The 144,179-nt window shown below is 35.8% G+C and overlaps 2 protein-coding genes, 1 long non-coding RNA gene and 1 pseudogene across 3 annotated transcripts; 2 read left to right on the top strand and 2 right to left on the bottom strand.

Annotated features, from left to right (window-relative positions):
- Positions 1–27,529: 27,529 nt before the first annotated feature.
- On the bottom strand, positions 27,530–27,628 carry LOC132301930 (small nucleolar RNA R71; annotated as a pseudogene).
- Positions 27,629–80,492: 52,864 nt separating this feature from the next.
- LOC132300794 (uncharacterized) lies at positions 80,493–98,431 on the top strand. Its single transcript, XM_059798030.1, has 6 exons — positions 80,493–80,900; positions 85,792–85,991; positions 96,848–96,988; positions 97,090–97,170; positions 97,950–98,074; positions 98,159–98,431. Exons 1-6 carry the CDS (start codon positions 80,678–80,680, stop codon positions 98,205–98,207), a joined length of 819 nt encoding a protein of 272 aa, XP_059654013.1. The 5' UTR covers positions 80,493–80,677; the 3' UTR covers positions 98,208–98,431.
- A 4,055-nt stretch (positions 98,432–102,486) lies between these two features.
- Positions 102,487–104,651, top strand: LOC132300792 (snakin-2-like). The gene is made up of 3 exons (XM_059798029.1): positions 102,487–102,744; positions 103,042–103,084; positions 103,914–104,651. The coding sequence occupies exons 1-3, from the start codon at positions 102,655–102,657 to the stop codon at positions 104,093–104,095; spliced, it is 315 nt and encodes a 104-aa protein (XP_059654012.1). The 5' UTR covers positions 102,487–102,654; the 3' UTR covers positions 104,096–104,651.
- Positions 104,652–130,118: 25,467 nt separating this feature from the next.
- LOC132300791 (uncharacterized) lies at positions 130,119–133,023 on the bottom strand. Its single transcript, XR_009480569.1, has 2 exons — positions 132,444–133,023; positions 130,119–132,257 (listed from the first exon to the last, which is right to left on the bottom strand). It is a non-coding gene; the product is annotated as an uncharacterized LOC132300791 (long non-coding RNA).
- Positions 133,024–144,179: the final 11,156 nt, after the last annotated feature.

Raw genomic sequence — 144,179 nt, 5'->3', positions numbered from 1 at the left:
ATCTTTTCCTTTCTGAGTTCAGTTTCTCATCACTTAGTGTCATCTTGAGTGCTCGGGAATGGTTTTCGATACTCTTTTCCTTAGATTGACGACTCCTTTAAGGATCGAGTTATTTTCACATTTTCACTTTTGTGATACTATTCACTTTTCGTCTTGTTCCCGTTTGTCACTTTTCGGCACAACCTCACTTTTCATGTTCGGATTTGATTCTGGTTTTGCATGCATCCACGATATTTAAATTCCATGCTATGTGTATTTTTACTTTTGTAGAAAAGCATGCTAGTTGTGTATTTTCTTCCTTAGGGGTGTGGATGCACACTTCTTTGGAATTTTTCTTTCTTTGGGGTCATTTGCGTAATTACTATAAGTAATTATTTTTTGTTTTAGGGACCGTTTCGTAATTTAATTTGGAAGATATTTTCAAAAAGAACCTTTTTGTAATTTTAAAAAAATGTGACAAGTGTCACACTCTCATTGGTCCACTTGTTGACATTTGTGTGCGGACATTTTGATGCCTTGGATAATGACATGTGGAGGGTGGAGATTCAACCACTTTGTGACGACCCTAGTTCTTTAAGCCAGTGCGTCCCGTGATAAACCGGAGATTAAACCGATAGCGGATTCAGATGTGGAAGCAAGAAACAAGACAACGGTCTCCCAAGGCACAACATACCTCTAAGACACTTTAATGACCTTCCATGAGGTCTGGAACTCAATGAGAACTAACGCGGAAACAAAAGATCGAAAAAGTAACAATTTAGCCCCAGGGGCAAAGTAGTTATTTTTAAAAATATGGATTCGGGTGCCACCGAGCACACCGCTAGAAAGACAATGAAAAACTAATTTAAACGAGCCCTTAAGGCTAAAAGGGTAAACTAGTAATTATCTAGGAAGATCTAGATATAACCGAGCACACCGTTGGAAAGACAGCGAAAAATTAATCAAGTTCAAAAAAAAGTTCACTCGATTTGGAGTCCGGACAGAAGAGAACAAGCGAAAACAAAAGTTGACGTCACGACATCGAGACGAGCACCCCGACAAGCAATATGACATGCTAGGGGAAGAAAAGTTCCAGCCAGAACTAAGAGCTGAAACGAGGTCCGAAACAAATTTTTCTGGAAAAATACAAAGAAGAACTCCTCCCCCCTCCACCCCCCCCCCCCCCCCCCAAAATCAAGTTTTCTACCCAACAACATGGATGAAAACACAAAAAACTCACTGTGAAATACCCAAATTGCCCCTAGATCAGAAGAGATCAAGAGGGTCAAAAAACTACTACAGGATCTGTCTGCGACTAAGAGCAAAAACAGGCCATCAAACAAATTTTTCTAGAAAAATACCCTTAAAATCAAGTTTTCTACCCGACAATGTGGACGGAAATAAAAAAAATGCACTGTAAAATTCCCAAAATACCCCCAAGAAAATCAGGTCAAAAAGTTTAAAATCTTTCCGAGCTACTGCAAAAGGAAAGGAAATGGGGCTTCGGGAGGTTTTTAAATTGTCTAAATTGAAAAAGGCAATCTTAAAATACACCCACAAGACCCCCAAAAGTTTCGGATCGGTCGACACATTTTTCATAAAAAAGGTCGATGAATAGTACCAAGTACTAAAATCTCAAGTTTTAAAAAAACATATTTGTAAACCTTAGAATTAATGGCCCTTGGCCTCATGTCATACATACAAAATAAGCATCCAAAAAATGTACTTAGGTACACATTACATATTTGGAATCAAGGATACAAGTTTTAACATATAAGGCTACAAAATAGCATTTCATGCTAACATTTGCATGAAATGAAAACTTAAAAGTTACAAGTCATCCAAGGAATGATGAGCATCACGAACCAAGCCTTCGTACCTGAAATAAATCCCCAGTAACTTTGGGGTGAGTAACATAAACCTACTCGTAGGAAATGAGCATGCATCGACCTATCATTTTATAAAACTATCACCTTAAGGTGAAACATGTCAAGGGGCTCATGCCACCTAACGTCTATGGAAAAATAAGACTCAGGGAGTATCCTAAGTTACCTTAGATCATTTCTAGCATAAATTACATCATTCATGCAATTTAACCATATAGAAGCATACTATACAACGCGATAAGATATAAGTTCTCAACAGTATCAATTTGCAATCTAGTATACGAAAACAATCAAAGTGGCTCATGCCACCTAGCGTCTATGTTCCAAATGAGTCTAAGGAATCATCCTAAGCTACATTAGAATAATAAAACACAAGTCACGATATCGATGCCATTTAACCAACATTGGAACTTCCAATACCATGCATAAAGCAAGATTTCTGAAGTTAACATCTTGAAACTCAAAATGGAAAATCAAATAAGGAACAATTTCCGATATCATCTAGTTATCAACTTAAATGAAATGCGAAATCAAACCAGGTGGATACTTGGACATCATGCCGGATCTGTAACGACCCGGTCATTTGCCTTCCTTTTCCTTTTTCTTGAAATTTTACGAATGAATTTTTTTTCGTTTAATTTTCTTTTCTGAGCTCTGTTTCGTGCCGCTTAGTGTCATCTAGAGTGCTAAGAATTGGTTTCTGAGACTCTTTCATGTGAATTGACAACTTCCTTTAAGGACCGAGTCATTTTCGCATTTTTCATTTTTGGACACTATGCGCTATTTCGTCTTTTCCCTATTCTGTCATTTTCCCTATTTCGTCTTATCTCCGTTTGTCAGTTTTGGCACAACCTCACTTCTCATGCTCGGAGTTGGTTTTTAACTTCAAGTGCCTTCATCTTGAGTGGTTTCCACAAAATATGTATCTTTACTTTTGCAAGAAAATACACTGGTTGCTCCCGGTGTCCATAGGGGCATGGATGCAAAGTTCTTTGAAATTATTTTCTTTTCTTGGGGTGTTTTTCGTAAATATCTTTTGAAGATATTTTATTTCAGGAGTTTTTAAGAAAATATTTTTGGAAGATATTTTCATTCTGGGCCATAAGTGCAGTTTTCACTTTTTGGAGGGGCCATTGTGCAATTAATGAAAGTTATTACAAAATGTCTTGTTTTGAGCTTGGATTCTCGTACAGGATTCATTTTCATATTTCATCGAGTTATGTACTCTTGGAATTTCCTCCTGATCGATGTTTTCCAGTTTCAGGGTTTTTGGCCCCGGTTTTCGCCAAACTTGTTATGGGCATAACTTTCTGCTCGGGACTCAATTTTTGACGCCGTTTCTTCCATTATTCATATTTTATCATTTTGAATCTTTTTTGTTCACAAATTTTTACCATTTGAGCTCGTCTGCTCAAATTTTACTTTTTCAAACCCGGCGGGGCCCATTCGGGGCACTTTTTGAGATTTCTATAAAAAGGGGGTGAGATATTTCATTTTTGATCTTCTCCTCTCTTCATGCACGACCTGGAGCTCCCATGGCAGCCCAAGGGGTGCTACCATCTTCTCTCTCCTCTTTTGGTTCACTTTTCCTTGATGGAAAGTCTTCGGCCTTAACGTTTGTTGTTCCCCTCGCCGTGCTCTACCTTTCCCCCTTATTAGATTTCAATTTTGACCATTTCGTGAGTTTGGTTTTGAGGTCAAGTTATGATTTTGATGGGGTTTTCATGGGGGTTATGTTCACGGCGTTGTCCCCGACAAAACCTAGTAGTTTCGTCGGATTCGGAGCCGTTCCATTTTGATGGCATTTGAGATTTTCATCTCAAATTGAGGTAGGGGATGTTTTAGGTTTAAATTCTTGTTATATAGCATGCTTGTGATGCTTATACTACTTGTTTGCATGATTAAACATAAAATCTAGAGATTTTATTATTTATTTTTCTTGTATGGGATCTAATTTTCTTGGTTGCTCATGACTTGGTTTAAACATATAGCATGATTTTATATTGCCCCTTGATATGCTCATTGTCGTGTATTAAAATTGGAACATTTGAATAAGTATTAAAGATTTTATTTAATATTTATCTTAGGTGAAAGATTAATTCACATGGCCTTAACTAGCTTAAAATCAATATGTGTTAGCATATTAAATTAGGTCTTTACATGCTCTCCAACATAGTTGAATTTGAAAGTAATTGGAGATGTTTTGAAAATTAGAAATTATTAATTAATTTGATTAATTAATTTGCCCCGAGTGCACTATTCACTCTATTTAAATTTTGACTTGATATTCTTGACTTACATGCCATATAGCTTCACATATGTTTGATTTAGAATATTCGGTTAGGTTTTCAAACCTTTCATTTAATTAAATTCCATGTTTAAGATTTAATCCTCAAGGTGATATACAACTTGGAATTGAATTGTGGCATGCTAGAAAATTAAGCTTTGGTGTGGTTGTTCACATATATTAAATTGGGATTAATTGCATGAGAATTGCAACTTTTAATTTATATTTAACTTTAGTGAAAGGTTAAGTCACATGTTCTTAAATTGAATGAAATAAACTTGTAATGTGATATTATATTAGTCCTTGGCATATTCTCTAAGATATGTTAAATTGAGAGCATTTGGTTAAGTTTAAAAATCTAGAGATTTTAATTAAAAGAATTAATTAAAATCTATTTTGTGGTCCCATTAGCTTAATTAAGATTTTAACTTGATATTTGTATTGGCCATGACTTGTTTACTAGTATATATTAATTTGGGACTATTAGAAGTTATTTTAGAACCTTGGTAATTAAATTAGCATGATTTAATTAAAGTTCTACTTTGTTGTTCCAACAACCTAATTGAGTTTTAGAATGGCTATAGGTGATGACCATACCATGTCCTTTAACATGTATTAAATTGAGGTTATTTGGAATTGAATCAGAATCTAGAGAATTTAATTGTGTTTATCTATTTAAATTCTTTCAATTTGCTCCATGATCTAGTTGTGTTTTAGAAGTGGTTTCTATATTCAAATCATGGACTTAGACTTGTTGTTTATTTATTTGGTTATGTTTTGAACATTGGATAACATAGTTGCTATGTTTATATTCGTGATAATATGTTTTCCTTATTGAATATATTGTTGCCTTGTGTAATGATTTGCATACTTCGTGTTTAACATCTTTCATACATAGCGTGTAACGAATCGCACACTGAAGATTCGACATTCATCATATCATATTAGTTGTGGATTTAGAGCATGTATTGTATAGGTTTCCAAATTTGGTTGTGCTTAGTAGATAGTTGATTATCTTGCATATTCCTGTTGATATATGCGTTGTTGCACAACTTGTTGATTTTGGAAACTTGGGGATGTCGTTGTTTGACTATGGCTAGGACGTGGTTCTAGTACGGGGGATAGTCCCTCTATATAGTCTAGTGCGCACATAGGGAGGTTACCCATGGGCTAGTAACCCTAAAGTAATAATGTTGTCGGTCTGATCCAGCGTGACGTCCGAGTATCCACTTTGTTTGATTTCGCATTTCATTTTCAAGTTATAACTAGATGATGTTGTAACTTGTTGTTTCTTATTTGTCGTTCCATTTTAAGTTACAGGATGTTAACTTTGCGAAATTATGCTTTATGCGTTGTATTGGAAGTTCCAATGTTGGTTAAATTGCATCGATATTGAAAATCGTGTTTTAACATTCTAATAAAGCTTAGGATTGATCCTATTGATTCATTTATAACATAGATGTTAGGTGGCATAAACCAATACTGTTATTTTGTTCTTTAGATTCTAAGTTGATGGCTTTGAGAACTTAAACCTTGTTGCATTGTATAACATGCTCTTTTGTTGTTAAATTGCATGGATAATGTGATTCTTGTTAACTAGTATTCAAATATGCTTTTGTCATGTTGTATGGATTACTCTAGACCTAGTTCAATTGTATTGAAAATGCATTTCATGTTAATCTATGCTCAAGCATTCTTCTTGTCATGTTCTTTGGATTATCCCAACCATGATTCATTTCATACACGTATGTATATCATGATTCTTGTTGCTTAGACTCTAAGGTAGCTTAGGATGCTCCCCGAGTCTCACTTGGACATAGACGTTAGGTGGCATGAGCCCCTTTAATATGTTTCACATTAAGGTGATAAATTTGTAAAATGCTAGGTCGATGCATGCTCATTTCCTACGAGTAGCTTTATGTTACTCACCCCTACGATACTGGGGCATATTTCAGGTATGAAGACTTGGTTCGTGACGCCTAGCATTCCTTGGATGTCGTGTAGCTTTCAAGTTTCCATTTCATGCGAATGTTAGCATGAAATGTCATTTTGTAGACTTATATGTCAAAATATGTATATTTGATTCCATGTATGTAATGTGTACATAATTGCACTCCTTTCAATGTATTTGACATGTATGAGATGAGGCCGGTGGCCAATGACATGTGTATTGTATTCTATACAACTTTTTAACTTCATGAAATATTATGAAAACCTTAAAAAATCACAAGTCATTGCTTCACCATGGTTGCATCGGGTGTGGGAATTCCATTTTCATTCTTTCATAGGGTCTTATAAATCATGTTTGAAGTGTGGCCAAGGGCCAAATGGTCATTTGACCCCGTTTTGTATTTTTGGATTCCAAGTTTTCATTCCAAGTTCCATTTTTGCCTTTTTGCCCGTTAGGGGGTCGGATTTTGTATCGACTATATTTTTAAGCCATGGACCATTGTAGCGCGTCTAAATAGGTAAGTTACATTTGCATGCATGGTCGTTTCCGAGCAAAACCTTATCGTTTGTGTTTTGTGCCTCTTGTGAATTCATTTTGCATTTTTTTTGCATATTCTAATCTAGGGGCATTATGGACCTTTCACATCAGTTTTATTTTCTTCTTTTGACATGGTTCAATAGAAAACATGATTTTAGGGGGGGTTTCTTCTTCGTGTTTTTCCAGAAAATGTCGTCTTGGTACCGGAAATCCCTCATGAAGTTTCAGCTTCCAGTTTTCATTTAGCAGCTTTATGACCCTCTTGTTCAGTTCTGATCTAGGGGCATTTTGGGGATTTTACAGTGAGATTTTTTCGATTCCGTTTGCGTGGTCGGGTAGAAAACTCGATTTTAGGGGGGGTTTCTTCTTCGTGTTTTTCCAGAAAAACTCGTCTTGACCTCCGTTTCAAGCCTCAGTTCTGGGCAGATCAAAAAAAATGTAGCAGCAGCCAAAGGCTACCACCAGCCATGTCTTTGGGCGCCGGCATGCACGCCGGTGGGCTCGCGCAGCATGGACGCCGTGTGTGCCATGGCCCCTCGTTGGGCCGCTGCGACGTCAATTCTTCTTTTGGGCTTTTCTCCTTCGTCCGGACTCCGATTCAAGTGATTTTTTTTTTAAACTTGACTAATTTTTCGTTGTCTTTCCAATGGTGTGCTCAGTTGCACCCGGTTCTTCCTGAATAATTACCAGTTTACCCTTTTTGCTTTAAGTGCTCGTTTTTCTTCGTCATTCCGTTTCTCCTTCGTTCGGACTCCGGATCATGCGATTCTTGAGTCCATCTTGATTAGTTTTTCATTTTCCTTCCTGCGGTGTGCTCGGTAGCACCCGAATCTATAATTTTCAGAAATGACTATTTTGCCCCTGGGGGCTTATTTGTCATATTTTCGATCTTTTGCTTCCGCATCAGTTCTTGTTGAGTTCCACGACCTCATGGAAGGTCATTTTGACTTCTTAGAGTCTTGTTTTCTGTTTTCGCTTCCGCATTCGGATCCGTTATCGAATCATCCTTACGGTTCATCACAGGATACGCTGGCCTAAAAACCAGGGTCGTCATAGGATCAGACCGACACCATAGTTACTTTAGGGTTACTAGCCCATGGGCAACCTCCCTATGTGCGCACTAGACTTGTAGAGGGACAATCCCCTATACTAGAACCATGTCCTAACCTTAATCAAATAATGACATTCCTAAGTTTCCAAAATCAACAAGTTGTGCAACAACGTATATATCAACATATATATACAAGATAATCAACTATCTACCATGCACAACCAAAATTGGAAACACATACAATACATGTTCTAAGTCCATAAGTACTATGGCATAAAAGATGTCAAATACAAAATATGCAACTCATTACACAAGACAATTATATATTCAATAAGGAAAACATATTCTCATGAATATAAATATAACAACTATGTTATCCAATGCTCAAAATGTAACCAAGTGAATATATAATAAGTCCAAGTTCACGATTTAAAAATAGAAACAACTTCCAAAACATAATTAAATCCATGGAGCAATTAGATAGAATTTAATTAAATAAAAATAATTAAATTCTCTAGATTCCAAATTACTTCCAAATTACCTCAAATTTATATATGTTGAAGGACATATCATGGTCATCACATATATAACATCAAATAACTAATTAAGTGATTAAAACACTTAAAATAAAATTAATTAAGCTAATTAATTAATTTCCTCTAGATTTTTAAACAACTCCAAATGCTCTTATATTAATATATGTTCAAGAACTGACCAAGGCCTACTTTAATATCACACTACAAGTTTATTTCATGCTTGATACAACTATGTAAATTAAACTTTCACAAAAGATAAATATTAAATAAAAGGGCAATTCTTATTCAAATAATCCCAATTTAATATATATTAACCACCATACCAAGGCTTAAATTTCTAGTATGCCACAATTTAATTATAAGTTGAATATCATCATAAGAATTTTTTTTCATAATTGTGGTTGTATAAAAAGAAAAGAAAAAATATATATACAAGTGCACAAAGGGCATCCCCTCAAAAAGATTAAACTCTCAAGAGAGATTGGATACAATTATCCACTCCCATAAACTAAGAAAAGAAAATAAAAAACATTGGATTAGAGGATAAAAAAACCCACTAGCACAACATAAAGAAAACAAAATAAAACAATTATCAAGAACTGTTTGCAATATCAAAACCTCTAGCAGCAAAAATAAAGACCAAATCAACCATGACAGCACAGAAAATTAACTGATAATATCTTGAAGATTAGCATTCTGACCTGTAAGAACTTCAAACATTATTTGTCTAGCCACTGAAATGGTAAAAGTCCTAACTCCAGTATGAAATCTAGCATTTCTTTCCTTCTATATAGCCCATAAAGAAACAGCAAAGAAACTGCGAAGCGTATTTGAATTCTGAAAGTGATTGTCACACCAAATGAAAAGATCCCAAACTATAGAGATTTCTGCAAAAAGTGACATATTCCAATTCAAAACATCACCAATCCATTGCCAAAAATTCTTAGTAAAAGGACAGGTAATGAAAGTATGATCCATAGTGTCTAGATCATGTAAACAAAGAGCACATCTGGCAACCAATGTAATCCCTCGCTTCTGCAAATTCAACATTGTAGGTAGCTTATTTTGCATAACCAGCACTGTTAGTAGAGACCGCTGAGGCCTGGTCTTGCCCCAAACCATTTTATGCCACTGCACTTCAACTTCAAAACTTCTACAACATTTATATGCTCGCTTAAAGGAGAAAGCACCCCCATCGCATAAAAATTTATCTGGTTTATTAGAAACTAGAACTATGTGCAAAAAATTTCGAAAAGGAGTGAACATTTCATCCTATAACACAGCAATATTCCATCTTCCAGTATGAATAAGACATTGTAACAACGCATCTCTGTGAAATGGTAACCTTCTAGCAAGTCTATAACCAAATTTTTGTGCAACTGTTAAGCCCTCACACCAAGGGTCTCGAAACAACCTGATCACTTGACCACTCCCAATCTGAAAAGTGAGATTCTGCAACATTACCTCTCTTGTAGCCACAATAGCCTTCCAAATAGCAGAGTTAGAGATTTTAGGAATTACATTCCAAAATGTTGAATTAAAGCAGTACTTTTGCTTACACCAAGACACCCACAACCTGTCCTTACTCACCAAAAAATCCCAAGCCAAAACAACTTTGGAAACTCTTTGAAGATCAGATAATTTCCTAAGACCAAAGCCCCCTTTATGTTTTGTAGCAATGACTTTATCCCATTTCAAAAGATGAAGTTTATTTGCATGATTAGTGCTACCCCAAAAGAAATCCCTACACAACTTTTGAATCTGATTTGTCACAGCTACAGGGACAGAAAAAACTACACCAGTAAAGGAAAATAGGATTCACCACAGTCTTAAGCAGTTCCAACTTACCAGCAAGAGATAGAAACTGTGGATTCCAGTGAGTAATTTTTTTAATCACCTTATCTACCAACTCTTTACAATTGGACCTTTTCAAACCAGATGGACAAAGAGGAAGACCCAAGTACTTGATATGGAAAACTTCCTCAGAACACTGCAACAGCCTTAATATGCTCTGCTTTCTTCGAACAACTCTAGAAAACAAAACTTTACTCTTTTGAGGATTCATTTGAAGGCCAGAAGTTTCCTCAAATTTTTTGAAAATGGTAGCTAAAACTTTTGCATTATGAATGGAAGCCTTACAAGCAACCATAAGATCATCTGCAAAAAAAAATATGAGACAAAGGGGATTGCAACCTTGTAGTTGAATGTAAAGTTGTAAGTTCCTTCCTTTTCACAGCTTCAGTTATCTGTTTAGAAAGTTTATCTAAGACCAGAGTAAATAATAGAGGGGACAGTGGACAACCTTGCCTTAACCCCCTAACAGGCTGAAAAAAAACCAGTGGGAGTACCATTTAACATAATTGAATATCTGGTTGAGTGAAGAATGACAGAAATCCATGTAATCCACTATTCACTGAAACCATATCCCTTCAAAGCATGAAGTAAAAATTCCCAAGACACCGAATCATATGCTTTTTTAATATCAACCTTCAACGCCATTGATGCATGTCTAGGCATAGAAAAATCTCGCACCAGTTCATGAGACAGAATTAAAGCATCTTGTATCTTCATTCCCTTTACAAAACCACACTGCTCTATACCAATCAAATTAGGAAGAGCCACTGCTAATCTATTGGCTAACACCTTAGTGATAATCTTATACACCAAGTTACAAAGAGCAATAAGCCTAAATTCACTCAATTTCAAAATTAAATCTTACATAAAGAAAATAATATATGAAATTCTAGATTATAAACAAAAGCATGCATACAAACTGTATAAGCATCATTATCATGCAAGACTACAAAAATATGAAACTATAACACCCCTTACCTCCATTTAAGATGAAAATCTCAAATCCCCACTGAAAGAAAAGTGCTCCGAATCCAACGATACTCCTAGGTTATGTCGGGGACAACACGGTGACCATTAAACTCCAAAGAAGACATACTAAAATCTAAACTTGACCTCAAACCCAAACTCAAAAAAGGGCTAAAAATGGATTCTAATAAGGGGGAAAGATGCGTGTAGTCAAGACAAGCATAAAACACGAAGGCACTACGATTTTTTAACAAAGGGAAGGAGGTTTAATTGAGAGAAGAAGGGTGGCAGCCCCCTTGGGCTGCCATGGCAGCTTCTAGTCATGCATGAAGAGAAGGGAAGATCACTTTTTAATTTTATAACCCCTATTTATAGGAAAACCCTAAAAGTGCCCTGAAGGGGCCCCGCTAGGTCCGAAAAAATGAAATTTGAGCAGACGAGCTCAAACGGCAAAACTCCATGAACGAAAAAGAACCAAAATGAGAAAATATTAACAACGAAATAAACGGCATCAAAAATTGAGTCCCGAGCAGAGAGATATACCCCGAATAAGTTCAGCGGCAACTAGGGCCAAAAACCCTGAAGCTGGGGAAAAACGACCAGAAGACAATTCTAAGAGTACACGACTCGAAGAAAAGTGAAAATGAATCCCATACGAGGATCCAAGCTCAAAATGAGACATTTTTGCAATAATTTTCATTAATTGCACAATAGCCCCTCCAAAAAGTGAAACTGCACTAATGACCCAGAATGAAAATATCTTCCAAAAATATTTTCTTAAAAACCCCTGAAATAAAATATTTTTCAAAAGATATTTATGAAAAATACCCCAAGAAAAGAAAAAGATTCTGAAAAACTATGCATCCATGCCCTTATGGACACCGGAAGCAACTAGAGTACTTTACTGCAAAAGTAAAGATACGTATTTTATGGAAATCACATAGAATGAAGATACGTGAAGTCAAAAACCGACTCTGAGCACGAAAAGTGAGGTTGTGCCAAAAAGTGACAAATGGGGAAAAGACAAAATAGGGAAAAGGACGAAAAGTGAATAGTATCGAAAAACGAAAAATGTTGAAATGACTCGGTCCTTAAAAGAAGTTGTTAATCCAAAGGAAAGAGTCTCAGAAACCATTTCCAAGCACTCGAGACGACACTAAGTGATGAAAAACCAAACACATAATAGAAAAGATAACGGAAAAAATTTATCCGCAAAATTTGAGGAAAAAGGAAAGGAAGAAAATGACTGGGTCATTACAACCTTCCCACCTTAAAAGAATTTCGTCCCCGAAATCCAGCCCCAACAAACAAAAGGCGAAACCAGGACAACTACGGATCACATCTCCGAGTATCCCACACAACATGCTACGAAAGCAATCTCAAAACTGAAAGACAACGCAAAAACCAATGTCATTCGCACCCACATGCTTACAACAGGACAACCGCTCAAAAGAAAAGTGACCACACGGCCACATGACAAGTCAAAGGTCACATACAGAACCCAAGGTTAGACAAAGAAATGGAAAGCAACAACCATAAGCATTCCTCCTGATGAACTATCATATTGATCTTAAAATAACCACCAAAAGAACTCCAGGATAACCACGTATCAAATCAGGGTACAGAACAAAGACAATGTGCAGTACGAATAGCGACCAGAACCAGCCTACGACGTACTCAAATGTATGGTAGCAATGACAGTACCTAGCGCCCACCCACACTTACTCGTCAGGAAGGTAGCATCGACGTCAACTAGCACCCGCCCACAACACACAACTTGTATGGTAGCATGACAGTATAAGGCACTAGTTCATAACCTACCCCCACTAGGTCTACCCATGAAACCTCTCGATACAAATGACATCAATGTCGTGAATCATCATTATAACTCAGCATTTTGTAAGAGTTTAGACATGGTCCAAAGACGTCGACATCTCGGCCACTCTCAAAACCTTAACGACTATGCTACAGGTACCTTCTGGCTTAAGGTCTCAATCCTCAATACAACAAAACCAATAACTCCAACGTCTCAAAACAATCCTATTAACAACATCAATCAAGAATCCAAAGCCTGATAAACAAATCACCACCACCAGGAATCGAAACGAACCTTACTACAAGACATTTCATCGAAAGTCCCACATATCTCCCTGAAATAGATCAACTATAAAATCACACCGGAATCAACCATCGAATCAAAATCCCTATCACAGATAACTAATTCTCAAAAAACAAGTTCACCACATGGCACACACATCAAAATCCTGACAACCAAGGTTACAAAACAAGTTTTTCAAAACCGTGCCTGGCATCACCAAACTAAATCAAAATTCTTTAATTTCAGTCCATAAATAGTCACTGGAACTATGATTTCTCAAAACTATGCCTACCATAACTAGGATGATAAAACTCTACAAACAAGCCATATCCAATAGCAATCCTCCAAAACTTCTCATAAGAGTTAACAACATCCAGGTCTCCAAAAACTAAAGCAATTTTCCAAAAGACATCCTCAAAAGAGCATCGAGCTCACCTTACGAATCAAACAAATCCTCAATGATATGGACATAAGTCCTCGTAAAATGATCTCACACAAATTAACTCACTCTGAGCACCGCAACTCCGTTAACAACCACGACAAAAACTCCCCAAGGGTAGACATGAAAGAAAGGAACCACCAGTCCTAAGAAGGACAACACTACGACTCCACCTCTGAAACAAAAGACAACAAGGTCAAAGACTTCACCCCCTACATGGGAGTAAGTCGACCAAAATCCACCAAATCCTCACCAAGGACTCAAGACAACAATGGCGATCCTCACGGACCAATCAACCCCAAAACTGTGTACAAGGCGACGAAGAAAAGAGACTCACTCCTTGTGAAGTCCCAAACACGAACCAAGAAAAAGAGGAGAAACCCTATTCTCCCACAAGTGGCCACACATCGAATACGAAAATGGAGCATTCTTCCACCTTAGGGAAGTAGACAGCTTAAGACAAAACAAATGTGAAAACTCCTCTACAAAGAATCTCATAATGAAACCATTACAGAAACCAGCATACATACTATGTGCAACTGAGGGAAATAAATAGGAAAACCAAACATGGAAGTCATGCATATAACAAGGAAAGCAACTACCAAATAAGTAAATCTACTTACATAGATAAAGTCAAGAGTATATGCGGTACGTCTCCACGTAAACACAAAAGCATGTCATTAAAGCACAGCAATAACACGACATCTCTAAGCATATAAATAAGGTACGCTAATATCACACAATAAGAAAACAAATTTGGATAGACCTCCACCTACTCATGCATCGCAATAACATAAATCATACTACTAAACATGGTAGTAAACGAAACTACAAAAGATAAAATGATGCAACAATGAACCCTATAGACATCATGTCCTAGAGTGTCTAGGTAAAAGGAAAACAAGTCCTAGCTATAATCTGACTCCAAAAACCAATGTGACAACAACCTGTCTCAAAACAAACATGAGCCCTCACCATAATGGTAAGACTCCTACAATCCATTTTCAAATCTAAAGGTGACACTACAAGTGACACTAATAATACAATGCTTTCACCAACCCGAAACATCGGTCAATCGACTCGACCACAAAATCGTCATCACGCAAGGAGAACTCAAACGAAATGGCTACTCTATCCATACCAACAACAACCAAATCAATCACTATGACTGATCCCCAAAACAACCATCATCATCATCGATCAAAGGGATTATGCCTATCAGGACAAAGCCAATGTTGATTCCATCCGAACTGTGCTCGTAGCTAGCTAGTGCGGTAGCATGACAGTGCTATGCACCCGCCCATAAACGTACCCGCCCACGAAAATTATAATCTCAGAGGAACCTTCCAAAACAACCAAGGATCCTAAGAGGTCCATAACCTCATCATAGCCTAAAACCAATAAATCCAGCCCTACGGCTATGCTCAATGGCTCAACTCACGAGAGCCTAAACAAAAGGTGTCTCTCCACCTACCTCAAAACCAATGCTAGATCAACAATGACCTAAACTACAATGAAGCTGTGACTATAATCACCATCAATCTCAACTCGTGCCTTAATGACCAATCCCGTGTCATACCAAATATGCAAAATAGTTATGCATATACAAATCTAACCTAGCATACATCATATATCATACTCTTTACAATGGAATACAATCATACTAAACAAACAGCATACCACATGTAGCACAAAAGCACATAAACATGTTATCAAACCAAAACATGTTATCATGAAGCATATAAACACGTAAAATAAAGCAACAAAAACGTGATATGCACCCAAAACCCGTCGTCCAAGGTATTCAAACCTAAAAGCTCTGATACCACCTATGACGACCCTGGTTCTTCAAGCCAGTGTGTCCTGTGATGAACTAGAGATTGACCCGATAGCGAATCCAGATGCGGAAGCAAGAAATAAGACAACGGTCTCCCAAGGCACAATATGCCTCTAAGATACTTTGATGACCTTCCATGAGGTCTGGAACTCAATGAGAATTGACGCGGAAACAAAAGATCAGAAAAGTAACAATTTAGCCCCCAGGGGCAAAGTAGTCATTTCTAAAAATATGGATTCGGGTGCCACCGAGCACACTACTGGAAAGACAATGAAAAACTAATAGGATGGACTCAAGAATCACATGATTCGGAGTCTGGATGAAGGAGAAACAGCATGATGAAGAAAAATGAGCCGTTAAGGCTAAAAGGGTAAACTAGTAATTATCTAAGAATATCCGGGTATAACCGAGCACATCGTTGGAAAGACAGCAAAAAATTAATCAAGTTCAAAAAAAAATTTACTCGATTTGGAGTCCAGACGAAGGAGAACGAGCGAAAACAAAAGTCGATCCCTTTGCCAAATGCCTTCTCCTTGTATCCCCATTCTCTTAGTAATGGTCTTACCTTTAGGAATCACTCATAAGCCTCCATGAATACTTAGGAAAAACTAGACTTGTGGGATCCTCCATTAGATGAGAAAGCAAACCCTAAAATCTAGAGAGAGAAAAAATTATATTCCATTTTCTTTTCCAAAAGTCCCCATTAAAATATACATAAACCATGTATATATAGGCAACATAAAAATAAGAAAAGGAAACAATAAATCCTTCTCAATCTCTAATTCACATATCTCAAATCTAATAGCATTCCAATATCAAGTTGGGCTATAAGTGAGAATCCTTTGAGCTTATTATTTTCTTGGCTACAATGAATTAATAATTGGCCCAGTCCATGGACCCAATTAAATTAATTCATTAATTAATTTCTACTCCTCTAAAAGAAATTAATTGAACTCCAATTAAATAATAAATAACCTCGAAGTCAATGTTGCACTTTGACCTCTCTATGCATAATTAGTTATTGGATAAATAAAGCCATCAATCCGACTACTTAATTAATATAATTATTTTGGTACCTTTGATTATTTCCGGCTTGATCACAATAAAACATTTGTTTAACAAAAATAATAATTTAAATAAATAAATATATAAGAAATCATTTTGTCTAAAAACGCACAAAGGCCTTCGAATTTTCTTTGTGATCAACCATAATCAATATAAAATAAATACAAGTAGCAATGATGCAAATATTGAAAATATAACCCTCTAACTATTAATTGCATAATTACCCAAAGTGCCGGTCTATAGATTCCAAAGAATCCACCGAACAAATCAAAGTAATTACTAATTAATAAAAGAGTTTATACTTCTCTCATGCTTAAGAGTCAAATGCCATGACAGTGATAGGGAGCAATTGCATACGACAGCTCTCGCAATATATCTTAACCTAACGCAGATCTAGTTCAAGTCTTAATTAATTATGAGTCCATCCATAATTACCGACTATGAACAATTTATGATTACTATTTATATTCATGTATTGATCACCATCACATACATATATAAATATCTCTTATAATCAAATAGACACTATCAATTCCATAATAAATCGAAACATAATACATTGAATTCACCAATTATATAAATCATAAATATTTCAGATATGTCAAGAATATATGTCACTATAATCCAAATAGGAATTTGCATTGCCAGGGCATATAAATCCCATCAACTCTCACTTGCCCTCATAGCCAATTCTAATTGCATCTAACTCTAATGTTATCCAGCTGACGATTAAAACTATTGATCGATGACACCTTTGTTATTGGCTTAATAAAGTTGTGTTCCAATGTAATGTTCTAGCCACGAGTACATTTTCTTGCCGGACAATATCATGTAGGACATGATACTTCTTCTCAGTGTACTTTGTCCTTCTATGGAACCTTGGGTCATTGGTTTGGATTACTTCTACACTATTATCGCAATATAGCTCGATAGGCAGGCTAGTATGCTCCACAACCTCTAAATCAATGAGATCAAACCAAAAGGTTTCCTTTGCTGCCTTTAAGGCTGCAATGTACTCCACCTTCAGTTTTGGGTCAGCAGTTGAAATCTGCTTAATAATCTACTAACTGATTTCCCTTCCATTGAGTGAACATACACTAAGTCATAAACCTTATAATATCTATTTTTAATTTAAAATCAGAATCAGCAAACCTGACTGGAACGACATCATCAGATCTATAAATGAGTATGAGATCATTGGTTCTCTTAAGGTACTTAATGATATTTTTCACAACAGACCAGTTATCAAGTCCGAGTATGGACTGATATCTTCTGACTATCCCTATCATATGGCAGATGTCCTGTTTGGTATAGCCCATGGCATATATAAGACTCCCATATGCCAAAGCATATTGTTCCAGTTTCATTTGCTCAATCTCCTCTGCTAGTCTTGGAAAACTACTTACTAGAGAAAGCAATCTATGTCAATAAAGCAATAACTCATTCTTTGAGTTTTTGCATAGAAACCTGGTCAATACTTTATCAATGTAGGATTATTAAAATAGGCCTATTTTCCTTTTAACCTGATCTTGTAAAAGCTTGATCCTAGGAATATAGCTTACATCTTGAAGATCCTTCATTTCAAAATAATTAAATAACTACCTCTTTAATGATAACGAAACTTCCACATCATTATAAATGAGTAAGATGTCATCAATATATAGAATTAGAAAAATAATGATATTACCCTGTACACCCATGATTCATTCACTAAGAAATCTTCTGGTATCCTTTTGTAGATTAACTTGCCTTCCATAGATATCACCCTACTAAAAAGTTCTACAAGATCCCAGATTTTATTAGAATATATAGATTCCAACTTTGATTTCATAGTAACTTGCCAAAACGATCTATATCCATATCGGTTCACGCTTCTATGTAGCTTACTGGGTCTAACTCATATTTAACAGGGATGTCCTTAAAGGTCTCACCTAAAAACATGATTCTATCAGATTGGATGATAATCCTCCCACTACAACAATGTACCGATGCAGAAATCTGTGTACTAGATGATGCCGACGCACCAAGAGAATTCATATATAATTCTTAATCTCTATAATAAGTGTGTTTATATGTGGTACATTTGGTACTCATACCATATTCTCTAACATTATGCTACTAGGTATGTGATTTATAATATGATCCTCTTATAGATAAACAGTGAGTGTAAACAATCAACTTTTATCATTGAAATTATAAAATAATTCATCCTAGTGCCTTTAGAGTAGTCATCAAATCAAGCATGCCTATGATCTGCTTCCAACTTACTTGTCCATGTCAAGCGCACATGTGCAAGACTACCCCATATGTGCATATAATTAAAACTAAGATTTAGTCAAAAGCACAGCTCAAAAGGTATCCTTGAGACAAACTAAGGTGGAATGCAATTCATAATGTGCATCGATATTAATAAGGCTAAACTCTAAAATAAAAGAGATAATTTAGCATAATTGATCATGGATCTAACCATGTTTAAGCAGAATTCTGTTATTCCTATTTGATAATTCATTGAGCGTCAATTGCGGAAAAAAGATTGGTACACAACACCCTCATTAACCATATAGTCTTTGCACTATCCCAAGAAATACTCATATCCACAATCAGATCGAAGTATTTTGATAAGTTTACCTAATCTGTGCTCCACATCAGTCTTGACACTTTTAGAATATATCAAAATTTTAAGACTTATGTTACATTAGGTAAATTTATCTAAAATGTGAGTAATCTTGCTTGGACGTTCATAAGACCACACGTGTCTGTGTGTACCGACTCCAATTGTTCTTTATGTCTATTTCATTTGGTTGATTAAGCCCTTAGAGTTATCTATCCTTTAAAACAGGATTCACAAGTTTGGTTTAGGCTCCCCTGCCTCACTAGGTCATAAACCTTCTTTGACCAATCTTTGAATTTCAGTTTGACTGATTACAACCCAGAAATAGACACTAAAAATATAATGAGTCAGGAATAACAAATTTTCTCTTAACATTCAATTCAAAGGTGCAATATTAATTACTACATCCTATAAATATTAAGTGCTTGTGGTTATAGTATATTGACCATCTTTCAATGCACCAGAAGCAATCGCACTTCTAATCAATTTTATAAAACCAGTTTTACAAAATAACAACACAATTTTTATAAACCAAAAGTGAAACAAGAATTAGATTGCTTCTAACATCAGTGGGTAAAGATAGTTCTCCAATACTAATATCCGCATACTCTCTAATTTCAGATGTAATATTCCCACTAACTTAGCTACAACCTTGGCATCAGGTCAAAGACAAATATATATCCATATCATCGAGGCTTCTGGATTCCTAAAATCCTTGCAACAAATTGCAAATATGTTTAGAATCTATCCATCAGGAATTAATAGATACAACCACATAATATGGCTCAATGATTAAATATACATTTTCCTATGCCAATTCATTACTTAGACAGTTCATCCTTTAGTGTCTTAGTTAGTAACAAAAGAAACGGTTTCCTTCGCCCTCAACATACACTACCTTATTCCCTTTAACCTTTTGGATACTCATGTTTTGTGCTAGCCTAGTCCTATTATTATCCTTCTTCTTTCCTTTGCCCTTCCACTTGGGCCTAGACGAAGATGATATAGACTAGGTTAGATTGATAGGAACGCCCATACTTTTGATTATCCCTTCATCTGTTATCAATTCTATAAGAATATCAGCGAGTGTAAAGTCAAATTGATTCCTTATTTAGTTCACTCTAAAATAGTCGAACGAGTTTGGTAATAAGGCAATAATTATGTCAACTTCACACTTACCACCCAAATCATCCCTGTTAACCTCCAGTTCAATTTTTAAATAATAAACAATCATTTTCCAAAATTCTATCTTTTACTGGAGATCCTTAGGCTATCTTGATGGTATTTAAATCTGACATAGTACTTAGGCATATGCTATATCTAATCTCACCAAAACATTTCAATGACATTTAACATGATGCTTGAAGAAAATAAAATAATGTAAATGTTAGCTTTGGAGCGTATTCGAGATAAACTCTAGAATATTGCACCAAGTCATATCATTTGCCTTATTTCACTTATTAAAAGCATTAATGTTTTCTTGGGTATCTTAAAGTAAAAAGATTAGGTTTAGGAGTAGTAAATACATTTTGTACCACTACGTTGTGAATAAAATATCTAAGTTCCTTTTCCAGGCCGTATAAATTAGGTCCAATTACATTGAATATGTTAGCAAGCCAATTAAATGGATTAGACATAAATAATCTGAATATAAATTCATTCATACAATATACAAGGTGAATAATTAATACTATCATGCGTATTTAAAATTAAAATGAGTTTGTCAACCACATAGTAAAGATTTCATTATCACTATTGGTGAACAATCTATTTTAATTAATGTGGGTCCCTCAACTTCGTAGCATAATAAATCACACAATCAATACGTCAATAACTTATCTTGATTGAGGAGTTCATTATTACTATTGCTGAGATTCATTTGCTATTAAGTGAGCACTTCCATTAAAATAGTATGTGAGTCCCTTAACCACTGCATGAAAAATCGGATAACCAAATACGCCAATAACTTATTCAGTTGGCGAAGTTCATTATTACTATTAGCGAGCAAATCCCATCATTTTCATATCTCTTAAGACAATGCCTTGTCTATCTATATTAAATGATTCCCGATTATGTTTAGCCTTTTCTAAAATCACCTAGTGTAGACTACTCCGTTGGGGAGCTAACACTATTGATTTTGGATTGAGTGTATAACGCTATTAATACTCCAACGAAAAATAAAACATTAAATATCTTGTCATTATAATCTAGACTCTTTAAATCATATGCAGGGCCTTATTTTTAAATATCTAATTATAATAAACATTTAATATTTTTATTTTCATGAGACAACCATTCTTGTAATATTAACTCTTCAAATCATGCGTGAGGCTTTATTTTTTAAGATTTAATTGTAATGGTTATAATAACGAAGGTCATAGGGTAATGTATAAAAATCCCCGCTCCCACTCAATTTTTAATTATTTAAAATTAGGGTTTTCAATTCATGATTTAATGCATGTAAAACGCCTTGATTTTAATCCAATTAAATTTAGAAAATATCTAGACTTTTAAATGATTCACTAATATTTAATTTAAGGCACACTTTAAAAATAATTTTCAAAAATAATTTTTCGTTTCCCAATAAGTGCTCTCTAATTAATTAGTAATCAAATCCAATTAATTTTTATAATTTAATTAATATAAATCAAGTCATTTATATAAAAATCATGGATCCAATGCATGAACAATAATAATTCGCAATTAATTATTCCATGCATCGCATTAATTAATAAATGACAGATCAAACAAATTAAATGGTTAATGGATTTAACTTTTAACATTTAATTGCTCTAGTACCGTAAGAGGCTGGTACGCACCTGGGAAGGTAAAACGGTGCATTAGACCCACTTGAAAAGTGAGCAACACATTCCCACATGCTGGCACGCGCTAGGGGAATGTGCTTGAGAGTCCCCACGTGCTGGGACGCGTTGGGGTCACTTGTAGGCGCGTCGACGCGCCTGCACGTGCTGGGCATGTACATCAAAGTCTGGCGCGTCGCACGCGCCTGCACGTGTTGGGCATGCACACCATGCGCGCTGCAGCCTTTGTTTGCACGTGTACCTCACGCGCTTCATAATTGGCGACGCATGATTGCACTGCATGTGCGCCACGTGTGATTCATCCCTATGATAAGATGCAATCATGTGGCTGACCATTGCACCATATAATGGTGCACCATGAAGCATGGGATCGGTCGTTCTCTTTTTCGGTGCTGACTTCGTCGGCGGCGACGCTCTGGCCGCCGGAAAACGCTGAAAATTCCAAAAAAATTTATAAAAATTCCAGAAAATTAAATTTAGCCCAAAAGATTCCAGAAAAAATTTCAAAAAATTCCGGGAAAATTCCAGAAAATTCTTGAAGCCTAATTTAACCCTCTTGGACCTTCTTGAAGCTTTATAGCATCCTTTGATAAAGATTCCATGGCTTTAAAAAATATTTACACTTAAAATACAATGGAAAAAATTAAATTACATCATTGAACTTTCAAATGGCTAAATCAAAACCTTAATTACATTCATCCAAAGATAAAATTACATTAAATAAACCTATAAGCTTCATCCATGGCCCATACATACATCAATATCATCCAATCACAAATATACATACATTATGATCATATATTAATATATACATATGCATATATATAAATATGGATCCATAAATGATGATTTTGATAAAAACATGATTTCTAGTAATGAATCAAACCATGCTCTGATACCACTGTTGGTAAATATGCAAGTTTTAAAAACTTTCTGAGGGATTTTCATCTATAGATCTTGATTCATCACATAGAGACAAGTTTTATGCAAAAATAAAATATGATGTATCATTCAATTAAAAGATTGAATACTTACATCAAAGGTTTGAGTAAACCTTAGATCTCTCCTCTAAAGGGAATGTTCTCACTTATTGTAGATCCCTTTGCCAAATGCCTTCTCCTTGGATCTCCATCTTCTTGGTAATGGTCTTGCCTTTAGGAATCACTCATAAGCCTCCATGAATGACCTTGGAAAAATTAGGCTTGTGGGAGTCTCCATTAAATGAGAAAGCAAATCCTAAAATCTAGAGAGAGAAAAAATTATATTCCTTTTTCTTTTCCAAACATCCCCCCTAAAATATACATGAACCCATGTATATATAGGCAACATAAAAATAAGAAAAGAAAACAAGAAATCATTCTCAATCTCTAATTCACATATCTCAAATCTAATAGGATTCCAATATCAAATTGGGCTATGAGTGATAATCCTTTGGGCTTATTATTTTCTTGGCTATAATGAATTAATAATTGGCCCGGTCCATGGACCCAATTAAATTAATTCATTAATTAATTTCTACTCCGCTAAAAGAAATTAATTGAACTCCAATTAAATAATAAATAACCTCTAAGTCAATGTTGCACTTTGACCTCTCTATGCATAATTAGTTATCGGATAAATAAAGCCATCAATCCGACTACTTAATTAATATAATTATTTTGGTACCTTTGATTATTTTGGGCTTAATCACAATAAAACATTTGTTTGACAAAAATAATAATTTAAATAAATAAATATATAATATAGCATTTTGTCTAAAAATGCACGAAGGCCTTCGAATTTACTTTGTGATTAACCATAATCAATATAAAATAAATACAAGTAGCAATGATGCAAATATTGAAAATATAACCTTCTAACTATTAATTACATAATTACCCAAAGTTCCGTTATATGGATTCCGAAGAATCCATCGAACAAATCAAAGTAATTAGTAATTAATAAAAGAGTTTATACTTCTTTCATGCTTAAAAGTCAAATGCCATGACAGTGATAGGGAGCAATTGCATACAACAGCTCTCGCAATATATCTCAACCTAACGCGGATCCAGTTCAAGTCTTAATTAATTATGAATCCATCCGTAATTATCGACTATAAACAATTTATGATTACTATGTATATTCATGTATTGATCTCCAACACATACATATATAAATATATCTTGTAATCAAGTGGACACTATCAATTTCATAATAAATCGAAACATAATACATTGAATTCACTAATTATATAAATCTTAAATATTTCAGATATGTTAGGAACATATGTCACTATAATCCAAATAAGAATTTGCTATGTCAGTGCATATAAATCCTATCAATTTTAACATATAAGGCTACAAAATGACATTTCATGCTACAACATTTGCATGAAATGGAAACTTAAAAGCTATGATGAGCACTGAAAAGTGCGTATTTAAACCCCTTAAGCTTAGGCATTCTAGTACCTTTAACTATCTTACTTTACCGTTTTAGATTGATTTTGTATTATTTCCATTTTCAGGCACTTATCCCGAAAATAAGCTAACTCAGCCAAATAAGAGCTTAATTGAAGTAATTCTAGGATTAATCAAAGAAAAGAGCAAAGTGGAAGAAGAAAGAAGTAAAATGAAGCAAAGCAGCAAGTTCGATCGATCCAAGTCCAAGGTTCAATCGATCGAATATTTATCCATCAACACTTCAAGATAGATCCAAGCCTTGACCCAAAGCACTTAAGTCCAAAAGTTCAATCGATCCAACATCATTCTTCGATCGATCGAACACTTTTGTCCTTATTCAAATGATTGATCCTATCCACAACTGTACCACCCACTAACCACTTTTGTCCTTTTTCCCATAAATATCTCAGACTTGTCTTTTTCCAAAAAGCTCAGCCAGTTGGATCGATCAAGCCTAAGTTCGATCGATCTCACTTACTTTCGATCGATCTCACTTCCTTTCGATCGATCAAACATCCTCCAGTGCGAAAAAGTTAAAATTCCATCCCATTGAAAGTTGTCCTTCATCTAATCATTAGGGAATATTGTGTGCACGACCCCAGCTCATTTTGGGTGTCATTTTGACCTACTTATATAAGGATAAGGATTGCTTTTTCAAAGAGGAGCCAACATTATTTTTGATATCATCTCTTGGAGAGGAAGTTTAGAGGAGAAGGAGGCTAGAGACACCATTGGAGATCTTCATCAACAAGGAGCAAACCTCTTCCATAGAGTTATCCCTTGAGGGTTGGAGCATCCTCACCATGAGTGGTTAGACATCCTCTTGGGGCTAGAGTTAGCCCCAAGCATGCTTTTTATATCTTAATCTTGTGTATTATTGAGGGATTAGTGTTGTAATTAATGTTTTGACACTTATATATATATATATATATATATATATATATCTTGTTTAATCAATGATTTGTGTGGTTTAATGCTTCCAATTGATCATTTCATTCTATTCATATGTCTATGTATGCTAGAATTGATGTTCATGTTCTTGTCTCTAGATTTTATGTTGTTGATGCATGCCAATGTGTATTGATGCCATGGATTTAAAGATTGTCAAAATATAGTGCTTAAAGGAATGCTTTTGTGATTCTCTTGATAGTTCATGCTTATCTCTTGATGGATTGTGCCTCTCCCCTAGTTTATTTTCATGCTAGTAGCTTAGATGTAATGTAGTTGTAGTGTAGTGTTAAATGGGAGGACAATCCATGCTTGTTGTTTGATGTTCCAAGCTTTTGAATACAAGTAACATATGTCTTTAATTTTGTGTTGTATTTGGATTGTGAGCTTAATGAAAGGATTAATGACTTGTTTTGATTTATTGTACCTTTCACATGTTGTTTAGACAATATATGCTTCATTGCTTAGATATATTGTGCCTTTTATATGATGTTTAGACAATACATGCTTAACTAGTCATCCTTGCTTGTTGAATCAACCAAATACACACACACCAATATTGCAACACCCTAATTGCCCTCATTAATCACTTGTCAATAATATAGAAATGCATTGCTTGGTGGTGATCTCTAAACCCCAAGACTCTTCTCTCTCTTACTTACTCTTAATTGCACACTTTTGCTATTACTTAGTTTAATTTAGTTGCTCTTTAATCAACCAACCAACCAATTGTTTGATCACTCGACCTACTAACCCTAATAGCGATTCCACAATCAACTCCGACATTGCTCAATCCCTATAATCCCTTGGGACGATCCCTACTCACTCTTGTTACGTTAGTAGTAGTGTTGGTAGTGGTTTTTATAAATTTAAATTTGACATAAAAGGCTTTTCTCGAACCACACATTCACTACATCAATTTTGGCGTGTAAAGAGCGGCCACAAACACAAGAAAGACCATCTCGTTAAATTTTGGCCCCGTTGCCAGGGATTTGTTGATTAGATTTGGCAACGTCGGATTTGTGGAATTGATTAGGATTAGTACTCTTTTGATCGTGTTTTTACTTTATTTTTATTTTTCTTTTTGGTTACTTATTGTGTTGTTCTTACTTAACTAGGTGCATTGTTGGAGAGGAAGCAAGCAAAGGAGCCATTGAGCATTCAATTCAAGCAAGCAAAGAAAGGAAAAATGCTAAAAACTTAAAAAAAAATTTTGCTAAGCTAAGCTTTAAAATTTGGAGTTGAAGTGCTAAAGGACATTTGTGAGACTTTCTTTACTCAATTCCTTAGTTAAATCATCGGCCCGCGTGGAGGCTTATAATTCAATTCTTAGATAAATCATGAGCCCGCGTGGAGGCTATTTTATGGTTCTTTGCATCATCTTTGTTAAAGCATAGGAATATGGGTTAAGTGTTTGTGGAGGGAGTTTCATTGCATTGTTATAAAGGCATAGTGTTTGTCATTCTTTGTGTTTGTTGTGTTTTGTATTGTGCATGCATGGGCGTCGTTCATTGAGACCAACTCTTGCCCCTCTTGATTTGCATCTTGAATCTATCATTAGAAATCCTAGGGGAAGAGGAAGTTCAAATAGAATCAATCTATCAATGGATGACCATAATGATGACCATATTGAGGACCTTGGTCACATAGACCAATAAGGCATCCTTCATCCCAATGTGCACAATGAAAACATGCAAGTACCATTAGGCATGACAAGGCCATTCATTCAACCACCACAACAACAAGGCCAAGTTCCGTATGGAATGCCAAGGCCAATGTATGCTCCACAACCTCCCGTCATTAATCAAGGAATTCATAACCAAGGTGCTCATATTGCACCTCAAGTGGCTAATCCTCCTCTTGCTTTGAGAGATCACTATGTGCCTAATGAATACAATGCACCCACATGCATTCAATTGCCACCATTTAGAGCACATCATTATGAAATTAAAGCACAAACTATTCAAATGCTTCCTAACTTTCATGGACTTCCTAGTGAAGAACCTTACAAGCATTTGGATCAGTTTCTTGAAGTATATTCCACCGTAAAATATACGGACATGCCGGAAAAGGTCTTAAGACTCAAACTTTTTCCATTCACCTTAAAAGACAAGGCAAAGTATTGGTTTAACAATCTTAGGCCTTTTTCAATCACTTCTTGGGCAGAAATGCAACAAGAGTTCTTGAAGAAGTACTATCCGGTTTCTAAGACTAATGCCATGAGAACCTCAATTCGAGAATTTTCACATGGGGATGGAGAAATATTTCATGAGGCATGGGAACGCTTCAATGAATTGCTTAGGAAGTGTCCACATCATGATATGCCCAAATGGAAATTAGTTCAATACTTCTTTAAGAGCTTATCGGACAACTATAAGGGTATGGTTGATGCTTCCATGGGTGGCTCATACATTGATAGGCATGAGGATGATGTGTGGCATCTTTATGAAAGCATGAGTGAAAATTCTTTGCATAGAACACTATCATCCAAGAATGGTAGAAATTTACAAGGTAGGAAGAGTGTAGGCTTACATCAAGTCGAACATTCAAATGAAATAGCCGCCGAAATGAAGTCTTTGTCTCAAAGGTTTGATCAATTTTTGATTAACCAAAACTCGGCGAACCAAGTATCTTCCTTTCCTAACCATTCTCATCGTGCATCAAGAAAAGTGGTTTTGACCGAGCAAGTAAGCTCAATTTTGCAAAATAACACTTTTCCAAAGTTTAAGGACCCCGGTTCACCCACTACATCATGCATTATTGGTGATCATATCATTAATCGGGCACTTCTTGACTTAGGAGCAAGTGTTAACCTTCTTCCATACTCGGTATATATCAAATTGGGCTTAGGTGAATTGAAACCGACGACGGTAGTTTTGCAACTTGCCGACTGATCCATTAAGAAGCCTAGGGGTATAATTGAGGATGTTTAGATAAGGATTGACAAATTCTTCTTCCCGGTTGATTTCGTTATCATAGATACGGAACCGGTTCCCAAACTTAAGAGCCAAATTCTCGTTATCCTTGGTCATCCTTTCTTGGCAACCGCCAATGCCAACATCAATTGTAGAATAGGGATGATGAAGATTTCATTTAGCCACATGAAGGTAAAGTTAAATATCTTTAATCCCACACCCAATTCACTTGACAAGTGTGAAGGAGAAGTCAATGTTGTAGATGAATGTCATAATCTTCATTACCAAGGAAATGAGCTTTTGTGTCAAACCAAAACTTCTAAAGGATCATCTTAAACCTTGCATTCTCAAAGTGTTGCTTCAAATTCTTGCTTTGAAAGGGCATGGAAGCCCAAAGGTTTTAATTGCATAGACAAAGGATCAAAAGCTTCTTTTGAGCTTGAACCAACAAGTTCTTCAAAGGACCATTTGTTGGGTGGAGTTCAAAGCATTTATCACCCCAACAAGGAGGGGATGCATCACAAGATCTTTGATCCGGGCTAAAAGAGCCCAACGTCTTGCTAGAGATGTTAAAGACTAGCAAAAGCATTCATAGGGTGTCAAAACCCTATTCTTCCCCCATTTCTATCTTTCATTTTGTTTCTTGCGAAGTCTAGATACTTGTTTTAGGTTTACATGCATTGAAAGGAACTTTGGTGAGGATTGCATAAGCTTTTATGTCATAATTGAGCATTTGGCAAAGTTCGATCGATCTCACATTGGAGTTCGATCGATCGAACTGTGGATTGCACTCAACACTTAGAAAAATTTTCAACCTACAGAAGCCTGCATCCAAATCACACCTCTGTCCCATCGTTCGAACCAACTCTAAGATCGATCAAGAGACCTTCGATCGATCCAACTTCCAAGTTCGATCTATCTCATGACTCAACACTTAGAAAAATTTTGAGCCTGCAAAAACCTGCATATTTCAGCTCTCTATCTGATCGTTCGAAACATTCCAAGATCGATCAAGAAGTTCTTCAATCAATCCAACTTCCCAGTTCGATCGATCTCATGTTCCAACACTTAGCCAAATTTTTGAACCAAAAACCTGTATATTCTTACCTCTGTCTGATTGATCGAAGGATTGTTTCGATCGATCACAAATCTTCATTTCATTATTTTAATTTTAGTTTGACTTTTCAACTTTTCAAAAATCCAAAAATATTTTAATTTTTATTTTATTCTATTTTCTCTCTCATTTTATTTTGTTTTAATTTTTGACAAGTTTTCAAAAATTCAAAAATATTTTAATTTATTTAGTTTTTAATTAATTAAATTCAAAAAAAAAAAAAACCAAAAATCCAAAAATACTTTGAAAGGAGTTCATCAAAGTTCGATCGATCATAACTCATCTTCGATTGATCGAACTAGTCGGGAAAAGTTTTTAAAAACAGAACCAAGGGTCCTGAGATCGATCATTATCTCTCCTAGCTCCGGCAACTCCTCCAGCGAGATCCAAACATCTCGAATCTCAGTTCATCTCCATCCTCTTCATCTCAGATCATCTCAGTTCATTCTCCATTCTCTCGCTCTTTTGAGGTAAGATCCGAGACATCCTTCCCTTGATTCAAACTCTCATGTATCAATACTTGTTTCAAATGTCGTAATCATGTTGCTCTCATGTTAAATCTTCCATTCTCAACGCTTTAGCATCCATGTCTATATATGTGTATATGTTTATATGTGTCCATAGATTTTGAAGATTTAGTTAGATTTGGGTGTTTGGGCCACGTTTGGATTGCATTTAGGCTTGATTTGTGTTGTTGGAGGGCCCACGAACTCACTCGTGTAGGCCCCATGCTTCAAAAGTCACTTCGATCGAGCGAACAGTGTGATGATGAAACCTAACAGTCACAGATCTATGACTGTTAGGTTTCATCATCACACTGTTCGCTCGATCGAACAAATTTATGATCGATCGAAAATTTGCGATTGATCCAACTCATCCTTCGATCGATCCAACTTTTATGATCGATCTCATTTCTTTTTCTGATCGATCGAGTTTCACAGATCTCATATACACACTCCATTCATCTTATCTTATGTTCATGCTACCTTATATATGCCCAATGCCTGTGATATTCCACATTGGATGCATTTCATACTTACATTGTTTGGCATGTTTCATATTCTGCCACTTACATAGAATCATGCGATATTTTGTTTTGTCTATCTTATTTGACATACATGTTTCTATATTGTACTTTATATTCTATATATGCTGGCACTAACTCCTGAATTTCTATTTGCAGACTATGGCTCGCGTCAAGACTGTAGCACGTAGACACCGTCACGGCACCAGATGCAGACTTGACGACGGGGCCGGTCCATCTCATATCCGTGATCCTAGTCCCGACCATACACAGAGGAGAGTCCGACAGCAAACTGGGGAGACTATGCAGCCCTCTCATACAGAGGAGCCATTACACCCTACTCCACCCCAGTCGCCAGCTCGTCCAGCATTCCCTCCATCACCATCTCCACCGCATAGAGGCGCTGAGCAGCCGGCTCCACCTGTTCAGCCAGCTCATCTACAATGCGATAGGCTCGCGCCTAGATATACACACATAACTATCGAGCACGAGTCAGCATTCGACACCGCATTCTTCTCCAGATCGATGCTGACTCGATCTACCTATCAGGACATCATTCAGCGGGGCCTCTCAGCTATTCTTGCCCCAGTCATAGAGCCGATCTATCCGTGACTGGTACGGTTGTTCTACCAGAACCTCCGACCGTTGCCGCGCACTACAACCGAGCTCATCACCTCTATCGATAGCCATGAGATCACCATTACAATGGATACTCTGGCCCATTCGACTCGCTGTCCACATCGGTGCCCGCCAGAGCTTCAGGAGACTTATCCCAGGCTCCGCAAGCCTTCTTACGCCGATATGGCAATTTTTCTCACAGGTCACCATGCCGGTGGCGAGACCTTCGCCACCCGGACATTCTTGCCGGATGACCTGTGGTTTACAGATTCAGTGCTCTACCGAAACATATACATAGCAGGACACAAGATTCAGAGGCGGGGCGACTATCTAGCAGCCCTGTACGCCTTCTATACTGGCCACTGGGTATCTATTCCTGCACTTATCTGGAGCGTGATGAGGAAGCTCTACGATGAGTACGTCAGCAAAGAGGTGCCCGAAAGGGCCAAGTCTCTTCCATTTAGCCACCTCATCACCCAGATTCTTATTGACCAACGTTATCCCATCCACCCGCAGGAGGACCCCGAGAGAGGTTCTTGTCACTTCCTCAAGAAGGACTGGGACAAGAGCTACAGAGCTATTATCACTCGCCTGCAGATCCATGCCGTACTGGTGGCTGCAGAGCTGGAGTTAGAGGAGGAGGCGGCAGCACAGGCAGCCCAGGCACCAGCAGCTCCCGCAGCGGACGATACACCAGTCGATCCAGCTACCGAGCATGATGACATTGATATAGACATTGACTTGGAGTACTCAGCAGATGATGCAGCTCAGCATTCTCCAACCAGGTCACCTATCCACAAGCAAGAGCAGACCCAGGAGCTGTCTTCTGACTCATCCATACCAGACTTGACCCCTAACTTCGAAGTGCTTCTACAGACGCTCGAGGACGCTGTTGTTGCCATCAGAGATGACCTCACGGCCCATAGAGCAGAGTTCGCTACCTTCCGCACGGATATCGCAACCATGTTCAAAGATTTATCCAGAGACATCCGCGGCACCAGACCTGCCCGTCCTACCTCATCTTCCTGAGCTCCTAATCCTTTCTATCTTATGATCCCTCTCTCCTTTTGATATTTTATTATTGTCACTGTATTATTTTTACAGCCGGTCTGTCGGTTTTGATATTTTTATTGTACCTGCACTTTCTTTATTTTATATATCTATTTTTGTTATGGATGTCATATGATTGTATTCTTATATCTGTATGTTTGACTCCATCAGGTGCATCACAGTGACTTCAGTGAGAGAGTGCTACCCAATTTTCAGGACCACCCTTATACCTCTCTCATTTCGTTATCTGTTTATCCCATTTACACTTGCATGTTCACTATGCACTAATTATCCCATTTTGTTATCTGATAAGTTTATCCAAGTGCCAATTTTTAGGACCACAGTTCATTCCAAGTTTGGGCGGGCTATGCCACCCACTTCGGATACTTCAGTCCTGATCATTCTTGCTTAGTTACACTGGTATACTCTTTCCTTTGTTCTCTTGCACATTGAGGACATTGTGCCATTTAAGTTTAGGGGGAATGGTGCTCTACAGTGATAGTTTTAAATTCAAACTTTTAGCATGACTCGTGTATTTGAGGGATATTTCTATGATTGGTCCATACCTAGCTATGATTTTGATCTTTTGAGGACTATATTGCTTAAAATTTAAAAATTGCTTGACTTAAGAGTCCAATACTCCTTGTATGCCTTATGAATGCCATTTAGGAGTAAATTTTTCGAAAGATTGATATCTTGTTTTCATTTGTGGTCCACATCATCTTGATTTTGTGATTGTTTTGAGATTCACTCTAGTCTTCTACACTAGCACAGGCGCACACTAGCATTCATTTGTGGGGTACATGCTTTGTTGATTATTGAATTGGTTATATCCCAATTGAGCTAGTAGTGCATTGAAAGCTTTCATTCTTGATAAAGGTGGATAACAACCCCTTTTCACTAAGTAGCCAGGATTCTAGTCTCATCAAGCACTGAACTTCTCACGCCGAAAGGTGGAGGGCCTAAACTCTAGGTTAATAATTGAACTTAATCAAAAAAAAAAAAAAAAAGCAAAAAGCAACAAAAGTGAGGATTTCTCCCAAAAGGTGAGAAGTGAGAAATGATTAGATGGAGGTTGTCCTGATTTGTAGCCTAATTGATTTGAGCTTGTAAGTCCGTAGGGGTATTTGAACACCTAGTGTCCTAAAGCCGTCTAGTTTGGGAGACATTGACCTAACGCTCGACCTCATGAATCGCTAGAAAGCTTAAGAGATCAACATATTCCACTATGCTTCCATCTTTGATCCTTCAAAAAAAAAAAAAAAAAATCAAGTGAAAAGAATAAGTGCACCTAGAACAATAATGCTTTAATAAAAGGTCTACTTTTTGTCTTGATGATCAGTACTAGATTTGTGTGCTAGTTTGAGGATAAGGATGTGATTAATTCTTTAGTTGGCTAAGATAGCAACACATTGATACCTGATAAGCGCCGAATACTGTATATTCAAGCGCCCTAAATTGCATTAGTTAAGTCCGTTATTTGTTTAATTAAGTAGATTATCTTCATTTGTGTGTATGTATATATTTTCAGGTCCATTTTCCAAAAAAGGAGCAAAATCAAGGCTTTGTGGAGTTTTGGCCATCAAAAGGCACAAGGCCGAATTTCTGGCAGCAGTGGATCCTGAACTTTGCTCGCCATTTTTACCTTGAAAACTTGGGAACTGGACTTCCCTCATAACATGAAAGATTTAGAACTCTGAATCAGCTTCCTAAATCTTCAAATGGTTTGTCATTCGGAGCTCGGAGCAGAGAGTTATGGCCTTGTTACCAGAGGTGCACAGAACTGCCTGGCAGCAATGAAATTCTGCCTTGATCTTCATTTTCGACCAACCATCCTTGAGAATTGGATCTCCACCAAAAGATGAAGTATTTAAAGCTCTGAATTAGCTCTCCAAATAGTCAAACATTTTGTCATTCGGAGTTCGTAGCGCAAATTTATGGCCATTTCGTCAAAGTAGGTCCGGGCGGAGCAAGGCAAGAATGGAGCATTCTGCTCCAATTTCGAGTGCTCGAGCCCTTATTTCGAGTGCTCGAAATTAGGGCAGAATTGCATTCGGGAATGGCCCATTTTCAGCCACTTGCATCTTGGGTTCCTCAATTCTAATTTCCCTCTTTAATGGTTGGTTGGAGATGTTGGTTGGTGGGGGTTTTTAGAGCCTTATCTATACAAGAGAAGGGAAGCAAGGCCACAAATATCATTAAGCTTCATTTTGGGAAGATAGAGGAGAGAGAAGAGAGCAAAGAGGAGGAGTTCTTGAAGCTTCAAGGAGGAAGCTCGAAAATGGAGGGGAAAGCCTTGCTTCTTCCTTCATCTAGGCTCACTCATGGGTAACTAAACCTCATCTAGGGAGGTGATGAAGCCTCCCCTTTTGCTTATGTTCTAGATTAGGATCTATTTTGGGGATTATGATGTATCATTTTTGGTCTTTTCATAATCTAGAGCATATTACTTCTTGTAATGAATTCTAATGTTTATAAATGATTATTGTAAGTGATTTATCTTGTCTTAGATGGTTTCTTGTAGTAATCATAATGCTTGCTTCTTCATGGTGACAATGGAGATAGGATTATGAATAATTTTTAAGGCATGTTGATAGAGAAAATGGATAGTCCATTGCTTAGGAACTTCCTTTGATGGGTTATGCTAGTTTCCTACCTCATGTGCTTTATCATTTGATTACAAACTTGATAGTTCTTGCTTGAGTGAGTATGTTGAAGGCTACACTTTAGTTTAGGTAGCTCAAATGTACTAATTTTTGAGGGATTATTCTTGTTTAATGATTTAATGAACTTCTCTAAGGGTATATGGTAATCTAGTGTTGCTATATATTCCGTGACCATTTTATACATTGTACTTCCCCAATTTAGCCTTAATCTAGCATGTACTTAGGGTGTAGTGTGGATTCATCTCCCTAGTCTTTTCTACTTGTATCTCACTCCTTTAATTTCCTTGCAATTTATTGTTTTATGCACTTCAATTACTAGCTTAGTGACAAACCAATCAAACAAACCCTTATTACCCCTTATCATTCTAAGAACAATTCTAGACTCTTAGGTTGCCATAGACTAGCGCAGTCTCAGTGGTTCGACTTACCCGACCAATAGCCCTATTTTACAATGATTCGTGCTATTGCGAAGATTGATGTATAGTTGATCAACCGATCAATTTTTGGCGCCGTTGCTGGGGACTGCAAACGGTTTAGCGACCAAAGTTCTAGGGTTAATTTTAGTTTGATTGTGAATATTGTGTCTTGTGAATATTCCTTGTGTGTTTTGACCATCTTTGTGTTTTAAGTGTTGTAAGATTCTAGGGACTCGAAGCTCGCCGTGGGAATGCTAGCAAATTGTAAGTCTAAAGGACCCCAGGTAAGTCTCGTGACTTCTAGTTTCGAGTTGTGAATATTGTGCATGTGTTAAATTTAGTTTTAGTTTAGTTGTGAAGCCCTTGTTGAGGCTCTTATCCTGTTTAAATTTCGTGTTCAAGCATCGGTCCTTGTCGTGGCCAATTTAATTTTTGTCTTGATAATTGAGGAGAAAGGGAATATCATATGTGGAGGTTAAGGTGATGAAGTGTTGTGTTGATTGCTTTGTGTGTTGTTGAATTACTCCTAGATGGAGAATAATTGTCTCCCAATTCAATTCTACACACCACATGCGTTTTGTGCTTTTTGCTCTAGTAATACACATCATACAAGAGATTGTCTTCCAACGAGACAATTCTCGGATTTTTATCTAGAGCAACCAAATGCAAATTTCTCTGAACCGGGTAGTGATCCATACTTCAATGGTTATGACTCGGGTAGGGGAGATCACCAAAATTTCTTGTGGCATGACATGGAAAATTCAGCCCCACAATCTCATGGGTAACATTTTCAAGCCAATTTTCAACCCAATGATCATTATTTCCAGCCCTCTTCTCCTTTTCCACCGTCTCCATTGGATGAGCTAATTGTTGCTAACAAACAAATGATGGAGTCTATGCACACGCAAATGATGGACTCCAACAGTCAACTATTGGCCTCCCTTGCTAGCATGCAATCCACAGCAGAGTCTATCAATCAAGTGGTACCATATCACCAGTCCCAAGTTAGTGCAATGATAGATGACCAAATATCTCAAATTCAACAAAGGATTAATGCTAAAAATCATGAAGAGGAGGAAATATTTTCATTTGAATTTATGGCCAATCCAAAAGAAAATTTTATGAATGATGAGATTACTCCTAGTAACTTTCATCATGAGAATGATCAAGTGGTTATTACATGTGAAAATGATGAAATGGTGGTTGAAGATCAAATTATTGCCCCACATCAAAATGAAGCAATTGTGGCTCAAAATGGAAAAAATAATGATGTAAAGATTGTCCACCCTACTCCAAAACAGCCCCTACATAATCCTTTGCTTGATGCACCTCCTTTAATGGAGGATCCTCTAAAAGCTTGCTTAGCTCATTTCAATTATGAGGATTTTGATGTTGACAATTCTATTTTGGAGGTAAATTCTTTGTTTGATATTCCTCCACCTCTTCTATCTCTTCCTTGGGCAACATCAAATGTATCCCTCTCTTGGGAGCTTGCATCTCATCCCATTCCCTCTCTTGAGTTGTCTCAAACTGTTGAGCCCGAACCACCAGATAAGTGTGGGGAGGATGTTGAAAGTTTGAAGGACAATTCTCCGGGCATTCCCGTGCTAAATATGATTTTTCAAAACCCTTTGCTAGGTGTGCCCTCACTTGATCCATCTTCCCATAATCCAAATCAGCCCCATAATCCAAAGTTCTTCATTGAGGATGAAGAGTGGATTGAGGTCTTTCCATTACCTCTTTCCAACTTTTGTCTTCAAGCTCTTTTCCTTCCGCTTCCAAAAGAACTTTCTTACTTCGGGAAGCTTGAATCTCTTGAGAGACATGGTATAGGGTGATGAGGACTAACCTGATCTCGGTGCGTCTAGCTATTGACGTTAAATTTAGCACTCATGGGAAGCAATTCTTTCAATTTCCAAGCTTCCCTTCTTTCAACTACCTGAGCCTTGAAATTTTCCGGGAAATAGTTTCGAAAAGCAAAAAATTTGATTTTTCTGGAATGCTCTTCAATTGTGTTTCACAATTTTAGACCGGCTTATTAGACCAGCTCAACTCCTGTTTTCATTCCCGCAAGTTTCCGGCTCTATCAGACAATTTTCTCGGACTTTCGACATGGCACTCACATGCATAGCCTCTCATCTTCAATGCATTGTTGGATCATGGTTCCTCAAAATCATCCATGCATTTGTGTGATGTTGCGAAAGTTTGAAAAGTTTCTTAAATTCATTCATGCAGTAGAGAGTAGTTGCAAGGTCTCAAAATTTTCCCAAATTTCATCCATGCATTTGAGATGAAGTGCAAAGTTTAAATTTTTCCATGCATTGAATTAAAATGGAGTTGCTAAGTTTTAAAAAAATTTCCATGCATTTGAGATGATGTGCAATTTCAATTTTTTTTTCTTTCTCCTAAATTCATCCAAGCATTGGAGAAAAATTGCTCAGTCTGAAAAAATTTCAAAATTTTCCATGCATTGCATTAAAGCTTAGAGCTTGGTAATTTTTCCATCCCTGCAATTGCAAAGCTTTTGAAATTTTTTTTTTTTCGACAAGTCCATCCATGCATTGCATTAGAATAATGTGCCAAGTTTCATAATTTTCCATGCCAAGTTTCACTTTCTATCCATGTATGCAAGGTGAAACTATTCTATCCATGCATTGATTTGGAAGCATATTGCAAGGTTTTATCAATTCTTCAGCTCTCAGTTGATCATTTTCACATTCACAATGCATAAGAATGAAGCACATAATGTTACAATGCATGCAAAAATTCATCTCTCAACCTCAATGCTCACTGCCGAGTGCTCCAAGGCTTTAACCAAGATTCCATGAGCCTACTGCCTTCATTTAGAGCACTCTAGCTCCCATTTGGAGTGCTCTAAATGTGAACCATCAATCCCAAGCTCACTGCCTTCATTTAGAGCACTCTAGCTTCTATTTAGAGTGCTCTAAATTTTCAGCCCAACATCCCACAGCCACTGTCTCCAATTCGAGCGCTCGAAGGCCAAGCTTCGAGTGCTCGAAGCTTCACCAATTCCTTAGTATGCTCACTGCCTAATTGTCGAGCACTCTAGCTCCCTTGTGGAGTGCTCGAAAATTCCCTGCATCACTCTCTCTCTCAACCACCATCAACCCTCACCATGCCATGCACAACATCAACAACACACCAACACCATTTACCACTCCACCCCCCTCTCTCTCCCACGCAACCCACTTTCAATAATCAACCCCATCACACCAACCATGAACAACCATGCAACCCTCATGCATCCACACATCATGCATACCAACTCTCGGCTTCCCACTTCTCAAAACCAACCTCATCTTAAACCCACAACCCTGCATGCCCATGCATGAAAACCCACGCAGCCAACCTCCACTACTCGGCCACCTCAAAACCTCTCCACCAACCCACCATGCCGAGTGCACCATGCATAGACCACAAACCCCAACCTTCCAACCCTCACCACAACTCACCATGCAAACCCAACATAGCACCATGCTCGAACACCTCATGCCAATGCCCCAAGCCTACTGGTCCCAATTCGAGCACTCCAACCTCCCCTGCCGAGTGCTCGAAACACCAACACCACCATCTTCTCTCTTCTCCACCCCACCACCTCCTCTAACAGCATGCCTGCCATCCCTCTCAACCATCCCTCTCCCCACTAAGCCACACAACCATGCCCCCTCATCTCGGCACCTCCTCAACCAATCCAACACCATCCATCCCTCACCCACATCAACACAAACCCACCAACCTTTCCCCATGCATGCCATCATGCACACCACCCTCCTTCACGCCACAACCAAAACCAACAATCAACCCATCCCCACGACCAACCATCTCACAAGCAACCTCCCTACTGCAACCAACCATGCCAACCATGCATGCAAGCTCCATTTTCACTCTCTGCCGGTTTCTCGAGCACTCGAAGAAGCATTTCGAGTGCTTGAGCTTGCTCGACTCTCACAAACCACACATCCCGAGCCCCCGCAACTCTCTCTCTCTCTCTCTCTACAACACCACCATGCATGAGCCACCTACATCCACCTCCCAAACCCACCCTCTCGGCATCTACAAACCAACCCATCCATGCATGCCCCTCTCAAACCAACTCAACCCCATCGGCATCAACCGAGCACCACCCTCTTTTCCCTCCTCTGCATTCCCATGCCAACCCAAACCATCTCTGCTCATTTCTCGAGCACTCGAAGAAGCCATTTCGAGTGCTCGAACCCCCTCTTAACCTATCCCAAGCTCTCTCACTCCCCACCCGAGCACTCAACCTCTCTCACCCCTCGGCTCCCACCCACACCACCCTCTCAACCAAACCACCTCAACCATTCCTCTCTCTCTCTCAACCCCAGCAACCCCTATGCAACCATCTTCACTCTCTACCGAACCACCCACACCTCCCCAACCATGCATGCTCCATCAACCCTCACTATTCACCCTCCACCCTCGGCACCAACCCAACCCAGCCATGCATTCCACCTTCTCTCACCCCATACCACTACTACTACTAAAAAAAAAAAAAAAAAAAAACAGAAAGAAAAAAAAAAAAGAAGCTAATTTTTAAAATTTAAAAAAAAAAATATATATATATATATATATATATACATATATATTTATATATATATAGATATAATACTAATAATAATAATACTAAATAAATAAATAAATACATAAATTTTTGGGTTTTGTTTAGATTTTTATCTTACCATATAATTCCTGTGACTGTTTTTATTTCTGTTTTGATTTTTCTTAAAAGCCTATGCTTTTACTTGTGTATAGTAGTTATGTTTTGACAGGTCTTCCTGTCCAAGTTTGGGGGACGCGTTTGCGCATTCACATCAATGGATATTTTTGCATTCGTCACTCCACTTGGTAATATTGTTCTTTTACCTTCTTTGCTCTTATTTTGTTTCACTTGTCTTCACACATTGAGGACAATGTGACATTCAAGTTTGGGGGTGCAATAGGACATTTTTGGTTTCACATTTTTGCTAAGCAATGATAGTATAACTTGACACTTGTCGGAGATAAAGCATATGTTTAATACTTTGTGTATAGAAGCAATTGACATTTTTGAAAATAAAGAAAAATTTGAGTTGAAATGATCATGTGGATTCAAATTAATCTGTATAAATGTCTCAATTAGATTCTCACTGGATTTGACACTCTTTTAAGCTTCACAATGCACAGATGCACATTGGAAACTTAACTGTGAGGCATGCAACTTGATCAACCTTGACCTTGGCCTAGTTAATCTGATTTGATGAACCTGATAGATGAATATCTTTGGCATGATTTTTGCTTGTCTTAAAAAAAAATAAAAAAAATTGAGAAAGAAAGAAAATAATGACCAGTTGACGTTCGTAGCCTTTCCAACTCGAGCTATTAAGCCCTAGGAGTGTCTCTACACTTAGCACCCTAAAGCCGTCTGGTTTGGGAGTTGTTGGCCTAACGCTTGCTATAGGGGTTGGTTGGAAAGCTTAAGGGACTTAAACATTGCACGGTCATTCAAAAAATAAACTGGTAATAAACATGGTTCGTTGGAGTTCGTAGCCTTTCCAACTTGAGCTATTAAGCCCTAGGAGTGTCTCTACACTTAACACCCTAAAGCCATCTGGTTTGGGAGTTGTTGGCCTAACGCTTGCTACATAGGTTGGTTAGAAAGCTTAAAGGATTCCAGCATTGCACAACCATCTTATGTTTTACTTCTGAGTTATAATAAATTGTCAGCTTTGTTCTGTAATAAATTCATGCCTTAAGGACTTCATTTAAAAGGGAATTCAGTGATTTGAAAACTCGTGTCTTGGAATTGGAAAAGAAAGTAAAAGCCGCATGTTGAGAATCCAATCCACTTTCACTGAAGTTAGAGTTGATTTCCATTTAAGAGATGATAATTGAGTTATTTATATGGACTATGATGTTGATACATGCATGTTGAAATGTGTTTAGTATCAATGCTTCATATATGCAAGGTAGTCTTCCCAATGACCCTATCTCCAGGTCTTTTTCTGTTTCAAGTTATTTTTTAGCTATGTATATATCTCATTTTACCATGTATGATATTTTTATAGTAGCATGCCCATGGTTGTCTTTTCATTAAGTTTTTCATTGTAGTTTTGCTAAGGGACTAGCAAAATGTAAGTTTGGGGGTGTGATAAGCGCCGAATACTGTATATTCAAGCGCCCTAAATTGCATTAGTTAAGTCCGTTGTTTGTTTAATTAAGTAGATTATCTTCATTTGTGTGTATGTATATATTTTCAGGTCCATTTTCCAAAAAAGGAGCAAAATCAAGGCTTTGTGGAGTTTTGGCCATCAAAAGGCACAAGGCCGAATTTCTGGCAGCAGTGGATCCTGAACTTTGCTCGCCATTTTTACCTTGAAAACTTGGGAACTGGACTCCTATCATAACATGAAAGATTTAGAACTCTGAATCAGCTTTCCAAATCTTCAAACATTTTGTCATTCGGAGCTCGGAGCAGAGAGTTATGGCCTTGTTACCAGAGATGCGCAGAACTGCCTGGCAGCAATGAAATTCTGCCTTGATCTTCATTTTCGACCAAACATCCTTGAGAATTGGATCTCCACTAAAACATAAAGTATTTAAAGCTCTGAATTAGCTCTCCAAATCTTCAAACAGTTTGTTATTTGGAGTTCAGAGCGCAAAGTTATGGCCATTTCATCAAAGTCGGTCCGGGCGGAGCAAGGCAAGAATGGAGCATTCTGCTCCAATTTCGAGTGCTCGAGCCCTTATTTCGAGTGCTCGAAATTAGGGCAGAATTGCATTCGCGAATGGCCCATTTTCAGCCACTTGCATCTTGGGTTCCTCAATTCTAATTTCCCTCTTTAATGGTTGGTTGGAGATGTTGGTTGGTGGGGGTTTTTAGAGCCTTATCTATACAAGAGAAGGGAAGCAAGGCCACAGATATCATTAAGCTTCATTTTGGGAAGATAGAGGAGAGAGAAGAGAGCAAGGAGGAGGAGTTCTTGAAGCTTCAAGGAGGAAGCTCGAAAATGGAGGGGAAAGCCTTGCTTCTTCCTTCATCTAGGCTCACTCATAGGTAACTAAACCTCATCTAGGGAGGTGATGAAGCCTCCCCTTTTGCTTATGTTCTAGATTATGATCTATTTTGGGGATTATGATGTATCATTTTTGGTCTTTTCATAATCTAGAGCATATTACTTCTTGTAATGAATTCTAATGTTTATAAATGATTGTTGTAAGTGATTTATCTTGTCTTAGATGGTTTCTTGTAGTAATCATAATGCTTGCTTCTTCATGGTGACAATGGAGATAGGATTATGAATAATTTTCAAGGCATGTTGATAGAGAAAATGGATAGTCCATTGCTTAGGAACTTCCTTTGATGGGTTATGCTAGTTTCCTACCTCGTGTGCTTTATCATTTGATTACAAACTTGATAGTTCTTGCTTGAGTGAGTATGTTGAAGGCTACACTTTAGTTTAGGTAGCTCAAATGTACTAATTTTTGAGGGATTATTCTTGTTTAATGATTTAATGAACTTCTCTAAGGGTATATGGTAATCTAGTGTTGCTATATATTCCGTGACCATTTTATACATTGTATTTCCCCAATTTAGCCTTAATCTAGCATGTACTTAGGGTGTAGTGTGGATTCATCTCCCTAGTCTTTTCTACTTGTATCTCACTCCTTTAATTTCCTTGCAATTTATTGTTTTATGCACTTCAATTACTAGCTTAGTGACAAACCAATCAAACAAACCCTTATTACCCCTTATCATTCTAAGAACAATTCTAGACTCTTAGGTTGCCATAGACTAGCGCAGTCTCAGTGGTTCGACTTACCCGACCAATAGCCCAATTTTATAATGATTCGTGCTATTGCGAAGGTTGATGTATAGTTGATCAACCGATCAATACCGGTCCACTCAAAATAATTCTAGAGTTGTTTTGATTTGCATGATCATTGTCTTGATGTGTGGAGGACCATACTTGCTTGCTTGATGTTAAGATTTTGGGAGATTGCTTGGAAAGGGTTGAAAAATTGCATACTTGAGGTAGTTTTCTCCCAATGCTTGTTTGCAATATTGGTACCTCTTTTGAAAAAATGAGCTTAATGTTTGTGGGTACCATTTCTGGAAACCCTCACGAGACTTCACTCGTCCACTAGGGGTAACCTAGGGGTTTAAAAGGTTTGTTGCATATGCTAAATGCAATCGTGCTCCTTACGAAAGTGGCGTTATCCATTCATTGCTTTCTAGTTATAGTTGTATAGTTGTTCATTTCATTCCTTTACTTTCTAGTTCATTGCTAGAGACTAGCAATATTTAAGTTTGGGGGTGTGATGAGCACTAAAAAGTGCGTATTTAAACCCCTTAAGCTTAGGCATTCTAGTACCTTTATTATCTTACTTTACCGTTTTAGATTGATTTCGTATTATTTCCATTTTCAGGCACTTATCCCGAAAATAAGCTAACTCAGCCAAATAAGTGCTTAATTAAAGCAATTCTGGGATTAATCAAAGAAAAGAGCAAAGTGGAGAAAGAAAGAAGCAAAATGAAGTAAAGCAGCAAGTTCGATCGATCCAAGTCCAAGGTTCGATTGATCGAACATTGATCGATCTCAGCACTTCAAGATAGATCCAAACCTTGACCCAAAGCACTTAAGTCCAAAAGTTCGATCGATCCAACATCATTCTTTCATCGATCGAACACTTTTGTCCTTATCAAATGATTGATCCTATCCACAGCTGTACCACCCACTAACCACTTTTGTCCTTTTCCCATAAATATCTCCCATAAATATCTCAGACTTGTCTTTTTCCAAAAAAGCTCAGCTAGTTGGATCGATCCAACCTAAGTTCGATCGATCTCACTTACTTTCGATCGATCTCGTTTCCTTTCGATCGATCAAACTTCCTCCAGTGCAAAAAAGTTAAAATTCCATCCCATTGAAAGTTGTCCTTTATCCAATCATTACGGAATATTGTGTGCACGACCCCAGCTCATTTTGGGTGTCATTTTGACCTACCTATATAAGGATAAGGATTGCTTTTTCAAAGAGGAGCCAACATTATTTTTGATATCATCTCTTGGAGAGGAAGTTTAGAGGAAAAGGAGGCTAGAGACACCACTGGAGATCTTCATCAACAAGGAGCAAACCTCTTCCATGGAGTTAGCCCTTGAGGGTTGGAGCATCCTCACCATGAGTGGCTAGACATCCTCTCAAGGCTAGAGTTAGCCCCAAACATGCTTTCTATATCTTAATCTTGTATATTATTGAGGGATTAGTGTTGTAATTAATTTTTTGACACTTTGATATATATAGATCTTGTTTAATCAATGATTTGTGTGGTTTAATGCTTCTAATTGATCATTTCATTCTATTCATATGTCTATGTATGCTAGAATTGATGTTCATGTTCTTGTCTCTAGATTTTGTGTTGGTGATGCATGTCTATGTGTATTGATGCCATGGATTTAGAAATTGTCAAAACATAGTGCTTAAAGGAATGCTTTTGTGATTCTCTTGATGGTTCATGCTTATCTCTTGATGGATTGTGCCTCTCCCCTAGTTTATTTTCATGCTAGTAGCTTAGATGCAGTGTAGTTGTAGTGTAGTGTTAAATAGGAGGACAATCCATGCTTGTTATTTGATGTTCCAAGCTTTTGAATACAAGTAGCATATGTCTCTAATTTTGTGTTGTATTTGGATTGTGAGCTTAATGAAAGGATTAATGACTTGTTTTGATTTATTGTGCCTTTCACACGTTGTTTAGACAATATATGCTTCATTGCTTAGATATATTGTGCCTTTCACATGATGTTTAGATAATACATGTTTAACTAGTCATCCTTGCTTGTTGAATCAACCAAATACACACACACCAATATTGCAACACCCTAATTGCCTTCATTAATCACTTGTTAATAATATAGAAATGCATTGCTTGGTGGTGATCTCTAAACCCCAAGACTCTTCTCTCTCTTACTTACTCTTAATTGCACTCTTTTGCTATTACCTAGTTTAATTTAGTTGCTCTTTAATCAACCAACCAACCAATTGTTTGATCACTCGACCTACTAACCCTAATAGCGATTCTATAATCAACTCTGACATTGCTCAATCCCCATAATCCCTTGGGACGATCCCTACTCACTCTTGCTACGTTAGTAGTAGTGTTGGTAATGGTTTTTATAAATTTAAATTTGACATAAAAGGCTTTTCTCGAACCACACGTTCACTACATCAATTTTGGCGTGTAAGAAGCGGCCACAAACACAAGAAAGACTATCTCGTCAAGCTACAAGTCATCCAAGGAATGATGAGCATCACGAACCAAGCCTTCATACCATAAACAAATCCCCAGTAATTTCGGGGTGAATAACTTAAAGCTACTCGTAGGAAATGAGCATGTATCGACCGAGCATTTTACAAAATTGTCACTTTAAGGTGAAACATGTCAAGGGGCTCATGCCACCTAACGTCTATGTCAAAATGAGACTTAGGGAGCATCCTAAGCTACCTATGATCATTTCTAGCATAAATTACATCATTCATGCAATTTAACCATATAGAAACATACTATACAACACGATAAAATATAGGTTCTCAATAGTATCAATTTGCAATCCAAGATACGAAAACAATTAAAGTGGGTCATGCCACCTAACGTCTATGTTTCAAATGAGTCTAAGGAATCATCCTAAGCTACATTAGAACAATAAAACGCAATTCATGATATCGATGCAATTTAACCAACATTGGAACTTCCAATACCATGCATAAAGCATGATTTCTCAAGTTAACATCTTGAAACTCAAAATGGAAAATCAAATAAGGAACAACAAGTTACGATATCATCTAGTTATCAACTTGAAATGAAATGCAAAATCAAACCAAGTGGATACTTGGATGTCACGTCGGATCAAACTGACACCATAGTTACTTTAGGGTTACTAGCCCACAGGTAACCTCTCTATGTGTGCACTAGACTTGTAAAGAGACAATCCCCGTACTAAAACCATGTCCTAGCCTTAGTCAAACAACGACATCCTCAAGTTTCCAAAATCAACAAGTTGTGCAATAACGTATATATCAACATCTATATGCAAGATAATCAACTATCTACCACGCACAACCAAAATTGGAAACACATACAATACATGTTCTAAGTCCATAACTACTATGGCATGAAAGATGTCAATACAAAATGTGCAACTCATTACACAAGACAATGATATATTCAATAAGGAAAACATATTCTCATGAATATAAATATAACAACTATGTTATTCAATGCTCAAAATGTAACCAAGTCAATATACAACAAGTCCAAGTCCGTGATTTAAACATAGAAACAACTTCCAAAACACAATTAAATCCATGGAGCAATTAGATAGAATTTAATTAAATAAAAATAATTAAATTCTTTAGATTCCAAATTACTTCCAAATAACCTCAAATTTATATATGTTGAAGGACATATCATAATCATCACATATATAACATCAAATAACTAATTAAGTGATTAAAACACTTAAAATAAAATTAATTTAGCTAATTAATTAATTTCCTCTAGATTTTTAAACAACTCCAAATGCTCTCAAATTAACATATGTTTAAGAACTCACCAAGCCTATTTTAATATCACATTATAAGTTTATTTCATACTTGATACAATTATGTGAATTAAAATTTCATAAAAGATAAATATTAAATAAAAGTTGCAATTCTTATTCAAATAATCCCAATTTAATATATATCAACCACCATACCAAGGCCTAAATTTCTAGCATGCCACAATTTAATTCTAAGTTGAATATCATCATAAGAATTAAATCTTACACAAAGAAAATAATTAAATTAAATTCTAGATTATGAACAAAGGCATGCATACAAGTTGTATAAGCATCATTAGCATGCAAGACAACAAAAATATGAAACTATAATACCCCCTACCTCCATTTGAGATGAAAATCTCAGATCCCCACTAAAAGAAAAATGCTCTGAATCCGATGATACTCCTAGGTTATGTCGCGAACAACACGGTGAATATTAAACTCCAAAGAGGACATACCAAAATCCAAACTTGACCTCAAACCCGAACTCAAAAAATGACCAAAAATGTATTCTAATAAGGGGGAAAGATGGGTGTAGTCAAAAGAAGCATAAAACACGAAGGCACTACGATTTTTTAATAAAAGGAAGGAGGTTTAATTGAGAGAAGAAGGGTGGCAGCCCCCTTGGGCTACCATGGCAGCTTCTGGTCGTGCATGAAGAGAGGGGAAGATCACTTTTTAATTTTATAACCCCCTATTTATAGGAAAACCCTAAAAGTGCCCCAAAAGGGCCCCGCCGGGTCCGAAAAAGTGAAATTTGAGCAGAAGTACTCAAACGGCAAAACTCCGTGAACAAAAAAGAACTGAAATGAGAATATATTAACAACAGGACAACGGCATCAAAAACTGAATCCTGAGCAGAGAGATATGCCCCGAACAAGTTCGGCGGCAACTAGGGCCAGAAACCCTAAAACTGGAGAAACACGACCAAAAGACAATTCTAAGAGTACACGACTCGACGAAAAGTGAAAATGAATCCCATACGAGGATCCAAGGTCAAAACGAGGCATTTTTACAATAACTTTCACTAATTACACAGTAGCCCCTCCAAAAAGTAAAAACTGCACTAATGACCCAGAATGAAAATATCTTCTAAAAATATTTTCTTAAAAACCCCTAAAATAAAATATCTTCAAAAGATATTTACAAAAAACACCTCAAGAAAAGAAAAAGATTCTGAAAAATTATGCATGAAAGCCCCTATAGACACCTGGAGCAACCAGAGTACTTTACTGCAAAAGTAAAGATACGTATTTCGTGGAAACCACTTAGAATGAAGATACGTGAAGTCAAAAACCAACTCCGAGCATGAAAAGTGAGATTGTGCCAAAAAGTGACAAACGTGGAAAAGACAAAATAGGGAAAAGGACGAAAGTGAATAGTATTGAAAAACGAAAAATGTAAAAATGACTCGGTCCTTAAAGGAAATTGTCAATCCAAAGGAAAGAGTCTCAGAAACCATTTCCAAGCATTCGAGATGACACTAAGTGATGAAAAATCAAACACAGAATAAAAAAGACAACAGAAAAAATTTATCCGTAAAATTTGAGGCAAAATTAGAGGAAGAAAATGACCGGGTCATTACACACTTGTTGACCTAGGATAGGTGCACTTGTTGGCTTAGATGATTGACAAGTGTAGGCTTAGGATTAACCCTACAGTGGATGCTTGGATGAGTGACAAGTGTATACTCCAAATTAAGTCTTGCAATTATTTTTGTGCTACTTTGGGATTATGTTGTTAAAGAAGGGTTTTTGTGCAATTGACCAAACTTGTGTGTGTTGACCTTGGTGTAAGACCACATAGTGAGTGGAGGATTTCTATTTCCTCCACTCACATTTTTTCACACTTGATTTCATCATCTCCCTCTTTTGTAAAGAAAACCCTAGCCTCTATGGATGAAGCTTAAAGCCTTAAGCCTTGACCTTGGTTTTTGAGGGCCTTTCACTCACCTTAGATCATTAACCTTAGGAGACAAAAGTTTCCCCTCATCCTCCTCTTCATAACCCTTGAAGGGTTTGCCATTTTGTGTTGATTTGCCTTGGATTCTAGAGAGATACTTCTCTAGTGAGGTAGGGGGTGTTATAATTTATTTTCTAATGGTTTTACTTGCTTTTGTGTGAAATATAAGTTGTATGCATGTCTTTTATTAATTTAAGAAATTAATGATGTATCATAGCTTACATATAACTCATTTTAGACTTGGTATATGACATGGAAATGACTTGATCTTTGTTATATATTAAATTGGGATGATTTAAATGAGTTTTCAAATCTAGAGATTTAATAAATTCAATTTGATTTAAATTCTAGTTAATTATGTTTTGCGTGTATTCCATTTTAGACTTGATATATGGTATGACCATGTCTTAGTGCTTGTTATATATTAATTTGGGATCATTTGAATAACTTTTGAAATCTAGAGATTTAATTAATTTAAATTAATTAAATTCTATATGATGATGTCTTGCTCATCTTACACTTTTGATTTGATATATGTGATGACTATGCTATGTCCTTTAACATATATTAATTTGAGGTTATTTGGAATTGATTTGAAATCTAGAGAATTTCATTATTTTTGTTTAATTAAATTCTATCTAATTGTTTCATGGATTTAAATATATTGTAGAAGTTGTTTCTATGTTTAAATCATGGATTTTGGACTTGTTGTGTATTCACTTGCTTGTGTTTTAAGCATTGAATAACATTGTTGTTAAATTTATATTCATGAGAACTTATTTCCAATGTTGAATATATGATTGACTTGTGTAATAAATTGCACACTTTGCATTTGACATTATATATGCCATTTTAGAATTGAAACTCTAAGGCGTGGATTGTGTGATTTCAACCTATTTGTGCATGGAAGGTTATTTCATGCATTTTATAAATTATGCATAAGTTATGAACTTATTTGGTTTATTTTGCAGTCTTGGGACATTGTTACAAATGATATGGCTAGAGTTTGGCTCTAGTACGAGAGGTATGAGTTTTCCCTATTTTATAGTGCGCACTATGGTGGTATTCCCAGCGTGTTAATACTCGGAATAACTGTAGTTCTTGGCTTTATCCAAGATTTGATGTCCAAGTCTTCCACTATTTGATTTCGCATTCAATTCCAAGTTAACAATCATGTTTAATTGTGACATGTGGTTTTGGTTATTGGCGATTTAATGTTGTTAAGTACATTTGTGCATTATGATTTTTAAGAAATCATGGCATATCCTTGATGTTGTTAAGTATATCTATGCTAAATTGTTATATTTAGTTGTTTTTGCACTTTAGATTTCAAGTTGATAACTTTAAGAGTCTATGTCTTGATGTGATTTATTAGAAATTCTAATTATGCTAAATTGTCATATTTAGTTGTTTTTGCACTTTAGATTTCAAGTTGATAACTTTAAGAATCTATGTCTTGATGCGTTGTGTTAGAAATTATAATTATACTAAATTGTTATATTTAGTTGTTATCGTATTTTAGATTTCAAGTTGATAACTTTGAGAATCTATATCTTGTTGCTTTGTATAACATGTTCTTATGTTGTTTGAAATTGCATGAAGGATGTGATTTATGCTAGAAATGATCTAAGGTAGCTTAGGATGCTCCCCTAGTCTCATCTTGACATAGACATTAGGTGGCATGAGCCCATTTGACTTGTTTCACCTTAAGGTGATAATTTTGTAAAATGTTAGGTCTATGCATGCTCATTTCCTACGAGTGGCTTTATGTTACTCACCCCGAAGTTACTGGGGATTTGTTTAGGTACGAAGACTTGGTTCGTGATATTTATCATTGCTTGGATGATTGTAGACTTGAAGGCTTTAATTCTTGTAAAGGTTGGCTTGAAATGCCACTTCTAGCCTTATTTGTCAAAATGTGTATATTTGATTCCATATATGTAATGTGTACATGAGTACACTCTTTACAATGTATTTGATATGTATGAGATGAGGCTGAAGGGCAATGACGTGTATTTTGTATCCTATGTAATTTTTTATTTCATGAAATTTTATGAAAATATTGAAAAATGTCAAGTCATTGCTTCACCATGTTTGCATCGGGTGGGGGAATTCTATTTTGATTCTTTCATAGGGTCTCATTAATCATGCATGAAGTGTGGCCAAGGGCCAAACTGTAATTTGAAACCATTTTAAAATTTAAGTATCAAAATTTCCTTTTCATGATCATTTTTGCCTTTTTGGCCGTTGGGGGGTCGAATTTTGCATCAGCGGTATTTTTAAGCTATGGATCATTGTAACATATCCTAATAGGTAAGTTACGTCTGTGAGCATAATCGTTTCCGGGAAAAACTTTTTCGTTGGTGAAATGAGCCTTCTATGGACTCATTTCACATTTTTGTTGAAAAATCTTGCTTAAGGGCATTTTAGGAATTTTCTTTAGGAAATAATTTCTGATCTTTACTCCATCACATAGAAAATGTGATTTGGGGGGGAGTTTCTTCACGACATTTTTCCGAAAAATGTCATGTTGGTCTCGAAAACCGCGTTCAAACTCATTTTTTTGCAATTTCACTGTTTCTGCTATTTGGGTTCAATTCTACCTGAGTTGAACCGGTTCAAGAATGTTGAACTGGTTTAAGGTGAAGTTTTGTTTTTTCTATGTTGAACTGGTTCAAGTCCTCCAGGGTTTTTTTGCAGGTTCAACTTTGGTTTTCCAACTTCAATCTGATGTAACTTCTTCGTTTCAACTCTGAATTGGTCCGTTCTTTAGTCTAAACAGACCGTGTCGAAGTAAGCTTTCCAATGGTATAAATTTTAGTTTTAGATTCTTCTCCTAGCTCAAGATATCCTTATTTTAGTGAGAAGGTGTCAGATTTGGTACGAACCGGGATAGGGTTCATTTGGGATTTCACTTCCTTTAGCCTTGGGACTTCATGTGAAGTTACCAAAGGATGTTTTTGGATGTTTTTGATCTCATTTGACTTGTTGGAAGTCAAATTCCTTCCTCTTAGGGTAAAATGACCATTTTACCCTTTGGTCTTTCTTTTGTAGGGTTTTGATACCCTTGTCTTCGTTTTACTTCCGTTGAGTCTCGAAACTTCTCGAAAGGCCATTCTTGTGTCATAGTGATGACGTACATCTCTAAAGAATTTGGTTTTATAATTTGCTTCAGTATTTCAGATCCGTCACCAGATCAACATTTAGGGTCATCACAGGACACACTAGGTTGTAAAATCTAGGGTCGTCACATGATCAATCGAAGATTACTATTTTCCAACACTTTGCTCCTTTCTTCAACTAAGCTTGAGATTGCATCTTTTATGCTCTAATTCAGCTGAATTGACTTATTTTGGGGATAAGTGCCTGAAAAGGGAAATAACATGAAAGTAGACTAAAACAGGAAAATAAGATAGGAAAAGGTCCTAGAATGATTAAGCTTAAAGGGTTTAAATATGCACTTTTCAGCTCTTATCATGTACTTCTTTCATTCATAAGTGTGGAACATCGAACAATAAGAATGGATTGTCCACCTACCTAAGAAATTAAAGCAATTACACTACAACTAAGCTAATGACATGAAAATTAAGCTAATTAAACTAAGGATGTGGCACAATCCATCAAGAAATAAGTATGAACCATCAAATAAATCACAAGAGTAGTCAATTAAGCACTATGCCTTAACCATCACTAGATTAACAACATCAACACACATAGACATACATCAATTTCATTAAATCTAGAGAAAAACACATGAACATTCATTCTAGCATACATTGACATATGGATAGAATTAAATGATCAATTGAAAGCATTAATCCATATAAATCATGTTTAAATCACAAGATCTATATTTATTCATGGTCAAAACATCAATTACAACTAAAATCCCCAAAAAAATGTACAAAAGCTAGGTTTAGGAAGCAAGCCTAGGCATTATCTCTAGCCCCAAGAGATTAGCCACTTATTGTAGTGGTCATGGAACCCTTAAAGGCTAGCTTGAAGGTTGGCATTATCATCTTCATCCTTGCTTTCTTCCCAAAACCCTAGTTCTAGAGAGAAAACTATTTCTATAATTGGTAAGAAAAACTATATGATCTCTTTTACAATATTGTTCAATGAATCTATTGCAAGCCTCTTTTAGTAGGCACCAAATCAGAATTACAGCCTATGATTGGAGAAAATCCGTAGCTACACAAGTTAGGTAGAGTCCGGCGCGCTCAGGAATTAGATAGCTTACTGGGTAGTACACCTAGATTTCTACCATTTTTAAAAGACCTTTATGCATGGAATTTTCGCTCATACTTTCATACAATTGCCACACATCATTTTTATGCTAATCAATATAAGAACCACCAATAGATGCATCAACCATACCCTTGTGATTATCTGGTAAACTTTCGAAGAAATATTGAACTAATTGCCACTTAGGTATGTCATAATGTGGGCACTTCCTAAGCAAGTCATTGAATCTTTCCCATGCCTTATGAAGCATTTCCCCATCCCCTTGAGAAAATTCACGAATGGAAGTTTTCATGGCATTGGTCTTTGATATCGGGTAGTACTTCTTCAAGAAATCTTGTTACAATTCTGCCCAAGTTATCGAAAAAGGCCTAAGATTGTTAAACCAATATTTTGCCTTGTCTTTAAGGGTAAAAGGAAAAATTTTGAGTCTTAACACATCTTCTGGCACGTCCGTGTATTTCACGGTGGAACACACTTCAAGAAACTCATCCAAATGCTTATAGGGTTCTTCACTTAGAAGTCCATGATATTTAGGAAGCATTTGAATGGTTTGTGGTTTGATTTCATAATGATGTGCTCTAAATGGAGGCAATTGAATGCAAGTGGGTGCATTATAGTCATTAGGCACATAATGGTCTCTTAAAGCAAGAGGGGAATTTACAACCGGTGGTGCTACTCGAACACCGCGGTTAGCTTGAACCATAGGAGGTTGTGGAGCAAAGATTGGTTCAGGCATTCCCAATGGAATTTGGCCTTGTTGTTGTGGTGGAATGAATGGTCTAGGCATGCCCAATGGTACTTGGATATTTTTATGATGCACATTAGGGTGGAGGATGCCTTGTTGGTCTAAGTAACCAAGGTCCTCCACATGGTCATTATTTTGCTCCTCCATTGATGAAATAGAGTGATGAGAACTACCTCTTCCTCTAGGATTACGAACAACCGATTCAAGATGAAAATTAAGAGGGACAAGAGTAGGATTCAATGACCTATGACCATGCATGCACTAGCAAAGACAAATAACAAGAAATAAGCAAGTAACAAACACTTCGCCCCTACAACAAATCAATAAATCTTCATATACAATAATCCCAGACTCCCATGCTTGAACAATATGCAAAGAAAAGTAAATTACCTCCACGCGGGCTCACGATCTATCTAAGAAATGAAAAACAAGCCTCCACGCAGGCCGACGATTTAACTAGAGATTAAGTTAGAAAGATCTCAAAAAGGGTCCTTAAGCAACTTCAATATATTTTCAATTTTCCAGCCTTGCTTGCTTTGAATTCTCCTTTGCTCAACTTCCTTCACTCAATGTACCTAGTCAATCAAAGACAAACACAATAAGTAACTAAGAAGAAAATAAAGAAAAGACACGATTAAAAGAGTAGTAATTCCTATTTGTTTCCAAAATACGGCGTTGCCAATTAAATCCCCGGCAACGGCGCCAAAAACTTGGTGTGTTTTAAGCCGCGGTTCAGCAAAAGTTTGCAAAGATATGAACTAAGAGTGTGAGTGTGCAATGTGGCCAAGTTTTAAATTTGTAAAAGCCACTACTTCCTCTAACTAAAAATATAGCTAGGGTGAGTAGGGATCATCCCAAGGGATTATGGGTGCCTTTGCAATGGAAACAATATATAGGGTTAGTAGGTCGAGTGATCAAAGATTGGTTGGATTGATTAATTAAGCTATTATGCAAATGAAATTAAAGTAAACAAAATTTAATGATTAATAAAGTAGAAAAAGATATAGAGGGGAGGACTTGGGGTACTAGAGCTCACCACTAAGTTTGACTTCACTAGACACTAGCAATTGTATATTAATGAGGAAATTGACTTGTAACTTGTGTGTGTCTGTGACATTAATTGAAACTAGACATGGATGATAAATAAGCATAGATTGTCAAGCCAAATCAAATGAAAAGCACAACCTATTAAATGAGACCAAAATCCATTCAATGAAACCACAATTTATGCACACACAACTATCTAGAAACATGCACCTCATGCATTCATAAGTATGGAACACCAAGGAACAAGAGTGGATTGTCCACCTATCTATGAATTTAAAGCAACTACACTACATCTACACTAAAGACATGAAATTAAACTAAGCTAAGGGTCTGGTACAATCCATCAAGAAATAAGTGTGAACCATCAAATAAATTGCAAAAGTGTTCAATTAAGCTCTATGTTTTGACCATCTCTAGATTAACTTCATCCATACACATAGACATGCATAAATTCTACTAAATCTATAGAAAAGCACATGAATCATCCATTCTAGCATACATAGAAATATGGTTAGAAGTAGATAATCAATTGAAAGCATTAATCCATACACATCAAGTAGAAACCACAAGATATATATATATATCCAAGATCAAAACATTGTTACAAATAAATCCCCAAAAATATACAAAGAACTAAGTCTAGGAAGCAAACTTAGGGGCTACTCTAGCCCCAAGTAGATGTCTAGCCACTCATTGAAGTAGTCATCCAACCCTCAAGGGCTATCTCCATGGTAGGAATGACCTCCTTCTTGATGGAAACCCTAGAAGAATGGAAGAACTCCCAAAATGTGTAAAGCTCTCTAATCTCTAGCCTCCTCTCCAAGATAAGAAAAAATACAAGTTATATTGAATGTTACAAGTTATGATGTAAAAATGGCTCAAAATCCTTATATAGGTAGGTCAAGTGTCACACCCAATGGTCTGGGCTCGTACACCAAGGTCCCTCTAATGATTGCACAATGAGCCAACTTTTAATGAGCTGGAATCTATTTTTTTTTTTAGACTTGAGGAGGTTTGATCGATCGAACTGTGTTGAGATCAATCGAACTTGGCTGAGATCCATCGAATGCTGTAGAGATCGATCATCCTTAGCGGCGCCTTTTTTAATAAAGACAAATCTTTGAGATATTTTGGGATATTTTTGGGAAGAAGACAAAAGTAGTAGGTAGGTGGTAGGTGTGGATAAGATCAAATCATTTCGATCGATCTGAGAAATGTTGGATTGATCGAACTTATTGGATTCTTTTAGATAAGGACAAGGGCTTGGATCCATCTTGAACTTTTTAGATCAATGAACTTTCGATTGATCGAAGAAATGCTGAGATCGATCGAACATGCTGAATTTCCACACTTTGCTTCGTTCTGCTTCCACTTTGCTCCTTTCTTCCATCCAGCTTGAGTTAGCTTCTTTAATGCTCTTATTTGGCTGAATTGACTTATTTTTGTGATAAGCACCTGAAAAGGGTAATAACACGAAATTAGTCTAAAATGGGAAAGTAAGATAGATAAAAGTCCTAGAATACCTTAGCTTAAGGGGTTTAAATGCGCACTTTTCAGCGCTCATCAAATATCAAGTTAAAAACTAAATTAAGCCAATGGAACCTTTAAATAGATTTTAATTAATCATTTTAATTAAAATCTCTAGATTTTCATACTTATCCAAATGCTCTCAAATTAAAGTATGTTAAAGAACATGCTAAGAATTAATTTAAAAGCATATCACAAGTTAATTTCACGCAAGGTACATCCATGAGAATTAAACTATCACAAAAGATAATTATTAAATAAAAAGTGCAATTTTTATTCAAATAATTGTAATTTAATATATGTTAACAAACATATCAAAACATAATTTATCATCATGCCACAATTTTATTGTAAGCTATATACATCCTTGTAAATTAAATCTTATACAAAGAAATAAATATTACTAATATTCTAGAATTGATACAAGGCATGTAAACAAGTTGTATAATCATGAAAAACACTCAATACAACACATACTAAATCCTAAAACACCCCCTACCTCAATTTGAGATGAAAATCTCAAAAGCCACCAAAATGAAACCACTTCGAATCCGACGAAACTTCAAGGTTTTGTCGAGGACAACATGATGAAGAAGAACCCCAAGGAAGCCCCATCAAAATCACAACTTGACTTCCAATCCAAACTCAAGAAATGGCCAAAACGAGATTCCAATTGGTGAATCGAAGGCCTCGCCAAGACGAACATAATACATTAAGGCACTATGACTTTTTACTGAAGGGAGGAAGCTCAAAAGAAGAGAAAGAAGGTGGCAGCCATGGCTGCCATGGAATCTGGCCAAGAGAAGGGAGAGAGAGAGTGAAATCTGATTTTTCACTTAAAGACCCCCTATTTATAGAAAATCTCAAAAAGTGCCCCGAACGGGCCCCGCTAGGTCTGAAAAAGTGGAATTCACGCAGACGCGCTCAAATGGCAAAACTCTGTGAACGAAAAAGATCTAAAATGAGAAAAGATGAATAACGGAAGAAATAGCGTCAAAAACTGAATTCCGAGTAGAAAGATATGCCCGAACAAGTTCGGCGGCAACCGAGGCCAGAAACCCTGAAATTGGGGGAAAATAACCAGAAGGGAATTCTAAAAGTACACGACTCGACGAAAAGTTAAAATGAATCCCGTACGAGGATTCAGGCTCAAAATAAAGCATTTAGCAATAACTTTCATTTATTGCACAATGGCCCCTCCAAAAAGTGAAAACTGCACTAATGGGCCAGAATGAAACTATCTTCCAAAAATATTTTCCTAAAAACCCCTGAAATAAAATATCTTCAAAAGATATTTATGAAAAATATCACAAGAAAAGAAAAAGATTCTAAAAAACTATGCATCCATGCCCTTATGAATATCGAGAGCAACCAGAGTACTTTACTGCAAAAGTAAAGATACGTATTTCGTGGAAACCACTTAGAATAAAGATATGTGAAGTCAAAAACCAACTCCAAACATAAAAACTGAGGTTATACCAACAAAGTGACAAACGGGGAAAAGACAAAATAGGGAAAAGGACAAAAAGTTAATAGTGTCGAAAAACGAAAAATGTGGGAATGACTCGGTCCTCAAAGGAAGTTGTCAATCCAAAGGAAAGAGTCTCAAAAACCATTTTCGAACACTTGAGATGACACTAAGTGATGAGAAACCAAACACCGAAAGGAAAAGACAACGGAAAAAATTTATCCGTAAAATTTGAGGAAAAATGAAAGGAAGAAAATGATCGGGTCATTACACTATGTGTGTTGAAATTATAAATCTAGTGATGGTCAAGACAGGGTGCTTAATTGATTACTCTTGTGATTTGTTTGATGGATCATGCTTATTTCTTGATGGATTGTGCTACCTCCTTAGCTTAATTAGTTTAATTTTCGTGTCATTAGTATAGTTATAGTGTTATTGTTTAATTTCCTAGATAGGTAGACAATCCATTCTTGTTATTTGATATTCCATGCTTATGAGTGCAAGTAGTACATTTCTCTAGATTTTTGTGTGTGCATTAATTGTGGTTTAATTGAATGGTTAATGGTTTTATTTGATAGATTGTGCTACTCACTATATTGATTAGACAATTTATGCTTATTTGTCTTCCATGCTTAGTTTTCAATTAATGACACACACACACATTTGATTTACAACATGAAACTCCCCTTAAATTGACAATTGCTAATGTTTAGTGAAGTGAAGCTTTGTGGTGAACTATAAGCCCCAAGACCTTTCTCTCATTCTCTTTACTCTACTCTCTAGATTGTTGTTAATTTGCATGATTTTAATTGAACCATTAGTTAATTTAACCAACCAAACCCCAATTTGATCATTCGACCTACTAATCCAATATTAATTCCAGAATACCCTGCAAATCCCTTGGGACGATCCCTACTCGCTCTTGCTTCGTTAGTAGTTAGTAGTGGTATTGGCTTTTATAAATTCAAACTTGGGCGTACTATCACATCTTATATATCAATTTTGGTGTTTATGCGACAGTTCACCCACCACATAACAATAAAATAACTATCTGCCATAGTCTTTCAATGGTATGTCATGCACATAGTTTCGTGACCTAACACGAATAGATGAGACTAAACTTATTAGCCAGTCTATCCATAATATGCCCCTATATCCTCACAATGGTGCATTAATCTATAACAATATCCTAATAATGGTCTCAAATCCAATAATTGATGCAAGCATGTATATACATTAAATAATTCGTAAACAAATATGATAAAAATCATACAATCATCCATTGCATTTAATTAAGCAGTATAAGCAATTCTAAGTAGCATAAAGTTAACTTACATCACAAGTAATTAAACTACATCTCAATTAAATTGTATAAACCTCCATAACATGATTAAAAATCATTTAAATATCCATTTAGTTGTTTAAACAATTTAAAACCCTATAATCATTCATTAAACAACTTATGAGTTATTTAAAATGTCATATTGTCCAAACCTTAGCATATTAATGTATATTATGCATTCCAGTCCTTTATCGAGTCAAATACAGTCTTTTAAATTTATTAAAATAAATCCGAACACATTCCAAGCATGAAAACCCAAAAACCCTGAACTGGGCCAAACCAGTCGACGATTTTCCCTCAGACGTCGATCAATTTGCACAAATTAGTCGATGTGTTACCTACAAATGTCCGCTGGTTTACATAAACCAGTCGACGGGTTCTCCAATCGGTCGACGGGTTCCTGTGACCTTTCATCTTCTCCGGCTCCGGTGACCTCTGCTTGCTCCGTTCTCCTCCGTTAAGGGTCCTAAGGGTTTGTACTAAGCCCCAAACGATCCTAACTAATTATTTAAAGTCTTTATGCATTATTAGATCGAATTAAACAAGTAATTATGCATCTAGATTCAAAATTAAACAATTACACATACATAAACTTACTCACTATTTTAGATCCAATTAAGCATGCAAACATGGTCATTTTTACTGTTTAATTATCCTAGAATTGACCTAGGCGTGTATTGAACGTGTAGTCAAAGTTTAAGAGTAAAAAACAGAACTTGCCTTTAGGATTTCGGGTTAAAAATCCCAAATCTCCTTATTTGCGTTCTTCCTCTGATTCCGGTGACCTTCAGGTTGACTGCGAGACTTCCTACTGCTCTGGTTCTAGCCCACAAACAGTCTCTCTCTCCTTCCCTTGCTTGATCTGCCTCTTCTTTCTTGGCCGTGCCTTTCCTCCTTCCCTCCTCTATTTTTCTCTCACATTTTTTCTATATGTAACTCTCTCTTTCTCTGCCTCTATATTATATGCACGTAATAACTAAAAACCCTTATACAGACTATACCTACACACACACACACACACACATATATATAAAAGACATAAATCCTAATCCTACCCCCAATTACTCTTATGCCTTGAGGAATAAGAAAAGGAAAAAATATATTTAATAACTAATATAAATATATACTATCTAAGTCTATTATCTACATGTGTGTGCGTGTGTGTGTGTATATATATATATATATAACTGAATATATCCTCATATTATTATTAATACCAATAATAATAATAATAATAATATCCTTATATATATATATACCCATATATATATACCCACATATATATACATATAACTAATATCTATGGGTCATTATCCATACTCATCTAGGCTTCATATCCAAGTAGTCCTTGAGACCCATTTGGTTGGTCCAATATATATAACTGACTATATCCTCATATTATTATTAATACCAATAATAATAATAATAATATCCTTATATACATAATATACCTATATACATACATATAACTAATACCCATGAGTCATTATCCATACTCATTTAGGCTTCCTATCCATGTAGTTCTTGAGGCCCATTTAGTTGATCCAATACTACTATCCAAATCCAACTTCTTTAAAATAAAAATAAAAATAAAATAAAATAATTAAATCATTTAAACCTAACAAATAATTAAAAATAATGCCACACAATTAAACAAGCACCCATACACAATCAATTAATTAAAAAAAAAAAAACCACACAATTACAACACATAATTCACGTAACAATAAATCAAATAAATACATAGACAAATAGCCACATAATAAATTTAAATGCAATAAAATAAATAAATATACCCCAAATATATCCTTTAACAATTAGGGGTATCACAATATATTATCTTGTGTTCTTTTATTTTTGCATCAATCATACATATCATTTACTTTACATTAGATATAGTGATTATGATGTATTCATTGTGTTGATAATAGTGTTGCGGTATGAGCTGAAAGTTCAACATTAACACAAGGCCAAGATGTAACGACCCGAAAATTTTCCTTCCTTTTATTTTTCCTGAAATTTTACGGATGAATTTTTTCCATTTAATTTTCTTTTCTGAGCTCTGTTTCTTGTCATTTAGTGTCATCTCGAGTGCTTGGAAATGATTTCTGAGACTCTTTCATGTGGATTGACAACTTCCTTTGAAGACCGAGTCATTTCCACATTTTTCATTTTCGGACACTATTCACTTTTGTACTTTTCCATATTTCATCCTTTTCCCTATTCTGGTTTTTCTCTGTTTGTCACTTTGTTGGCAAAACCTCACTTTTCATGCTCAGAGTTAGTTTTTGACTTCACATGTCTTCATCCTTAGTGATTTCCACAAAATACGTATCTTTACTTTTGCAAGAAAGTACTCTAACTACTCCCGGTGTCCATAGGGGCAAGGATGCATTCTTCTTTGGAATTATTTTCTTTTCTTGGGGTATTTTTGTAAATATCTTTTGAAGATATTTTATTTTAGGGGTATCTAAGAAAATATTTTTGGAAGATATTTTCATTCTGGGTCATTAGTACAGTTAACTCTTTTTGTAGGGGTCATTCTGCAATTAACGAAAGTTATTGCAAAAATATCTCGTCTGGAGCCTGGATCCTCGTACGGGATTCATTTTTGCTTTTCGTCGACTCGTAAATTCATAGAATTTCCTTCTGGTCGTTTTTCTTCAGTTTCTGACCTTAGTTGCCGCCGAACTTGTTTGGGGCATATCTCTCTGGTCGGGACCCAGTTTTCGATGTCGTTTCTTCCGTTGTTCATGTTTTCTCATTTTGAATCTTTTTTGTTCATGGAGTTTTGCCGTTTGAGCGCGTTTGCTCAAAATTCACTTTTCCAGACCCGACGGGGCCCTTTCGGGGCACTTTTTGAGATTTTCTATAAATAGGGGACTTAAAGAGAAAAAGTCAGATTTTTCTCATCTTCCTCCCTCTCTTGGCCGGTCCTCCATGGCAGCCATGGCTGCCACTTTTCTTTCTTCTTTTCCGGCCACTTCCCTCGTGTAAAACATAGTAATGCCTTCGTGTTTAATGCTTGTCTTGACGACGCGCATCTTTCACCCTTATTAGAACCCATTTCTGACCAAATTTTAAGTTTGGGTTTGAAGTCAACTTGTGATTTTCATAGGGCTTCTTGTGGATTCTTGTTCATCGTGTTGTCCCCGACAAAACCCTTCGGTATCGTCGGATTCAGAGCACTTTTATTTCGGTGGGCCTTTGAAGTTTTCATCTCAAATTAAGGTAGGGGGTGTTATAATTTATATTCTTGTTACATAGCATGATATTGATGCTTATACTACTTGTTTACATGCTTAAATATAAAATCTAGAGATTTTATTATTTAATTTTCTTGAATGAGATTTGATTTTCCCGATTGTCCATAGTTTGTTTTAAACATGTGGCATGATAAGATATTACCCCTTGACATGATCATTGACATGTATTAAATTGAGAGCTTTTGGATAAGTAATGAAGATTTTATTTAATATTTATCTTGAATAAAATATTAAATCATGTGGCCTTATCTAGCTTTAATTCAACATGTGTTAGCAAATTATATTAGGCCCTAACATGCTCTTCAACATAGATTAATTTGAGAGTAATCGGAGAAGTTTTGAAATCTAGTAATATTTAATTAATTTGATTGATTAATTTATCTCGAGTGTACCATTCACTCCATTGGAATTCCGACTTGACGTTCTTGATATGCATGTCGTATAGTTTCATTTATATTAAATCTAGAATATTTGATTAGGTTTTGAAACCTTACAATTATTATTTTTCTGGTATTAAAGTTTAATACTCATGGCCGTACCTTGCATAAAATGTACTTATATCATGCTTTTAAATCAATTCTTGACATGTTGTATAACATATGCTAGTTTGAGATCATTTAGATGAATTTCAAAACCTAGAGATTTTAATTAAATGAATTAATTAAAATCCATTCAATGGCTTGTTGGTCTTGATTAAGTTTCGAACTTGGTAATCATGCCTTCCTTGACTAGTTCCTTCACATGTATCAACTTGAGAATAATTGGATAAGTTTTGAAACTTATATTAAATTAATACCTTTGTATGGAACTTAATTCACATGGTAGTGTCTTATCTGAAATGAACCTGTAACAGGATATTGAACTTTTCCTTGACATGATCCTTGGCATGCCTTATTCGTAGAATATTTGGACTTGTCTTGTAATCTTGATAATTTAATCCCTTAGGTAGATTAAATTCCCGTTTATGCTTCCATCAGTTTAATCATGGACTTGTATCTTTTATCAAGCATCGTGACCCCCTTGTATCTTGGGTTCGTTAAAGTACTTAATGAACATTCATATTTGTCTTAGAATGATTTAATTACACATGTGTTGTTTATTAGTTAATTAAATCATTAATCTTATACTTGTGGTATATTTACATCAATGGATTCCAAGTGCTATGTATATATCTTGGTTGTAATCTATATAGATGCACACTATGATTTCTTAACATTTCACATGCCAGGATAGTTGATGAACTTAGGGCATGACTTGTGTGTTCCAAAATCTTGGTTATGCATGAGACGTGGTTAATGCATTTCTAGTATTTTGATACTATCTTGGTTTGCACAACTTGTTAATTTTGGGACTTGGGATATCAATCAAGAATTGACATGGCTAGGACTTGGTTCTAGTACGGGGGAATGTCCTCCTACACTATAGTGCGCACTAGGGGAAAGGTACCCATGGGTTAGTAGCCCTAAAGTGATCTCAATAGTACGGTTTTGATCCGGGCGATATCCGAGTTTTTCACATTGGTTGATTTTACTCTTTAAATTTCAAGTTGTTATTCCTTGAAGATTTAAACTTTTCGTGTATGTGAAATGCTCCAATCTTGTTTACTTGCATAGATATTATGCTTTGTTCTTGATCTTATGTATAACTCTTTTCGTGTTTCATGGAATGTTCCAATCATGTTAAATTGCATAGATATTATGCATTATTCTTGATTTCGTGTATTACTCCTATCGTGTTAATTGGAATGTTCCAATCTTGTTTACTTGCATAAATATTATGCGTTATTCTTAATTTCATGTATTACTCTTGTCTTGCTAATTAGAATTTTCCAATCTTGTTTACTTGCATAGATATTATGCCATGATCTTGATTTCACGCATTTCTCTTGTCTTGTTAATTGAAATATCCCAATCATGTTAATTGCATCGATAATGTAATCCCTGTTAGCTCGTATTCAAGCGTCCTTCTTGCCGTGTTCCTTGGATTATCCCAATCTTGATTTGTTTCATACATGTATATGTATCATGATTCTTGTTGCTTGCACTCTAAGGTAGCTTAGGATGCTCCCTGAGTCTAACCTTTGACATAGACATTAGGTGGCATGACCCTTTTGAACTATTACATGTCAGTCTAAAAATCTCTAAAGAAATCAAATCGATGCATGCTCATTCTCTACGAGTAAACTTGTTTACTCACCCCGAAGTTACTGGGGGATTTGTTCAGGTACGAAGACTTGGTTCGTGATGCTTAGCGTTCATTGGGATGGCTTGTATCTTCAAGTTTCCATTTCATGCAAGTGTTGGCATGAAATGCCATTGTTATAGCCTTATGTATCAAACTTGTATTCTTTGATTCCATTTGTGTAATATGTATATAAGTATACTCTTTTTATTGTATTCAATATGTATAATATGAGACCAAGGGCCAAGCATGTTCATATTTGCACTTGTACTCATTTGGCGCTACCTTTTGTTTAAAAATGTAATTTTTCCTAACTTCGAGGTTTGGCATGTCAAATCTTGTAAATGTGATGTAATAAGGCCATAGGCCATTGTAGCATGTTTAAAATGTCATATTACACTTGCATGTATGTACACATCATCATACATTAGCTTATAATGTAAATTGATCATGCCATGGGGGTTTCAAATAAGACTTAGGATCCTTTCTTCATTTTTGGTGCACAACAGGTTCATATGCACATTTTTGAGCCATTTCGGTCGACCGAAATGCCAGTTCGGTCGACCGATTCCCTTTGTGGTTTCATTTGAACAGTAGAAGTTCCATTCCAGTAGCCATTTTCATGGTTTAGACCCAGTTTGGTCGACCGGTTCTCTATTTCGATTGACCAAAGCTCCTTTTTGTTTCCCTTCTTTTCTTGGCTCATTTCGGCAGACCGATGCTCTATTTCGGTCGACCGAAATGGAGCTGCCTTGTGAGTTTGTTTGGCTTGTTGCCTAGACAGGTTGACCTTATTTCATTCGTTCCCACTTGACCTCGTTGATCTTGTACAAGCCATTTAATGGCGTACATGGTCTAGTTTGAACTAGATCTTGTTCCCTTGGGTGTCATTGGTGCCATAGGGCGCTTGTTGACCCTTTTATCCTAGTTTCCGCTTCCGGTTATTTCCTTGGGTTCCTTGACTTCATGGAAGGTCACTTTTGCGTCTAAGAGATGGTTTGTATCTTATAAGACTTTGGTTTGTCTTTTGCTCCCGTGTCAGTTCTCATTGAGTCCCATGACCTCATGGAAGGTCATCAAAGTGTCTTAGAAGTATGTAGTGCCTTGAGAGACCGTCATTTTATTTCTTGCTTCCGCATCTGGATCCGTTATCGGATCAATCTGCGGTTTATCACTGTAGTACCGGGTTGGATCAAAACCCAGGTCGTTACACAAGAAGTGCTACTATCAAAGCCAAATTCAACCAAAACAAAGTGCTGGACAAAATGGCTGACGAAACGAGTTTGATGTAAGGAAGTTTTGTGATAAGCGCAGAATATTGCATATTCAAGCGCCCTTATTTGCATTAGTTAAGTCCATTAGTTGATCATATTGTATATATTAGCTTCATTTGCATGTTTTTGTTTACTTTCAGGTTGGTTCCCCAAAGATAGTTAAAAGTGAGGCGTTGATAAGTTCTTGAAGAATCAAAGCATGCCGTTACCGAGAACCTTCATTTTGCGCAAGCCAGTGACCCATTGAACTCATAGTTTTCTCTGCAAAAAGTGTTAAGGACGATGATCGCGTCATCGAGCCAGTTTAAAGTTATTCCAAGAACAAATTCAAAGCTAAGGTTCCAAGCATCACGGGCGCACGCCAAGCCCTGCGGGCGCCTGCCAAATGAGGTAGAAAGTTTGCAAAAATACATGGCCCCACCATGAAATGTGGGCCCCCACCATGTGCCGTAGCCAAACCACCTTGGCACCTCATGGGCGCCTGCCCTGCGCTGCGGGCACCCGTCAATCTGTAAACAACAAAGCATGGGCTGCTTTGTTTCACCCAATGTGATCCCCTTGATTCAAGGGATTGCTCTGCACTTCTCTAGTGATTTTAAGCCACGAAAATAGAGTTGTTGGGAGGATATTTTGGCTAAATAGAAGGCTTGAACCATGTAATAAACATATCTCATATTGTAAGGAATTCTAGAGAGAGAAATATTGAGTTCTTGAGGGTGTGTATATTGTGGCTCCTAGGTACAAAAATGGAGGGTAAGATCACCTCTTCTCCTTCCTCCTTTGCTTCTATGGGTAACTAACTCCCTTTTCTAGGGAGGTGATGAAGCCCTTCCTTGTAAGCATGCCTTAGTTTTGGTTTAATTTGGGGGATGACATATATGTATGGGCCAAGTTTCATAATCTAGAGCTATACACATGTTGTAATGGATATTAATGTTTATAAATGATCATTTTGAATTTATTATCTTGTCTTAGATTGTTTTCTCTCATGATCATATGGCTTGCATTTTCATAATGACAATGAAAATAAGATTGTGAAATGGTTTTAATGGCATGTTGTTTAAGAAGTTTGATAATCAATAGCTTAAGGCCTTCCTTTGATGGACTATTCTTGGTTTTTAACTTCATATGCTTTTATCATTTGATTGAGGGTTTGATAATTTCTAGCTTAGTGAGCATGTCTAAGGTTACACCCTAGTTTAGGTAGTTCAAGCATATAAAACTTTGATAGATTATTCTTGCCTATTGATTTCATGAATTTCTTGATGATAATGTAGCAATTTTATGTTGTTACATATCATGGTCATACATTTATGTTGTTCCCCATGTTAATCACAAGTTAGCATGTTTATAGGGTCGATAGTTGATTCACTTCCCTAGCCCTCTCTACCTAAGTTTCCTTTCTTTTAATCTCCTTCAATTTATTATTTTATGCAAATTTTAATTCCAAGTACCAAGTGACAAACCAAACAAAACCTTACATCTTTTTCATCAAACCAAGTGATTACAAAGACCTTGGTTGCCATAAACTTGCAGTCCTTGTTACTGGACTTACCCCTATGATAGCCCTATTTAACAGTAATTTGTGCTATTGTACGGGTTGATTTTAATTGGTAGACATTCATCAACTGACCATTTTGCATGGTACGTCGGATTAATTTGGATCAATAGGATTATGTAACGGTTAGATGGATCGGCTGAATGATACTTGGAGATATCCTGGATTGCTTTAGTAAAGGGTTGGACGAAACAGGTGGGAGTAGTTAACTGCAATGTGAACGGACATTGAAGTTTGGTATCTTGTTGAGTCTAGATGTTAGCTAGTGTTTATAGTGATTGAACTAGAGTTGTAATATCTTTCTTTATAGTGATTTTCTTGGCCGTGTCAAGTCCTGAGGTTTTTTTATTTGTTGTTGGGGTAGGTTTTTTCTCATATATCTGGTGTGCAAGTCTCTACCTCTATTTACTTTACTGCACATATTAATTGCTTATATACTGCTATATAAATGATGTATGCTTGGATGTTTATCATGTTGGAATCATTACATGCATTTGTTTAAAGGGTAAAACTAATTAAACTAGATTTATCACATCACTGATTAGTTAGATAAAACCAACTAAGGGTTGGTTGATAGTTTATTTATTTGTTTAATAAATTAGATAGTTTATTTATTTGTTTAGTTAAATAAATTGTTTGTTTATTTAATTCTAATTTATTTATTTAAGGGTCAAATTACTCAATTAATAATTGAATACAAAGCAAGATAAGTTCTCTAATTAATATTTCAATTAATATATATAGGATATATTATCTTCTTCATTCATCAAAGTATATCAAAGTCATTACATAAACCAAAAAAAGTGGAAACCGACTTATTCATCCCCCTCTAGGTCATATCTCAAGGTCCTACTCATTTCGTTCTTGATTGTGACTGGTTACAGTCTCACTTGAGACCTCTTCAATTAGACTCACTCCTGAGCTAAACTGATAGAACCATATCATTGTGTGGCATTGGATGATCCACATAATAGATATCAATGTGGAATATGTTTTTTTAGCATGTCCTCATTCGTAATTTTCTCTCCACATAATTTTAACTAGGAACTAATTTTGAATATTGCTGAATTATATTTACTTATAGTTTTAAAATCTTGTAGTTGAAGTGCATCCTGTCATATCTAGGCTTAGGAAGGATTGTGGTTTTTTTATGATCATACCAATCATTCAATTTTCTTATAGTATGAGTGGGTCTTTCAACGTGCAAGGTACTTATTGTCTTATTCCTCGCGAATATGATGACATTGCAGGAATGCTTAGTTTTCATCTTAATTGTATGCCCAAGATTCATTGCATCAAGATGGATCTTAGCATCAATAATCCACTATAAGTAATTTTTGCTCGTAATATCGAAGGCAACAAATCCTTGTCAATTTTGACATTATCATAATACTATAAATGATAAAATAATACAATTAGAATAGGGCTGTAAGTTGGGCTAGCCCAACCCAGCTTAATCCCAACCCAACCTCAACCCGAAATCAAGTTGGGTTGGCCAGCCTGAATTCTACCCAAAATGGGTTATGTCCATAACCCAGCCCGAATATTTTGGATGGGTCGGGCGGGTTTTGTGGGTCAAAATATTTTTTTAAAAAAAAATTTATTTTTATTTTTTATTGAGACATTTAGATATTGACCCATAAAAACGGGTTTCACTGGTCAGGTTTAAGGGATGTTTGTGGATTAAAGGTTAAAATATTTCTCCCATCTCTGTGTTTTTCAGTGTGAAGTACATATGCTTTTTTGCAACTCGTAGATCATTGTGCTAAGGATTGGGGCATGACAGTTTTGTTTTTATTTTTTATTGAGACATTTAGATCTTGACCCATAAATTTTTTATTAAAATAATAATCTATAAGTCCTCAATCAAAATTTGATCCCATGATTACTTAATTAAATATGCAGTAATGTTTATTATTTTTTATCAATTGGGCTGGTAATTGTGACAAATTATTATTATTATTATTTTTTTTTTTTGTCTCCTTTGTTGCCCAAGTATAGACTCTAGAGTAGGGGGGGGGGAGTGTGAATAGAGTCTAAGCAAACTAAGGTCAATTTTTCAATATTGATTTACCAACTAGAGTTAAACTCAACTTCTTTGACAAATATTGAATGATGCAATCTGAATTTTAAGCTTTAATTGTCAATAGTTATGAAGAGGCATATCAAGACATAAATGAAGCAATAAATATAAGAGATAAAGATAAAAGTTGCAAACATGTACTCAGTGATTTTAGCGAAGTTCGGAAACTCCTACTCCTCGGCTCTAGACCCCTCTTGAGACTTCCCAATTCACTATGACTTCTCCTTGCGGGTGGAGAGCAAACCTTTTACAAGAAGCTCTTCCTTGCTTCTAAGTGCTAAGAAAACACCTTCTCTTAGAATTTCTTGGGCCACACCAGCCCTTACAAGATTTGAACAAGATTGATGAAGTACAAAGTGATCTCTTTTAGATCTAAAGTACAAGATTCAGCTCACTCTAGAGTATGTATGATTAACTTGAAGCTCAACTCTCTTTTATGATATAAGATGTGTGTAAATGATGATGAAAAGCTTTTTGAATGCTAGAAGATCTTTCTCAATAAATGCAACAAGCTTTTATGAAGACTACCAGTCATTATATAGACTTTCAGAACTGTCTGATAAGAGTTATAGCTGTTGGACATGTACTTTAAGAAAAAAATGCCCGTTTGAATTTTGAAAAACGCAGCTTCGGTTGACCGAAATGAAACACCTTTGTGTTTCGGTCGTCCGAAATGGTTTTAAGCTTGGACATCATCCTCTCAGTACTCTTGGTTCGGTAGACCGAAGTAAAACCTTTTTCTGTTTCGGTCGACCGAAATGGTTTCATCATTCTCAACATCTTTGTTTCGGTAGACCAAACTAAAACTCTCAGTTGTTTCGGTTATCCGAAATGGTTTTAAAATTTGAGTATCATTCTCAGTACTCTTATTTCAGTAGACCGAAATGAAATGAAGTTCTATTTCGGTAGACCGAAATAACTAGAGGTTTTTATTCAAACTCTTGTTTAATTCAGTCGACTAATACAATAAGCCCTTCCATTTCGGTAGATTGAAATGGACTTTCATTTTTAGGAACTTGTTCAGATGAAAATTTACTTAAGTCCTTTGATCCTTAGTCATTGTGAATGAGTTGATGTGCATAATGTTAGAGAGTTTGAGCTTCAAGATGTTCATATATACTTTAACAAGATTTCCTAAGAAACTCACCAACCTAGCTAACCCCATTTTGATGAGTTGCGATGACTTGTCTTTGACTTTTGGTTGCTTAGTCCTTTGCTCATGCCTTGGTATTGCTTCTTCAGTTTTGCTTTTGTATTATAGTGACTTGTTTTGATGAAAGCTTTGATCTGTAATTTCACTCAAGAAGACATTAGTGAACATAGAACATCAGTAATGAATTATGATCATCAAAAGCCTTAGATTCAAGGTCAACAATCTCCCCCTTTTTGATGATGACAATTCATTGATGTGTTCGTCAAATGAGACTACGAATGTGAATAGTTCCCCCCCTTTCAATGTGCATAGATTTGAGATTTAGGGAATACAAATAAGAGATTTACAAATCTCCTCCTTCCCTTGTGCAATCATTTAATCATTATTAGAATTGAAGGCATAACATATTTAAGGCATACATAACATAAAAGAATTGAAAGCGTGCAAATTATAAATGCCAAAAACATGTATTTCTATTGATTCAAGAATTCAAGGTCAAGGTACATCATCATTCTTACTAATCTGTTTCCAATATGTCAACTACAACCATTGTTTTATTATTTCAACTACAACTACAATCAAAACATTATCATCCATAACCTACATCAGCATCTATACCAATTCTTCCAATAACAACCTACATCAACATCACTACATCAACATTAATTCTCCCCCTTTGTCATGCATCAAAAAGGTAGGGGGTATGAGAGTATCAAAAGTGAGGAAGTCCTATAGCCCGGAGTTCAGAAAGATCACGCTTGACAAGATCAACTTCCTTTGCTACCTCTTCAACTCTTTCGCGCAAAGCGAGAATGTGATCCCGATTGTCCTTCTCAAGAGATATTTGCTCTTTCGAAAGAGTAAGACTTTCAAGTAGAAGCTCCCGTAGCGATCTTTCTTCGGAAGGAGGAATATGTGCTTGTTCTTCCTCTTCTTCCCGTTCAGCCTCTATTGGTTCTGTTTCTCTTTCTACATTTCCACCTACTTCAACATCTACAGCTTGGTGCTCTGCCATATCAATGTCTTGGCCCGCATTTATTAGATCTCCAAATTTGGGATCATACCAAACGTGGTTTTCGGATTTTTTGAGACCCATTCAACCTAGCAAATCTCAATCAAACCTGTAGAGATTAGTAAGCTCTTTTTTATCCTCGCCCTCTATTCAGACTTTGTATGCTCTGAAGATTAAGGTAAATGGCATGGCAGAGAAGAGGTGAGTTTTTTCTTTCTTAGCGCAATCTATCATATGATGAAAAATGAGGAAGGCTGGATCAAATTTCTTCCCATTCAGGACGCACCAAATAAGAAAGGCTTCCATGAATGAGACATCTGAGTGACCACTGGATTTTGGAAGGATGTTATGAATGATGACATGGTAAATGAGACGAGCTTGTACTGTTAATTGGCTTGCATAGATTTTATCAATGTTGTTGGTGGGAAATTGAGTCATTTGTTAAACACCTTGGTAAGGGTTAAACCCTTACCCATCATACCAGTCATAGGCAATGTAATAGGTGATAGCGTTGTTGGGAATGTTGAGAATACGACGAATACTTGACAGAGGGAGAGTAATCTGAGTGCCTACAATGAAGGAAAGGAAAATGTTCTGCCCTACTATCCTTTCAAGGTGAGTGTAAAATAACCTAACTACCTTGGGTAGATAGGAACCTTAATGGTTAAGAATTCACCCAAGCCTATTGCTTCAAAGAGATAGAAAGTGTGTGTGATGAGTTCCTCAGTTTCAACTCTATCAAAGAACTTGCCTTTTTCAACAATTTTGTGAAGGAATTTTGTTTCATAAACTTCTTCGTACTCAGGTGATCGAAATAGGTGCATAGCTGGGGTAGGATATGGGTTGGAAGTATCAGGATTTAGGAGATTAGACCCTCTAGCTTCAGTATCATGAGTATGCTTAGTTCGCTTTTCTAGATCCCTCTTAGATCTAGAAGGATTTTTGCGGGATGCCATGGGTTCTTTTCAAGAGATGAAGGTTTCAGTATGACAAGATTTAATGTAACAAAATCTAACCTAGGTGTATGTCAGATTATAGAGCACTACAGATGAATAAGATCCAACTTAGAATGATGCAACAAAGTTAGATAATAGCAAGGAATGAACCTGACCAAGAGATAATGAATTCAAAGTGCAACTTACCTTGAAGAGAAACAAGAGATAGAGAGATTGAGTGGGAGATTTGCAAGGGTTTCGAATTAGTTCAAAGGATGTGTGCCTAGGATACCACAAACCTAAGTCAATAGTACCATTCAAGTATTTAAAGATGCATTTGACGGCATTCAAGTGAGATTCCTTGGGACAAGATTGAAACCTAGCACATAAACACACACTAAACATTATGTCCGGCCTACTAGCTGTTAAATATAGAAGACTTCCGATCATTCCTCTATATTTCTTAATATCAACTTTCTTGCCTTTCTCATCCTTATCAAATTTTAAGGAAGGACTCATGGGAGTTTTAGCATGTTTGGCATCTTCCGAGCCAAATTTCTTTAGCAAATCTTTAGTATACTTTGATTGGGAAATGAAAATTCCATCAAGAGTTTGTTTGATTTGCAACCCTAAGAAGAAGTTGAGTTCACCCATCATGCTCATTTCAAACTCGTTTTGCATGGAGGTGGCAAACTCTTTACTTAGTGTGTCATTTATTGATCCAAAAATAATATCATCAACATAAATTTGAATGATCAACAAATTGCCATTAATGATTTTAGTAAAGAGTGTGTTATCAATCTTACCTCTGCAAGACCCATTTAAGAAAGCACTCTTCACATCCATTTGAAATAATTTGAAATTTTTGTGAGATGCAAATGCAAGTAACATTCTTATGGCCTTAAGCCTAGCAACGGGAGCAAAAGTCTCTTCATAATCTATACCTTCTTCTTGGTTACATCCTTTTGCAACAAGTCTAGCCTTATTCCTAATAATAGTTCCCGACTCATCCTTTTTGTTTCTAAAAACCCATTTCATGCCGATAATTGTTTTATTTTGAGGTCTAGGGACAAGATTCCAAACCTTGTTCCTTTTGAATTGAATGAGTTCTTCTTGCATTGCCAAAAGCCAAGATTCATCATTTTCAGCCTCATGTATATTTTTAGGTTCGAATTGAGAAACGAATGCCACATAATTACATACATTTCTTAATTATGACCTTGTGCTAACACCTTTGGATGGATCACCAATAACTTGGTCAATGGGATGATAATGAACTAACTTCCATTCATTTGGAGTAGTTTTATTTTGAGAGGTATCATCACTTGAATTGGAACTTTGATAGATATCAATAGGAGACTCATTTATGTTGAGATCATTGATACTCTTCTCAAGCTCTATAGGGGACCTATTTGTATCAAGATCATTGGTACCCTTTTCAAGTTCAACTTCTTTATCGTTGTCCATCACACTTTTTGTGGGATAGGTTGCGAATTCATTAAACACAACATGTATGGATTCAACCACAACTAGGGTCCTCTTGTTATAAATTCTATATGCTTTACTTCTAGAGGAATATCCAAGAAAAATGCCTTTATCGGATTTGGCATCAAACTTTCCTAAATTATCCTTGTCATTAAGGACAAAGCATTTATACCCAAAAACTTTGAAATAGCCTATATTAGGTTTTCTTTTGTTCCATAACTCATAGGGTGTTTTATTGAGAATCTTTCTAATAACAACTCTATTTATGACATAGCATGAAGTATTTACGGCTTCGGCCCATAGAGATCTAGGTGATTTATGCTCATTTAGCATGGTTCTAGCCATTTCTTGAAGAGATCTATTTTTCCTTTCAACCACACCATTTTGTTGGGGAGTCCTAGGTGCCAAAAGATTATGATTGTAGCTATTTTCGTTGCAAAATCTTTCAACGTCTTGATTGTCAAACTCTCTACCCCTATCACTTCTAATGGTTTTAATTTTACATTCCTTTTCGTTTTCGACTCTTTTGTAAAATTTTGAAAGAATTGGATGAGCTTCATTTTTGCATGCAAGAAAGAACACCCAAGTGAATCTAAAGTAATCATCTATGATTACAAAGGCATAGAGTTTACCACCAAGACTAACAATTTTCTCCAGTCCAAAAAGATCCATGTGGATCAATTCAAGTGGTTTTGGAGTGGTTATATCCTTTTTCCTTTTGAAGGAGGACTTGATTTGTTTATCGATTTGGCAAGCACTACACGGTTTGTCTTTTGAAAATTTTGTCTTGAGGAGACCTTTGACAAGTTCATTTTTAGACAATCTTGAGATTAAATCCATGCTAGCATGACCTAACCTCCTATGCCACAACCAACTATGTTCATTGGATGACATGAAACATTTAACATCTTGTTCTTGAAGTTCACCTAAGAGCAAGGTATATACATTACCACTTCTAGGAGCATAAAATATTTGAGATTCATTTCTTTTAATAATGCATTTATCTGATTTAAAGGTCACATCAAATCCATTATCACAAAGTTGACTAACACTAAATAGATTATGCTTTAAACCCTTAACAAGTAAGACATGTTCAATTGATAAAGAAGGAGAAATACCTATGATCTCAATGCCAATTACCTTACCTTTAGAATTATCTCCAAATGTTACGCTTCCTCCGTTGTATGCTTCTAGAGAGGAGAATTTTGCGCGGTCACCCGTCATATGTCTTGAACATCCGCTATCTAGAAACCATTTGTCCTTGGAAAATGTGGAGACTTTGAAACCATCCTATAAAAGAGATTTCAAATATTTTCACTTGGTACCCAAATCTTGTTGGGTCCATGGGAGTTAGCTAAGAGCATATATTTCCTTTAAGAACCCACTTCTTTATGAATTTAGGCTTTCTCTTTGAGCGCTCTTGAATAAGGTAACCTAACCTTTTACAATAATTGCATTTAGAATTTTTGTTCTTACTCTTAACAAAGTAGTTAGTCAAAGACTCTCTTTTATTCAATAGACATGCTTTCTTATCAAAAGGGTCATATCCTAATCCATTTTTATTAAAGACACCTCTTTGAGCACCTAGCATAAGTTCTAGATTTTTGGTACCTTGAGTGAACTTTGCTAGACTATCAATTTGGTCTTCAATGATTCACTTCAAGGATTCATTTTCAGATATGAGTTCAAGTGATCCTGTTTCTCTAAGTGAAATACATTCCTTTTTCAAGCACTCATTTTCATTTAGAAAAGTTTGAAATTTGTTTTCAAGGATAAGTTTTTCTCTTCTTTGAGAAGCACATTTTTTGACCATTTTACCTAGTTCATCATGCAATTCTTTAAAGCCATCAAGTAATCCATTATATGCATCAACTAAATCATCATAAGCAATTTCATTTTCGGAAGAAGAGTCAGAATTAGAGTTTACCTCATCCCTACTTGCCATGAGACAAAGAATGGCTTTTTCCTCATCACTTTCGAATCCATTTGAGTCGTCGTCTTCCCAAGTGGCTTGCATTGCTCTTTTCTTTTTCTTTTCCTCTTTGTACGCATGGTAATCAACTTTAAAGTGTCCCGGTTTTCCACAATGAAAACAGGTAGGGGAGTCACGTTTGCCTCGCTTATTAGATGATTCTCCATTTTTGAACCTTCCCTTGTTGAATTTCTTCCTATGAAGAAATCTTTTGAAAGATTGAGTGATAAGAGCTAGATCATCATTTTCACTTTCGTTGCCGGAAACTTCCTTTTCCATTTGAGAGACTTTTAAAGCAATTTCTTTCTTTCGATGATGATCTCCTTCTCTATCTTTTAGAGTGATCTCCCATGTGAGAAGAGAACCGAGAAGTTCGTCTAACTCAAGTGTATTGAGGTTATGAACTTCCTTAATCGTAGTTGCCTTAGCATCCCATTTTTCAGGTAAGCTTCTAAGAATTTTCCTTGCAAGATCAGAATTAGTCATAGTTCTACCAAGGTGCTTTAAGCCATTAATAATGTTAGTAAATCTCATAAACATTGTACTAATAGACTCATTTTCATTCATGCGAAACAGTTCATATTGTTGCATAAGGATATCGATTTTGGATTCCTTAACTTGTGATGTTCCTTCATAAGTAATCTGGAGTTTATCCCAGATTTCTTTAGCTGTGATACAAGTAGAGACTCTATTATATTCACTAGGACTTATAGCACAATTAAGATTGACTTTGGCTTTGGCATTCAAGGAGATAAGTTTATAATCTTCGGTGTTCCATTCAGCTTCAGTCTTAGGGACACTTTCAGCACCAAATCCTTTCATTAGAACAAAAGGTCCATTGACAATAACCAACCAGATTTGGTAGTCTACGGATTGGAGGAAATCTATCATTCTATTTTTCCAATAACCATAATTTGTCCATCGAACCAAGGAGGTTTAGTATTGGACTGACCTTCTTGAAGAAGATGACCATTTAAGTTTGCCATGATCGATCTCTAAAACACTTAAGCTTTTTCAATAGAGACATAGCTCTGATACCAATTGTTGCCCAAGTATAGACTCTAGAAGGGGGGGGGGGGGGTGAATAGAGTCTAAGCAAACTAAGGTCAATTTTTCAATATTGATTTACCAACTAGAGTTAAACTCAACTTCTTTGACAAATATTGAATGATGCAATCTGAATTTTAAGCTTTAATTGTCAATATTTATGAAGAGGCATATCAAGACATACATGAAGCAATAAAAATAAGAGATAAAGATAGAAGTTGCAAACATGTACTCAACGATTTTAGCGAGGTTCAGAAACTCCTACTCCTCGGCTCAAGACCCCTCTTGAGACTTCCCAATTCACTATGGCTTCTCCTTGCGAGTGGAGAGCAAACCTTTCAAGAAGCTCTTCCTTGCTTCTAAGTGCTAAGAAAACACATTCTCTTAGAATTTCTTGGGCCACACCAGCCCTTACAAGATTTGAACAAGATTGATGAAGTACAAAGTGATCTCTTTTAGATCTAAAGTACAAGATTCAGCTCACTCTAGGGTATGTATGATTAACTTGAAGCTCAACTTTCTTTTATGATATAAGATGTGTGTAAATGATGATGAAAAGCTTTTTGATTGCTAGAAGATCTTTCTCAATAAATGCAACAAGCTTTTATGAAGACTACCAGTCATTATATAGACTTTCAGAACTGTCTGATAAGAGTTATAGCTATTGGACACGCACTTCAAGAAAAAAATGCCCGTTTGAATTTTGAAAAACGCAGCTTCGATCGACCGAAATGAAACACCCTTGTGTTTTGGTCGTTCGAAATGGTTTTAAGCTTGGACATTATCCTCTCAGTACTCTTGGTTCGGTAGACCAAAGTAAAACCTTTTTCTGTTCAGTCGACCGAAATGGTTTCATCATTCTCAGCATCTTTGTTTCGGTAGACCGAACTGAAACTCTCAGTTGTTTCGGTCGTCCGAAATGGTTTTAAAATTTGAGCATCATTCTCAGTACTTTTATTTCGGTAAACCGAAATGAAATGAAGTTCTATTTCGGTAGACCGAAATAGCTGGAGGTTTTGATTCAAACTCTTGTTTAATTTGGTCGACTGATACAATAAGCCCTTCCATTTCGGTAGACCGAAATAGACTTTCATTTTCAGGAACTTGTTTAGATGAAGATTTACTTAAGTCCTTTGATCCTTAGTCATTGTGAATGAATTGATGTGCATAATGTTGGAGAGTTTGAGCTTCAAGATGTTCATATATACTTTAACAAGATTTCCTAAGAAACTCACCAATCTAGCTAACCCCATTTTGATGAGTTGTGATGACTTGTCTTTGACTCTTGGTTGCTTAGTCCTTTGCTAATGCCTTGGTGTTGCTTCTTTTGTTTTGCTCTTGTATTGTACCTAATGAAGGGAAAAAGAAAAGGAGAGAGAGAAAGAGAAAGAAGAGATAGGAGAGAGATAGGCCTGTCAACGGATCGGATTCGGATCGGATTGATCAAATCCATATCCGATTTGTTAAGCAAATGGATTATCGGATTCGGATCACTAACGGGTTCTCGGACTGAATGTCCCAATTAATATCCTATTTAGCTTGGATTTGGATCGAATTGGATTTGAATTCGGATTAAAATCATATATACTAACATATATAATTATAAAGTTAGATGAAGTGGAGAATTGCTAATATACAGAATGCTACTACCTCCGTCCCACAATAGAGAGATTGGAGTTTTTAAGGAGACATGCAATTAATGCACTGTCCACTTTTAAAATTACCAAATTTTCCTTTCTAATTTAAATATATATAGTTACAAAGTTTGAAATTTTTTAAAAAGATAAAGGACAATGATGAAAATATAAAGGAAAGATGTTTGACTTTTCAAAAAGGACAACTAATTTGGGATATGTAAAAATAAAATAATATACTATTAATATGGGATGGAGGGAGTACATGATATAACTATGCAACCAAATGAATATAATGATAAATAATTAATATATATAAATTTATTAGCACGTGGATGAGAACACCCACAATTGTATATATAACATTATGATTATTATTATTATTTTTTTTTGGATTTTTGGGTTACCTCTAATACAATTTTAATAGGAGTATTGATATATATATGTAAAATTATTAATAAATAATTATATATATATAATTTTAATTGAATCGGATCGAATTATTAACGGATCGGATCAGCATAATCCATATCCGATTTGTTAAGCTAACGGATTATCGAATTCGGATCGTAATCGGAGAATTTTTTGTTCAATCCATATCCGACTAATCGGATCAGATTCGGATCAAGAGCCACTCCATTGACAAGTCTAGAGAGAGAAGGGAGACATAAAAAAAAAAAAAATAAAGAATTTCTTAAGTTATAATTATTATTTTTTTTGGGTTTTGGGTTGGATTGGGTTCGAGTTGAGCCCAAACCCAATCCAAACATGTCTAGGTTTTAAGAAAATTCAACCCAATTTGAGCTCGATTTGTGAATTTAAAAACTTAAATTTTAAAATATCTGGGTTAGGCTAGGTTAGCCCAAGTTGCACCCCTATATATATACGTCAACATTGAAATGATCACAACATGTTACATATGGAATCTTATTAATATAATGTTAGAAAGCATATGTTAAGTTTTTGAGTCCATGTTAGGATTTGTAGGATTCTAATTATATGTTTGGCAAATTTTGCAAAACAAAACTCACAAAATGTAATTTAATATTTTGTTAGGTGAGAAAAAAAAAAGAAAAGGAAAGAAAAAAAAAAGTACTGATGGTTTTAACTTTTCATTATAGGGTAGGGTTGATTAATGACAAAGGGAAAAAAATTAAAAAAGAAATGAGAGTGTTAACCTTAATCTTTGCAATAAAAAAGAAAAGAAAAGAAATTATTTTATTAAATTCATTTCTATATCGTGTAGAATTTTGTTTACAACTTTCATAAATTTTGCGTAAAATTGAAATTATATAATTTTTATTAATCATGATACCCATGCCTTCCATTTTATTCCACTGTTAAAATAATAACAAAACAAAACATTATAAAATAAAAAATAGCAAAATTACAATTAGAAGGGTTTGTGGATCTCTCAATTTCCTTATACTCCCCTCCCTCGCACAAAAAACATATTCCTTTCCGGGATCTAACGTTTTTAAGGTGCATTGACTTTTAACATTTTTTTACTATATTGCTAGTAAATGAATTATCAATTTATGTGAATCTAATAAATAATACGGAATACATGTCCTACACATAAAATTTAACTTTTTATGATGATGGAGTCTTAATAGTTGTTATTATATTGATAAATTTTTATTTTATTAATAAGAGTAAAGTTTCAAATATTTTTTTATTAAAAAATAAGGGAAGTAAAATTCAGATATTTCCCTATCCCTTACAGAAACTATACCTATAGTGGATTAGTCAACATTGTAATTCAGGAAGGTCTAACTCTCTGTAATGATATGAAGTTATTTAAAAAAAATGTCTCCATTTTTCTCAAACCAAACTATAGGAAGTATTATTATAATATTATTTTTTCTTCTAAAAATGGCTTATGAATGTAAATCTCCAAAGCTTCAAACAATGGGAACAGAGATTTGAGGGGATTTGATTCCGATCGGAGGAGTATTTCACTTTCTTTCACTTTGTCGCCAGAAACAAACGCACCCGCAGACCTAGAGAGAGACCATGAGGCCACAGCGGACGCCGATCCACGCAGTGACGACATGGGTTCGGAGACAACCGCCGAAGGTGAAGGCTTTCCTGGCCGTCGTCTCCGGGATGGCGGCGCTGGTGCTGCTACGTGCTATCGTACACGATCACGACAACCTCTTCGTCGCCGCCGAAGCTGTTCACTCTATTGGAATCTCTGTCCTCATCTATAAGCTCATGAAGGAAAAAACTTGTGCTGGTAATAATTCACACACCATCAATTATATATATATATATAAATGTGATTCGTTATTGATTTAATTTTTTTATGAGTTAAAAGCACTTATCTTTATATGGGTTATTTTCTTTGGTCCTTTTGGTTATTGTTGATTTTTAGGAATAGAAATTAGAACTTTACAGTCAGTCGGAGTAATCTAAACCTGTGATTAGATTGCTAAAGATTTTGTCTTGCATGTGATTTTTCAGCTATCAATCGGAGTGTCGATGGATTGATTTTTTTCATGTGTTTTGATGGCTCCTTCTTGTTTGTTGAATTGGGTTTGTTTGAATTAAATGAAATTCATTTTTTTTTTTTTCTGATAACTTTCTAAAAAAAGTAGGACGAGAACTTGAATTTAACGAAATTCTTATAAGGTCCTTTAATTATTTCTTTTCTCCCCCTTTTGGGGGCTAAAGCACTTGCTATTTGGTGCTTAGTTGCTTCATTTAGCTAGTTTTACATAAGCTGGATCCAATCAATGGGTCAAGGAATATATATAGTATATATATTCTTTTATTTGATATATTGACTATTGAGTACTGCAAAGGAGGTCATTGTTTGATGCAATGATGAAAGTTTTCGACCCACAACAAAGATATCACGGATCAATGTCTGAGAGCAGACATTTAGTGTAATCTAATGCCAAAGGTTAGGTTTGTCCCAGTCTTCCCTCTCCAGCACTCCCACATAGGTGGGATAGACATTGGATAATATAGAGTACTTTTATACTGAATCTTGTATTAAACATGTTGTGGTCTATGTTATATGGATTTGGTAGGATATTAGTGTCTGTCTAAATTTGATTCATTAATTTTAATTTTTAAATTTTGATAAGTAAAATTTGATTCATTAACTGTCCAAGCAAAATTGATAAGGACAATGCTAAATATTCATAATTTTAATATTCTTCTTTTATTCTTTTAGAATAGTTTTAGTTCAGAGTGGTGTTTTATGGAATATAACTGTTCAATGTGGATACATCATTTGTTTTAAAACAATTAGGTAATAAAAGTAGCATAATAAGCATGCTTTATGTACAATTATATGACAAACTAGAATGATCAGGTATTCTTGCTAAGTGCATGTCTAGCCAGGCAAGTTGAACACATTTCATTCTTATATCCCAGTTTTATGTATCTAATACATTGGAGGAGTCCTTGTAACATAGACATAGATTGTGGAATCCTTGCCTAAGCATTATCTCCATTGTCTCAAGTCTCAATGCAACTGATTGCTATCTTTTGCATCTTGTAATGGTTGAAGAAGATTGACAATTTCCTAGAAGTTTTGAACATGAGACCTGAAAATGAGTTCAACTACCTGTTTTGGTCTCCTGCTAAATACAGATATCATGATTCTCTTATGATATTTCTAAGCTTTTTCTGTTCTTTTTACACTATTTTATTAACATATCACATGGTATGAAGCAATTTGTAATATCTGAAGCTTGTATGTGAAAAGACAATTACTTCTTACTCAAAAATTATTTTTGATAAGTTGAAAATGCAGCTAGTGAAATGTACAAAATTTTAATTAAGTTATTATGCCATATTTATGTGCTGGGATTTGGCTTTCATTTATCCCTCTGACTTCATGCATACAAGGTCTTCTACGTTATTCATAGTTTTGAAACAAATCCAATTCTGCTGCCTCCTAATCTTTTTAGGTTCTGTTTGTGCCAACACAATGCAGATAAGAAGGAATGAGTCTACCTATATCTACATGGATAACTCGCGCATTCAATTATTATCATTCGGAATCAATTTATAAGATACAAAGTTATACCCTTTCCCAAACAAAGTTACCACCAGTTGGTTCTTATTAGTTTACTTATTATTATAGTTTTCAAAGAGTTCTATATTAGTTTTGGCAAGGATCCATTTGATCGAGTACAAGTCAGATCAGTGACCAGTCCCACCATAAAAAGGATCCTAAGCAGCGCCGACACTTCTACAAGGTGCCGTGTGTATCTCTGGCACTGTGTCGGACACCAACACTTCATGGACACGTCTTGGACGCTCCGTAATCATGTCCATAATTTAAAAATAATTTTTATTATTTCGGACACTTGCTCGACACATATTAGACACTTGCTTGACATATTTCGGACACTTGGTTAACACATTACGGACACTTGACCAACACCTTCTACACTCTTCGTCTAATGTAAAATAAAAACATGACAATCCTAGAAACAACATTATGGACATACATCAAAGGTCTAACTTCTTTTTAAAAATATTGACACTAAACACGTCACATAATATAACAAACAAAAACATAACTATAATAACAAGATATGAGAGTACTATTTTATATAAATATATTATTTTTTATATTCGAATAGCTTCATCTTCTAACTTGTATAACTTTAGTATAGAAATTATAAATTAATTAAAGTTTTATAATTCTCTTACTCAATAGATATATAAATGAAATATATATTATATTAGCCGTGTCCATGCCATGTCCTTGTCCTACTATTTAAGAATTTGATGCGTTAGCGTATCCATGTCGTATCGTATCCATGTCCCATATCCGTGTCCGTGCTACTTAGAAAGGAACAATCACAAATTTTCTGGAATGATGCGATTGGACATAGTTATGTGTGATCATTGCAATTCCATTTTGCTGTCATAGGTTTACTTGTGGAATCGGTCTCACAGATGTTATCATATTGTTTCTCTTGGATCAGTCCAAACCATAGCTTGGTGAACTGGCCGATTTTCAACCGTACCAAGACTCTAGAGTTTTGGCCAGTTCTGAACCAAAATGACCTGTTGAAGCCTGAACCGTCTGATTATGTCACAGAACTGGCCAGTTCGATTGTGAACTAGCTGTTTTCTTTTTCTTTTTTAATTATCAGGCACTTAAATGATCCGGTGTATATAGTTTGGACACTTTGAATGTTGTTAGAAAAAGACTACTTATGTTTAGAAAACCTTTAAAGAAGAAGGGCAGTAGTTGCGGATGTAATTTCATGTGGAATAGGATTATGATGAATCAATGCGTGTGGCTCGATTGACCGGTGCATGTAAAAATCAACAACTAGTTCAAATCTTTTCTGTTTCTGGAATAACAAAAACAGAAAGCACATGGACCGGTCCATGCACACCCATGCACACCCCCTAGTGCAGTTGACCACTTTCCAAATAAAATTTTACAAAATTTGTTCAAAGAATTTTTGTTAAAAGAAAAAACAAGATCTCTAAACATATTGTTGTCCTCTCAAACACCCAATTACATGTCCGTAACGGGTGTAATAACGTTGACAAAGCTCTAGTGTATCAAAGTTAAAAGTTGATCTTTGAATCTCTCAAATGGGACTCAAAAGTGTAAATGTAATCTTGCAATGCATAAAATTAAAATACATAACACCTCTCTACAAGATAAAGGGGGAAAAATGAGAAAATATTTATCACCCACATTGTAAAATGAAACTCTGACAGAGTAATAAACAATTCCAACTTGTGAAAAGTAATTAAATTTTTATGTCTCTAAAGTTAAATACTCCATTTCTGCTCTGATTTTCAGGATTTTTTGTCATTGCAACTTACGTGTCTATCAACCAGCCTAATAATTCGTCTGCTTTAGCTCAGTTGGGCATCATATTTATTTTAGCAAACATGTTCTAAAAGTTCTGCTATTCATGTTTCTATATAAGTAGGAATCTGGTGGCACCTTTATATATTTATTAAGGAAATAAACAGTTACATATTTGTCCATGACCCTGTCTACTAAAGCCCATTTACGAAGTTCTCTTCTTAGAAAGGTTCATGGTTTGACCATTTTTTTTTTTTTTTTCCCTTTGATAAGTATGGTTTGACCAATTTTTATGTTAGGTATGCAATCAACTAATTGTTTAGTGTAACCTTTTAAATTTGTTTGAGGGTTGAATGACTAGTGAATTGTAGTCCTACATGTACGCTAACACATGTAATAAGGTAATGCCCTATAAAAGTTGATGATTTTCCTGATTTACTTGATCTGAAATATGGGACATATATTTGTTTCACGTATTTGTCTACTGCCGGTGAAAAGGGGCTGAAATTTTTGACTGGAACCTGAGAGTCATGCAAGGCCTGTGATTTTTTTAATTTCAAATATCTTAACGGAATTTTAAATTATAAAAAAATAGAAAAACACTTAAGTCCATCATCCATGCATGCATAATCAGTCGAATCAGTAAAAAGATTGACACATAATATTTGATGCAACTCTAGAATTCATAATATAGCTCTCCGTGTATGTATATGACTTGTCTATGTATTTTGCCCTAGCATGGTATAGATATAGGCAAAGTAGAAGCTGCCGATTGATAAAACTAAAAATTAAGTACTGAAAATTTTAAGAGCTGAATTTTAAGTACTGAAGTTTTTAAGTGGTAATTAAAAAATAAATATTTTTGTAAATCTTTTTGAATTTTCAGCGTTCAGCATTCAGTGATAAGTGATGTTCCTATCACTTAAAATTTTACCCCATTTTAAGTGGCGCTTGCCATTTCCAGTGATATTCAAATTACATTATGAAATGCATTTAATTGAATAAGCGCTTAATCCGTTCAAAATTAAGCACCGAATTGAGTTTTCAAACAACACTGAAGTATAGAGAGAATAGGGTTGGCATTTAATTTGTGGGTTTTGTACTTTTGACACCAAGCTAGAACTTTGTAGCTTGAGATGATTTCTTCTGAATTTTCTTTATGGAATTTGGTTTAGAAGGTTTACCTTATGGACTATATTTCTTTTTCTGTTGATACAAGTTAATGATTGTGTGTTTTTGGTCTATCCTTTATTTATTTATTTATTTATTATAAGGTTTATTGATCTTACCAATCAGATTGATTTTTCTCACTGTGGATAATCTGCAGGACTCTCACTCAAATCCCAAGAACTAACGGCTATTTTCTTAGCTGTTAGGTTGTACTGCAGTTTTGTCATGGAATATGATATACACACCTTGCTTGATTTAGCTACATTGGCAACAACTCTGTGGGTAATTTTTATGATTCGTTTTAAATTGAAGTCAAGTTACATGGAGGACAAAGACAACTTTGCCTTGTATTATGTGGTGAGTCTTCCATCATCCCACATCACTTTGATTCCTTGAAATTTTGTGATTCAAGTTTGGCTTTCTTGTATTTCCTATCATTAGCATTGGTTTTATCAATAAAATGCATTGCCATGTATATGTTGTCTGAATGGTGGTTTGGACCTATTAATGACAAAATTAGAGATTGCACCTATTAATGACAATTAGAGAAAGCAGGCTTAGGTTGTTTGAACACATACAATATAGATCCGTTGATGCACCAGTGAGAAAAGTAAAATTAGTTAAGAAGGTAAGAGATAATGAGGCCGGCCAAAACTAACTTGGGATGAAGTAATTAGAAATTACTTTAAAAAATTAAATAGTGTAACTGCATAAAAATACCCCTTGATATTTAATATAGTGTATATCACACCCCTCTAGGTAAAAAATCACCCCTCAGTATGAAAACAGTGCACATAAGGGCCTCTTGTCTCATTTCTGTTAATGGAGGCTTAAAATGACTGAAATGCCCCTTGTTACAACCCACTCCACCAGATCACCACATGGTATGATACTGTCCGCTTTGGACCTGAACCCGAGCCCGCACAATTTTGTTCTTGGGTTTTTCCTCAAAAGGCCTCATACCCTTTGGGAATAACATTAGCACATATAAGCACTTCACCTTTACCTTACCCAGGCAATGTTGAATTGTGCACCTGTAGCTTACCAGTGCCTTGCACTTGCCCGCCCACAAGGTCGCCATAATCAACACCCCCCAAACGTCCTTGTAGGCCACACTTCGCTCTGACTCTGATATCATTTGTAACAACCCACTCCACCACATGGTATGATATTCTCGGCTCACATGGTTTTCTTCTTAGGTTTTACCCCAAAAGGCCTCATATCATTTGGAGATAACACTAGCACACATAAGCACTTTACCTTCACCTTACCTAGGCGATATGGGATTGTGTATCTGTAACCTGCCAGTGCCTCGCAATCGTCCACAAGGTCGCCACACCCCTAAACCCAAACGAATAAAAAAAAAAAAAGGGACAAAGTTTTACCTTTTAAACACCCCCCATCTCAGACGCCCGGACTGGGGCATCTTCTCTCACTCCTCTCTCGCTCTCACTCATCTCATATTGTTCTAATCGATCTATATTAATGCTCAAGTTCTACAGAGTCACCTCTATTGAGTGGATGCCAACCTTGGTGATTGCCTTAGCCACCAAAGCCAACGACTTTCAATTCGCGGCCGCTCGGGAAGACGGCACACCAGCGGTTGCTGATGGCTGAAATCGTGTTTTGTGGTTTCGGACCTCTCTCTCCATCTTGTGTATATCTTATATGTATACACACACACATATCAGACATCTCTGTGGCTTGTGAACTACAGTGACTAAAGGAAGGAAAAAAAAAAAAAAGAAAAAAAAAGATGAAAAAAAAGAGAACTACGGTGGTACACTGTGATGGCCTCGCAGGAATTCTGGATTTGGTTGGTATGTTGGTGATTGGGAGATAATACAGTCACTATTTGGTTTACTTAGATTTGGGTAAGTTACATAGATCTTTCTTTGGTTTAACCTCTTTGGTTTACTGCAGTGTATTCAATTGTACAATTATGGTTTGTTTGGGAAGATAAGATCTTTCTGAATTTTAGCTTCATGTGTGAATTGATTTAACGGAAGAGAGATACAACGAGAGAGATAAAGAGAGTGAAAGAGCATTTTAGCGCAGAGAGATAGAGCAGAAAGGGTGAAATCAGTTTTAGAGAGAAAAAGTGAAGCGAGAGTAAACAAGGATTGAAAGGTAATTTGGAATTAAGGGAGGATTCTTAGGCGCACATGTGCCTTCTAACGGCACACTAATGGAAGGGTGCAATACATAACATTTTTTCAATGTATAAGGATGTTATATACACATTTCGTACTATAAGGATGTTATATGAACTATATCAAATCTTGAGGGGTTTTTTTTGCACTTTACCCAGTTAAATGTTAGAGAAGACTGGGCATGTAATAGAATTGAATAGAAAAGGATAATTCATGTGGTTGAGCCCATTTGTTTAGGATAAAGGTAAGGATGACGATGATGCTGTCTGAGGGTGCTAAAAGGGAAAAACTTGATACAGACCTAACCTTTGGAATCAGTATTAACAGTGGCTAGGCTCGAACCCATGCCCTCATGCTTGTCAGTCTCATGTTTTATTTTCATTGCACCAGACGATAAATACTGTCACCAATTTTGTTGAAGATATGAGATTAGATATAGTGGAAGGAGTCTGCTGTGTCCAATTCCCCAGAATTGAATGAAAATTTTATAAATTTTACTGTACACAGGTGTCTGTCTACATGCATGGATGAACATAAAGAAGGGATGGGACGTCTCTCTCTTTTAATGGAGGGGAGAGAAAAGTTTGTAATACATCGAATCATAAGTTGAATTTGACCTTGTTTAGTTGTTCTGTTATCAGATCTTAGGCATTTCTAGGAAAGTTTTCACTGGGGCTATTAAATCAATGTATTACTTTTGGTCAATTTTAAACGCGTTTTTAAGCTATTGTAATTATTTTCCCGTGACTAAAATATACTTGTGGTGTGTGTGGATAAGGCTGAATCCTGTCCAGTAGTTATTCTACTTTTAATTTGTATATTAATTCTATTCATCTCATTACCAGCATTGCAGTGAATCTTGATTGACAGCGATGCAAACAAAAATAACTAGTGAGACTTTTTTTTCCGTCTTCCCTTAGTTGCCAATATTTCATGTCTCCTGTTGTTTTGCAAACCCTTTTTTTCGTTCCTTTTTATTGCTGCTGCTTTTGGGTTGGCACTTGGCTTCCCAAATTATACTACATTCTGGTTGTCATGAAGCTTGTTTTTCCTAATTAAAGAATGATTTATAGCTAACTATGGTGTTGGATTTCTGTAGCTGTGCTTTAATTTTCTAAGTCATTGATTCTAAACACCATGCATGTTAATACCTTACTTTCAATACGTTACTTTTTAAAATATGCCAAGATGTACTAAACTTGACATGAAGCCAATGGGTGTCAGTTTCTGTCACCATAGCTCTCTATCTTGAACCATAGTTTTTGTTTAAGGTTGGTGTTTGACGAGCCCCTTTCTATGTGTTTAGAAAACGGACTTTGTAATGCGAGAGGTCGCTTTGCAAGGTCAAAATATGAATGTGGTTTAGGAAGCTTTTCTAGTCAAATTTACATTTATACAAATCACTACTACAACTAATGAAGCATAGCGAGTAGGGATCGTTCGCAAGGATTATACGTGTTGGAATTTAATTTCGACTCTAATGTACCAATTGATTGCAAAGAGAGAGATTGGTTGATTAAATTAAGATGCAAGGAAATTAAAATGCAATTAAAATAAATTAAGTTGAGTTAGGGAGTTAAGAGATGAGAAGTGAGGTCTTGGGGTCATTGGAATCGCCACCAAGATCGTTCACCAAACCACACACTTTCAACTAATTTGGGAAAAACCTTCTTGTGAACAAAATGCGACTACCAATTGCAATATTAAGTATGAACCATCAAATTTAATAATGAATTGCCTACCTAACCGACAATTAAACTAAGTGTAGAATAACCCATCAATCCTAAGCATGACCCATCAAACTAGTCACAATTGTAGCACACATCAATCTAAAGAATCATGGAATTTGCAATAATAAGCCATGGCATATCAAATCAAGTAAAGATTGTCTATCTACCTACATGCATGAATTAAATTGTAGAGCAATTCATCAGACATAAGCATAATCCATCAAATTAATTGATAAACCCATCTAATAAAAACCATACCTAGCCATCATTAGATTCTCAATCAACCACACATAGACATGCAATTAATATAGAAAAACTAGTGTAGAGATCAATTCCCTAATAATCACACATGAGATAACATGTAATCACATGGAGAATCAATAGAAAGAATTAATCCATATAAATCAAAAAAGAACCCAAGATTCATTAAACTCACAAGGCTAAAACACTAATCACAATATATTATTCTCCAAAAAGTATGAAAGAGATAGAAGTTTAGATTACAAACTTGGGACTCATCCAAGCCCCAAGGAGAAGTCTCGCCAATCATGGAGGGGGTGGATGTGATCTTGGAACCCTCAAGGGTAATCTCCAAACATGACTCCATCTTCTTCCTTTTCTTCTTTGTTGAATTCTAGAGAGAGAGAGTGTGTAGATCTTGAGATGTGTTCTTAGTACTTCCACTCTTCTCTTTTCTTGTAACCCTAATCTCTAACTTTTCTAGAGAGAGAAAATAGCTATTACAATGTAAAATTAAAATAAAATTGAAGACAAAAGATATATTACAAAATGGTTCAATTCCACTTTAAATACAAGGTCCTTGGAGTAGTGAACAAGTCAGAAAATAAGCCCTTAAAATATCTAATCCCGTAGCTATGTGGTAGGTAGAGTTAGGGCGTGCGGGAATACAACAGCTCGCTGCCAGCATATTTTCAATCGATCGAAGAATCTACTATAGATCCAAAATTTATTTTATTTTTAAATTATTATTATTATTATTATTATTTTTTTTTTACTTTTCGGAACTTTATACTCGACTTCAAAAAGGTTGTAAGAAACGATTTTTAGCCTGTTTGAACGTTGTTGACCTGAAATAGACAAAAACACAAATAAGTACTAAAACGGGAAAATAAAGATAGTTGAATGGATTAAAATACCCTAGTTTAGGTGCTAAAATATGTCACATTTGAGCAATCGTCACACCCCTAAACTTAGATATTACTAGTCCCTAGCCATAAACTACAAGGAAAAGAAAGAAATAAATAAGTAACTATGAACTAGAAAGCAATAAAAGGATAGCGCCACTTTCGTAGGGAACACGATTGCATTTAGCATATGCAACAAGCCTTTTAAACCCCTAGGTTACCCCTAGTGGACGAGTGAAGTCTCGTGAGGGTTTCCAAAAATGATACCCACAAACATTAAGCTCTTTCTTACTAAAGAGGCACCAATATACAAAACAAGTATTGGGAGAAAACTACCTCAAGTATGTAATTTTTCAACCCTTTCTAAGCAATTTCTCAAAATTTCAACACCAAACAAACAAGTATGGTCCTCCACACATCAAGACAATGATCATGCAAATCAAAACAACTCTAGAATCCTTTTCAAGTGAACCGGCATCAAATGTGTTGCTATCTAAGCCAACTAAAGAAATGATCACATCCGGCCTCAAATTAGCATACTAATCTAGTACCGATCATGAAAACAAAGAATGGGCTTTTTATTAAAGCTTTATTCAACTAGGTGCGTTTATTATTTTCACTCGATTTTTTTTTTTTTACTAACCTAGAGGATCAAGGATGAAAGCATGGTGCAATGTGTTGATCTATTAAGTTTTCTAGTAATTCAGGAGGTCGAGCGTTAGGTCAATGACTCCCAAACCGGATAGTTTTAGGGCATTAGATGTTTAAACACTCCTAAGAACTTATAAGCTCAAATCAACTAGGCTACAAATCAAAACAACCTTCATTTAATCATTTCTCACTTCTCACCTTTTGGAAGAAATCCTCACTTCTTCTTCTTCTTCATTTATTTTATTTTATTTTTATTATTTTTTTTTAATCAAGTTATTAACCTAGAGTTTGGGCCCTCCACCTTTTGGCTCGAGAAATTCAGTGCTTAATGAGGCTAGAATCCCGGTTACTTAGTGAAAAGTGTTTGTTATCCACCTTTGTCAAGAATGAAAGTTTTCAATGTACTACTAGCTCAATTGGGATGTAACCAAATCAATAATCAACAAAGCATGTACCCCACAAATAAATGCTAGTGTACGCATGTGCTAGTGTAGAATCCTAGAGTGAATCTCAAAACAATCACAAAATCAAGATTATGTGGACCACAAATGCAAGCAAGATATAAATCTTTCGAAAAATTTACTTCTAAATGGCATTCAGAAAGCATACAAGGAGTATTGGACTCTCAAGTCAAGCATTTTTTAAATTCTAAGTATCATGGTCTTCAAAAGATCAAAATCATCGCTCAAATGGATCCCAAATCTCAATCGTGCAATTAAGTCTTAAACTTAAGTAGAATGCAACAAAGTCACATTACCCCTAAACTTAAACTGCACATTATCCTCAATGTGCAATGAGAACAATGAAAAAGATGGAAAGAATATACCGTGGTGGCAAAGACATGAAGCTCGGTAATGATCCATTGGGAAAAAGTGCACCCCTAAACTTGGAATCAACAACCTACTTGAATAACTACACTAGCAAACTTACATCAAATATCAAATGGGATAAAGATAACCAAATCAAGCATTCTAAGGCAATATAGCACAATATGAAAGAAAGATATGAGATCAAGCCCAATAGAAAATATGAAAGTAGCATGACTACACATAAGGGCACAATGGTGAAACAAATTTTTGTATTTTTCATTTTATGAAAGTATGTATAGACAAAATGTAAGAAAATCAAAGAATAAAATGTATGAACAAAATACAAAAAGAAAAATAAATAAGGCAAAATGCAATGAAAAAATATGTACAATGCAAGAAATAAAAAAACAAAAATTAAGAAAGGATGCAAGAATAAAATAATGAAAAATGAAAATAAAAACTTTTTATTTTATTTTGTATTTTTTATTTTTTGACATAATAAGTATGTACACACACACACACAAAAAAATAAAACAAATAAACATGCAAGAAATGCAAATGTAAGGAAATAAGGGATACAAAAATTATTTATTTATTTATTTATTTTTGTTTTGAACAGTGCTTGATTGATCGAAAGGGGCGTTCGATCGATCGAAAAGCTTGTAGAATGATGCCCTGGGAACAAAAATTTTCGACGCAATTCCGATCGATTCACATTATTTTCGATCGATTGAGGCCTTTTTCGATTGATCGGAATAAGCGTTGATTGATCGAGAAAGTCTTCGATCGATCGAACTGGGTGTTGCCTGGGCACAAAATGCTGAATTTCGAAAAATTTTCAAAGGCAGAAATTTTCTAAAGCCCCAAATTGCATGAATATGGTCTAAAAACTTGATTTTTGACAAGAAGTGCAATGGAACATATCTAGATGATGCAAGAAATGAAAAATAAAAAGAAATGTGGAAGGAATAGAGTTGTGAAACTTTACGAATGCTAGTGTTTAACGTCTCTAGTAAGACGTTGGGTCGATTCACTAGTCGAAAGTATCAAAGACCGGATATGAAACATCCTTATTGACCATCTTTTCCATTTTTTCATTTAATGCCTCACCTACAACAATATACACATTCTTCAAAAGAATGACTTGAAAAGAAATTATGAAAGATGCAATTTGTTTCCTTTCATCCACGGTCTTGAAAATAAAATCAATGATGAGCGGCCTTGCACTTGGCAAGGCAAAGTCTTTCAAAGACTCAATTAGATTAATAGGAATTGCACTCTCTTCATGCCTTTCCTCTTCCTCAATAATCACCATCTCCTCACTTTCCAAGTTAGCTAAGGAGTCTATTAGAGTTCACTTTATTTTTGGAGCTTTCAAGGTCAAAACCACAATTTTTATACATTTCAAAAAGACATGTCTCAAGAGGGTCTTTAGAGATAATAGAAGGAAGGCTTTCTTCAACAAGTTCCTTCTCCTCCTCTCCTACTTCTATAGTAGTCACCGTTTCCACACTCTCTAGAGTAGCAATGATCGGGATAAAATCATGATCAAAACAGGGAAAATCCTCATTAATCATGTTATGCTCTATTGGATTAGCCACTAACTCACTTGCCACTTCCTCCTCTATACAAGATAGAGTGTTAGGTATTAGCTTACTTGTGTCATCCTCTTCACTCTCCTCGTACTCATCTATATAAATTGAAGTTCTTGCCATTTTTTCATTTGCCTCTTCCTCCTCCTCTTGACGAGAAAGAATACTTGCAATTTGCTCAACTTGAGCTTCAAGCTTGGCTAAGATTTGAGAATGTGAAAGAATAAGTTGGGTTTGTGGATTAAGTACATCAAGTAAAACTAACACTTTTTCTTGAAAATCAGGTGAATAAGGTGATGGAGGTGGTTCTTCATAAAATGGTGGGGGAGGGCAATAGTCATAAGGAAGATTAAAAGAGTGATCAAGTTGATAATAAAATGATGCATGTTGAACATTGGACTCAATCTCATAAGGATTAAAATATGATAGAGGGACATAAAGAAATTCCCCCCCCCCCCCCCCAAACTTGGATCAAACAATGGCTCTATTCACATTAAAAATCCAAATGCAAGAAAAATTTTTGGCTTCCACACGGGCCGATGCTTGGATTTAAAATAAGACAATGAAATTAGCCTCAAGAAGGGCTATCATAAGCATGCAAAGAAGTGAAACAATTAAATTACAAGATTTTCAAGAAATGCTCTCAAAGGTCCTTAAGCAACTTCAAATTCCAATGCTAGCTTTAAGCTCTAATGATTGCTTTAAGATCCAATGTTTGTCTTTCTTGTAGTCAATTACCTAATTGACAAATAATATCAAGAATGAGAAATGAATATACAATGGAAAATAAAATGAAAATAGAAGCAATCAAATGAACACTATTGTCTAGTCTAATTCCAACAAAACCGTTAATTCCCAGCAACGGCGGCAAAATTTTACGAGCCCCTTTCTATGTGTTTAGAAAACAGACTTTGTAATGCAAGAGGTCACTTCGCAAGGTCAAAATATGAATGTGGTTTAGGAAGCCTTTCTAGTCAAATTTACATTTATAAAAACCACTACTATAACTAATGAAGCATAGCGAGTAGGGATTATCCGTAGGGATTATACTTGTTGGAATTTAATTTCGACTCTAATGTACCAATTGATTGCAAAGAGAGAAATTGGTTGATTAAACTAAGATGCAAGGAAATTAAAAAGTAATTAAAATAAACTCAGTTGAGTTAGGGATTTAAGAGATGAGAAGTGAGGTCTTGGGGTGTATTGGAATCACCACCAAGATTGTTCACCAAACCACACACTTTCAACTAATTTGGGAAAAATCTTCTTGTGAACAAAATACGACTACCAATTGCAATATTAAGTATGGACCATCAAATTCAATAATGAATTGCCTACCTAACCAACAATTAAACTAAGTGTAGAACAACTTATCAATCCTAAGCATGACCAATCAAACTAGTCACAATTGTAGCACACATCAATTTAGAGAATCATGGAATTTGCAATAATAAGTCATGGAATATCAAATCAAGTAAAGATTGTCTACCTACCTACAAGTATGAATTAAATTGTAGAACAGCCCATAAAGTATAAGCATAATCCATCAAATTAATTGACAAACCTATCCAATAAAAACTATGCCTAGCCATCACTAGATTCTCAATCAACCACATATAAACATTCAATTAATATAGAAAAACTAGTGTAGAGATCAATTCCCAAATAATTACACATAAGACAACATGTAATCACATAGAGAATCAATAGAAAGAATTAATCCATATAAATCAAAAGAGAACCTAAGATTCATTAAATTCACAAGGCTAAAACACTAATCACAAGATATGATTCCCCAAAAAATATGAAAGAGACTTAGATTACAAACTTGGGGCTCATCCAAGCTCCAAGGAGAAAGTCTAGCCAATCATGGAGGAGGTGGATGTGATCTTGGAACCCTCAAGGGCAATCCCCAAACAGACTCCATCTTCTTACTCTTCTTCTTTGTTGAATTCTAAAGAGAGAAAGAGTGTGTAGATCTTGAGATGTGTTCTTGGTGTCTCTACTCTTCTCTTTTCTTCTAACACTAATCTCTAACTTTTCTAGAGATAGAAAATAGCTATTACAATGTAAAAATAAAATAAAATTGAAGACAAAAGATATATTACAAAATGGTTCAATTCCCTTTAAATACAAGGTCCTTAGAGTAGTGAACAAGTCAGAAAATAAGCCTTTAAAATATCTTCTAATCCCGCAGCTATGTGGTAGGTAGAGTTAGGGCGCGCGGGAATAAAACAGCTCGCTGCCAGCGTATTTATGCTTTGACTCCAAAAAGGTTGTAAGAAACCATTTTTAGCCGGTTTGAACCTTATTGACCTGAAATAGACAAAAACACAAATAAGTACTAAAGCGGGAAAATAAAGATGGATGAATGGACTAAAATACTCTAGCTTAGGTGCTAAAATGCATCACATTTGAGCACTCATCAGTGTTTTTCTTCTCCTTACCTCTGTCCATATTGATTTAGCCTTCCATTTGCTTCAACTTTAACAGTGTTGCTCTAATAGTTCAAGTACCTCATCAACTTACATCTAGCTTTTTGAGTATATATTGAGTTCTTTTTCTTTCTTTTCTTGTGACTGTCTATCCAATGTCGCGTTTTCGTTTAATTTATTGATTCTCAGCATCCTACCATGAACTATGGTAATTCTTAAGATTGAATTGTGATTTTTGTCCTAGTTGGATCACTAGCTTCTCTTTACTTCTTTCATCTTGCTAGAGTATGACCAGCAGCATTCTTTTCATCGTCCTTTGACTTAGGACGCTCAAAATTTTTTTATTTGAATTGTAATTTTTGTCCTAGTTGTATCACTAGCTTCTCTTTACTTCTTTCATCTTGCCAGAGTATGAGCAGCAACATTCTTTTCATTGTTCCTTGACTTTAAGATACTCAAACAAATATTATTTAGGCTTCTAGTTTCTGTAAGGTATTTATACTATATACTGATATGAGCAAGATGGTTTTCCAAAACATTTCTTACTTCTTATACCTTACCTTATAAAACTCGTGGTATACCAAAACCTTCTTACTTGTCACTTCGTTAAATTTATTTTTGTGTCTTGTAATTATCTTTCTTTTTCTTTCATTTTTTTTAAATAAATTTTTTTACCTTGGTTTACCATTTTGTTGTAGGCGGTACCTTGTGTTCTATTGGCTTTGGTAATTCATCCATCGACGTCACATCATATCATCAACAGGATTTTCTGGGCATTCTGTGTATATTTGGAAGCTGTTTCTGTGCTACCCCAATTGCGGGTCATGCAAAACACAAAGGTACAATCATGTGGATCAAGAAAATAACATGATTTGAGTTTTTTTGGATTAAATTGTCTTTATGCTGGCCTCCTTTGACTTTTCTGCTTTTTGTTTTTCAGATTGTTGAACCATTCACAGCTCATTATGTATTCGCATTGGGTGTTGCTAGGTTCTTGAGCTGCGCTCATTGGGTTCTCCAGGTTAGATTGCAAACTTCAATGGTACAGTTGTATTGTGTGAGGTATTTGATATGATTTTCGTACCTGCAAGTTGGTCCGTTCATCAACTTTGGTCGTATTGCCATTCCTGAACTAGTTATTTGACCATCCAATACCAATTAATCAAACAAGAATAGCATGATTTCACATTATTTATTGCTTATGGGAATTGGTTTAGGGGATTAAAATATGTGAGTTTTATTAGCAAAGTTGGTGACTTATTCTGCTTTAAATGCCTTAATTGCCTCTAATGCATTTATGGTTACTAACATAGCGCATTTTCTTTGGTAACTTGGTGGGTGGAGGTTTCTTTAGAATATATGCTCTCAGATTAGTGCATTTAGGAAAATGGTTGACACGTTCAGTGTGTAAATTGCTTAATCACTAAAACTTATGCACAAAAAGTATATGGAGCTTGTTGCTAATGCAAATACAAGTCGTAAAGAATCTCATGTACATGACTGAGGTACTTATTATCACAAATATTTTCGATGAAGGTTAATACCATCATTGAGCATTGATGACATTTTCTGAAATCAAGTGAGTTGGGGACATTCATCTTCACTCCAATTGTATGGTTTTATGGTTAACGCGTATGTGTTCACTAGCAATCATCATTGTGTAACTGGTACTTTTATGGTTGTCAAATCTACTCTCTGGATCTTTACCTCATGCACAGGGATGTAGATTGATTGGATTTACAGTTTTCCATTCGATTGCTTTATGATTTGCTATTATTTTTATTTTCATTGGTTTAACAGGTTTTGGACAGTCGTGGCCATCTGCTAACGGCACTGGGTTATGGATTATGGCCTTCTATGGTTCTTATCTCAGAAATCGTTCAAACTTTCATATTAGCAGACTTCTGTTACTATTACGTAAAAAGGTGGAATAAACTTTTGTTGATGTCTAATCTCTCAGAAATCGTTCAAACTTTCATGCTTTTTAACAAATCTCTTTTTCATTGCAGTGTTTTCGGAGGACAGCTTGTTTTACGTCTTCCTTCTGGAGTAGTGTAATTGGTGATCAAATGAGCATCCTGTCTTTAAAAAAAAAAAAAAAAAAATACAAAACTTAAATGTAGTGGATGGTATTCTTTAAGTTATTTTTGCTTTCCACTGGGGTCATACAACTCACTGGTTCTTCTCTGTAGTCATGACTGGAAATCAAGTGGATTGTTTGTAAAGTTGGCTATGCTGCAACTCTGATGGATATATAAATCAAAACTTGATTTTACCAGAAATTAGATGAACTTCATTGTGTCAGCACTAATTTGTGCGCCTTTTTTCTTTTTGTAGGTAACTAATATTTGGCTTTATATGATAGATTATAGTAATCTTTTGCTTGATGCTGATCATCTATTAGCAGTGTGCATATGGTGAATGATTTGAATGTGACCTTACTAGGTTTCTGCTAGCTCTAGCCTTGTTCTTGCATCTTATGTAGCGCCAAGCAGCTACTTAGGGCGGAGAATAAACAGGATTGAGCTTTTTACTCTTTTATCGAAAAATAGGTTTTAATTAAGCCTTGGTTAAGTTGATTTTGAGCCGAGAGTCAACAAGTGATGAACCAAAGGCCTTGCTTGTGAAATTAAGTTTATTATATTATCTAGGTCCTTGTAAGCAGGGGCGGAGCTAGAATTTTAGTTCAGAGGGGGCACAATGCACTTGTTGAAAAAAAAAAAAAATGACAAATAGGAAGTATAATTTTTTTTTTTAAATCAAAAAGTCAAACAAGAAAAAAATAGTTGTAAAATAATATGCTAAATAAATACGGTAAAAGAAATATAGTTACAAATATAAGAATTAAAATATTAATTAATAATATTTTAATTAAATATAATCACAAATGTCATCGATAAAAAGAAATAAGTTAAAAAAAATAAAAAAATACATAATTATATATAAGTGAAAAAAGAAAAATATATTGTATGAAGGGATATATATATATATATATATTTTTTTTTTTTTTCAAAAGGAAATTAGAAGAATTTGAAAATTTGAGAGGGGGCACTATTTAAAATTACCATAAAAATATACGTATATACCAAAAATATTTATCTATGTATATTAGGTTGGAACAAAGTGAGAGGGATGGGTTGTGATGGGATAGGGTTAGGAGGGAGAAAATGAGGTGTTGAGAGGGTAAGGGAGAGAGGGCTCGGCCAGAATGAGAGAAGGGGAAAGATGGGTTTTGAAATGGGCCTTGGTTTTGGCCTTTTTAATGAAGCAGGGAAGCGCTCCGCCTCCCGTTTCTCTCTTCTCCACCCTTCGGCCTCTTTCTCCAGGAAAACCCCTTCGAGTCCAAATTTGAGTTCGTTTCGTTCAGCGACAACAATCCCTCAAAAGCCCCCTTCAGATCTCTCAGTTTCTCTTCCATTTTGATCCAGTTATTGTGATGGTCTTCCTTGTTTCCGTTTTCATTCTAACTTTATATATGTGTTGTTTTGTTTTCTCTCTAGTCGCGGTGCACGTGCCCTCTTTGGGCCTTAATTGGCTCCGCCCCTGCTTGTAAGGAGCTTGGACACCTTATTTGTCTAATAAGTTTGCTAAGCATGGATCACTCTCTGAACTCCTTTTGCCTGTAGTGCTAACACTGCCTTGCATGGTATTATGTTAAACACACACACACACACAAGGTCATTCTTGTGAGGAGCTTGGACACCTTATTTGTCTAATAAGTTTGCTGAGCATGGATCACTCTCTGAACTCCTTTTGCCTGTAGTGTTAACACTGCCTTGCATGCTATTATGTTAAACACACACACACACACACACACACACACAAATAAGGTGTTCAAGCCTGTAGTGTTAACACTGCCTTGCATAGTATTATGTTAAACACGCACACACGAATAAGGTGTCCAAGCCTGTAGTGTTAACACTGCCTTGCATAGTATTATGTTAAACAAATAAACACGCGCACACACGTGTATTTAAGTTTGCTAAGCATGGATCGCTCTCTGAACTCCTTTTGCCTGTAGTGCCTTGCATAGTATTATGTTAAACACACACACACACACACACACATATAAGTTGACATATGCAATGATGCAATCTTTTGTTTCAAGGTGGTTGGGATTTTCTCCAACATATAATTCTTGTTCTTGCACTTTCATGTAAAGGTTACACGTATTATATTCCGTCCAGAGGGTTCTTCTTTATGGTCACCAACCCCAATTCCCCAAAGAGGGAAAGCAGGAGACTGTCCCAGAATATTACAGCTGGGAAGCACAAACTAGGGCACTGAAGGACCTGTTTGGGATCTGTTGTGTGGACCCTAATTGCTCATGATTATCACTTCATCATGTATATATATATATATATATATATATATATGACCATGTATGTTGATCATTGTTCTGTATATAATATGTATCAGTTCCACCTACAATCTTGTTTTATTTTATTTTTGGTCAAAAAAGATGTATCTGTGAGCCCATAGGTTCTCTGACAAGTTGATGCTTGCTAGTTGTAAATGTGTCACAAAATAGTTCTCTTTATGGATACAATAATCTGTACTAATTGAAAGTCTAGAAAATCAATCTCAGAATGCTTCATTGGTTGGATAGTTTTAAAAGAAAAAATTATTTATTAAAAAAGAGAATGAATATGCAAACTTTCACTAAACTTGTTTTTCAATAAAAGAAATGGCAAAATTATTCCTGAAATGAGGACTATAGATAAGTATTCATGTAACTTTTTGGGTAAATTACATTGGTATATTCCGAATAGATAGAAAGTTTGACCTTTATTACTTTAATACTTCCTAAAAGTGTAAAATATCTTTCATACACTTATCTAATTTAACAATAGTTTAATAAAAATCTATCAAACCAAAAGATTATTACCATTTTATTATTATTATTTTTTCCATCTTGTAAACACTATATTATCCTACCTATTATTTATTTATTTTTATTTTATTATTATTATTATTTTTAGATAACCATAATTAAACCCTAAAAAGAAAACTATTCAAATGTCATTAACAAAAAATATATATATATATTTTTGTATAATTTAATAATATAAAATTAGTAAGAAAATTGATCTTTTACATTTCATTTACATTTCATGTCAGAATATAAGGTTATTGAGGTCTTTTAACATAAGGAAAAGACATCTTAGAATAAAACGGATTGGAGAGGCATCTGCTAAGCACTTCCTCAGCTAAGCAGAATAAGATAGGCTTCATTTTTTGAAATTTCATTAACGGCAAGGGTGTCGTGGAGGTCAAAGTAAAAAAAAAGGTCAAATGCTTTACATGTGTGTAATTTGTTCAAATTTTAAGGGAGATCAGTGTAATTTACCCTATCTTTTATACAAGTCTACTAAAAATAATTGTAATTTGCAACCTTACCTTTCTAATATTAGGAATAGTGCCACATATTTCCTTTGTATAGTTGAAGTAAAGTGCAAAGAGCACCTTGTTCATGTAAACACCCAATAATATTGATAAAGAAAAGAAAAGAATGGGTGAAAGGAAAATAGGAAGGAAGGAACAAATTTCCTTTATTCGATAGAGATGATATAAGAAAAGAAAGGATAATAGGAAGGACCTCCTTCACAAATTTTCATCCGCTCAAATATGGACGAAAGATGTGAGAAAAACAAGTGAACCTATTATAGAAGTTTTAAATTACTATATCACCCTTCCTAAATATTTAATAAATCCCATAAATAAAGTAAATAATGGGTTTAATGATAAAAATAACTTAAAAATTTATCTTTTCTTTTATCCTACCTATATTAAATTGACAGTTTTTTTCATTTTCTTCCATGTAACCGAACAAAAAGAGATAAATGTTTAATTTCTTCGCTAAGAATGTCCCAATCATCCATTCTTCTCTCTCTTTCATTCAATTTTTGCCCTTGTTGCCGAACGGAGCATTATTAAGGGTAGAGGCTAAGAATTCTCTTAAAAGACAATTGTATCATTTTTTTATTATATATATTTAAAAAATTAGGGTGTGAATATTGTTTGTATTGTATAAATTGGAATAAGAAAATTAGGGATAAATTGAAAGTTTTAATCCCTTTGGGACTACTCTGCGAAATTTTTCTGGACATGCGTCTAATTAGTGAATTAAGGAGTGTTTTAAAAGACTTGACACCATAGTTGATCGAAAAAAAAAAAAAAAAAACTAGTTTCAAATTCTTCTTTAATTGAACTAAACAGACCTAAACATTTAGATTTTTCTCTTTTTCAGGTTGATTGGACTGTCTAAAAAAATATCAACTTTGTCGAGACTTGGAAGTAGATCATATTGCCAGCCAGCCAGTCCTTTAGACCGCTTTGCTTTCTGGCATGCCAAACGCCGCCACCTTCCCGCTTGTTTTTGTTTCTATCCGTCCTTGTATAAGCCTGCCCAGCCACCCACCATCTACTATCTATAAATACAATTAGATCTTACTTCTACACTCCAAGCTTATAACTCTCTCTTTGTTATACATATTTTATATCAATGGCCACCTCTAAAGTAGTAGTTGTATCACTTTTCCTCTCTCTACTTGTTCTCTTCCACGCCCAAGCAGCGGATCAAAGCAATGAAGTGGTAATATCTTATCAATTCTTCGTATAAACACTTTATATCAAGGTTGTGTTTGGCGGCATAGAATTGGAGCCTTGAAATTAAAATTGGAGAAAATTTTAATTAAATTTTTCGAGTTGCTTTTCTTCAATTTCCTTGATTCTAATTTCAAAACTTCAAAACTTCAATTTTATATTTGCCAAACATAACCTAAGAAAAAAAACCATTAACACTTTACAGTTCTCTATAATTATGCTCTTTTTTTTTAATAGTACTTTTACTAATTATGCATTATTATTTTTTGTATTCCAATTAATGCAGACTAGAAACTCAGTCTCAGACAGCACGTCCAGCATCACCATGGGTATGTATCTACAGCTTACTGCCCATTACTTGTTATACACTTGTTTGCTTTGCTTTAGTCTTTAGTCAAAAGGAGGACCTTCTTTGCTTTGGTTATTTATTTTATTTTTTAATTTTATTTTTCAACTTTGACAATAGAAACCTTTTCAAAGAATTGTAAATAATCATATTTCCATTACCCTGTTTTTGAAAACAGCTTTTAAATTCGTGCGATGACAGATTTATAAAAAAATCTTCTTGATTTATCTATAAATTATACAAAAATTGTGTTTGGTTTAATTTTTTGAAAACTACTTTATGAAAATTCAATTATAAAGAAATGTATTTTTAGAATATTGTATTCTCTGAAAATAATTTTTATTTTTTGAATTCTTGATAATTGTTTTGACCAACTAAGCAGTCCAACTCTCACTTTTTTTTTTTTTAACTCACTTTCCATAAAATTGTCAACTAAGTACTATTTTATATTGTTTAAATTTTGCGAGACTATTGTTCTTTGAAAATTAAACCAAACAAAACTACAAAGCTACAAATTTCGAAGTTAGGTCTCTTTTTAACTTAAAACTTTCGGGAAAAAAAATGTTAACTAAACAAATTTTCTACTCTTCAATAATGTTTTAAGAAAACTGAATAAAGCATCCTGTAAAGCAAAACTTTTATAGTTAATACTCTAATTTAAATTATGAGCTTTATTTATTTTTTAGTAAGTAAAATTATGCTATTTTTGTCAATATAACTACGCATTAAAAAATTTATTTATTGTGTTTGTATATATGTATGTAGATTTTATTGCATTTGATTATTTATTGTGTTTGTATATATGTATGTAGATTGTGGAGGAGCGTGCGCTTCTAGGTGTGCATTGTCATCAAGACCAAGGTTGTGCAAGAGGGCATGCGGGACATGCTGTGCCAGGTGCAACTGTGTGCCCCCGGGCACTTCTGGCAACCAAGATGTCTGTCCTTGCTATGCCAACATGACCACCCGTAACAACAAGCGCAAATGCCCTTAAATAAGAGACACCTGCAAATATAGTACGCGTTTTACTCGAATCGTGTGAGGCACCTTGTACGGGTAACGGGGCCACACCTGGGTTATCAAAAAATAAAAAAATAATATTATAAATTTGAACTTATAGCAAGGGGCAAAGAAGGAAAAAGAGTGGGAGGGTCAAAAAGCTTATGTTGTTAAAATAAAGGTGTGGAGAGCAAAATAATGTGTTTATCTTACTTCTTGTATGGTAATATGTAATTTACTTTCTATTTTTTTTTTTTTTTTGAACTTATAGCAAGGGGCAAAGAAGGAAAAAGAGTGGGAGGGTCAAAAAGCTTATGTTGTTAAAATAAAGGTGTGGAGAGCAAAATAATGTGTTTATCTTACTTCTTGTATGGTAATATGTAATTTACTTTCTATTTTTTTTTTTGTTTTGAAAAAAAAAAAAAAAAAAAGGTGAAAGTGAAATATGTTATTGTTGTTTTTCTCCAATTTTAATATTGACTTGTCACAATAGTGTTCATTAGGTAATGCATGTATATTCATCAAATCATGTAGTAGAAATATTTATGAGTTATCTGATTCACATTGAATGAAAAAAAAACATTTGTGGGTGAATAATAAATTGGATTCAAACTAAAAATTAATTCTGCTTGAGCTTGGACATGGTTCGAAATGTTCAAAATTTTTGGAATTTAAATAGATTGTGGTCAATCAAGAGTCTTGTGATTTAGTGGTATCTCCTTTATTTCTCAAAATGGATGGTAAAGAGTTCAAGTCTTTAAAAAAATAAAATGTGTGTGTAAATTTTTGTCAATGAAAAATTAATAAATAAATTGTGGCCAGCCCAATGAAGGAAAGGGCATGACACTTGGGTCAGTTAGTAGGCTGTTTCCTCTCCTTTCGGGTGTTGTTACCTTATATTGTGTTCAATGAGGCAAATATTATCTTACGAATATAGAATTTAAATAAAGCTCTTTATTTATTATTTCGTTTGGTCTATTAATTTAATTTTTTTTGTCGTCATATTAATCAGTAGCATCACTTTATTCGCAATTGATCTGTTAATAACACCATTGAAAAGTACATAAAAAGAGGATGAAATAATAGGACAATTGTGCTTGGGTAGCTGACAGTTATACAAAATATTTCCTAAATTTGTTGTACTCCACAATTATTCTTTTTTTTTTTTTTTTTTTTGTTTTTTGGGTTGTCCTCGATGGAATAAGAGTAGTGGTTTATGAGTCGAATTTTGCTTACTCAATTCAATTTATGTGTGAGAGTTGGCGAGTTCCATCAATAATATAATATAATAGAATCTATCGCCACACCCACTTAAATTAAATTCAATAATTATACAATTCGTTGCTTAAATTATTATTTATATAATTAATGTTTCAAAAATGAATTAGATATCCAAGTCTAAAAATATCAAATTACAAACAATATCCAAGTCAAATGCAATTCTTAAATTTTTTTTATTTAAATTCATCAATAATTTACACTGACACCCTTTAAAATTTGCCACAATGACACTCACGTATAAGTTAGAGTTGTTTTAAACAATCACATTCCTTAAAAAGTAAAAAAGAGGAGATTGTTTATCAATATTTAATTCATTTTCACAGTAAAATATCAGCTCATGAAAAGTCATTTGTGTCCTTTGATGAATACCAACCCCAACCACCTAGACCCTCCGTATTGCCCATCTCCCCTTTCACATTGGTTTTGCTTCCCACCAAAGCAATATGTGAATAGTGTGCTAAAAATCAACCTATATATATAAATCCATATATAGATATTATATATATATATATACGCACACGCACATACACAACCCCATATGGGCCAAGAACAAATCAACGTGATCGAAATATTCAGATTGAAGAAGAAAAGAATCAAATCGGAGAAACAAATGACGACCAACTAGAACCACCAACGCCACCATATGAGCCAAGATAAAACCAATTCGAGCTCTCTCCAAGTTCGAATCGAGGAAGAAAAAACAATCAAATAAGAGAAACAGATGGCAAATAGCTGAAACCACCGACATCACCACCATAAGTTGGAGGAAGCAAGAGGTGCAAAGGCATAGAAAGATCCCGCGATGGCACACGTGGTGGAGGGATGCTGCGCTACTATGCCATTGTTTGTCACAAAATTGGGGATGCGAATGGAAGTGACGATGATGTTTAGCTTTGTCATCATATCCCTATTACATCAAAAAAATTTATGTCTTTTTTTTTTTTTTTTTCCTTTCTCGAGAGAGTAGAATTTTTAGATATAAACGCTCAAAATTGAACCTATACAATTAATACATGTATAAGATCACTTTTTAAAAAAAAAATAAAAAAGGGAATTATAGAGAAATAGAATGCAAAATGCCTAAATAGAAAGATTCAGTAATATGGGTGGTGGTGTCTGGTGTGGTTGTGAAGTGGTGGTGGTGGTAGGTGTGATGGTGGTGTGAAGTGGTCGTGGTGGGTGTGGCGAGTTGTGAAGTGGTCATGGTGCTTGGTTTATTAGAATGAGTGGGGTGGGACTCAACTTTAAAGGGTATTTTGGTCAATAAAAAAGAATTGGGTAAATTGATAATTTAATGTGTTAAAGGGAAATAGGGTCAATTCATCACGTATCAAATATTGCATGTCACCATTGGAGGTTTCTTTGCAAACTTTATCAAGCCTGAGTGGGTGTCATCTGTTAGACCAAAAGGGGGAGGGGGTGAATTGGTCTAAGTAATTTTTCTTTCAAATCTTAAGTACCTTTAAGGTTCACTTGCATGATATCAATACATAAACAATTTCAATTCAAGCAAACTGCATGTGCACAAGATATACCCTCTCAATAGGGAAAAACCTCGGTTCTTGACCTCAGCCAATAAATATCTCCACTAATTGTATGCAAGTAGTTACACACTCAGTTATCTCACACTCTGCATACACCTATCCATAACTTGAAACTTTAGTTTTCACAGCCTCTACATACACCTTAGCTGCACTAAGTGCACACAACACTCCCCCTGTCCACAACACCCTTGCTTGGACCCAATGAGCACTCTTAGCTCACCAAATACAAAAGAATGTATATATAAATATAGTACAATGGTTGTTACATAGGATCAGAATCACAACACAACTTAAAGTACAAAGAACAAGAAACCTTAGCTTACACAACTCTGTAATCAATAGGATATAATTGTCAAACTCCAATGCAGCTTCAATGGTAGCTCAAACTAGATTCCCACAGCTTTTTTATAACCCTATACACTTGCTTGAATGAATTACACAATTAAAGAAGCAAGGTAACACAGTGTAAGTACTCAATAGGCTCAAACCCCAAATCTGAGGGTAGAATAGTCACTTCACAATGCAGCTTCAATTTAGACCTGCAATGGACTTCCACAGCCTTGTATCACCAAAGCACACTTGCTAAATTGATGAAGACAATTCAAATATCAAGGTATAACAATATAATCACTGAAAAGGCTTAAACCCTGACAAATCCTAGCTCTCAAGCTTTAATGGGTAAATCCATTAAATCACCTGAAACCTGTGCTAAACAAGGTTCCCACAGCTTCAAAATATCATTATATTCTTGTACAGATAATGACCTCAATGAACAGAGCAAGAATTAATACTTTCAACAGATAGAGCAGGGTATTCTTCAGAAAACCCTAGCTTGCTTGATCTCAAGGTTGAAAACAAGTAATTACCACAACAGAGATTAATTAATGGTTCACACAACTCCCAAATATCACAATGCAATTACTCAACCAGATAACACAATTATTTTAGCAAGAGTAACACTTATAGCACAAATCAACTACTAGGATAGAACTTTACCTTCTAAACATGTAGAATTCTGCAGATGTGAGGTTTGATAGGTCAATACGAAATGCAACAACAATTGGGGCTTAAAGTAAGCTCTCATAGTTTTGCCCCACTTGCTCAGTTCAACAACAATTAAAGTATATCAAGTTAATCTCGAAATACAGTTCAAAATAGGCTTCAACTCAGTTTCTGCAGAAACTCTGTTCTCAAGGACAAAACTGGAATTTCACAGTAGCACAGTCTTGCACTCAGTTCCATTAATCTTATATGCTCAGATGAAGTATAAGACTTAAACAACATGGAAGAGGAAATCAAGGCTCACTGAATGCTTAACTCTGCAGAAAACCCTAAGTGTTTTAGTTCAAAAGGTCAAAACAACCCATGGTCACTTTTCTAAATTGGTGTTAGTTTCTATAGATCTAAATCAGTTATATATTCATGCTCAGATGATCAAGGATGTAGTGAAGCATGATATAAACAATATAAGATTGGAATTAGGAGCTAAAACCAAAAAAGTAAGCTTACAAGGAAGTTTGAGACATCAAATATGACTATAACTAGAAGATGGTCAAAAGAGTGCTTACAGTAGCTGTCAAATGATGAAATACACTTGCTTCAACCTTGTCACAGCTCCAGAACCATCTACAAGTTTATTTCGCCCTCCAAAACTTGTTTCAGTACATGTACAGTAGCTAGAGGTTTCCATGTTATGGATAGACATTTTGATCACTCCATGCTTGCTACTAAGGACAAAGCATAGCTCAAATCACCTTTCACAGCTTTAGAAAACTTGGTTCATTGTATGCTCTCGAGACTCTCTCTTGTAGCCATCTTTTCTAGGGTTTGTTCACTATTAGGCTCTCTTTTCTGAATTGTTATAACAATGAATATGTAAGCATCACAATTTCAACCCTAATGTGGATAAGAATAAGCTACAATCCTCCTAATAAAGTAGAGGATATAAATCTGACATACAAGTGTGTAAAAGGACCACAATGTCCTTGTACTTGCCTACTAGTGCACACTTTTGAGTAGCCCTTAATTGTCACAATATATATATAAATGTGTGTATATGTATATATATGTAAAACATTACAAACTTGAGGCCAAAGAATGCAATTCTACCATCCTCTTCTCTCAGCAGGACCACTGTGCACGTGTCAGCATTTTGTAGCTACACGCATAATTACAATAATGCCCCCGTAATTTCTATTTTACAGACCTGAAAAAGAATGTTGTTGTACCCTTTATTGACTATGTGATTGGACTATTATAATGAGAAAATAAGCTTTGATGAACAATGTAACAACACATATAAATGACCCTAAGAGAGACTATGAGCATTTAAATAAGAAACTAAGCTTCAATAGCTGTAGTAGCTTCTTAGATAAATTCTGCAAACAATGTTCCTTTACTAATGATCTTAGCATCATGAGATGTTCATTAAGAAAGACCAATCTGCCCTTAATCACATAGACAAAGATATATCAACTTGCCTAATTGTCTTTCAATACTTTTGACATTGAAAGAGAAAACAATCATGAACAAGCACTAGGACCAACATCATCGTTTAAAAAGGGCCCCCCGCTTGTATATGACTATCATTATGGCAAATCTTAGGGGGTGTCAGACTAATTTATCCTAAATTCATTGAATGTACAATAATCTAAAAGCTATACTTCCCAAAAACTGTACCAACTCAAAAAATAGTCAATTCCCAAAAACCATATCAAACATGCATATCCAAGTCAGTTCCTAAAAACCATACCAACTTTATCACAAGCAATAATAACACATAGTTTGTTTAACTGAAATCAACATAAGGGCTTCTAGTATGCATGAGTGATATTATCTATCCACTTTCATTTTTTATTTATTTATTTATTTATTTATTTTTCACCAATTATGTTCCATGGTGTGCAACACACTATCTTAAGATACTTTATTATTTTTTAATTAGAATGATTCATAAGGGAAAGAGAGAAAAAAAAGTAGGACCCACAAAAAGTAACCAAAAAGTAAAAAGCATATTTCAAAAAATGTACCAAAAATTAACAAAAGAGAGATTAATCTATTAGACTCTCTATATGTGGATAGTGGGGTAGATAATGAGGGGTGGAGCCCAATGACATGTCACTTTACTCGCTACCCACACTAGCTCCCTCATTCTCTACTTTAAACTCATATTATCCACTTATTTTTACACCCCGGATTCTCTAACATAACAGAATTCCTAACCACGCATATAAAGTAACACAACTAATGTTTAACAAAAACCCTAAACTTCAAAGAGTTAGTATACACTAATATAACAATAAATCAACACCCAGCGACACTAAGTGAAATAACCTAATTTTAAACCATAAATTCTTCGCACGAAACAACGCCTCAAAGGTCTCTGTCATCGAATCGCCGTAAAAAGGAGGAATTTTGGCTAACATTATGTACAAAATTGCCCTCCACTGCACATATCCACCTTCTCATTTTATTCTTTCCCAGCCAACACCTTTAGTATCACATAGTACGATATTTTGATGGCTCCACTCATTAACTCGTCCACCCTAAAACACTTCTCCAAGTCGAAATTGAAGATTTTTAACCGATTCCACTCATTGAAAATTAAGCACGTTGTTCAACTTGAAGTCCTAATGGGTCCTTCCTTTCTAAACTTCCTTTGTTTTCCCTGTTCTGATTATTTAACACTTGTAATTACCAGAACACCTGTGTCTTTGTGCAGACTTTATTTGGGATGTTCACCTTTCAGAAGAGTATTGAATACGCCAACAAGAAAATCAAGTCTCTCTCTATCGGTCTCAATAGATCTGTCAAAGCTGAACATATAGTAGAGGCCAAAAATTCAGAGCTACTGGCCAAGTTGAACGAACCAGAGAAAGAGATTGATGCTCTGAGGGCTGAAAGGAATGCTCTGAAGAATGAGCGAGATTCTCTTCATGACAAGCTTGATGTCCTGAAGATAGAGAAAAATGTCATGCAAACAGAGAGAGACGCTCTGAAAGCTGAGAATGGGGACCTTCAGTACACTTTAGTTGCTGAATGGTTAACCTATTCCATCTCTGAGAAAAAATTCATAAATGAGCGCACCGTTCTGCTCATCGTCATCGGTTGGGTCTGTAATGACCAGGTCATTTTTCTTCCTTTTCCTTTTCTCGGATTTTTACGGATATTTTTTTTCCGTTGTCTTTTCCATTCTGTGTTCGGGTTTTCGTCACTTGATGTCGTCTTGAGTGCTCTGGAATGATTTCTGAGGCTTTTTTCCTTGGAATAACAACTTCTGTTAGGGATTGTGTCATTTCCACATTTTTATTTTTCCGAACACTATTCACTTTTGTCTTTTTCTTATTTATTAGTTTCCTTGCACAAGTTCACTTTTTGTGTTCGGATTTGATTCCAGTTGTGCATGCATCCATGATATTTAAATTCCATGCTACGTGTATTTTCACTTTTGTAGAAAAGCATGCTAAGTGCTTAATTTTCTTGTAAAGAGTATAGACGCATAACCTTTTTGTAATTTTCTTAACTTTAGGGGTTTTTGTGTAATTACTATAAAGTAATTATTTTTTGTCTTACAGACCATTTTGCAATTTAATTTGGAAGATATTTTCAAAAAGGACCTTTTTGCAATTTCCGGAAAGTGTGACAAGTGTTACACTCTCATTGGTCCACTTGTTGACATTTGTGTGGAGACACTTTGAGGCCTTGGATGAGGACATGTGGAGGGTGGAGATTTAACCACTTGTTGGCTTAGGATTGGTGCACTTGTTGGCTTCAATGGTTGACAAGTTTAGGCTTGAGATTTAGCCTAGGATAGAACCTTGGATTTGTGACAAGTGGAGGCTCACAATTTGATCTTGCATTAGTGTGTGTGTGAGAGGTAGTGTAAGAGTACATAGTAAGTGGAGGATCTTTATCCCCTCCAGTCACATTTCATCTTCATCATTTTTCATTTCCTCCATCTCTTGTAAAGAAAACCCTAGCCTCCATGGATGGAGCCTAAAGCCTTAAGCTTTGACCTTGATTTTTGAGAGCCTTCCATTGATTTCCAAGCTTAAACTTGGGAATATATTTTGTTCCCCTCATCTTCCTCTTCATAACCCTAGAAGGGTTTGCCATTTTGTGTTGATTTTGCCTTGGATTCTAGAGAAACACTTCTCTAGTGAGGTAGGGGATGTTATAGGGTTATATGTTTGTTATCTTGCATGTTTTTGATGCTTATACAACTTGTATGCATTTATTGTATTAATTTGAAAAATTATGATTAATGGTAGTTGCTTATAACTCATTTTGGATTAGACATATGGCATGGCCATGACTTGATCTTTGTTGTATATTAAATTAGGATGATTTAAATGAGTTTTTAAATCTAGAGATTTAAAGAATTTAATTTGATTTAAATTCTAGTAAATTGTGTCTTGCTTGTATCCCATTTTGGACTTGAGATATGGTATGACCATGAGTTGGTGCTTGATATATATTAATTTGGAATCATTTGAATAACTTTTGAAATCTAGAGATTTGATTAATTTAAATTAATTAAATTCTATGTAATGCTATCTTGCTCATTTGATACTTTTGATTTAATAAATGTAATGAGCATGCTATGTTGTTTAACATATATTAATTTGATTTATTTGAATTTGATTTGAAATCTAGAGAATTTGATTATCTTGTTTAATTAAATTCTATCTAATGGCTCCATGGATCTATTGGTATGTTAGAAGTTGTTTCTATATTTAAATCATGGACTTGAATTTGTTATGTATTCACTTTGTTGTGTTTTGAGCATTGGACAACTTTGTTGTTATATTTATATTCATGAGAACATGTTTTCTTTATGGAATATATTGATGCCAATTGTAGTGAATTGCACACTTTGTAATTGATATTATGTATGTCATTTTAGAATTGAAACTCTAGGGCATGGATTATGTGGTTTCAACCTACTTGTGCATGGAAGGTGTTTTCATGCTTTATATAAGTTATGTATAAGTTGTGAACTTATTTGGTTTAATTTTGGAATCTTGGAACATCGTTTAGTTGAGATGGCTAGGGTTTGGCTCTAGTACGGGGACGTGAGTCCTCTAAGTCATTGAGATAGTGCGCACTTATGGTGGTTTTCCCTGCGGGTTAGTGCCCGGAATAACCATTGAGGTCTCGGCAGAATTCCGAGCTTAGATGTCCAAGTCTTCCACTATTTGTTTTCGCATTCAATTCCAAGTTAACAATCATGTTTATATTGTAACTTGTGGTTTTGGTTATTGGCGATTTTGATGTTGTTAAGTACGTCCATGTTTATGATTTTAATGAATCATTCTGATGTTGTTAAGTACATCTATGTTTTATAATTTTTGTGAATCATTTTGATGTTGTTAAGTACATCTATACTAAATTGCTATATTTAGTTGATTACACACTTTTAGATTTCTAGTTGATAACCTAGAGAACCTATGTCTTGATGTGTGGTATTAGATATTCTAATTATGCTAAATTGGTATATTTAGTTGATGTTGCATTTTAGACTTCAAGTTAATTACCTTGAGAATCTATATGTTGTTGCTTTGTGAAAGTATGCTCCTATGTTGTTGCCTTGTGTAAGCATGACCCTATATTGCTAAAATTGCATGAATGAGGTGATTGATGCTAGAAATGATCTTAGGTAGTTAGAATGCTCCTTGAGTTTCACCTTTGACATAGACGTTAAGTGGAATGAACCACAATAATTAAATCATGCAAACTTGTAAAACGTAGGTCGATGCATGCTTATTTCCTACGAGTAGCTTTATGTTACTCACCCCTATGATACTGGGGCATATTTTAGGTACAAGAACCAAGGTTGCGATTCTCGTCACGCTTGTACAATTGGTGGACTTAAAGATTTTCATTTCTTGTAAAGGTTGGCTTGAAAAGCCATTTGTAGCCTTATATGTCAAAATATGTATATTTGAATTTAAATATGTAATGTGTACATGAGTACACTCTTTTCAATGTATTTGACATGTATGAGATGAGGCCGGAGGCCAATGACATGTATTTGTATCATATATAGTTTTGACTTCATGAAATATTATGAAAATATTGAAAAATGTTAAGTTATTTTCTCATTATGTTTGCATCGGGTGTGGGAATTCCGTTTTGATTCTTCCGTTGGATTTCATTAATCATGTATGAAGTGTGGCCAAGGGCCAAATGGTAATTTCCAATCATTTGCTAATTTTGGTTTTCAAAATAGCCATTTCAAATCCATTTTCGCCTTTTTGGCCGTTGGGGGGCCAGATTTTAACTCGACCATTTCTGAGAGCCGCGGACCATTCCCGCGCGCTCAAAATCACTTATTACATTTGCGTGCATATTCGTTTCAGCCTAAAAATGCATTTGGGGTCAAATGCATACTTGGTGCAAAGTTGCATTTTCGCCATTTTGAGCCTAATCTGATCTAAGGGAATTTTGGGGTTTTCACATGAAAAATAAAGTTTTCTTTTGGAATGGTTGGCTAGAAAACATGATTTTGAGGGTAGTTTCTTCTTTGTGTTTTTTTTCAAAAAGGCCCAGAAAGTCCCCAAAATCACATTTCAAACTCAGATTTTTGCTAAGCTTTTAACAGTTCAAGTGTTCTAAAGGGGGTTCGAGTGCTCTAACTTTGGGCAGAACTCTCAGGGCAATTTTCGAGCGCTTGAAGCCCTTGCTCGAGCGCTCGAGGTAATGTTCACGGGTGTATGTGTTTCTTGGTTTAGAACTGCACCTCTGACTTCAAATCATCATAACTTCTTCGTTTTAACTCCGAATTGGTCCATTATTGTGTCTAAATTGACCACGTTGAAGTAAGCTTTCCAATGGTACCAATTTCAGTGTAGTTCAAGATATTCAAGTTTTAGTAAGGTAGTGTTTGTTTTTGGTTCGAACCGGGATAGGGTTTCCCTTCCTTCGACTTCAGAACTTGATATCTTTGTCGTCCGGACTCCGAATCAGGTGATTCTTGAGTCTAAATTTATTAATTTTTCATTGTCTTTCCAATGGTGTGCACGGTGGCACCCATTTCAGTGTGAAATGACCATTTTACCCCTAGGTTCATTCTTTTCCGTTTTTGAAACGTTACTTCCGCATTTACTTCCTTTGGGTTTCGTGACCTTGTTGAGGGTCACATTGGTGTCATAGAGGAGTGTTTTATCTCTAGAGACCATTGTCCTATCTTTTACTTTGGCATTTTGGATCCGTTTCGGGTAATCACATGACACACTGGGTTGAAAAATCTAGGGTCGTCACAGGTGGTATCAGAGCTCCTAGGTTCGAAAACCTTAGGACGACGGGTTTTAGGTGCATATCATGCTTTTGTTGCCATACTCTATATGTTTATATGCTTTATGATAACATATTTTGGTTGATAACATGTTTATGTGCTTACGTGCTACATGTTATATGCTGTTTGTTTAGCATTATTTTATTCTAATGTAAAGAGCATGACATGTGACGTATACTAGATTAGATTTGTATATGCATAACTGTGTTGCATATTCGGCACGACACGGGATTGGTCATTGAGGCACGAGTGGAGGTTGATGGTGATTGAAGTCACAGTCTCGTGGTAGTATAGGTTGTTGTTGACCTAGCATTGGTTTTGAGGTAGGTGGTGAGACACCTTTTGTTTAGGTTCTCGTGAGGTGAGTCATTTGGCATTGCCGTTGTGCTGGATTTGTTGGTTTTGGGCCACGATAAGGTCATGGACCTCTTAGGATCCCTAGTTATTTTGGAAGGTTCCTCTGAGATTGCAATTTTCGTGGGTGGGTACGTTTGTGGGTGGGTACATGGCACTGTCATGCTACTGTACTAGCTAGCTACAAATGCAGTTCGGATGGAATCAATGTTGGTTTTGTTGTGATAGGCGTTGTCCTTTTGGTTGGTGATGATGTGAGTTTTGTTTTGAGCGTCTGGTGTTGAGACGGTAATTGATGGTCGTTTTGAGGACGATTTTGGAGATTGATTCGGTTGTCTGATTGTATGGCTAAAGTAGCCATTTTGTTTGAGTTCTCTTTGTGTGATGATGCTTTTGGGATCAAGTCGATTGATCGATGTTTTGGGTTAGTGAGAGCATTATATTATTAGTGTCATTTATAGTGTCACCTCTAGATTCGGAGTTGGATTGTTGGAGTCTTACCATTGTGGTAAAGGCTCATGTTTATTTTGAGACAGGTTGTTGTCGCATTGGTTTTTGGAGATAGTTATGGCTAGGACTGATCTTTCCTTTTTCTTAGACACTCTAGGACACGATGTCCATGGGGTTCATTGTTGCATCGTTTTATTTTCTGCAGTTTCATTTACTACCATGTTAGTAGTATGATTTATGTTATTATGATGCATAAGTATGTGGAGGTCTATCCACATTTGCCTTCTTGTTGTGTGGCATTAGCATGCCTTCTTTATATGCTTAGAGATGCCATGTTGTTATTACGCTTTAGTGACATGCTTTTGTGCTTACGTGGAGACGTGTTACATATACCTTTGATTTTTATCTATGTGAGTAGATTTACTTCTTGGTAGTTGCATTTCCATGTCATATGCATAACTTCCAGGTTTGGTTTCCCATTCGTTCTTCCCTCGGTTGTACGTAGTGTGTATATGGGTTTCTGTAAGGGTTCGTTGTGAAATCCCTTGTAGAGGAGTTGTCACATTTGTTTTGTTTTGAGCTGTCCACTTCCTTAAGGTGGGAAGGATGCTCCGTTTTCATGGTTGTCATATCGACACTTGTGGGAGAATAGGGTTTCTCCTCTTTTATTGGTTCGAGTTAGGGATTCACAAAAAGTGAGTCTCTTCTCTTCGTCGCCTTGTGCACGGTTTTGGGTTTGGTTGGTCCATGAGGATCACCATTGTTGTCTTAAGTCCTTGGTGAGCATTTGGTTGATTTTTGTCGACTTACTTCCATGTAGGGGGTGAAGTCTTTGACCTTGGTGTCTTTCGTTTCAGAGACTGAGTCATGGTATTGTCCTTCTTAGGACTGGTGGTTCCCTTTCTTTCGTGTCTTCCCTTGGGGAGTTTTGCTGTGGTTGTTGATGGGTTGTGGTGCTTAGAGTGAGTGGATCGATGTGAGATCATTTCGTGGGGACTTGTGTCCATTTCATTGAGGATTTGTTTGATTTGTGAGCTGAGCTGAATTCTCTTTTGAGGATGTCTTTTGAAGACTTGTTTCTATTTTGGAAACCTGGATGTGGTTGACTCTTAGGAGGAATTTTGGAGGATCGCTGTTGGATATAGCTTGTTTGTGGAGTTTCTCGTCCTAGTTTTGGCTAGGCGTGGTCTTGAGGAGTTGTAGTTCTAGTGGTTGTTTATGGATCAATCGAAATTGAGAATTTTGATTTAGCTTGGTGTTACCAAGTACGGTTTTGAGAGATTTGTTTTGTGACCTTAGTTGTCAGGATTTTGATGTATGTGCCACTTAGTGGGCTTGTATTTCGAGGATTTAGTTATCCATGAGAGGGATGCGGATCTGATGTTTGATTACGGTGTAGTCTTGTAGTTGATCTGTTTTAGGGAGATATGAAGGACTTTCGATGAAATGTCTTATCGTGAGGTTCGTTTTGATTTTTGTAGGCGTTGATTTGCTTGTCAGGTTTTGGATTCCTGATTAATGTTATTAATAGGGGTATTTTGAGACATTGGAGATGTTGGTTTTACTGTATTGAGGATTTGGGGCCTTAAGCATAGCGGTACCTATAGCATTGTTGTCAGAGTTTTGGGATTGGCCAGACATCTTTGGACTATATCTCAACTCTCACAAAATGTTGGTCTCCGTAGTGCTTTTGGCAATGATCATTTTTGACATTGATGTCATTTGTATCGAGAGGTTTCTTGGGTAGACCTAGTGGGGGGCAGGTTATGAATTAGTGCCTTATACTGTCATGCTACCGTACAAAGTTGTATGTTGTGGGCGAGTACTAGTTGCTGTCGATGCTACCTTACTGACGAGTAAGTGTGGGCGGGCACTAGGTATTGTCATTGCTACCACACATTTAAGTACGTCATGGGCGGGTTTTGGTCACTATTCATACTGCCACATTGTGTTTCTTCTGTACCCTGATTTGATACGTGATTATTTTGGAGTCCTTTTTGGTGGATGTGTTTTGGATCCGTTTGATGGTTGTCAGGAGGGATGCTTTTGGTTGTTGTCTTTCGTTCCCTTGTCTGACATTGGGTTTTGTGTGTGACTTAGACTTGTCGTGTGGTCGTGAGGTCACTTTTCTTTTGAGAGGTTGTCCTGTCGTGCGCACGTGGGTGCGAATGACATTGGTTTGTACCTTGTCTTTCAGTTCAAGGATTGCTTTTGTAGCATGTTGTGTGGGATACTCGGAGATGTACTCCGTAGTTATCCTGGTTTCACCTTTTATTTTGTTAGGGCTGGATTTCGGGGACGAAATCCCTTTAAGGTGGGAAGGTTGTAATAACTCGGTCATTTTTCTTCCTTTTCCTTTTCTCGGATTTTTACGGATATTTTTTTTCCGTTGTCTTTTCCATTCTGTGTTCGGGTTTTCGTCAGTTGGTCTTGAGTGCTCTGGAATGATTTCTGAGGCTCTTTTCCTTGGATTGACAACTTCCGTTAGGGATTGTGTCATTTCCACATTTTTATTTTTCCGAACACTATTCACTTTTGTCTTTTTCTCTTTTATCATTTTCCTTGCACAAGTTCACTTTTTGTGTTCGGATTTGATTCCGGTTGTGCATGCATCCACGATATTTAAATTCCATGCTACGTGTATTTTCACTTTTGTAGAAAAGCATGCTAAGTGCTTACTTTTCTTGTAAAGGGTATAGACGCATAACCTTTTTATAATTTTCCTAACTTTAGGGGTTTTTGTGTAATTACTATAAAGTAATTATTTTTCGTCTTAGGGACCGTTTTGCAATTTAATTTGGAAGATCTTTTCAAAAAGGATCTTTTTGTAATTTTCGGAAAGTGTGACAAGTGTCACACTCTCATTGGTCCACTTGTTGACATTTGTGTGGAGACACTTTGAGGCCTTGGATGAGGACATGTGGAGGATGGAGATTTAATCACTTGTTGGCCTAGGATTGGTGCACTTGTTGGCTTGGATGGTTGACAAGTGTAGGCTTGAGATTTAGCCTAGGATGGAGCCTTGGATTTGTGACAAGTGAGGCTCACAATTTGATCTTGCATTAGTGTGTGTGCGAGAGGTAGTATAAGAGCACATAGTGAGTGGAGGATCTCTATCCCCTCCAGTCACATTTCATCTTCATCATTTTTCATTTCCTCCATCTCTTATAAAGAAAACCCTAGCTTCCATGGATGGAGCCTAAAGCCTTAAGCTTTGACCTTGATTTTTGAGAGCCTTCCATTGATTTCTAACCTTGAATTTGGGAATACTTTTTGTTCCCCTCATCCTCCTCTTCATAACCCATGAAGGGTTTGCCATTTTGTGTTGATTTTGCCTTGGATTCTAGAAAGACACTTTTCTAGTGAGGTAAGGGATGTTATAGGGTTATATGTTTGTTATCTTGCATGTTTTTGATGCTTATACAACTTATATGCATTTATTGTATTAATTTGAGAAATTATGATTAATGGTAGTTGCTTATAACTCATTTTGGACTAGATATATGGCATGGCCATGACTTTATCTTTGTTGTATATTAAATTGGGATGATTTAAATGAGTTTTTAAATTTAGAGATTTAAAGAATTTAATTTGATTTAAATTCTAGTAAATTGTGTCTTGCTTGTATCCCATTTTGGACTTGAGATATGGTATGACCATGAGTTGGTGCTTGATATATATTAATTTGGAATCATTTGAATAACTTTTGAAATCTAGAGATTTGATTAATTTAAATTAATTAAATTCTATGTGATGCTATCTTGCTCATTTGATACTTTTGATTTGATATATGTAATGAGCATGCTATGTTGTTTAACATTTATTAATTTGATGTTATTCGAATTTGATTTGAAATCTAGAGAATTTGATTATCTTGTTTAATTAAATTCTATCTAATGACTCTATGGATCTATTGGTATTTTAGAAGTTGTTTCTATATTCAAATCATGGACTTGAACTTGTTATGTATTCACTTTGTTGTGTTTTGAGCATTGGACAACTTTGTTGTTATATTTATATTCATGAGAACATGTTTTCTTTATGGAATATATTGATGTCATGTGTAGTGAATTGCACACTTTGTAATTGACATTATGTATGTCATTTTAGAATTGAAATTCTAAGGCATGGATTGTGTGGTTTCAACCTACTTGTGCATGGAAGGTGTTTTCATGCATTATATAAGTTATGTATAAGTTGTGAACTTATTTGGTTTAATTTTGGAATCTTGGAACATTGTTGAGTTGAGATGGCTAGGGTTTGGCTCTAGTACGGGGATGTGAGTCCTCTAAGTCATTGAGATAGTGGGCACTTAGGGTGGTCTTCCTTGCGGGTTAGTGCCTGGAATAACCATTGAGATCTCGGCAGAATTCCGAGCTTAGATGTCCAAGTTTTCCACTATTTGTTTTCGCATTCAATTCCAAGTTAACAATCATGTTTATATTGTAACTTGTGGTTTTGGTTTTTGGCGATTTTGATGTTGTTAAGTACGTCCATGTTTATGATTTTAATGAATCATTCTGATGTTGTTAAGTACATCTATGTTTTATGATTTTTGTGAATCATTTTGATGTTGTTAAGTACACCCATACTAAATTGCTATATTTAGTTGATTACACACTTTTAGATTTCTAGTTGATAACCTAGAGAACCTATGTCTTGATGTGTGGTATTAGATATTCTAATTATGCTGAATTGTTATATTTAGTTGATGTTGCATTTTAGACTTCAAGTTGATTACCTTGAGAATCTATATGTTGTTGCTTTGTGAAAGCATGCTGTGACGACCCTGGTTTTTAGGCCAGCGTGTTTTGTGATGAACTGTAAGGATGATCCGATAAAGGATCTGAATGCGGAAGCGAGAACAGAAAACAAGACTCTAAGAAGTCAAAGTGACCTTCCATGAGGTCGTGGAACTCAACAAGAATTAATACGGAAGCAAAAGATCGAAAATATGACAAATAAGCCCCCAGGGGCAAAATAGTCATTTCTGAAAACTGTAGATTAGGGTGCCACCGAGCACACCGCTGGAAGGACAACGAAAAACAAATCAAGATGGACTCAAGAATCGAATGATTCGGAGTCCGAACGAAGGAGAAACGGCATGACGAAGAAAAACGAGCACTTAAAGCAAAAAGGGTAAACTAGTAATTATCTAGAAAGAACCAGGTGTAACCGAGCACACCGTTGAAAAGACAACGAAAAATTAGTCAAGTTCAAAAAAAAATTTACTTGAATCGGAGTTCGGACGAAGGAGAAAAGCCCAAAAGAAGAATTGACGTCGCGGCGGCCCGACGAGGGGCCATGACAGCCCCATGCGCACGCCCATGCGTGCGCCCATGCACGCCGCACACACGCCGAGTGCACCATGGCTGGCAGCAGCAGCCCATAAAGCTGCTATGGGGTTATTTTTCAGAAAAGTCCAGAACAGAGGCTGAATTTGGAGGCCTAGATGAACTTTTTTGCAAAAACACAAAGAAGAAACCCCCCTCAAAATTGAGTTGTCTACGTGACTCAGGAGAGAATTAAAAAAAAACTCAATGTAGAATGCCCGAAATGCCCCTCCATGAAATCTGGTCATGGAGGTCCAAAAAGCTGCTATGTTGAAAAACTGAGAGCTGAACTTCATAAGCGATTTCCGATATCAAGATGACATTTTCTAGAAAAACACGAAGAAGAAACCCCCCCTAAAATCATATTTTCCATTCAACCACGTCAAAAGAAGAAAATAAAACTGATGTGAAAGGTCCATAATGCCCCTAGATCAGAATATGCAAAAAAAAATGCGAAATGAATTCACGAGAGGCTCAAAACACAAACGATAAGGTTTTGCCTAGAAACGACCATGCACGCAAACGTAACTTACCTATTTGGACGTGCTACAATGGTCCATGACTTAAAAATACCACCGATACAAAATCCGACCCCCTAACGGGCAAAAAGGCAAAAAATGGAACTTGGAATGAAAACTCGGAATCCAAAAATACAAAACGGGATCAAATGACCATTTGGGACTTGGCCACACTTCAAACATGATTTATGAGACCCTATGAAAGAATGAGAATGGAATTCCCACACCCGATGCAACCATGGTGAAACAATGACTTGCGATTTTTCAAGATTTTCACAATATTTCATGAAGTTAAAAAGTACATTGAACACAATATAATGGTCATTGGCCTACGGCCTCATCTCATACATATCAAATACATTAAAAGAAGTGTACTTAAGTACACATTACATACATGGAATCAAATATACATATTTTGACATATAAGTCTACAAAATGACATTTCATGCTAACATTTGCATGAAATGGAAACTTGAAAGCTACACGACATCCAAGGAATGCTAGGCGTAACGAACCAAGTCTTCGTACCTGAAATATGCCCCAGTATTGTAGGGGTGAGTAACATAAAGCTACTCGTAGGAGATGAGCACGCATCGACCTAGCATTTTATAAATTTATCACCTCAAGGTGAAACATGTTAAAGGGGCTCATGCCACCTAACGTCTATGTCTAAGTGAGACTCGGGGAGCATCCTAAGCTACCTTAGAGTCTAAGTAACAAGAATCATGATATACATACGTGTATGAAACGAATCATGGTTGGGATAATCCAAAGAACACGATAAGAAGAATGCTTGAGCATAGATTAACATGAATTGCATTTTCAATATAATTGAACTAGGTCTAGAGTAATCCATACAACATGACAAAAGCATATTTGAATACAAGTTAACAAGAATCACATTATCCATGCAATTCAACAACAATAGAGCATGTTATACAATGCAACAAGGTTTAAGTTCTCAAAGCCATCAACTTAGAATCTAAAGCACAAAATAATAGTAGGGGTTCATGCCACCTAATGTCTATGTTATAAATGAATCAATATGATCAATCCTAAGCTTTATTAGAATGTCAAAACACGATTTTCAATATCGATGCAATTTAACCAACATTGGAACTTTCAATACAACGCATAAAGCACAATTTCGCAAAGTTAACATCCTGTAACTTAAAATGGAACGACAAATAAGAAACAACAAGTTACAACATCATCTAGTTATCAACTTGAAAATGAAATGCGAAATCAAACAAAATGGATACTCGGACGTCACGCCGGATCAGACCGACAACATAGTTACTTTAGGGTTACTAGCCCATGGGTAACCTCCCTATGTGCGCACTAGACCATATAGAAGGACTATCCCCCGTACTAGAACCACGTCCTAGCCATAGTCAAACAACGACATCCCCAAGTTTCCAAAATTAACAAGTTGTGCAATAACGCATATATCAACAGGAATATGCAAGATAATCAACTATCTACTAAGCACAATCAAATTTGGAAATCTATACAATACATGCTCTAAATCCACAACTAATATGATATGATGAATGTCGAATCTTCAGTGTGCGATTCGTTACACGCTATGCATGAAAGATGTTAAACACGAAGTGTGCAAATCATTACACAAGGCAACAATATATTCAATAAGGAAAACATATTATCACGAATACAAACATAGCAACTATGTTATCCAATGTTCAAAACATAACCAAATGAATATATAACAAGTCTAAGTCCCTGATTTGAATATAGAAACCACTTCTAAAACACAACTAGATCATGGAGCAAATTGAAAGAATTTAAATAGATAAACACAATTAAATTCTCAAGATTCCGATTCAATTCCAAATAACCTCAATTTAATACATGTTAAAAGACATGGTATGGTCATCACCTATATCCATTCTAAAACTCAATTAGGTTGTTGGAACAACAAAGTAGAACTTTAATTAAATCATGCTAATTTAATTACCAAGGTTCCAAAACAACTTCTAATAGTCCCAAATTAATATATACTAGTAAACAAGTCATGGTCAATACAAATATCAAGTTAAAACCTTAATTAAACTAATGGGACCACAAAATAGATTTTAATTAATTCTTTTCATTAAAATTTCTAGATTTTTAAACTTAACCAAATACTCTCAATTTAACATATCTTAGAGAATATGCCAATGACTAATGTAATATCACATTACAAGTTTATTTCATTCAATTTAAGACCATGTGACTTAACCTTTCACTAAAGTTAAATATAAATTAAAAGTTGCAATTCTCATGCAATTAATCCCAATTTAATATATGTGAACAACTATACCTAAGCTTAATTTTCTAGCATGCCACAATACAATCCCAAGTTATATATCACCTTGAGGATTAAATCTTAAACATGGAATTTAATTAAATAAAAGGTTTCAAAACCTAACCGAATATTCTAAATCAATTATATGTGAAACTATATGGCATGTAAATCAAGAATATCAAGTCGGAATTCAAATAGAGTGAATAGTGCACTCGGGGCAAATTAATTAATCAAATTAATTAATAATTACTAATTTTCAAAACACCTCCAATCACTTTCAAATTCAACTATGTTGGAGAGCATGCTAAGGCCTAATTTAGTATGCTAACACATATTATTTTTAAGCTAGTTAAGACCATGTGAATTAATCTTTCACCTAAGATAAATATTAAATAAAATCTTTAATGCTTATTCAAATGTTCCAATTTTAATACATGACAATGAGCATATCAAGGGGCAATATAAAATCATGTTACATGTTTAAACCAAGTCATGAGCAACCGAAAAAATTAGATCCCGTACAAGAAAAATAAATAATAAAATCTCTAGATTTTATATTTAATCATGCAAACAAGTATTATAAGCATCACAAGCATGCTATATAACAAGAATTTAAACCTAGAACATCCCCTACCTCAATTTGAGATGAAAATCTCAAATGCCATCAAAATGGAACGGTTCCGAATCCGACAAAACTACTAGGTTTTGTCGGGGAGAACGCCGTGAACATAACCCCCATGAAAGCCCCATCAAAATCATAACTTGACCTCAAAATAAAACTCAAGAAATGGTCAAAACTGAATTCTAATAAGGGGGAAAGGTTTAGCACGGCGAGGGGAACAACAAACGTTAAAGCCGAAGACTTTCCATTAAGGAAAAGTGAACCAAAAGAGGAGAGAGAAGATGGCAGCACCCCTTGGGCTGCCATGGAAGCTCCAGGTCGTGCATGAAGAGGGGAGAAGATGAAAAATGAAATATCTCACCCCCCTTTTATAGAAATCTCAAAAAGTGCCCCGAACGGGCCCCGCCGGGTCCGAAAAAGTAAAATTTTAGCAGACGCGCTCAAATGGAAAAACTTTGTGAATGAAAAAGATTCAAAATGATAAAATATGAACAAAGAAAGAAACGGTGTTGAAAACTGAGTCCCGAGCAGAAAGTTATGCTCAAAACAAGTTTGGCGAAAACTAGGGCCAGAAATCCTGAAACTGGAAAACATCGACCAGGAGGAAATTCCAAGAGTATAGAACTCAACGAAATGTGAAAATGAATCCCTTACGAGGATCCAGGCTCAAAACAAGACATTTTGCAATAACTTTCATTAATTGCACAATGGCCCCTCCAAAAAGTGAAAACTGCACTTATGGCCCATAATGAAAATATCTTCCAAAAATATTTTCTTAAAAACCCCTGAAATAAAATATCTTCAAAAGATATTTACGAAAAACACTCCAAGAAAAGAAAATAATTTCAAAGAACTTTGCATCCATGCCCCTTATGGATACCGGGAGCAACCAGAGTACTTTCTTGCAAAAGTAAAGATACGTATTTCGTGGAAACCACTCAAGATGAAGGCACGTGAAGTTAAAAACCAACTCCGAGCATGAGAAGTGAGGTTGTGCCAACAATGTGACAAATGGGGAAAAGACAGAATAGGGAAAAAGACGAAATAGGGAAAAGGACGAAAGACGCATAGTGTCCGAAAAGTGAAAATGCAGAAATGACTCGGTCCTCAAAGGGAGTTGTCAATCCACGGAAAAGAGTCTCAGGAACCAATTCCGAGCACTTGAGATGACACTAAGCGACACGAAATAGAGCTCAGAAAAGAAAATTAAAATAAAAAAAAAATTCATTCGTAAAATTTCAGGAAAAAGGAAAGGAAGGCAAATGACCGGGTCGTTACACATGCTCCTATGTTGTTGCCTTGTGTAAGCATAACCCTATGTTGCTAAAATTGCATGAATGAGGTGATTGATGCTAGAAATGATCTTAGGTAGCTAGGATGCTCATTGAGTCTCACCTAGGATGCTCATTGAGTCTCACCTTTGACATAGACGTTAGGTGGAATGAACCACAATAATTAAATCATGCAAACTTGTAAAACGTAAGTCGATGCATGCTTATTTCCTATGAGTAGCTTTATGTTACTCACCCCTACGATACTGGGGCATATTTCAGGTACAAGAACCAAGGTTGCGATTCTCGTCATGCTTGGATGATTGGTGGACTTGAAGATTTTCATTTCTTGTAAAGGTTGGCTTGAAAAGCCATTTGTAGCCTTATATGTCAAAATATGTATATTTGAATTTAAACATGTAATGTGTACACGAGTACATTTTTTTTAATGTATTTGACATGTATAAGATGAGGCCGGAGGCCAATGACATGTATTTGTATCCTATGTAGTTTTGATTTCATGAAATATTATAAAAATATTGAAAAATGTTAAGTTATTGTCTCACTATGTTTACATCGGGTGTGGGAATTCTATTTTGATTCTTCCGTAGGATCTCATTAATCATGCATGAAGTGTGGCCAAGGGCCAAACGGTAATTTCCAATCATTTGCTAATTTTGGTTTTCAAAATATCCATTTCAAATCCATTTTTGCCTTTTTGGCCGTTTAGGGTCGGATTTTAACTCGACCATTTTTGGGAGCCGCGAACCATTCCCGTGCGCTCAAAATCACTTATTACATTTGTGTGCATATTCGTTTCAGCCTAGAAATGCATTTGGGGTCAAATGCATACTTGGTGCAAAGTTACATTTTCGCCGTTTTGAGCCTAATCTGATCTAAGGGCATTTTGGGGTTTTCACATGAAAAATAAAGTTTTCTTTTGGTATGGTTGGCTAGAAAACATGATTTTGAGGGTCATTTCTTCTTTGTATTTTTTTCAAAAAGGCCCAGAAAGCCCTCAAAATCACATTTCAAACTCAGATTTTTGCTAAGCTTTTAGCAGTTCGAGCTCTCTAAAGGGGGTTCGAGTGCTCTAACTTTGGGCAGAACTCTTTGGGCAATTTTCAAGCGCTCGAAGCCCTTGGTCGAGCGCTTGAGGTACTGTTCACGGGTGTATGTGTGTCTTGGTTCAGCACTGCACCTCTGACTTCAAATCGTCATAACTTCTTCGTTTTAACTCCGAATTGGTCCGTTCTTAAGTCTAAATTGACCGCGTTGAAGTAAGCTTTCCAATGGTACCAATTTAAGATTCATATTATTCTTGTAGCTCAAGATATTCAAGTTTTAGTATGGTAGTGTTTGTTTTCGGTTCGAACAGGGATAGGGTTTCCATTTCTTCGACTTCAGAACTTGATATCTTTGTCGTCTGGACTCCGAATTAGGTGATTCTTGAGTCTAAATTCATTATTTTTTCGTTGTCTTTCCAATGGTGTGCACGGTGGCACCCATTTCATTATGGAATGGCCATTTTACCCCTAGGTTCATTCTTTTCCGTTTTTGAAATGTTGCTTCCGCATTTACTTCCTTTGGGTTTTGTGACCTCGTTGAGGCTCACATTGGTGTCATAGAGGAGTGTTGTATCTCTAGAGACCATTGTTCTATCTTTTGCTTCCGCATTTTGGATCCGTTTTGGGTCATCACAGGACACACTGGGTTGAAAAATCCAGGGTCGTCATAGGGTCGATGGAGGTATGAAGGTTCTTCACGCCCATTTCTCTAGGATCGGGGCCCTCAGGTATGTAGAGGGATACAGAGACGGCTTTATTAACCATTCTCCCCCTGAGGGCGAATCAAGCACCTGTGCGGGTCCAGATGAGTTAGATGCCTCCCTGGACATTGATCCGCTGAACACTTACCAGGATCCACTCCCTGCTCCTGCTGAAAATATATTCATTGAGTGCAATGAGATTGCAGCTTCAGGGGTGGTCTCACCTATTCGTCCTCTGAATGTACCTCCCATCACCACCTTTGTTCCCCCTACATCTGTTGCCACTGATAGAACTCCACCGACTGAGGAGATCATCTATCTTGACTCTCCCTCCAAGGGTAATGGAACAACCAATGATGGAGAGGGAGACAGTGAACCGGTTGGTGATGATGATGCAGCCAGGGATAATGGAATGGTCAATTGATCTGTCTCAGGAGAAGATGCAACAAAATAGTGTTTTGCTACCTTTTGTATTTGTTTTTCTTTCATTCCAATATCACTTTTTGTACTATAAGAACTACTTTATGATGATGAATGAAATGACCAACTTTGTTTTGTAAAGCTTCGATACTCCAACCCGTGCTTGAATGAACTGATAATTCAACTTTTCTATTTTTTTTTTTTTTTTTTTTTCATTTTATGCAATGTTTGGCGTTCGGCTCATAGTGCCATTAGCCACTTATTTGGTTAAGTGCTTGCGTTCGGCTAAAATGCCACTTGCCACTTGACCACCTTTTTTTTCTTTTTTTTTTTTTTTTTTTGTTTTTGCAAGTGTTTGGCGTTCGGCTCGGAGTGCTATTTGCCACTTACTTGGTTGAGTACTTGGCGCTCGGCTAGAATACCACTTGCCACTTTACCCCTTTTTTTTTGCAAGTGTTTGGCGTTCGGTTCAGAGTGTCATTTGCCACTTACTTGGTTGAGTGTATGGCGTTCGGCTAGAATGCCATTTGCCACTTGATCCCTTTTTTTACAAGTGTTTGGTGTTCGGCTCGGAGTGCCATTTGCCACTTACTTGGTTGAGTGCTTGGCGCTCGGCTAGAATGCCACTTGCCACTTGACCCCTTTTTATTTATTTATTTTTTATTTTTGTTGCAAGTGTTTGGCGTTCGGCTCGTAGTGCTATTTGCCACTTACTTGGTTAAATGCTTGGCACTCGGCTAGAATGCCACTTGCCACTTAACCTTTTTCTTTTGCAAGTGTTTGGCGTTCAGCTCGTAGTGCCATTTGTCACTTACTTGGTTAAGTGCTTGGTATTCGGCTAGAATGCCATTTGCCACTTGGCTTTTATTTTGTGCAAGTATTTAACGCTCGACTCATGGTGCCACTTGCCACTTTCTTGGCTAAATTTTTCTTTGCTCAATCAACTTTTTGAAACTGAGTGAAATCTTTTATATAGATCTCAGAGAGTATGTACATTTGTAAAAGCGTAATTGTCAATGAATAATAATGGAATTCAATCTTTACTGGTAGTACCTTTTTAGAGATGTGGCATTCCATGGTTTGTTGACCAATCTCCCAGTCATGGTCTTTAAATTGTATGCCCCCTTTCTTATGGCCTCTGCAACTCTTTATGGACCTTCCTAGGGTGACATCATCTTTTGAACAATTCCCACCTTCTTTTTTAGAACTAAATCGCCGGTCGTAAAGTCTCCATGCTTCACTTTTTTGTTGTGACTATTCATAAGAGTTTGCTGCTATGACGCGAGCCTTATAGCCGCTACATCTTTTTTCTCCTCCAGTAAATCGAGGTTAAATTTCAACATACTATCATTCTGCTTTTGGTTCCATGCTAAACTTCGAACAGTCGTGACTAAGTGTTCGACCGGTATTACCGTCTCAGTACCGTATGCCATAGCGAATGGGCTTTCTCCGGTTGGTAGTCTAGGGGTTGTTCTGTAAGCCCGCAAGACATTCGAAAGCTCATTCAACCATTTCCCCTTTTTGTCTTCAAGCTTCTTCTTAATACAATCAAAGATTGTTCTGTTTGTTATTTCAGCTTGGCTGTTCGCTCGCGGATGGCTAACCGCTGCCAACTTTTGATTGATTCCATATTCTTCCAGCAAGTTCCTCACTTACTTATTGTAGAGATTAGTCCTATTGTCCATAATGATCGATCTCGGCACGCTAAAACGACAAATGATATTACTCTAGATGAAAAGTCTTACTTGGGCCTGCGTCACACTAGGATATGGCTTTGTCACACCCCGAATTTTTTCTAAATAAAATCATCGATTTCATTAAATCAAAATACTTCATAAAAGACACTCAGGATCTCAAAAGAAATAAAATACCCTTTATTGATACAAAATCAATCAAATTTTCTCAAATAAATAAGACAACATCTCAAATTAATTAAATTGATACTAAATCAATTTGCTCAAATAAATACATAAAAATATTTAAATAAAATAAATTAATTCCTCAACACCAATTCTTCCACCTAAGTCCGTAGTTAAAAATCCTCAAGTATCCTCGGTACCTGAAACTATAGGGGGTGAGACAGTAGGAAAAACTACAATAAGAATTTCAAGAAGTTTCATGCAAAATTAATTTCACAAAATATACATATACATATACATTTAAACAAAAATATGTATATGCAATTTTAGCAAAAAAATAATTAATAAAATATTTAAAACAAATCATCCAAGCCATTTAAGGTACGATGATCCCTACTCTGTAAAACAAATCATAGATTATCTTATCATAAAGCCTCAAAGCTCATAGCCTCTACAAACTCTCGGCTTTCTCTCTCCGTGTGTCTTGCCTTTATCTCTCTCTATTCTCTAATTCCTCTATTTTCTTATTCTCTGTATCATCACCAAACTAGTAACATATATAGAATTTCTATCGACATACCCAACTGCTCACCATCACACCTAAAAAAGGAGACAGAAAATATCATTTTACTTTAGCCAAAATATCAACTAGGGGTCCCACACCCAAGCCTTCCTCCTTATAATAACTTGCTCTTCATTACATTGCTTTATATATATGACCAAAAACTGCCCACGTGAATTGCCTGAAACCAAGACTTTTGGCCAAAAATCTATTGCGTGGGCCCCACCCAAAAATCATTTCAATTTCCTTTCTTTCTCTGAATTCAGCTGGCAGCCCATTTGCTTTCATTTCCATTTGATACAAAATACTACATATATATAATTTATACAATGTGACAAAACCAAAATCAAATCCATTATTCACCTAGGACCCGCCACCTACCAAATTTTTTATTTTTTTTTCATTCTTATCTCTCTCCATCAGATTGCATTCTATATCTATATATATATTTAATGCAACAAAAAACCCAAATTAAACTCATTACATAACATGTAAGTGGGACCCGCCAAAATCACCTTATGATTTCCATTTTCCTCTCTCTAAAATCGGCTAGTAGCTTGGTTTTGCACCAATATATATATATATATATATATATATATATATATATGCAACAAACTTTAAATAATCAAAACCCATTTCTCTTCTATTTCCATTTCATTTTCCTTTCTAATTTCGCACCTAGTCTCTCTCTTCAACAGATGCTATATATATAATCAAAATATATGCATACAAAATAATCAAATCCAATCAACTGCAAGTCTCCAATAAAAAAAATAAAAATTCAATCTTCAATTGACAAGTCTCCAATGACACAAAAATAAGAATGAAATAAAAACTCTTAAAAATTTGGGTTGTTACATTCTCCACCACTTAAAAAGAATTTCATCCTGAAATTCAGATCCAACAATTTTCACATACCTGAAAACATCAAAAGTGGTAAAATAAAATTCAAAAATCCTTACCCCAGGCAATGCGAGATACCATGACATGAAAAATGTTATGGTACCTGACAATGCTAATTACCCACCTACACACTCCGTAACCGTTGTGATAGCTAATCAATGCCGTCACCCGCTCACAAAAACAAGGTCAATAATAAAGCCAGGCAATACAACATGCCAAATCACAATTATTGACCACCCCAGTAGCTGTCAGTGAACGACACCTGCCCACACACACCAGGCTACGAGAGGTAGCTATTCAGAACTAAACACTCGCCCACTCACACCCGTCAACAACATCACCAAATTCACACTTCCGGCTGGGTACAGGCTCTGATACCATTCTGTAACGCCCCGAATTTTTTTCTAAATAAAATCCTCGATTTCATTAAATCAAAATACTTCGTAAAAGACACCCAGGATCTCAAAAGAAATAAAATACCCTTTATTGATACAAAATCAATCAAATTTTCTCAAATAAATAAGATAACATCTCAAATTAATTAAATTGATACTAAATCAATATCCTCAAATAAATACATAAAAATCTCTAAATAAAATAAATTAATTCCTCAACACCAACTCTTTCACCTAAGCCCGCAGCTAAAAATTCTCAAGCATCCTCGGTACCTGAAATTGTAGGGGGTGAGACAGTTGAAAAAACCATAGTAAGGATTTCAAAAAATTTCATGTAAAATTAATTTCACAAAATATACATATATATTTAAACAAAAATACGTATATATAATTTTAGCAAAATAACAATCAATAAAATATTTAAAACAAATCATCCAAGTGAGGTATGATGATCCCTACTCTGTAAAACAAATCATAGATTATCTGATCATAAAGCCTCAAAGCTCACAGCCTCTACAAACTCTCTCTTTTCTCTCTCTGTGTGTCTTGCCTTTATCTCTCTCTATTATCTAATTCCTCTATTTTCTTATTCTCTGTATCATCACCAAATTAGTAAGATATATAGGAATTTCTACCAACACACCCAACTGCTCACCATCACACCTAAAAAAGGAGACAGAAAATATCATTTTACTTTAGCCAAAATATCAACTAGGGGTCCCGCACCCAAGCCTTCTTCCTTATGATAACTTACTCTTCATTACATTACTTTATATATATCACCAAAAACTGCCCACGTGAATTGCCTGAAGCCAAGACTTTTGGCCAAAAATCTATTGCGTGGGCCCCACCCAAAAATCATTTCAATTTACTTTCTTTCTCTGAATTCGGCTGGCAGCCCATTTGCTTTCATTTCCATTTGATACAAAATACTATATATATATGTAATGTATATAATGTGACAAAACCAAAATCAAATCCATTATTCACCTAGGACCCGCCACCCATTTTTTTTTTTTCATTCTTATCTCTCTCCATCAGATTGCATTATATATCTATATATATATTTAATGCAACAAAAAACCCAAATTAAACTCATTACGTAACATGTAAGTGGGACTCGCCAAAATCACCTTATGATTTCCATTTTCCTCTTTCTAAACTCGGCTGGTAGCTTGGTTTTGCACCAATATATATATATATATATATATATATATATATATTATTTGCAACAAACTTTAAATAATCAAAACCCATTTCTCTTCTATTTCCATTTCATTTTCCATTCTAATTTCGCACCTAGTCTCTCTCTTTAATAGATGCTATATATATAATCAAAATATATGCATACAAAATAATCAAATCCAATCAACTGTAAGTCTCCAATAAAAAAAATAAAAATTCAATCTTCAATTGACAAGTCTCCAATGACACAAAAATAATAATGAAATAAAAACTCTTAAAAATCCAGGTTGTTATAGGCTTTGGCTCCACCCATTTGGTAAAATAGTCTGTTGCAAGCAGAACATATTTGTTCTGTGATCTCGCGGTTGGAAGAGGGCCAACCATATCCATCCCCCATTGCGCGAAAGGCCATGGTTTGGCCATTACATGCAATCTTCAGGTGGTTAGTGGATCAGTGGTCCAAACCTCTGGCACTTATCGTATCTTTAAAAAAATTCTTTTGCATCTCGCAACATGTTCGGCCAAAAATATCCTTGCATCATCACTTTATGCACCAGAGATCTCTCTCCTGAGTGATTGCCACACACACCCTCGTAGATAGTTGGTAAGATCTGCCTAGCTTCCGTGGGGGTAACACATTTCAAGTATGGACCCGAGAAAGACTTTCTATACAACTGGTTATGTACTATGGCATACTTTGCAGCATTTAGTTTGATTTTCCTTGCCTCATCTCTTTGTTCGGGCAACACCCCATCTCGTATGAAAGTCATTATTGGATCGATCCAACTCGGCTCATATGGTATGACATTTACTTGCCGAGGATCCTAGCTAGACGGCTCCTCAAAGATAGATGGCTGACACAACACATCAATTGGAATCACCCTTGCCAGTATTTCTTTATAACTTGATGCACTGTAGGCTAATCTATCGGCATTTTCATTACGTTCTCTTGGCAATTAGATGAACTCGATTTGATCAAAGCTCTTTGCTTCGTGCATAACGGTAGAGTGATACGCTCCATCGTCCCATCCTTGGTTCCATACTCCCCAGTCACCTGCCGAATGATTAGCTTCGAATCGTTAAAAGCAACTAAACTTTTGACCTTTAGCTCTTTAGCCAGCTTCAACCCTACCAACAATGCTTTGTATTCTGCCTCATTATTGGTTGCATTGAATTCAAGATAGATCACTTGACTCAGCATCCTCTGCTGTCTGCAATTTGATCCCAATTCCTGCCCCCATTTAATTTGAAGAGCCATCAACAAAGAGCTTCCATGAAGAATCCCTAAGATCCTCCTCTATGTCTTCTACATCACATTCCAGCAAGAAATCAGCCACCGCATATCCTTTGATAGCTGTTCTGGGTTCGTACATTATATCAAATGAGCTCAACTCTATGGCCCACTTTGTCATTCTTCCCAATAGATCTGGCTTATGTAGGATCACCCTTATAGGAAAAGTGGTCGGAACGACGATAGGATGGGATTCGAAATAATGGCTGAGTTTTCTCTTTGCATTTACTAATGATAGGATCACTCGTTTGGCCTTTGAATACCTTTGATCTGGCTCGGCCATTATTTTGCTAACATAGAACACTGGGAACTGCTTACCTTCTTCACACTGTACCAGAGCGACACTTGTTGCAATGCTGGACATGCCAAGGTACAAGAAGAGCTTTTCACCTAGTTTTGGGGCAGTCAAGACTGGAGGGTTCTGCATATATTCTTTTAACCTAGTCAGTTCCTGTCATTACTCATCCCCCCAAGATTGCCTTCCGTGGCTTCTTATTGTATTAAAGAATGGTTTGTAGTGATCTGACAGCTTAGAAATGAATCGACTTAGTGTTGCTATTTGTCTGGTGAGAGCTTGTACCTCTTTAACCGTGCTTGGTTCTGCATTCTTGATTAGAGCTTCCGCTTGGGCTGGACTAACTTCAATCCCTCTGTTGTTGATCACATGCCCCAGAAATTGCCCAGAACCTACACTGAACTAGCATTTGGTTGGATTCAGCTTCATACCATACTTTCTCAATACCTCGAACACATCTTGTAAGTGTTACAAATGATGGTCTTTCTTTCTACTCTTTACCACCATGTCATTAATGCATGCTTCCATAATTTCACCCATTTGACTTTTGAAAATCTTGCTAACCAGCCTTTGGTAGGTGGCCCCAACATTTTTCAATCAAAACGGCATGACCTTGTAGCAATGGATCCCTCACTCAATGATAAAAGAAGTTTTTTCTTCATTGTTCGGATCCATAGGAATTTTATTTTAGCCTGAGTAAGCATCCAGAAAGGTTAGCCGTTTATATCTAGTAGTGGCATCCACCATTTGATCAATCTTTGGTAATGGAAAACTATCCTTCGGACAAGCTTTATTCAGGTTGGTAAAGCTAATGCAAACTCTCCATTTCCTATTCTTCTTTTGCACTACAACCACATTCGAGAGCCAGGACAGGTATTGAACTTCTCTAATGATCCCCGCTTCCAGCAACCTGTCAACTTCATCAACTACTATTTGGTTACACTCCGGGGTGAACCTTCTTAGCTTTTATCTTACAGGCTTGATGCTCGGATCCATATTGAGGGAATGACAAGATACTGAGGGATCAATCCCTGGCATGTCTGAATGGCTCCAGGCAAAAACATCCGTGTTCTGAAACAGAAAATCAACTAATTGGCGTTCCTCCTCTTTTGCAAGTCCTAACCCTACTCTTATAGTTCTGTCTGGCCTGAAAGGATCAACCTGCAGCTCAACGAGGGTGTAATACCCTTAGTTTTCAAAAGGATAAAAATGGGAATTTCATTTTGATTTGTATTGCAGTTTTATTTAATTAAGTGACTTGTGTGCTTATTTGACTTAGTTGACTAATTATGTGTATTGTACTTATTTAAATTAATTGGTTAATTGTGATTATTTATTTATTTTATTTAATTGGTTAATTGTAATTAATTATTGGTTTTAGTTAATTGTTTAATTGTGATTAAATTTATTTATTGGATGTATTGGTTTAAATGACGTGTATTAGAGTATGATTTGCTATTAATCATACTAAGGTTTTAGTTTATGTAATTGTGGTCGCCGATTTGTATTTTTATTTAGGGTTTAGAATTAGGGTTTCGTGGAAGCCTATATATATATACTGTATAATCCAACTTAGGGCTTAGCCGTATATATATATATATATATATATATATATATGCTTGGTTGTGTCTGCAAGGGTTTTAGAACCTTTTCCCCGTAACTGGAAGTAGAGAGAAAACATAAAGGGTTTGAGGGGAAAACCCAGAGGGATACTGGGAGAGCCAATTACACTTTCAGCTATGGACTGAAGGTGTACCACGGAGGAAGGAAGAGGTTGATTATGAGATGGAACTGGAGCAGTAGGAGGGTTGCCGGTAGTCGTCAGTTTGTCGGAGAACTTAGAGACGGCATTGGAAGGTTTCAAACTGAAACTTAAAGGCAAGTTTCATTCTATCTCTTTCTTGTAAACTTGTGTTCTGTGCATTCTAAATAGTCTCCAGGAACTTAATTAACTTTTAAAATAGGCTTGTATGCATATTAGGTTAGGTTGTAATATGTGTTATGCTTTTAAAACTGAAACTGTGTTTTCTTGCATAAACTGCTTTGATTCGGTTTTAATTTTTGTCAAGCAATGCTAGATGGAAATTTAAGGAGTTTCTAGGACTGTTGGGACTTATATTGAACCTTAAGAACTTTAAGAAAATTTGGAACAGAGGATTGAACTTCACCGGAAGCGAAGAAGACAAATGGAAGAAGCATAAACTGTTCCGATCATAGTTTAAGCTTTTGTCAAGTAATTCATACTGGAATTGGAGAAGTTTCTAGGATTATTAGGACTTAGTTTGAACCTTAAAAAGTGGGACAGAGGACTGAAACTTTGTCGGAAGCGAAGAAGGCAAACGGAGGAAGCGGAGAAGGAGAAACGGAGGTTGGGTGAGTGGAGGCGGCTCCACCCTTCAATGGAGGTGGCTCCATTGAAGTAGAGCTGGCTCCATAAGGTGCTGAGGTGTCTCTAATGTGGGTGGAGCTGGCTCAACCTGAAATTGGAGGCGGCCCCTCTTTTGTAATTGCCCAGAATTTGTTTTCGGGTAATTTTCTAAGTCTAGGGGCTTAAATAGAATTTTGGGAAAATGTTGTGAGGTTTTAAATGTCTAAAACTAACTTGTTAAAGCCTTAAAATAGTTGGTTTATGCTAGGGTGCTAATCCTAAGGGGCATCATGAAACATAAACAAATAATAGGCATATTGTCAAGGAAGGAAGAATGAAGGTATAGATCGCTAGTTTGTTTTGGTAACTTAAACCGACTGGTGTTGAATTATTTCTGGGATATTATATAAATGATATATATAATTTAATGAAGGCCAAAAAGGTTGGTTTAGGATGTGGTTATAGACATCATGAACTTTGGGTACTAAATTGCGTGCTGTAAGGGTTGAGGAAGTTTCCCTCGCGGGTTGTGTTTTAACCAGTTTAAATGGATTAGTATAAATGTAATGACCCAGTCATTTTCTTCCTTTCTTTTTTCCTCAGAATTTTACGGATGAATTTTTTTCGTTGAAATTTCTTTTCTGAGTTCAGTTTCTCGTCGCTTAGTGTCGTCTCGAGTGCTCGGAAATGGTTTCTGAGACTCTTTCCTTTGAATTGACAACTTCTTTTGAGGACCGAGTCATTTTCACATTTTTCGTTTTTCGATACTATTCACTTTTCATCCTTTTCCCTGTTTTGTCCTTTTCCCTATTTTGTCTTTTCCCCGTTTGTCACTTGGTTGGCATAACCTCACACCTTGTGTTCGGAGTTGGTTTTTGACTTTACGTGCCTTCATCTTCAGTGGTTTTCTCGAAATATGTATCTTCATTTTTGCAAGAAAGTACTCTGGTTGCTCCCTGTGTCCATAGGGGCATGGATGTACAGTTTTTCAGAATCTTTTTCTTTTCTTGGGGTGTTTTTTGTAAATATCTTTTAAAGATATTTTATTTCAGGGGTTTTTAAGAAAATATTTTTGGAAGATATTTTCATTCTGGGGCATTAGTGCAATTAACCCTTTTTGGAGGGGCCATTTTGCAATTAGTGAAAGTTATTGTAAAATACTTCGTCTGGAGCCTGGATCCTCATACGGGATTCATTTTTACTTTTCATCAACTCGTAAATTCTTGGAATTTCCTTCTAGTCGTTTTTCTTCTGTTTTAGGGTTCTGGCCCTAGTTGCTGCCGAACTTGTCCAGGGCATATCTCTGTGCTTGGAACTCAGTTTTTGACGCCGTTTCTTCCCATTGTTCATATTTTCTCATTTTGAATTTTTTTGTTCACAGAGTTGGCCGTTTGAGCGCGTCTGCTCAAATTTCACTTTTTCGGACTTAGCGGGGCCCTTTCGGGGTACTTTTTGAGTTTTCTATAAATAGGGAGACGTAAAGTCAAAAAGTAATCTTCTCCCCTCTTAATGCACGACCTGGATCTACCATGGCAGCCCAAGTGGGGCTGCCACCCTTCTCCTCTCATTTAAATCTCCTTCCCTTTGTTATAAAGTCATAGTTCCTTCGCGTTTTATGTTTGTCTTGACTACGCGCTTCTTTCACCCTTATTAGAATCCATTTCTGACCATTTCTTGAGTTCGGTTTTGAGGTCAAGTTGTGATTTTCATGTGGCTTTCTTGGGATTCTTGTTCACGGTGTTGTCCCCGACAAAACCCCGAAGTATTGTCGGATTCGGAGCCGTTTCGTTTAGGTGGCTTTTGAGATTTTCATCTCAAATTGAGGTAGGGGATGTTTTAGGGTTATATTAATGTTGTATTGATTGTTATATGAGCATATACAACTTGTGAGCATGCCTTGTTCAAGTTATAGAATTTAATTTAATTATTTTCTTTGTTTAAGATTTAATTCTCATGATGCTAGGCAACTTAGAATTAAATTGTGGCATGCTAGAAATTTAGGTCTTGGTATGGTGGTTTATATATATTAAATTGGGGTTATTTGAATAAGAATTGCAAATTTTATTTAATATTTATCTTTTGTGAATGTTTAATTCACCTAGTTGTATCAAGGATGGAATCAAATTGTAATGTGATATTAAAGTAGGCCTTGGTGAGTTCTTTAACATATATTAAATTGAGGACATTTAGATATGTTTAAAAATCTAGAGAAAATTAATTAATTAGCTTAATTATTTTTAAGTGTTGTAGTCACTTAAATTGATTTTGGGTATAATATATGTGAAGATTATGCTATGTCCTTTAACTTATATTAATTTGAGTTTATTTGGGATTAATATGAAATCTAGAGACTTTTCATGTTAGGTTGAAAATCCCTTTTAATGTAGTAAAATTAATTACCTTGTGAGCATATTACTAATTGGATGTAGAATTAGTACTTGGGGTCTCTTAAAATGGTAATTGGACTTAGCATGATATAGAATATCATTGACTTGTAAAGCTTGTTTAAATATATCTTGTGTAGGTATATAGCTTGTTATAATACTACAATTGTTTACCTTGAAAGCTTGTTACTAAATTAAAGCTTATTTAGTACTTGTGGCTTAGGATAGTAATGTGACTCAATTGTTGTAAAATATTCTTACTTTATATGTAAATTGCATATTGAGAACATGACATGTCATATGTTATTTAGATTTGAACTCTAGGATATGGTTTGTGTGAATTCAACCTTACTTGTGCATGTAAATTGATTCCTAGACATTATTTGAGATGTATAAGTTTGGTTTAACTTATTGATTTTGCGTAAGTTTTGAACTTATTATTTTTGGACGCTTGTAAGGATCATACTCATGTGATGGCTAGGGTTTGGCCCTAGTATAGATTCGTGAGTCTCCTAAGTCATATGAAGTGCGCAATAGGTAGTACCTTGTGGATCATAATTACCCGGAATAACTTATACACGTGCGCACTTGGTAGTACCTTGCAGGCTAGTAACCCGGGATAACTTGATTGGTCTGCAGCCAAGGATCCTAGTTTTTCCACTATTTGATTTCGCATTTAATTTCAAGTTGTAATCATGGATTACTTGTAGCTTGAGAATTAATGCTTGCTTTGGATATTTGAATCTTATTTAGTATACTTGAAACTGTATACTTGTTTTGTGCATTTAGATCTCATATAGTGTACTTGAACTTGTATGCTTGCTCTGTGAGTTTAGATTTCATTTAGTATGCTTGTGCCGTGTATACTTGTCTTAGGCGTATCTCTCTTAGCTTAGTATACTTGTGTCGGTATACTTGATTTACGAGATTTTCATATAAAAATGTATACTTGTATAAATATGCTTAGACATTGCATGACTTGTCTTAATGTGGTTTAGTATACTTGGAAATGTATGCTTGTATGTTTTATAACATGTTTAATACTTGAGCATGTATACTTGTATGCCATTGTTCACTTTAAATTGCATAGTAGCTTAGGATGCTTTCTGAGTTTCATTTTGATATAGACGTTAGGTGGCATGAGCCCCTTTGACATGTTTTACCTTAAGGTGATATAATTGTAAAATGCTAGGTCGATGCATGCTCATCTCCTAACAGTAGCTTTATGTTACTCACCCACGTAGTGAGGACATTTTTCAGGTACCGGGATCAAGATTCAGGATTCACATCATGCTTGGATGATTTGTAGACTAGAAGTTCTCATTTCTTGTAAATGTTGGCTTGAATTATATGTCAAAATGTGTATATTTGATTAAAATCATGTAACGTGTTCATAAGTACACTCTTTACAATGTATTTGACATATATGAGATGAGGCCATAGGCCAATGACATCTAATTTATATCCTATGTAACTTTTGATTTCATGAAATATTATGAAAATATTGAAAAATGCTACGTCATTGCTTTATAACTTTTGCATCGGGTGTGGTAATTTCATTTTTATTCTTTTATAGGGTCTTATAAATCATGTTTGAAGTGTGGCTAAGGGCCAAATGGTAATTTGAAATCATTTGATAATTTTGGTTTTCAAATTTCCCTTTTCTTGTTCATTTTTGCCTTTTTGCCCGTTGGTGGGTCGGATTTTGCATCGGCGGTATTTTTACGCCGTGGATCATTGTAGCGTATCCTAATAAGTAAGTTACATCTGCGTGCATGGTCGTTTTCAAGAAAAACCCTTTCCTTTGTGATTTGAGCCTCCTATGGACTCATTTCACATTTTTCTTGTATAATCCGGTTTAAGGGCATTTTGGGATTTTCTTTCGGGAAATAAATTTCGGCCTTGACATGGTCACTTAGAAAACGTGATTTTAGGGGTGGTTTCTTCTTCGTGTTTTTCCAGAAAATGTCGCTTTGGTGCCGGAAATCCCATGCAAAGTTCAGCTTTCTGTTATGCATATAGCAACTTTTTAATCCTCTTGCCCTTTTCTGATCTAGGGGCTTCTGGGTACTTCACAGTGCATTTTTTTTGTTTTCTTCCATGCATCAAGTAGAAAACACGATTTTAGGGGGGGTTTCTTCTCTGTGTTTTTACAAAAAAAATCGTTTTGATGCCGAAAACAACTCGCAGATCTGGAAACCTGGTGAGTTCCAGGTTTTTCCGGAAAAAGTGCTGATTTAAGGGGCATTTCGGGTATTTGACTAGTAAAATAAAATCTTCTCTTGACATGGTCATGTAGAAAACATGATTTTTTTTTGGGGAGGGGGGGGGGGGGGGGGGGGGTTGTTCACAACTTTTTGCCAAAAAATGTGGTTTAAGTCCTAAAAACCACATTTGAAGTCCAAAAATCTGTGTAGGTCCTGCCCAGATTTGAACCCAGAAAGTTGGTTTTTTTGAAGCTTTGAGGCTTCATATCTTCTTCGTCCCGACTCCAAATCAAGTGATTTTTGAGTCTAAGTTTATTAGTTTTTGCCGGTCTATACAACGGTATACACGGTTGCATCCAATTCTATCTTAAAAGACCATTTTACCCCTTGTCAAATACCCTTACCGCACTGATTTTAAATCCAAAAATTGGTTTTTTTGAAACTTTGACGTTTCATATCTTCTTCATCTGGACTCCGAATCAAGTGATTCTTGAGTCTAGATTCATTAATGTTTCCTAGTCTATCTAATGGTATGATCATTTGGATCTATTTTTGTCTAAAAAGACCATTTACCCCTTGTAAAGTACCCTTGCTGCACTAATTTTTAAACCGGAAAGTCTGATTTTTATGAGACTTTGGAGCTTCATATCTTCTTCGTCCGGACTCCGAATCATGCGATTCTTGAGTCCATCTTGATTAGTTTATCGTTTTCCTTCCAACGGTGTGCTCGGTAGCATCCGAGTCCATAGTTTTCAGAAATAACTATTTTGCCCTTGGGGGCTTATTTGTCATATTTTTCGATCTTTGCTTCCGCATCAATTCTCATTAAGTTCCACGACCTTATGGAAGGTCACTTTGACTTTTTAGAGTCTTGTTTTATATTTTCGCTTCCGCATTTCGAATCCGTTATCGGGTCAAACTATGGTTCATCAAAGGACACACTGGGTTGAAAAATCCAGGGTCGTCACAATAAAACACTGTTGGGATTTTGAATAATGTACTCCGTCTAGACTTTTGAGTGTCATTATATCCGGCGCAGGATTTATAGTTAAGGATCTAAAAGGATGACATGAGTTTCTATATTACTTTGCATGCCATCAAGGATATAGGAGGATTTGTTTACTAGCCTTTGTTTTAGTAATTCAAACGGGCTAGTATGGAAATATCAGTTGGGAATTTTAATATAATGTGATCAGTTTAAAATTCTGAAAATCATTATATCATGTTATGGATGTTAATTGCTGAACTAATATATTTCCTGTTCTGTCAATTATATGGGGAATGGATGGTTTAAATTGTTTATCATTACTGTAGCAATTTGAACGAATGTTTCGTGATTTTAATCATGTACTGTATGCATAATAGAATCTTGCTTATATCTGATTGCTATTATGTCGGACTCTGGATGTATTTGATGTTCTAATGAATGTGTATCATTTGTGGATTATTTGCATTATATGTACCGGTATGGGACAGTGACATATCAGGGATGGATTAGATAAAAAAGCTAAGTCCTACCTTTTCATACATAAGGAATGGATTAAATAAAATAGTTAAATCCTACATGGATGCATGTCCTGTCAACTAAAATAGTTGAACGACATAATGGATATTTGTTTTATCTTTATGCACTAGGAAGGAATTTATATATATACTTATGGGACCGTGATACGAGTTTGAGTCTCCTGATCACGGTTAGGGTGCGTATATCGCAAAGGTTGGGTAGCTAGATATAGCTGATGTTCCCTGGTAGGTCTAGGTACTTGGCCGCTGGAAAACGTGTTTTTATGTCACGTTCTACCTAGGTTGAACTATGTTATAGGCTAGTGAACATCCTATAGTGTGTGTATATATATATGGACTATTTTAGATATTGTCGAGCTATCTAGGATGAATCTGCGTATCGGGTTTATGTACGGATTGTAGTAGGATGGAACTTGCATGTGGGCCTGACACACCATTATTTTTCAGGTGTTCGTGAGTACCAGGCTTAGGGCTTGATCGTGGTGATGCACATACAGTCACTCACTCTTCCGACTACATAGGATTTCTTTTCTTATTTTAGTTTTGGATTTTTATTCTGTAAATTTATTTATCAGTTGAATTATTAGGGGTCCACTGGATGGATTCCTGAGTTGTACGGATTTGAAGGATCTAAATAATATTAATTTATTATTTAAAGTTTGAGGATTTTTATTTTAGATTTCTTTCAGCGCATTATTATTTTAGTCTTAATTCAGTTTTTATTCCTGCTTGTTTATATATTGATTGTTTGGTATCCCTCGGATCTGTGCTCGGACTTGATCACCCGTGGCTCTAGAATCGAGGGGTATCACAGTTGGTATCAGAGTACTCCAGGTTCTAGTGTCCTTAGGAGAGTCTTTCGTTAGAAGTCTTCCGCGTTACGTCTCTTAAAAACTTAAAGCCATATTAGGATTCGTTGTACTCTTTTACGATTCATTAGG

Source organism: Cornus florida, unplaced genomic scaffold (assembly GCF_030987335.1).
Source record: "Cornus florida cultivar Cherokee Brave unplaced genomic scaffold, ASM3098733v1 CherokeeBrave_3.0.0_Hap2_Chr03, whole genome shotgun sequence".
Classification (NCBI taxonomy): domain Eukaryota; kingdom Viridiplantae; phylum Streptophyta; class Magnoliopsida; order Cornales; family Cornaceae; genus Cornus; species Cornus florida.
Note: the sequence above shows the minus strand (reverse complement) of the source record. Positions and strands in the feature narration are given on the sequence as shown.

Bases quoted from the DNA above. Each gene is read 5' to 3' on its own strand.
- LOC132300794 (XM_059798030.1), top strand. From the start codon at position 80,678: ATGAGGCCACAGCGGACGCCGATCCACGCAGTGACGACATGGGTTCGG. The intron at 80,901-85,791 runs GTAATAATTCAC...GATAATCTGCAG, and splicing joins GAAGGAAAAAACTTGTGCTG to GACTCTCACTCAAATCCCAA. The intron at 97,171-97,949 runs GTTAGATTGCAA...TTGGTTTAACAG, and splicing joins GCGCTCATTGGGTTCTCCAG to GTTTTGGACAGTCGTGGCCA.
- LOC132300792 (XM_059798029.1), top strand. From the start codon at position 102,655: ATGGCCACCTCTAAAGTAGTAGTTGTATCACTTTTCCTCTCTCTACTT. The intron at 102,745-103,041 runs GTAATATCTTAT...CAATTAATGCAG, and splicing joins CGGATCAAAGCAATGAAGTG to ACTAGAAACTCAGTCTCAGA. The intron at 103,085-103,913 runs GTATGTATCTAC...ATATGTATGTAG, and splicing joins CACGTCCAGCATCACCATGG to ATTGTGGAGGAGCGTGCGCT.